This window comes from Pristis pectinata, chromosome 3, assembly GCF_009764475.1.
Source record: "Pristis pectinata isolate sPriPec2 chromosome 3, sPriPec2.1.pri, whole genome shotgun sequence".
Lineage (NCBI taxonomy): Eukaryota > Metazoa > Chordata > Chondrichthyes > Rhinopristiformes > Pristidae > Pristis > Pristis pectinata.
In genome coordinates this window covers 67,114,995-67,259,173 of record NC_067407.1, presented here as the reverse complement: position 1 = coordinate 67,259,173, position 144,179 = coordinate 67,114,995, and the positions used below count along the sequence as shown (strand labels likewise).

The 144,179-nt window shown below is 47.5% G+C and overlaps 1 protein-coding gene across 4 annotated transcripts; it reads left to right on the top strand.

The window, feature by feature from the left end:
- Positions 1-30,995: 30,995 nt before the first annotated feature.
- LOC127568134 (roquin-1-like) lies at positions 30,996-133,998 on the top strand. Of its 4 annotated transcripts, none has more exons than XM_052011502.1 (21): positions 30,996-31,147; positions 37,066-37,150; positions 70,364-70,690; positions 75,616-75,736; positions 85,370-85,609; positions 86,240-86,415; positions 94,603-94,803; positions 96,050-96,182; positions 98,500-98,618; positions 104,184-104,296; positions 109,042-109,341; positions 112,531-112,751; positions 116,343-116,746; positions 120,329-120,502; positions 121,620-121,775; positions 124,226-124,448; positions 127,269-127,365; positions 128,947-129,091; positions 129,791-129,946; positions 131,245-131,357; positions 133,364-133,998. In XM_052011502.1, the coding sequence occupies exons 3-21, from the start codon at positions 70,460-70,462 to the stop codon at positions 133,503-133,505; spliced, it is 3,465 nt and encodes a 1,154-aa protein (XP_051867462.1). In that variant the 5' UTR covers positions 30,996-31,147; positions 37,066-37,150; positions 70,364-70,459; the 3' UTR covers positions 133,506-133,998. The 4 variants fall into 4 exon arrangements, with proteins under 4 accessions (XP_051867462.1, XP_051867459.1, XP_051867460.1 ...); XM_052011499.1 differs by having other exon boundaries at positions 112,528-112,751; XM_052011500.1 differs by having other exon boundaries at positions 31,030-31,100; positions 112,528-112,751.
- The last annotated feature ends 10,181 nt before the right edge of the window (positions 133,999-144,179 follow it).

The window sequence follows — 144,179 nt, the reverse complement described above, 5'->3', positions numbered from 1 at the left end:
GTTGGGGGAGGAGGAGGGGTATGAGTACATGCAGGCAGGTAATAGGTGAGTTCAGGTGATAGGTGAGTCCAGGTGAGGGGGGAATGTAGGAGAGTGAGGGAGGGGGGAGATGTAAAAAGCTGAGAGGTAATAGGTAGAAGAGACAAAGGGCTGAAGGAGAAGGAATCCTGTGGGAGAGGGTAGTGGACCATGGAATAAAGGAAAGGAGGTGGGAAATAAATGGGCAGGTCATGAGGGCGATGGAAGGAGAGAGAGAAGAGGGGAGGGGGCCACAGTAATGAGGGATGACAAAGGAAGGGGGAGAAAAAAGGAAGCAGAAGAGGGGAGGGGTTACCAGAAGATAGATATCCTGCTCTTCCAATTCCCACTACTGGGGGGCCTGTAATTTGATCCCATCAGAGTGACCCTCTCCTTCTTGTTTCTAAGTTCTACCCATATGGCTCCACTGGACGATCCCCCAAGAATATCCTCTCTAAAGACCATTGTTATGCCCTCTTTCATCAAGAAGGCAACTCCCTCTCCTCTCTTACCTGTACCTCTGTCACAGCTGCAGATTTGTATCCTGGAACAGTGACCTGCCAGTCCTGCCCTTCCCTCAACCATGTTTCTGCTATGGTGATGATATGGTCCCCAGAGCCAATCCATGCCCTGAGTTCATCCACCTTACCTGTTAAGCCCCTTGCATTGAAATAAATGCAGCTCAAACCAATGGTCTTTCCTCTCGCTTTACTGTGCTCCTGTCTATCCTGATGACTAAATTTGCTCTCATTGGCTGCAGTATTATCCCCTGATTTCTCATCAGCCACTCTACTGTTCAGGGCCCCACACCCCTGCCACTCCAGTTTAAACCCTCCCGAGTAGCCCAAACAAACCTCCCAGCCAGGACTTTGGTCCCCCTCTAGCTCAGGTGCAACCCGTCTCTTGTACAGGTCAACAATAACCCAGAAAACATCCCAATGATCTAAGAACTTGAATCCCTGCCCCCTGCACCAGTTCCTCAGCCATACATTCATCTGAGCTATCTTTCTATAAAGATCTATCTTTCTACTCTCATTAGCATGTGGCATTGGCAGCATTCCAGAGATTACTAGCCTTGAGGATCACTACCCTTCCTCAGAGGAAGCTTCACTCTCCCTCGGCTCCAGTGTGAGCTGCCTCTGGCTGATCTCCTCTCCTAAACCTTCCTGGCCTTAGAGCAGTGGCAGACCTGAAACAGTCGAAACAACTTAACCCTCAGTGCACAGAATTCAAACCGTTCATCAAAGTGAAGGATTGGGCACATCACAGGGCCTGTGAGATCAGAAGCACCCCGAGAACTCTGTAACTCAATTATGCTTGCCGCCTCATTGCCAGTGCTTGCACTCTTGAATGATAGGGGTGTGTGTGTGTGTGTGTGCGCGCGCGCACGCACGCGCGCGCTGGGATATTTGCATGGGTGTGTCTGTTGGTGTGAGCGTATCTTGATGCAGGCATGTAAGTGATGTAGTATGCGTGAAGTGTTCATGTGTGTATGTGTATTGGTGCGAGTGTGTGTGTGTTGGTGCAAGTGTGTGTGTGTGTGTATGTGTGTGTGTGTGTGTGTGTGTGTATTGGTGATAGTGTGTGTGTGTGTGTTGGTGTGAGTGTATACATTGGATTTCCCAGTAGGGAGGTGCAGAGCCCAGGCCAGTTCCTCGGGGCCGCTCTGCTGAGGAGGTACTCTCTGAGGGAATGTTAAACTTTGCTCTTTCTGAATGGACATTACAGATGGCAAAGGAATACTCTGAAGAGTGATCGGCATCGTACTGACCAATGCATAGCCCTGGCGGGATCTTGCTGTGTACACATTATCAGCCAGGTCTCTGATACTACAACAGTGGAAAAGGTTCAGCCATCTGTGCAAGTCCCTGGGAGCCCAGAGCATGGGAAAAGGCTGATCGCAATGTCAAGCTGTTCACCCTCAGCTCCCCCACCACCTCCCCTCCCTCTCCCACTCATCCACCTCCCCACCCTCCCCCAACCCATCCACCTCCCGTTCCTTTGCCCCAGCCCATCCACCTCCATTCCTCTTCCCCACCCTCACCCATCTCCCCTCGCCCTCCGCTCACCCATCTCCCCTCACCCTCCCCTCCTCTCCCCTCCGTCACCACAACCTCACCTCCCACTCATCTCCCCTCCCCACCACCACCTCCTCTGCTCTCCCCCCAACTCATCCGTCTCCCCTGCCCTCTCGCTCCCCTCCACTCCTCCATCTCACCTCCCCTAACATCCCCCACCCTCGCCCATCTTCCCTTCCATATCTCCCCTCCCCTCCCCTCCGCTCCCCTTGCCTGTGAGATTCACCAGTAACGCCACAGGCTGTGCACAAACCACAGTGCTGGCAGAGAGCCAGCTGACATTGCCGGGACTGGTGACCGTGTGCAGCTGCTCGCTCAGCTCATGTATCACTGTGCCTGTCCCATGTTTACGCAGCCCTGCTCTCACGCGCCCAGAATGCAGTACTTACGTAACGCTTGTTTGTGAGACTCCACGCTGGGACAACATAAACAAACCCGGGCTGAATCGTAAGCTTGTTCCGGCCTGACGTGGGACATGGTTCAGGACACTGCCCTCTCTGTACCCGCTCCCACGTCTGGCAACAACAGGAGCTCACAGCGGCAAATGTCAGCCCAGGACCCCTGGGCTGGGTGGATCGAAGCCCCTGTCCCCACTGGTCAGTGCACCCCTTCCCCATACACTGCATCAAATCCCACTGCCGCATCCCCCCCACCCCCGCACTTACAGTCTTCTCCTCTCCCTCAAATTCCCCCCCCCACCATCCCCCCCATTAAATCACCCCACCTTCACTTTATAGGCAGCACCCCAGCTCAAATCCCACCACCCCCCAACCATTCCCCCATCAAATCCCCTTAATTTACAGAACTCTCCTCTCATCTGTCAATTTCTTGCTTGGAATTCCTTTCTTTGTTAGTACACTATATAGAACCATAGAACAATACAGCACAATACAGGCCCTTCGGCCCACCATGTTGTGCTGACCTTCAAACCACACCTAAGACTATCTAACCCCTTCCTCCCACATATCCCTCTATTTTAAATTCCTCCATATGCTTATCTAACAATCTCTTGAATTTGACCAATGTATCAGCCTCCACCACCACCCCAGGCAGCGCATTCCATGCACCAACCACTCTCTGGGTGAAAAACCTCCCTCTGATATCTCCCTTGAACTTCCCACCCATTACCTTAAAGCCATGCCCTCTTGTATTGAGCATTGGTGCCCTGGGAAAGAGGCGCTGGCTGTTTATTCTATCTATTCCTCTCAATATCTTGTATACCTCCATCATGTCTCCCCTCATCCTCCTTCTCTCCAATGAGTAAAGCCCTAGCTCCCTTAGTCTCTTCTCATAATCCATACTCTCTAATCCAGGCAGCATCCTGGTAAATCTCCTCTGCACCCTTTCCAATGCCTCCACATCCTTCCTATAATGAGGCGACCAGAACTGGACACAGTACTCTAAGTGTGGCCTAACCAGAGTTTTGTAAAGCTGCATCATCACTTCACGGCTCTTAAACTCTATGCCATGACCTATGAAAGCTAACTTCCCATAAGCTTTCTTAAATACCCTATCTACCTGTGAGGCGACTTTCAGTGATCTGTGGATATGAACCCCCAGATCCCTCTGCTCGTCTACACTGCCAAAATCCTGCCATTTACCTTGTACTCCACCTTGGAGTTTGTCCTTCCAAAGTATACTACCTCACGCTCCTCTGGATTGAACTCCATCTGCCACTTCTCAGCCCAGCTCTGCATCCTATCAATATCCCTCTGTAAGCTTCGACAGCCCTCCACACTATCCACAACACCACCGATCTTTGTGTCATCTGCAATCTTGCTAACCCACCCTTCCACCCCCTCATCCAAGTCATTAATAAATATCACAAAAAGTAGAGGTCCCAGAACCGATCCCTGCGGGACACCACTAGTCACAGCCCTCCAATCTGAATGCACTCCCTCCACCACAACCTTCTGCTTTCTACAGGCAAGCCAATTCTGAATCCACACGGCCAAGCCTCCCTGGATCCTTTGGCCTCTGACCTTCTGAAGAAGCCTACCATGTGGAACCTTGTCAAATGCCTTACTAAAATCCATGTAGACCACATCTACTACACTACCCTCATCAATCTTCCTGGTCACCTCCTCTAAGAACCCTATCAAGCTTGTGAGGCAAGATCTTCCCTTCACAAAGCCATGCTGGCTGTCCCTAATCAGTCCTTGATTCTCTAAATGATCATAGATCCTATCTCTTATTTATTTTCTTCTCTTTCTGTATTAGTTGTCGTGTATTGGCGCTGGTTGTCCTTTTGTAGTGCTTTTAGTTAATAAACATTTATATTAAAAAAAACAAACAATCTGCTGGAAGAACTCAGCGGGTTGAGCAGCATCTGTGGGGGGATAGGAATTGTCGACGCTTCAGGTCGAAACCTTGCATCAGGACCTATTATATTTAAAAGGGATGGGGGGGGGGGAAGAAGAGGAGGAGGGATGGCGATACTGGTCAGGGACACTGTTACAGCTGCAGTAAGGGTAGATAATGTAGAAGGATCCTCTCTAGATTCAATATGGGTGGAAGTTAGGAACAAACTTCCCTCTACCCTCCTGGGAGTATTCTATAGGCCCCCCCGGTAGCAGTAGGGATACTGAGGAGCAGGTTGGGAGGCAGATTTTGGAACGATGCAAAAATAACAGGGTTATTATAATGGGTGACTTCAACTATCCAAATATTGATTGGCACCTACTTAGTGCCAAAAGTTTAGACAGGGCAGAGTTTTTTAAGTGTGTCCAGGACAGATTCCTGACACAGTATGTTGACAGACCAACTAGAGGGAATGCCATATTAGATCTAGTTTTAGGTAATGAACCGGGACAGGTGACAGATCTATCGGTGGGTGAGCATTTGGGGAACAGTGACCATTGCTCCATAACCTTTAGAATTGTCACGGACAGGGATAGGAGCAAAGAGGACGGGAAGATATTTAATTGGGGAAAAGCGAATTATGAGGCTATAAGGTGAGAACTTGGGAGTGTAAATTGGGATGACATTTTTGAAGGGAAAGGTACTATGGAGATGTGGTCGATGTTCAGGGATCTTTTGCAGAATGTTAGGGATAAATTTGTCCCGGTGAGGCAGAGAAGGAATGGTAGGGTGAAGGAACCATGGGTGACAAGAGAGGTGGAAAACTAGATAGGAAGAAGAAGGCAGCATACATAAGGTGTAAGCAGCAAGGATCGGACAGGGCTCGTGAGGAATATAGAGTAGCAAGGAAGGAACTTAAGAAGGTGCTGAGGAGAGCGAAAAGGTGACATGAAAAGGCTTTGGCGAGTAGGGTTAAGGAGAATCCCAAGGCTTTTTACTCGTATGTGAAGAGCAGAAGGATGGCTAGAGTAAAGGTAGGTCCGATTAAAGATAAAGGTGGGAGGATGTGCCTGGAAGCTGTGGAAGTGGGTGAGGTTCTCAATGAATACTTCTCTTCAGTATTCACCAAGGAGAGGGGTCTTGATGACGCTGAGGACAGTGTTGGTAAAGGTAATGTTCTGGAGCATGTAGATATCAAGAAAGAGGATGTGATGGAGTTGTTAGAAAATATTAGGACAGATAATTCCCTGGGGCCTGATGGAATATTCCCCAGACTGCTTCGTGAGGCGAGGGAGGAGATTGCTGAACCGTTGGTTAGGATTTTTGAGTCCTCATTGTCCACGGGGATGGTACCGGAGGATTGGAGGGTGGCGACTGTTGTCACCTTATTCAAAAAAGGTAGTAGGGATAGTCCAGGGAATTACAGACCAGTGAGCCTTACGTCTGTGTTGGGCAAGCTGTTAGAAAGGATTCTAAGAGATAGGATCTATGAGCATTTAGAGAATCATGGACTGATTAGGAACTGCCGGCATGGCTTTGTGAAGGGAAGATCTTGCCTCACAAGCCTGATAGGGTTCTTTCAGGAGGTGACCAGGAAGATTGATGAGGGTAGTGCAGTGGATGTGGTCTACATGATCTGTATGGATGGCATGCAAAACAAAGTTTATCACTGTATCTCGGCACATGTGACAACAATAAACCAGTTACCAATTGTTTCAGAAATTGGTGGGGCACACACAGACAGATGAGGCCGGGCTGATTCACCATCAGAAGTTACCAGTGGTCCACAGATCCGCGCTGTGTCGGGTGGAGCCACCGCGTAGTTCCAGCACCCAACCACGTGCCACAGTAACGCAGGACAAGGATCAGGAAGAGGGAGGCAGTGAGTGCACGGCGTCCACTGACACATTCCGGTGTGTCCGCGGATTCCTGCTAAAGGAGGGTGCAACTTCCTGGGATTGTCAGCCATTTTAATGCCCCTCCCCATTCCCACACTGAATGTCTGTCCTCGGCCTCCTCCGCTGTCAGGGTGAGACCAAACGCAAACTGGAACAGCACCCCAACACGGGCAAATGGGGCTAACTTTAATAGGCATGTTGGTCAGCATGGACGAGTTGGGCCGAAGGGCCTGTTTCCGTGCTGTATAACTCCATGACTCTATTCCGCTTGGGTAGTCTACAACCTGACACATAAACATTTAATTCTCCAGTTTCAGGTAAACAACTCCCCCGCTGTCCCTTTTCTCTCCCTTCCCTCCTGATCTACCCAGTTCCTCCACACCCACCCCGGTCCCCATCACCCTGTTTCTTTCCCGTCCCCCACCCTCTCCATCTGCCCCTCACCCCCACACTCCTCCCACTGGGTCCCCCCCCCACTGTTCCCATCTGCCCTCCCCACCTCCCTCCCATGATTCCATGCTCCACCTTCCCCTCCTATCAGATTCCACCATCTGCAGCCCTCTGTCACCTCCACCTCCCACCTCCCAGCCTCTGTCGCTATTCCCACCCTCCCCTCCTCCATCCGCCCATCACCCCTCCACACCCGGATCCACCCATCACCTGCCGGCTCTTGCCCCACCTCTCCCTCTCATCCCTTTACACTGGCTATCTCCCATCTATCTTTCAGTCCAGATGAAGGGTCTCAACCTGAAACATTGATTGTCCATTTCCCTCCACAGATGCTGAGATTCTGTGGAAGAAGCCCCCCACACAGGGAGTGTGGAAGCAGGGTCTGTCAAAAATGGGGTCATTGCTTGAGGGAAGTAACAGTGCAGACCACGGGGGGCAGGGTGGGCTGGCATGGAGTTGGTGGACCGAATGGCCCTCTGTAATGACCCCGTGACTGTAGGTCAAGGTCGATGACAAAGTGGATCTTGGTGGTGACAAGGGAAACCAGAATTCTGGGGGAAGGCTGATGGAGGGGTAGCCACCTCAGCGGTTGACAACGTCCTGTCCTCCCACTAACGTGACCCAACCTGGACTTCACTAACTCACGTGGTCTGGGGCAGCATCAGCAGTCTGTTTGCCCTGGGAACAGGCAGGGTTCGACTCTCTCTCCTGCTCGACACTTCCTAGAATATCACAAAGGGGACTTGTAGCCTGAGTTTGTGTTATTAAATACTGTTGCTTTTGTGTGGAGCACAAAGCACGGTGACTTTGAAAGGCCTCATTGTGTTCACTCTGTATTAGGCTCAATGTGGAGTGGCTGTGATGTTTTTGCCAAATATGAAGAAACAAACTGTTAACTCACAAAGTATATTTCAGCAGTTTTCCAAAGGATATAACTTGAGACACTAAACCATCAGCAATTTCAACACAAACTGATTTTCCTGTTTATGTAATGAGTTAATAACTTGTCCTGATCATCAGCTTGTTTAATGATCCCATTAGCAATAAGTAGCTGTTCCAACCCAGGTTAGTGATGCTGGACCTTGGAAAGTCTTGGGGACACACTGAAGGCTGGGTTAGTCTGAGCTCTGACAAATAAGCATTTGCTCCCTCCCATCACCCTGGGCTCCCCCGAGAGGTGATCACTGTGGACAAGATTTCAGTCTGAATCTGGCCCATGAGACCCCCACCACCCTCCTATCTGCCCCTGATTTGTGTACTCCCTTGCCTTCGGTCTGTGGGGACTGTGTTGGGTCCAGTCCACCCCTGATCTGGGAAATCTTTAATGAGATCGGGGTGTTGCTGTCGTGCACACCCGTCGCCCATCGTGCAGCTCCGATCTGTCACCTGGTGAGCAGGAAACTGACACCTTGGGAAAAAATTGAATGCACACACTGAGGTCTGTCTCTGAGTGCAGTCACGCCATCTCAGGCTGCAGTGACCAACATTCCCACAGCCCCAGGGAATAAAGAGCAATTATGTGATGTTCTTGGCAGTCACTCAGACCCAACAGGATGCTGCAGCCTGTTCCAGAGTGGCTGGTCGAAGACCTTTCTTTTCCTGCCCTCTTCCAATCCAGCCCTGTGGGAACCCCGGGTGAGTCTTGCATCCAGAGCTGGACAGGAGGCCATTCTGCCCGACCCACCACTTCTGCTGTCCCCTCACCCCACAGCTCTGCTCCTGCCCCATAGACTGGCGAAGTCCTCTACAGGAACTCATCCAGTAATTGGTGTGATGTGCCAGTGCACTTACTTACAGAGGAGTCGCAGAGCCGGGCAGGTTACAGTAGGCAACCTGTTCACTCCCATGGAGGGCCGAAGGGCTGGGACAGGGAGCTCGGGTGGCAACAGGGCTCACCTGTGATAACTGGCCCCAGTAAATGCCCCTTCCTTCCCCTCCCATGTGGGCTCATGGGGGATGGGGGGGATGTTAAAGACCTGTGAACTTCACAAGGAAGTACCAGTGATAATCCCACTACCCGGATAGGCAGCAAAGTCTGCTACAGGCTGAGGAAAGCCTGGTCCAGTCCAGTGGGGACTCTATTCTGTCCAGTCTGTGGGGACCCTGTTCCGGTCCGGTGGGGACCCTGTTTCCGGTCCGGTGGGGACCCTGTTCCAGTCCGGTGGGTCCCTGCTCCAATCCAGTGGGTCCCTGTTCCAGTCCAGTGGGATCCCCGTTCCAGTCCAGTGGGATCCCCATTCCGGTCCAGTGTTCTTCCCCCTTCTCAGCCCGTGCACAGTTTATTCCCCAAGCGCCCCATGTCTGGCTGTTTGCTTTGCCCACCCAGACACCGCATCCCCCACCACATCATTCTTCACAGCAAGACCACCTAAGGCACCAGGAGGCTGGGACCACTGGGTGACTGTCCCACTGGGACCCTGGCCCACTGCATCCTTGGTCCACTGGGTCCCTGGCTCACTGGTCCCCTGGATCCTTGGTACACTGGGTGACTAGTCGACTGGCTCCCCAGCACACTGGCAGTGTCACACTTGGAAGTCCCACAAATTCCCAATGGATGGGTGATCCTGGCACAGGAAGTGTAGTTCTCTCCCTCTCTCTGTCTCTCTGTCTCTCTGTCTCTGTCTCTCTCTCTCTCTCTATACACACCTCCTTCTCCCACTCAAGGCTTAACTCTCCACTCCTCCTTTCTGCAGGATCCTGTTCCCCACTGCTGTTCCCCATCCCATCTCCCCTTCCGAGCCATTGAACCACTCACCAACTGGAGAAGGCCACCAGCCCCCGACGCCAGATATAGTCTCAGATGACATAGGAGGCCATTCATCCCATCCAATCTGTACTGGTTCTCAAAACACTCCCATCAATCCCAGCTCCACACTTTATCCTTACAAACTCTCACATCCTCATCAACTTCCCCCAGATTCTACCCCTCACCCACACACCAGGGACAATTTACAGCAGCCAATTAACCTACCAACCTACAAAGCTTTGGAATATGGGAGGGAACCGGAGCATCTGGGGGAAACCCACACAGTCACAGGGAGAACATGCAAGCTCTGTGCAGACAGCGCCAGAGGTAAGGATCGAACCTGGGTCTCTGGAGCTGTGAGGCAGCAACACTACCACTATGCCACTGTACCACCACCCCCCACCACCACCATTCATTGAAACCTTCCAGCTCAGATCCACTTATCCCATCACTCTCATTCTTTTCACATCTCTGCACAGCAACGCACACATCTTCTCTAGTGAGATGTATAATTGAATGCATATCATTGCAAGACACTCTGCTCCAAGCCAGCAGGGTTCACAGTGCTTTGGGGGCATTCTGGTTGCCCCGTGTAAAATCCGTGTTTGCAGACCTGTGCACTCAGCGCTTGGATGCAATGCACTAGCTCCCAAACTCAGCCTCCACCATCTGCGTGTGGTACGATAGAACTCTGGCCTTCTGGGCAAAGTATTCCAAAGATCCACTGCCCCCTGAGGTGCAGAAACTTCACCTCAATTCTTATCCCTTATTCTGAGTCTGTGAGCCCTGGTCCTGGACACCCTGGCCTGGGGAAACATCCTTCCTGCATTCTGCCTGCAAGAAGTCTGTATTTTGCATTTTCAGAGGTCAAACAGGGTAGGACACACAGAGTAAATTATCGAATCGTACAGCACAGAATCGGACCCTCTCAGCCCACCTCACCCAAACCCACCGTGGTGCCTTTCTACACTAATCCCATTTGCCCACATTAGGTCCCTCTACACCTTTCCTATCCAAGTACCCGTCCAAATGTCTCTTAAACATTGTAATTGTATCTGCCTCCACCACCTCGTCTGGCAGCTCGATCCAGATAACCACCACCCTCTGTGTGAAAAACCTACCCCTTCAGATCTCCTTTACACTTCTCCCCTCTCACCTTAAACCTGTGTCCTCTAGTTCTAGACTCCCCTACCCTGGGAGAAAGACTCTCACTGTCCATCCTATCTATGCCCCTCATAATTTTATAAACCTCTATAAGGTCACCCCTCAGCTTCCCACATTCCAGTGAAAACAAACCCAGCCTAACCTATCTCTCCTTATAACTACAGCCCTCCATTCCAGGCAACATCCCGGTGAGTCTCTTCTGCACTCCGTCTGTCTCTACCACATCCTTCCTGTAGTGTGGTGGCCAGAACTGTACGCAATACTAGAAGTGCGATTAAACCAATGTTTTGTACAGCTGCAACATGACACCCCAACTCTTATAATCAATGCCTCAACCTTCGAAGGCCAGCATACCAAATGTCTTCTTCACTACCCTATCCACCTACATTCCCACTTTCAGGGATCTATGGATTTGCACCCCAAGGTCCCTCTGTACATCAACATCCCTACGGCCCCTGCCATTTACTCTAAATGTCGTACTTATCTAATAGGAAATGTAAGAGAGACCTAGGGGTCTAAATCCATAGTTCCATGAAAGTAGGTCAATAGGGTAGTGAAGAAGACATACAACATGCTTACCTTCTTATTACAGGGCACAGAATATGAAAGTTGGGACGTCATGTTGCAACTTTACAAAACACTTGGAGTATTGTGTGTCACCACACTATAGGAAAGATGTGGTTGCACTGGACAGGGTGCAGAGGAGGTTCACCAGGATGTTGCCTGGATTGGAGCAGTTTAGTTATGGGGAAAGATTGAATAGACTGGCCTTGTTTTCCCTGGAGCGAAGGAGGCTGAGGGGTGACCTGATAGAAGTGTATGAGATTATGTGAAGCATAGATAGGATAGATAGTCCAAGTCTCTTTCCTATGATAGGGGCATGAAAAACAAAGAGGGCATAGGTTTAAGGTGAGAAGAAGGAGTTTTAAAGGGGACCTGAGGGGTAAATGCTTTACACAGAGAGTGGTTGATATCTTGAACTCACTGCCAGAGAAGTGGTGTAAACAGGAACAATCACTACGATTAAGAGACATTTAGACAGGCACTTGAGTAGGTAGGCATAGACAGATATGGCCCTACTGTGGGCAAATAGGGTTAGTATAGACGGGCAAAAAGGTCGGCACGGACATGATGAGCCAAAGGGCCTGTTCCTGTACTGTACAGTTCTACGTTCTATAGGTTCAATCCGCTTAATCTCTCCTCAAAGAACAAACACCCACTCCCAGCAAAATCCCCTCAGCCCATCCATCCTGATTGTGGAGCTTGAGACATGACACCCCAGTGATCCAAACCTCCACATCCTCTGGGAGCATCCCAACAAAACCTTCCCAAACCAGGCCTGGAAGGCTCCAGTGATCAGGATCTTCCCACACCTTGTTGTGGAGAAAGGATTGCTAACGCCCTCTCTGGCCCCAATCTGTGCAGGTGACTAGCCGGTATGTAATGTACTGCACCTCTGAAGAATAGGCGGAAGGGTGAAGTGGGCAGACTGCAAAGAGAGGCCAACTCCCCTGGAGGTGTGATCAGTCAAAGCTCCAGCTCTAGAGGTGCCTACAGTGTGGACAGGGGCAAGGCTCGCACCCCAGCACAGTGAACATGCAACATTTGACCTCCTACCACAGATAGTCAGTTTACTCTCTCTGCACAGTCAACGCCTCTTCAGTTAAAGGCCTTGATCAGATCAACTCTTCACCTTCTAGTGTTCCAATCACATCCCTAATTGGAAAATACTCCGATCATCTCTCGTGGCTCTCGGTGGCTGACCTCCCCCATGCTCAATGCCCACATATCAGGGCTTTGCTCCATCAACAATCCTTGCCAATCCCTTCCACCCATACCACGTTCTGCCCCTCCGACCCAGTGCTTTTAACACAGTCAGAACGTTATCACACACTGAGCTGGCACTCCAGAGTGTTAGCGGGGACATAGGTTTAAAGGAGGGCGTTAACAGTGAGGAAAGGAAGTGAGGAGGGCGTGGGGAGGTCTCCAGACCTTCGAGCTCCGCAGCTGACAGCTCCACTGCCAAAGTCACAGTGTTGAGCAACAGGGTGAAGTTGGAGAGGTGCCAAGATCTAGGAAGGAATAAAAGGAGGATATGGAGACCGGGACGGGCAAAGTTCAAGGTGACGGCTAGTTTAGTGACGGCTTCAGATCGGGAGATATAGCTTTATTCCCTCACCTGTCATTCAATAAAAGTAGCAGCAAGTTGAAGTGTCAGCATTTACTGTCAATTCCACATCCATCAGCTCCCCCCTCAAGTTCCAATCTCAGTCCAAAGGACACTTCCAGACCCGTGTGCTCCCACTTCACTGCCATGTCAAAATGAATAAATCAACACCCTGGATCCTCTGTGTAATGTTGGTTCTGTGGTGGGGGAGGAACCCCACAGACTCACAGACTAGGGCAACTCAGACCGCCCGTGGCTGTCACCCCAGAGGACCCTCTATTCTGGGGCGCCAGCCTCTCCGGACACTAGCGGCTACCCCAGGAGTAGCCCTTCACGTGAACCAGGACCGACCTTAGTCACAGCCTTAAAGTCACAGTCCCCCTTTAACAGCCTATACTAAACACACTACAGTCTACTTGATCAATGACCTCTCCCTAGTATTCAGGTGGGCCCTCAGAGATAGATACCCAGTAGCATCAGCATTGGTGGCTCTCACTAATCAGCTCATACCAATGTGGTTGAACCCAGCCTTCCCCACCACTATCAGCATCTACAGGAGGTGCTGCCTCAAGAAGGTGGCATCTACTACCAAGGATCCCCACCTTCTGGGTCATGCCTTCTTCTCGCTGCTACCATCGGGCAAGGGGTACAGAAGCCTGAAGTCCCACACTACCAGGTTCAGGGACAGCTACTTCCCTTCAACTATCAGGTTCACGGTGGTGTACCACGGTAGTGTAGTGGTTAGCGTAATGCTATTACAGCACCAGTGACCCGGGTTCAATTCCGGCCGCTGTCTGTAAGGAGTTTGTATGTTCTCCCCGTGTCTGCATGGGTTTCCTCCGGGTGATCTGGTTTCCTCCCACATTCCAAAGACGTACGGGTTAGGAAGTTGTGGGCATGCTATGTTGGCACCAGAAGAGTGGCAACACTTGCGGGCTGCCCCCCAGAACACTCTACGCAAAAGGTGCATTTCACTGTGTGTTTCGATGTACATGTGACTAATAAAGAAATCCATCCATCCATTAATCCATTCTTGAACCTTAATCCTACCTCAGCAACAGAACACTACGGACTACGCACTACTATGGACTTGTCTTCGATTGTGTTTTTTTGCACTAATGTCTTGTTTTGCACAGTCTTTTCTTCTCTTCACTGTGTTGTATAATTTATGTATAATTTATGTTCTGTGTGTTGTCTGTACCTACCTGCCTGTGATGTTGCTGCAAGCAAGTTTTTCATTGTACCTGTACCTCACCGTACTTGTGTACATGACAATAAGTTTGATTTGACTTGGCTAATATTAAACTGTGGTTACCTGTTCTTTTCTCTCCCACTCTCAACTTTCTGAAATAGTGGAAGGACATTTGTAAAACGGCAATCCAGTGGTCCAAAAGCAAGAGAGGTTTGCAAGTAAAACATTAAAGAGGCTGGAAAGCAGAAGTAACAACACAAGGCACTAGAAGTCCAGGACCTGGTAACCTGAAACTGTGACTCTGCCTCTCTCCCCACAGATCCTGCCTGACTAGCTGGGTGTTTCAAGTTTCTGTCTGTGTTACACTATGATTACCCTCACAACAGTAAGAGAAACTGTTTGAATGTACAGTGGAACCCTTGCTGTATTGACATTGCCTTATGTTGTACTTCTTCGACCTAACATTCATTGGTATCTCTAAGTTCACCTGGTTATACGACATTTAAAAGACATTTATAAGATGAGATTTCTTTATTAGTCACATGTACATCAAAACACACAGTGAAATGCTTCTTTTGTGCAGAGTGTTCTGGGGGCAGCCCACAAGTGTCGCCACGCTTCCGGCGCCAACATAGCATCCCCACAGCTTCCTAACCCATACATCTTTGGAATGTGGGAGGAAACCGGAGCACCTGAAGGAAACCCATGCAGACACGGGGAGAATGTACAAACTCCTTACAGACAGCGGCCGGAATTGAACCCGGGTCGCTGGTGCTGTAAAGCGATACGCTAACTGCTACACTTAGAGGAAAGGTTTAGAGAGATATGGGCCAAATGCAGTCAAATGGGACTAGATCAGCTAGGGAAGTTGGTTGACATGGACAAGTTGGGCTGAAGTGCCTGTCTCCACGTTGTATGACTCTATGATACTAATACCTCACTGCAGAATCCGTCTAGCGCCTCATCGTTACAAGGTCAGCTTAAAATATTGTTTACATCTCTACTGACCGTTTTCCAATAACTCCATGGGATCCTTTACATCCTGGGAGGGCAGTAGGACCCTGACAATGTCTTGACCAACACTGGTAAAAATCTCTTGGCCATTTTACCGGGGCACCGAGCTATTCCTATCCAAACCCTTGTAAGTTGAGGAATTTATTTTTAAATGTGTTATTCATGGAGGTGTTATAGTAAAGGCTGGACTTTCATGTCTACTCCTAGTTTCCTGAGAAAGGGACAGGTCGTCATGAACCAAAATTCAGATGAGGAATTAGCACAGGGGATCAGAGGCTGGGGTAAAGCAGGAGGGAGAGTGCAAATGAGGGAGGAAACAAATGAGGTCGAATACAGGCGAGGGAGCATACAAATGAGGGAGGGTTGAAATGAGAGGGGCTTAAAACAAGGGAGAGGAGTAGAGGGATTTAGGATGGGAAGTGCAGAGGTTAGGACGAAGGCACAGATGACACGGCTGCCGGGGACGGAGCAGGGATCTGCTATGCGTCTGATCATGTTTGACCAGATCAGGAAAGGATGCCAGCTTTCACCCTGCTACTGACACATGAACTAGTTGTGGCTTTACGATGCACCTTCATCATCACTTCTAACAAGACCTCCTCTTTATTGCCCCACTCATTTTCAGCTGTAATTTGAGATTTGCGTTCTTGTCGTGGATCATTAGCCCAGTTACGTAACCGCAGCCCAACCACATTTTATCAGCATAATCTTCCCTAAGCAATGCATCTTTAGAATCAATAAAGTAAGATCCCATTGAGCCAAAGTCCACTTCGCTGGGGAATAACAGCTGAGCTGACAGTTCTGTCATGGCTCCACTCCTTGATGCTATCAGCTGTTGCCAGTCTGTTGTACCAGAACGTGATCCACTCCATGCATTAATCAGAGAAAACAGCCACAGGCCTCGTGCTCTGCGAGGTGTAGATGCAGGTGTAGGTGCCTCCCAGGTGCTTCACAGGACAGTCACCGAACAACACTTGCACCACTGTTAACTGAGGGTTTGGACTGGGTTAACGAGGGAGGTTTAAAATGAGGCAAGATTTAAATGAGGGAGATTTTAATTGGTAATTAACTTATTATTGATACATGTACCAAAGTACAGTGGTAAAACTTTATTTTGCTTGCCAACCATGCAGATCATTTCACAACATCAGTACATTGAGGTAGTGCAAGGGAACAGCAATGACAGGATGCAGAATATAGTGTTACAGTTACAGAGAAAGTGCAGTGTAGGCAGGCAAGGATCCAGTTACAGAGGGAGGTGTTGAGTCCCAGGTCTCGGAGTTTGGTGATGAGTTTGCTTGGAATTATAGTATTGAAGGCAGAGCTGTAGTCAATAAACAATAGTCTAATGTAGGTGTCTTTACTGTCCAGATGCTCCAGAGATGAGTGTAGGGCCAGGGAGATGGTGTTCGCCGTGGAACTGGTTTGGCAGTAGAGATTTTAAATGAGAAAGCATTTAATTTAGGGACGATTTAAATGAGGAAGGTTTTAATTGAAGGAGGTTTCATTTGAGGGAGGTTTTATTTGAGAGAGGATTTAATTCAGAGAGGATTTAAACAGGGGATATTTTAAATTAGGGAGTTTTTAATTGAGGAAGGTTTTAAATGAGGGAGAGGCAGAGGAGTAGAGAGATTTTGTGTGGGAATTCCTGAGTTTCAGACTGAGGCAGCTGAAGGCTGCCAGGGAACTGAGGAAGCTGGGTGTAGTGCTGGAGGAGACTGCAGAGGCAGGGAGAGACTGGGAGTTTTAAAATGCAGTGTCACTTGCAGGCTTTCTCCACTTCCTGGCTCCCTACTGCATCCATCTGCAGTCCCTCTGTGAGTCAGTCCTGGGGGGAGAGAGATGTTGGACATCGGATGTTGAGATGTGACTGACACTGGGTCACCCTATGTAATGGAGACAGGGATAATATGGAGTGTCCAGGACTCGGGTCAATGCCCTGAACCCTCACAGCGTTCCCCTTAGTACCTGTCTGAAATGGCTCACCCAGGTCAAAGACCTGGCTGGAGTATATAATGACCTTTCTCACCGGGGTACAGCACTGCGTGAGAACAATGGTTCAAGTACGTCAGGACCTTCTCCCCTTCCCTAATGAAGGTGCTGCTTCTGCTCGGATATAGCCCTGGAGTCCTGGGCAAGACCTCCTGCTCCCACCTCCCCTTGGTCTCACGGCCCTCTCCACCCATGGTATTCTTGCAACGAACATGGAACATAGAATAGTACAGCACAGGAAATATGCTGAACATGATGCCAAATTAACCTAATCCCTTCTGCCTGCACATGATTCATATTCCTCCATTCACTGCACCTTCATGTGTCTATCCAAAAGCCGTATCTGCTTCCACCACCACCCCGGCAACACATTCCAGGCACCCACCAATCTCTGTGTTAAAAAACTTGGCCCGCACATCTCCTTTGAACTCTTTCCCTCTCACCTTAAATCTATGCCTCTCATCATTTTATAAACTTCTATCAGGTCTCCCTTCAGCTTCCACTGTGCCAGAGAAAACAACCCAAGTTTGTCCAACCTCTCCTTATAGTTCATGCCCTCTAATCCAGGCAACGTCCTGGTGAACCTCTTCTGCACCCTCTCTACAGTTTCCACACCCTTCCTTGTAATGGGGCAACCAGAACTGCACACAATACTCCAAATGTGGCCTGACCAAAGTTTTACACAACTGCAACATGAGGAGGTAAAACTCTGCAAAGGTAGAGTCAGGACAACACCCATGTTCTTGTCACCCTGATGATTTTGCTCAGGTGTCCTGCCTGGGAGTCTGGTTTGGTTCTGAGGAGACCCCGGCTGAGCACACCACTGTGCTGCAGTTCATCTCCTCACGTAGCTCATGACTGCCACCCTGTGGTGACTCTGGGGACGTCCCCAGTCCCTGCAGCAATCAGACCGGCTGTGCACAAAACCAGCCTCCCTCACACAACCATACATCACACTCTCAGCTGGACGGACAGGTCAGGAGCCCTGAGGCAGCCATCGAACTTCGAGGAGCACCCCCCCCCCCCCCCCCCCCACTTGGGCAGATCGCTGTCTGCACATTGCCAGCAGAGCTTTTAACCCCAAGACCTCCCCCATTCCAACTGCCCTCCCATCCAGCACTGTCCTACCTGAGGTCACCTCGCTGTCTGCCTGCTGACTCCCATACAAGCACAGCCGAGTCTTCCACAGCCTGTGGCTCCAGCTCCAGCAACATCTGAACAGCATTTATCCCCAGTCTTTCCTGTCCATCCCAACAGGCTGAGAACCAGGACCACTTACAGCCCTGGTGCCAAACATTCCAAGCCCTTCACATCACACCAGCCCTGCCAGCTGCTGTGTTTCATTTTCTGGAGCTGGATCTCCAAACCTCTCCTCTTCTCCTGCCTCTCTCCAACTTTAGGACCACTCGCAGCCATGTAAAACTTTGGTTTTACTGCTCTACTCTCTCTACACTCACAACTGTGTGGCTAGGCCCAGGTCAAATGCCATCTATAAATTGGCCGATGGCACCACTGTTGTTGGGAGAATCTCAGATGGCAATGAGGAGGTGTACAGGAGTGAGATACAGTAGATCGGCTGGTTGAGTGGTGTCGCAACAACAACCTCGCACTCAACGTCAGCACGACCAAGGAATTGACTGCTGACTTCAGGAAGGGGAATTTGGAAGAACACACACCAGTCCTCATTGAGGGGTCAGCAGTGAAAAGGGTGAGCAGCTTCAAGTTCCTGGGTGTCAACATCTCCGAGGATCTGTCCTGGGCCCAACACACTGATGCAATCACAAAGGCGGCACGCAGGTGGCTCTACTTCATTAGAAGTTTGAGGAGATTTGGTATCTCACCAAAGACTCTTGCAAATTTCTACAGATGTACAGTATGATGGAGAGCATTCTGACTGGTTGCATCACAGCCTGGTATGGAGGCTCCAATGTGCAGGATCGAAAGAAGCTGCAGAGGGTTGTAGACACAGCCAACTCCATCACGGGCACAACCCTCCCTGCAGCTGAGGGCATCTTCAAGAGGCAGTGTCTCAAGAAGGCGGCATCCATCATTAAGGACACTCACCATCCAGAACCTCAACGTTTCAGAAATAGCTTCTTTCCCTCCGCCATCAGATTTCTGAACAGTCCATGAACCCATGAACACTACCTCTTTATTCCTCTCTTGCACTATTTATTTATTTTAAATTTTTTTTTAATTTAAATTTAAAATTTTTTAAATTTTATTTACAGCGTGGTAACAGGCCCTTCCGGCCCAACGAGTCCGCACCGCCCATTTTAAACCCACATTAACCTACCCGTAAGTCTTTGGAATGTGGGAGGAAACCGGAGCACCCGGAGGAAACCCACGCAGACACGGGAGAATGTACAAACTCCTTACAGACAGCGACGGGAATCGAACCCCAATCGCTGGCGCTGTAATAGCGTTACACTAACCGCTATGCTACCGTGCCGCCCATTAATTATTTTTGTAACTGACAGTAATTTTTATGTCTTTGTGTCTTGCACTGTACTGCGGCTGCAAAACAACAAATTTCATGACATATGTCAATGATAATAAACCTGATTCTGATTCCGATTCTGGTTAGGCCACATTTGGAGTATTGTGTGCAGTTCTGGTTGTCCCATTACAGGAAGGATGTGGAGGCTTTGGAGAGGGTGTGGGAGAGGTTCACCAGGATGTTGTCTGGATTAGAGAGTATTAGTTATAAGGAGAGCAAAAAACAACATGCTGGAGGAACTCAGCGGATCAGGCAGAATCTGTGGAGGGAAATAGATAATCGATGTTTCTGGTCAAGACCCTTCACCTAGACTCCCACAGCTACCTACACAACAGCTCCCACCCTGTCTCTTGTAAGGATGCCATCAGTCCAGATGAAGGGTCTCAACCCAAAACATTGACTGTTCATTTCCCTCCACAGATTCTGCCCAACCCACTGAGTTCCTCCAGCTTTTTCATCCAGATTCCAGCATCTGCAGTCTCTTGTGTCTCCAACTATAAGGGCAGATGTGGGTTGTTTTTCAGACTTGGTCACCCCATTACAGGAAGGACGTGGAGACTTTGGAGAGGGTACAGAAGAGGTTTACCAGCATGCTGCCTGGATTAGAGGGCATGAGCTATAAGGAGAGATTGGACAAACTTGAATTGTTTTCCCTGGAGCATTGGAGACTGACAAGAGACCTGATAGAAGTTTATAAAATTAAGAGAAGCATAAATAGGATAGACAGAGTCCTTTCCCCAGGGTAGAAATGTCAAATATTAGAGGTTATGCATTTAAGATGAGAGGAGAAAAATTAAAAGGCTATTTAGGAGGCAAGTTTTTTTTACACAGAGAGTGTGGGAGCGGTGAAGTAGGTATGATAGTAGTGTTTAAGAGGCTTTTAGGTAGACACATGAATAGGCAGGGAATGGAGGGATATGGATCGTGTCCAGACAGAAAAGATGTAGTTTAACTTGGTATCATGTTCAGCACACACATTGTGGGCCAAAGGGCCTGTCCTGTGCTGTACTGTTCCATGTTCTGTATTCTAAGGAGAGGTTGCACAAACTTGGGTTGTTTCCTCTGGAGTGTCAGAGGCTGAGGGGCGACCTGATAGAGGTTTATAAAATTATGAGAGGCATAGACAGGGTAGACAGCCAGAGTCTTTTACCCAGGGTGGGAATGTCAAATACTAGAGGGCATTGGTTTAAGGTAAGAGGGGGGAAGTTTAAAGGAGATTTAGGGAGCAAGTTTTTTTTCCACAGAAAGTGGTGGGTGCCTGGAACAGGCTGCCAGGGGTGGTGGTGGAGGCAGATTTGATAGCAATGTTTAAGAGGCACTTAGACAGACACATGTGAACAGGCAGGGAGTGGAGGGGTATGGATCATGTGCAGACAGATGGGATTAGTTTAGATTGACATCATGGTCAGCACAGACAGGGTGGGCCAAAGGGTCTGCTCCTGTGCTGTACTGTTCCCATTCTATGTTCCCAGACCAGGTTCTTGGTCAGCCCTGTGGCTCAGTGCTGGTGGCCACAGATTGAGATATTTCCTGCAGGTGAACTGTTGCTCTGAGGAGCAGCTGGACACACGGTGCTCGCACTGACAGAGGGTGCAGAAGGTTGCGGTCAGCACCTTACTGCTGACTTTGCACCTTATTGTCTACCTGCACTGCACTTCCCTGTAACTGTGACACTTTACTCTGTATTCTGTTATTCTCTTTACCCTGTACTACCTCAATACACTGTGTAATGAATTGACCTGTACGAACGGTATGCAAGACAAGTTTTTCACTGCACCTCGGTACAAGTGACAATAATAAACCAAAACATCTATACCGTGAGTACAGCCCAGCCAAGAGGGAAGAAAGTTGTCCAAACTTTAGCACCATCCACGTCCCTGGAACATAGCAAAGTTCATTGGCAAATTAGTGCTTTTGGAGTGGAGTCAATGCTGTAATGTTGGATAGTCAATTTGTGCACAGTGAGATCCCACAAATATTTAAAAAATATTTTTTTAATTTTATTTACAGCGGGGTAACAGGCCCTTCTGGCCCAACGAGTCCGCGCCGCCCATTTTAAACCCCAAATTAACCTACCAGTACGTCTTTAGAATATGGGAGGAAACCGGAGCACCTGGAGGAAACCCACGCAGACACGGGAGAACGTACAAACTCCTTACAGACAACGACAGGAATCGAACCCCGATCGCTGGCGCTGTAATAGTGTCGCGCTAACTGCTACACTATCGTAGGGAAAGAAGATTAACGTTGGTTGAAGGTTAGTCATGGTTAGGACTCCAGACAGAGTCCTCCAGTCCCATGGGATGGGCAATATCTATTTGGGGGGAGGTGGGAGTCAGCACAGGGTGTGCCCTGAGAGACAGTACCTGTGGCAGTAAAACCTTCTGTGGGTAGTGCACAGGGCTGAGAGCCCAGACCCCTGAGCTGGGGGACAGGATCCGGTGACCGGGGGAAGACAGTGGTGCTGACAGAGCTGGGCTGCCAGCAGGGATCAGACAGGGTCAGGTTCAGGAGATTCCCACACTCCCAGCGGCTCAGGACACACACGTGCTGAGACCATGGCACACAGCGCACACACACACCCACACCCACCCCCACATACACACACACTCACACACACACCCATACACACACCCACACACACACACACTCCCTGCACACGTCCAATACACACTCCCCACCCCAAACACGTCCCATACACACTCCCCAAATACGTTCCATGAACACAGGCCTCTGTCACTGGACGTTCCAGACCAGCCGCACTCCAGTAATTTTCCCCAAGCTCCAGTCCTGAGGAGGGTCCTTGTTCCTTGTTCTGAGGAGAGAAGTGGATGATCCCACAAGTGACACCATGGTTCAGCACACTCCCTACTCCATACATCAGCACTTTGCCCTGGTGGGGAACCTGGCCCCTCACCTCCATACTGAAGAGGGGATACAGGTTAGTCGAGGTCAGAGAGGCCATCCCAGCGATGGTACCTCTCAGTAATGTCACCCTCCCCCAATCTATCCCATCAACTGGTCTCACTGAAGTCAAACACTCCTGCTGCAAAGTGTTGGCTCCCTCCCTCCGCTCACCGTCCCACCCCATTCTCTCCCTGCCTCTCTTTCTCCCTCTCCCTCCTCATCCTCCCTCCCGTCCTCCCTTTCCTTCCTTCCCTCTCTCCCTCCATCTCCTCTCCCTCCATCTCCCTCTCTCCCTCCATCTCCTCTCCCTCCATCTCCCTCTCTCCCCCTCCCCTGTCCCAGCTTTGAACGTACATACTGTTAGAAAGAGTAGGCCACTCGGCCCATTGAACCTGCCCCACCATTCATTAAACCACGGTGATCCAATTGCAACTTCAACTCCATATTCCCACCTCCCCCGGAGACATTTCTACCACAACCTTAAAGATGCTCAAGCACTCTCCTTCGACCGCCCTTTGAGTTCTGGAGATTCCCCTCACTTTGGAACAAAAGCCACCTCATCTCTGCCTTAATCAGCGACCCTTTGTTTTTAAACCATGACCCTGGGTTCCAGCTTCTTCCACAAGGAAACATCCTCTCCAATCTGGGAGTTTTGGAAAACCAAGCATTCACCTCATTTTCCCCTCCCTTCACTCCCCTTTCCCTCCCATCACTCTCCCCCTCCTCTCCCTTCACTCTGCCCTTCTCCCTCAACTCCCCCTCCCTCCCCTCACTGCCCCCTCCCACTCTCCCCTCCCTCCTCTTACTCACAACTTCCCTCCCTTCACTCCACTCTCTCCCACCATCTCCATCCTCTGACACTCCCCTCCCACCCCCCTCCCTCCTCTCACTCTCTCCTTGCCCCGCTCCCCACTGTCCCCCACACTCTCCCGACCCTGTCCTGCCCCACGCTCTCTGGGGAAACAGGCCCTGTGACTGCCAAACAGAGCACTAGCACTGGCTCTGCAGGGTGAGCATGAGCATCCTGTCACCGCTCTAATTCCCACACAGGTGGAGAGACACACAACCAAGACACACACACACCAGACACACACAAACCCCAGATTCACGCATCCCAGACACACACAACAGATACACACACACCACAAACACGCACACCCCAGACAAATGCACACCCCACACACACACCCCCCAGGCACACACACACCGCAAACACTCACACCCCAGATACACAACCACAGACACACACACCCCAGACACAAACACCACTGACACACAGAAAAACCCCAGACATACACACATCCCAGATACATACTCCCAGGCACACACACTCCCCAGACACACGCACCCCAGAAACACACACACCCAGATACACACATACCACAGACACACACAACCAAAATCCACACATACCCCCCCCCACACACACACCAAAGACACACACACACCACAGACACACACACACATCCCAGACACACACATGCCAGACACACAGCACAGGCACACACACACAGGCCAGACACACACCACAGGTGCACACACACACCAGACACACACACACCACAGACACACACCTCAGGCATACACACAGCGCAGACATACACACCCCACGTACACACCCCCCAGACACACACACACACCCCAGGCACACACACTTCCCAGATACACACACCACACACACACAAATGCTAGACACACACAAACACCCCAGACACACACACACACCACAGCACACACACTCCCCAAACACACACACCCCAAATACAAACACCCCAGATACACACACCACAGATACTCACACACACTAGACACACACACCCCAGTCGCACACACCCCAGATACACACACTCTAGATATAGACACACACCCCAGACACACACACACCACAGACATACACACACCAGGCACACACACACCCCAGATACACACATCACAGACACACAAACCCCAGACACACATATCACAGACACACACACCCCAGACACACACACACACCAGATACACACACCTCAGATACACACATCCCCCCCCACACACACACACACACCACAGACACACAAACACACACACGCACCCCAGAACACGAATCCCAGAAACACACAGTCCAGGCACACATCACAGTTACACACACACCAGACATACACACACCCCAGACACACACACACCAGACACACACACAGCCCAGACACACACACACGACACACACGCAGCCCAGATACACACACCCCTGATACACACACCACAGATACACACATACCACCGAAACACACACCCCAGACACACACCACAGACACACACACACCCCAAATACAGACACCCTAGATACACACGCACCATAGACACAAAGACCACAGACACACACACTCCCCAGACACCCACACCCTAGCTACACACATACCACAGACACACACACCCCCCAGATACACACAAACACCCCAGACACACACCACAGATACAGACACACCCCAGACACACACACCCCAGTTACACACACATCACAGATACACACAAACCACATACACACCACACACACACCAGGCACTGTACCACCCCAGATACAGACATACCACAGACACACACACCCCAGATACACCCCCCCCCACACACACACACACACACCACAGATACACACACACCACAGGCACACACACCCCAGATACACACACCCCCACCCCCCAGACACACACACCCTAGATACACATGATCCATAACATACACACCCCAGGCACACACATTCCCCAGACACGCACACCCTTGATACACACACCCCATATACACACATACCACAGTCACACACACCCCAGACATACACACCCTAGATAGGCACGCACCATAGACACACACTCCACAGACACACACACCCTAGATACACACACCACAGACACACACTCACCCCAGATACAGACACCACAGATACACACACGCACCACAGACACACACTCGCACCCCAGACACACACATGCCACAAACACACAAACACACCCCACTCACCACAGATACACACACACCACAGACACACACACCACAGATACACACACAGCCAGATACTCACACCACAGACACACACACCCCAGGCAGACACCACAGGTATGCACACACCCCAGACACACACACAGCCCAAGCACACACACCCCAGATACACACATACCACAGACATACACACACCACAGATGCACACACAAACACACGACACACACACCCTCTCCAGACACACACAAACCCCACACACACCCACCCCACACACACACACCCCACACACACACACCCACATCACAGACACACACACACCCCAGATACACACACCACAGTCACACACACACCCCAGACACACACACCAGATACACACACACACACCCCAGGCACACACACTCCAGACACACACATACCACAGAAACACACACCCCAGACACACACACGCTCCAGTCACACACACATATCCAGACACCCCAAAAGCACACACACACCCCACACACACAAACGTACCTTAGACCCTCCCACCCCAGACACATCCACACCAAACACTCCCCCAGACACACACACACACCCCAGACACATGGCTCCTGGAGTTGGGGCCCTGTGTCCTGGGGTTGGGCAGGTTGTTTCATACAGCACGGAAATAGGCTATTTGGCCCATCACAAACATCCCACTGGGCCCACAGCCTTCATACCTCAGCGATTCAAGAGCTCAGCCAGATACTACTTAAATGTTGTCAGCAACTCTGCTTCCACCACTCCCTCCGGCAGTGTGTTCCAGGTACTCCCCACTCGCTGGGTGAACAAGGTCCCCTTATGATCCCCTTTAAACCTCTTACCCCTTCCCCTAAATCTATGTCCTTTAGTTTTATCTACCTCATATGGAGGAAAGTTTCCTTCAGTCTACCCCATTTATACCCTTTATAATTTTATACACCACAACCTCCTCTGCTCCAAGGAAAACAGACCCAGCCTCTCCAGATAACTGAAATGCTTCATCCTGGTGCAGCTCCTCTTCACCCTCTCCAGCACTGTCACATCTTTCCTATAGTGTGGTGACCAGAACTGCACACAGTGCTCCAGGTGAGGTCTGACCTGTGTTTTATAAAGTTAGAGCATCACCTCCCTGCTCCTGTATTCAGAGCTGCCTGTTCCCTGGAATTGGGGCTGTGATTTCTGGCCACAGGACCATGTTCCTTGTGGCAAACCTGCATTTCCCATATGCATCTTCTGATTCTGGAATGAGAGGGGCCAGTGCTGTTCTCCAGTGGGAGAGAGACATGGGGTCCAGTGTTGTTCTCCAGTGGGAGAGAGACATGGGGGCCAGTGCTGTTGTCCAGTGGGAGAGACACGGGAGGCAGACTTCAGGTTTCTGTACCTCCCGCCTAACAGTAGCAGCGAGAAGAGGGGATGAGCCTGATCGTGGGGATCCTTGATGATAGATGCAGCCTTCTTGCCACCAGTGAATGACCCAATCCCTCATCGTGCATCAGTTCCAGGAATCAGCCCCATAAACTCTTGTTACAATCCCTCCGTGGCAATAACATCCTCCCTAGGTTAAGAAGGCCAAACCTTCCACACACAACTCCAAGTGGAGTCTCAGCAAGGCCCTGTACAGCTGCAGCTTGACATCCTTGCTCTTGGGCTCAAATCCTCCTGCAATGAAGATCAGCATACCATTTACCTTTCTAACTGCTTACTTTTGGTGACTAATGCACAAGGACACCCAGTTCTTGTGGCACCTTTCATTTTCCCTAATCTGTCACCATTCAGATAATAATCAGCCTCCATTTTTAGAACCAGTGGACAACCTTGTATTTCTCCACATTAAACTGTGTTTGCCACACCTTTGCCCACCCACACAAACCATAATGTGGCCTCCTCTACATTGGAGAAACCAAATGCAGACGGGGTGATGCTTTGTGGAGCACCTGTGTTCAGTCCGCAGGGATGACCCTCAGCTTCCCATTACCTGCCAATTTAATCCCCCATCCCACTCTCACCTATCAATCTGTGACCTCCTGTACTGTCACAGGGAGACCCAACACAAGCTTGAGGGGCACACCTCATCTTCCGACTGGGAACGTTGCAGCCTTCTCAACTGAGTCCTGCAACTTCAGGTAACTTGATTTCTCAGTCTGTATCAGTCATCCATCCGTGACATTGGCTCAGCTTGTTCTATATATACAGTCCATCCCCAGGTTACGAATGCCTGATTTACAGGCATCCCTACGTACAAATTCGCATTATTAAATTCAAAAGTTTAATTAACATACACATGTCCTTTCCTATGAACGGCAGAATAGTTTCCTCTCTGTCTCCATAGTTAGAAACTGTTCTTTCTTATCTTGTGTGCTTTTGATGCCATTCATTACAACACTGTAAAGGTATGTTTACCATACCATATCTTGCTGTAAGATATCCTTGAACAGACCTCTTTTGCATTAAAGGTGAACTCTTGACCTCACAATCTACTTCGTCATGGCCCTTGCACCTTATTGTCTGCCTGCGCTGCACTTTCTCTATGACTGTAACACTATAATCTGCATTCTGTTATTGCTTTGTACTAGCTCAAAGTACTTATATTTTGAAAAGATCTGTCTGCATAGCACGCAAAACTAAGTTTTTCACTGATGATAATAAACCAGTTCCAATATCAAGTGTATTTTCTGCCTTACAGACAAAATCGACTAGTGGACATTGGTTAAAAATAGAACCTGTTTGTTACCCGGAGACAGTCTGCACCTCTTTGGGAGCAGAGGACATGCCCATTCTGACCTGCCCGGGCACGTCCGCCTGCTTTGTATTTCACAGCTCCCACATTGGTTTGTCGATGTTCTAACCCTCTACCTGCTCCCATGCACTCACTGACCAGATAACCTGTTTACAGCTGCTCCCCACGGTACCTCCCGTCCCCTCTCCTCCCCATCCCCCTTCCCCTCTCCTCCCCATCCCCCTCACCCCTTCCCTCCCCTTCTCCTTCCCCCCTCCCCTCCCCCTTTCCCCTCTTCCTCCCCTCCACCTCCCCTCTTCCTCCCCTCCCCTTCTCCCCACTCTCCCCACCTCCCCTCTTCCCCCTCCTGTCTCCCCTCCCCCCACCTCCCTCTCTCCACTTCCCCTTCCCCCACCTCACCCCTTCCCTCCCCTCTCCCCCCACCTCCCCCTCCCTCCTCCCTCCCCTCCACCTCCCCCTCCCTCCTCCCCTCCCCCCTCCACCTCCCCCTCCCTCCTCCCCTCCCCCCTCCTCCTTCCCCCCCTCCTCCCCCTCCTCCCCTTCCCCCCTCCCTCCTCCCCTTCCCCCCTCCCTCCTCCCCTTCCCCCCTCCTCCTCCCCTTCCCCCCTCCCTCCCCCCTCCTCCCCTCCCCCCTCCTCCCCTCCTCCCCTCCCCCCCTCCCTTCCCCCCTCCTCCCCTCCCCCCTCCCTTCCCCCTCCTCCCCCTTCCCCCTCCTCCCTCCTCCCCCTTCCCCCTCCTCCCTCCTCCCCCTCCCCTCCCTCCCCCCTTCCTCCCCCTCCTCCCCTCCCCCCTCCCTTCCCCCCTCCTCCCCTCCCCCCTCCCTCCCCCCTCCCTTCCCCCCTCCCCTCCCCCCCTCCTCCCCTCCCCCCTCCCTTCCCCCCTCCCTTCCCCCCTCCCCTCCCCCCCCCTCCCTCCCTTCCCCCCTCCCCCCTCCCCCCCCTCCCTCCCTTCCCCCCTCCCCCCTCCCCCCTCCCTTCCCCCCCTCCCCTCCCCCCCCTCCCTCCCCCCCTCCCTCCCTTCCCCCCCTCCCCCCTCCCCTCCTCCCTCCCCCCTCCCTTCCTTCCCCCCTCCCCCCTCCCCTCCTCCCTCCCCCCTCCCTTCCCCTCCTCCCTCCCTTCCCCCCCTCCTCCCCTCCCCTCCTCCCTCCCCCCTCCCTTCCCCTCCTCCCTCCCTTCCCCCCCTCCTCCCCTCCCCCCTCCCTTCCCCCCCTCCTCCCCTCCCTCCCCCCTCCCTTCCTCCCCCTCCCCCCTCCCTTCCTCCCCCTCCCCTCCCCCTTCCTCCCCTCCCCTCCCCCTTCCTCCCCCTCCCTTCCTCCCCCTCCCTTCCTCCCCCTCCCCTCCCCCTTCCTCCCCCTCCCTTCCTCCCCCTCCCCTCCCCCTTCCCCCCTCCCCCTCTCCCCCCTCCCCCTCTCCCTTCCTCCCCCTCCCCTCCCCCCTTCCTCCCCCCCTCCCCCTTCCTCCCCTCCCCCCCTCCCCCCCTCCCCCTTCCTCCCCTCCCCCCCTCCCCCTTCCTCCCCTCCCCCCCTCCCCCTTCCTCCCCTCCCCCCTCCCCCTTCCTCCCCTCCCCCTTCCTCCCCCCCTCCCCTCCCCCTTCCTCCCCCCTCCCCTCCCCCTCCCCTCCCCCTTCCTCCCCCCTCCCCTCCCCCTTCCTCCCCCCTCCCCTCCCCCTTCCTCCCCCCTCCCCTCCCCCTTCCTCCCCCTCCCCCTTCCTCCCCCCCTCCCCTCCCCCTTCCTCCCCCTCCCCCCTCCCCCTTCCTCCCCCTCCCCCTCCCCCCTCCCCCTCCCCCCTCCCCCTTCCTCCCCCTCCCCCCTCCCCCTTCCTCCCCCTCCCCCTTCCCCCTCCCCCCTTCCTCCCCCCTCCCCCCCTCCTCCCTTCCTCCCTTCCTCCCCCCCTCCTCCCCCCTCCCCCCCTCCTCCCTTCCTCCCCCCCTCCCCCTTCCTCCCCCTCCCCCCTCCCCCTTCCTCCCCCTCCCCCCCTCCCCCTTCCTCCCCCTCCCCCCCTCCCCCTTCCTCCCCCCCCCTTCCTCCCCCCCTCCCCCTCCTCCCCCTCCCCCCCCTCCCCCTCCTCCCCCTCCCCCTTCCTCCCCCCTCCCCCTCCCCCCTCCTCCCCCTTCCTCCCCCCTCCCCCTCCCCCTTCCTCCCCCCTCCCCCTCCCCCTTCCTCCCCCCTCCCCCTCCCCCCTCCCCCTTCCTCCCCTCCCCCTTCCCCCCTCCCTCCTCCCCCCCTCCCTCCTCCCCCCCCCCTCCCTCCTCCCCCCCTCCCTCCCTCCCCCCTTCCCCCCCTCCCTCCCCCCCTTCCCCCCCTCCCTCCCCCCCCTCCCTCCCTCCCCCCCTTCCCCCCTCCCTCCCCCCCCTCCCTCCCTCCCTCCCACCCCTCCCTCCCTCCCTCCCCCCCTCCCTCCCACCCCTCCCTCCCTCCCTCCCCCCTCCCCCCCCTCCCCTCCCCCCTCTCTCCCCCCCCTCCCCCCTCTCTCCCCCCCCTCCCCCCTCTCTCCCCCCCTCCCCCCTCTCTCCCCCCCTCCCCCCTCTCTCCCCCCCCTCCCCCCTCCTCCCTCTCTCCCCCCCCCTCCCCCCTCCTCCCTCTCTCCCCCCCCTCCCCCCTCCTCCCTCTCTCCCCCCCCTCCCCCTCTCCCCCCCCTCTCCCTCTCTCCCCCTCCTCCCACTCTCCCCTCCTCCCACTCTCCCCTCCTCCCACTCTCCCCTTCTCCCTCTCTCCCCCCCTCCCCCTCTCTCCCCCTCCCCCTCTCTCCCCCTCCCCGTCTCTCAACCCCCCTCCTCCCCCCTCTCTCCCACCTCCCCCTCTTCCCCCTCCCTGGGGAGGGATCGTTCCCCGGGGGAAGGGGATCACGTTACCCCCGCTGTGTTTCCGGGGAGATTGCGGGGAGGGGGACGGGATTGTTTCCGCGGGCCCCGGTGTGTCGGGGGAAGGTGCTCGGTGAACACCAATTTCCGGTGGTTCGGGCTGCCGGTAGGTAGTGCAGCGGGGCCGGGCGGGGCGGCGCGGCGCGGCGGACGGTGAGTGGGTGAGGTGGGGGCGGGTACCGGCACCGGGCTGGGGGAGGCTGGAGCTCCGGGGGTCAGGCCGCGGGGTGGGGGCCGCCCCGACTGGCGGGACCCGGGACGGAGCGCAGCCCCGATCCGCCCGCTCCTGGAGCACCGGGAGGACCACCCGCTGCCTTCGTGACAGGACCCTCCCCGGGACCTCCTGAAGCTGCATCACCACCAGAAGCTGCAGCAACTCAGCGGGTCAGGACATTTCCACCACCCCGACCCCCGTCCCACATCTCACCCCCCCCCCACATCCCCCACCCCCCCCCCCACGTCCCACATCTCACTCCCACCACATCCCCCCAACCCACTCCCACCACGTCCCCATCCCACGCCCCCCACATCCACATCCCCCCACTCCCCTTCCCCCCCCAACATTTCCCCCCCCCCCCATCCCCAACAGATGCTGCTCGACCTGCTGAGTTCCTCCAGCAGATTGATTGTTGCTCCAGATTTCAGCATCTGCAGTCTCTTGTGTCTCCTTATCAGTTATGGTGACTTGAGGGGACTGGGTTCTAGAGAGAAGTAGGTTTGCACTTTATTTCTTGGAGTGCAGGAGACTGAGGGGTGACCTTATAGCGGTGTATAAAATCATGAGGGGCATAGATAGGGTGAATGCACTCAGTCTTTCTCCCAGGGATGGGAAATCAAGAACTAGAGGGCATAGGTTTAATGTGAGAGGGGAGATCGGTTTAAGATGATCGGTACTTGAGGGGCAACTTCTTCATGCAGAGGGTGATGGGTATATGGAATGAGCTGCCAGAGGAAGTAGTGGAGGCAGGTATAATAACAGCATGTAAATTTGTATAAGGACATGGATAGGAAAGGGACATGGGCCTAACCCAGGCAAATGGGACTAGCTTAGATGGGCATCTTGGTTGGCATGGACAAGTTTTCATTCTGTATTACTCTATTGACTCTTAAGTATTATTTCTAGAACCTAGAACAGTACAGCACAGGAAACAGGCCCTTCAGCCCACTATGTCTGCACCAACCATGATGCCAGATGAACCTAATTCCATCTGCCTGCACATGATCCATATCCGTCCATTCCCTGCCTGTTCATGTGCCTGTCGAAATGCCTCTTAATCATCACTATTGTATCTGCTTCCACCACTTCCTCTGGCACCACGTGCCAGGCACCTACCACTCTCTGCATAAATCTCCCTTAAACTTTTCCCGCTCTCACGTTAAACTTATGCCCTCTAGATTTGACATTTCCACCCTGGGAAAAGATTCTGACCATCTACCCTATCTATGCATCTCACAATTTTATACACTTGTATCAGGTCTCCCTTCAGCCTCTGACACTCCAGAGAGGATAATCCAAGTTTCTCCAACCTCTCCTTATAGCTAATACTCTCCCATCCAGGCAACATCTTGGTGAACATTTTCTACACCCCCTCCAAAGCAATCCTTCCTGCAATCAATCAATTTCTCCCTCTCTCTCACCCCCCTCCCCCCCACCCTTCGCCCCTTGCAAATTCCCCTCTTGGTGAATACAGATGAGAAGTGTTCATTTTGGACCTCACCTATGTCCTCTGGCTCCACACACACATTGCTTTTCTGGTCTCTAATGGATCCTGCACTTTCCCTGGTTATCCTCTTGCTCTTAATATACTTATAAAATGTTTTGGGATTTTCCTTAACTTTGTCTGTAATATATTGTGCCTCCTCTTTGCCCTCCTAATTCTTAAGTACTCACCTAGACTCTCCATACTCCTGAAGGGTCTCCTCTGTTTTCAGTTCTCTATACCTGCCATATACTGCCTTTTTTTTCCTTCACCAAATCCTTGACACCAGAAATCCTTGGATTTGCTATCTGTGGCTTTCACCCTTGCGGGAACATGTTGGCCCTGAATTTTCATTATCTCACTTTTGAATGGGAGCTGAGGGAGGAGATTGCTGAGGCCCTGACAGATATTTAAATCGTCAATGGCCACAGGTGAAGTGTCAGATAACTGGAGCACAGCAAATGTGCTACCTTTGGTCAAGAAGGGCAGCGGGGATAACCGTGGCCAGTGATTCTAACGTAAGAAGTAGGTGAGTTGTTGAGGAAAAATTTCCTGAGGGAGGGGACTAATCTGTACTCAGAAAGTCAGAGGTTAATCGAAAATAGTCAGCATGGTTTTGTTTGTGGGGAGATTGAGTCTAACCATTTCGCTTGAATTTTTTGGAGACGTAACAAAATGTATTGATGAGGCCAGTGCAACTGATGTTATCTACATGGACTTCAGTGAGGCCTTTGATAACCTCCCACTTGGGAGACTGGTCCAAGAAGTTAGAGCCCATGGGATCCAAGTTGTTGGCAAATAGGAATCCAAAATTGATGTGGTAGGAGACTGGGTGCTGGAGGGTTGCTGTTGTGATTAGAAGCCTGTGACCAGTGGTTTCCCACAGGCGTCCATGATGGGATCCTTACTGTTATGTACATTAACAATTTGGGTACGAATGTGGGAGGTATGATCAGCAGGTTTGCAGATGGCATGAAAGTGGTGTTGCTGATAGGAGGTTGATCATAGGTTACAGGAAGATATTGATCATTTGGTAAAATGGAGCGATCAATGGCAGATGAAATTTAATCTGCTAAGTGTGAGGTGATGCAGTTTGGACTAATAAGGATAGGACGTGCACCATGAATGCTAGAGCCTAGGGGAGTATTGACAAGCAGAGGGACCTTGGTATCCATCCAAAGATCCTTGAAGGTGGCAGCACAGGTATATAAGGTGGTAAAGAAGGCATATGGGATGCTTGCCTTCATTAGCCAGGGCCTAGAACATAAGGGCAGGGAAGTAGAACTGTATATAACATTGTACATAGTATAACTGTGAATAACATTGGTTAAGTCACAACTGGAATACTGTGTACAGTTCTGTCATCACATTATTGGAAGGGTGTGATGACACTGGAGAGGGTGCAGAGGAATTCATCAGAACGTTGCCTGGGATGGAGCGTTTCAGTTATGAATTGTTTTACTTGGAGCGGAGGAGGCTGAGGGGGTCTTGATAGATGTGGTGCATAGGTAGAGTGGATAGTGAGAAACTTTTCCACAAAACAGTCACGTAAGATCAGAGGCCAAAGATTTAAAGTGAGGAGAAAGAGAGTTAGAGGGGATCTGAGGATTTTATTTTCACCCAGGGGGTGACTGGAATCTGGAATCTACTACCTGAGAGAGTGGTGGAGGTAGAGACTCTCACAACATTTGAAAGTATCTGGAGAACACTTGAATTGCCAGAACAGAGTAGGCTATGGAATGAAGTGCTAGTGAGGAACTTTTTTAAGTTGGTATGGATATGTCACTGATGCTCATCATGGACATGGCGGGCCGAAGGGCCTGTTTCCATCTTGTATGACTCTACTACCAACATTAGGCTGATTTGTCTGCAGTTGTCTTCTCTTTCTGCACTACAGTAGACATCTTCCAGTTCCCACCACCAGGCTTGTAACCAAACCAAACTGGAAAATGATCATTGGAGCCTGTGCTGTTCCTTTGCACAGCCTGATTCATTTTATCTGGGCCTGATGAATTATTCAATTTTAAATGCACCAGATACTCCTCTCTCGATATGTTCATCAATTCCAAAAATTTGTATATTTCTCCTTAATGTCAACGTGCATTACCTGCTCCTTCTGTGAAGACGCATGCAGAGTATCCATTCAGAATTATACCCGTCTTGTACTCCAAACTCAGGCTAAGGTTTTGGCCTTCAATTGGGCCTACTCTTTCCTTTGTTATCCTTCCCTTTAGTACTCATTTCATCTTCAGATTTTCCTTGATTTTACCAGCTGATAGCTTTTATTTCTTTTTCATGTGCCTTCTTTGCCTTCCTAATTTCCACTTTAGTTACATCACTGTGCCTTCTTTGCTCTAAACTTCCTACAATATTTGTTATAAGCTTCCCTTTCTTTGCCTTATCTGCCCCTTTCTGTTCATGGACGTCGATGGGGAGCTAGATTTGGGAGCTCCCCCTTTTTATTACAACCATACTAAACTGAACCCTCAGTAAATCCTCCTTGAACACCTCCCACTTCTCTGACACTGCTTGCGGTTCGAGTAGCTGTTTCCAACATCCCTTTTCTAAATCGTGTCTCAGCCAAGTAAAATTGACCCTATCCCCATTCAGAACTTTAACTCCTGATCCTTCTTTGTCCTTTTCCATAACTCTGCTAAATTGAACTGAATTATGATTGCTGTCTCCAAGGTGCCATCTGATTGCCACTCTTTCCACTTGCCCAGCTTCATTCCTGAAATTTAATCCAGTACAGTCCCCTGATCATTTGTCTTCCTGAACAATGATTAAAAATCTTCTAAATACATTTTAGCAATCTGTACCTTCTCTACTCATTGCTCTTACTGTCCCAATTAATGCAGTTGAAATCCTTTGTGGATACTACCTCATTATTTTTGCAGTTCTCAGAAACCTGCCTACATATTTGCACTTCTATTTCTCTCTGACTGTACATTACTGGAGCTCCTTTTAGTTCCTCATTTCAACACAAGTGGCCTCATTTTCTATCTTTGTCAAGTTGCACCTATGAACAAAAGGTCCCACATCGTACTGTAAGACATTTTAAAATTCTTGCCCTTATTTTCAAGTTTCTCCATGCATTTACTTCTTCCTTCTGCTGTCATTTCCTACAGCCTTACAACCTTCCAAGATTCTGGAATTCATCTGATTCTTGTGTTTTTAACTATCCCACTTCACTTCATATTCTACCATTGCCAGTCCTGCTTCGGTGGCCCAGGCCTTGAGGCCCTCCCTGGATGTCTGCTGTGGTTTTGAATGGGTAACTTAATAGCAAGGGGGCACAGAATACTGACGTCGTGAAATGAAGAGAGGTGGGAGCATGGATGGCAGTGTAGACTGTTTGGACTGAATGGCCTGTCCCTATTGCCTGAACTCTGTCACTGAGACCACAAAGATCAAATTTCAGAGCATGATGTCTTCTAATGGCTATTGAGGTGAAGACTATATCATCAATCTAACAGGAGTAGTCAAAGTGGCAGGGAAGTGGACAGATATCTCGGGGACAAGGGCCAACACCTATCAGGCCACATGTAATGGCTTTATTGATGCACCATGCTGCCATTTATGTGTCCCGTTCTTAGAGAGCGCTAAAATATGAGGCAACTTTGTGATCGCTGACAAGTACATAATTATTCCCTTTTGCAGTGGTTAGTGAGCCAAGATACACAGGTTTGTATGATTTGGCTGTCCCTTTCATTATAGAACTGTTCTGTATCTGTGGTACAATGTTGTCTGTGAGCCTGGAGTCAGTAACCACAAGTTAGATGGAAGCAAATGCTGAGTTGGGACCAGGAATGACTCTGGGAAAGCTGGTCACTTTGCACTGGTGCTGCATTAGTTTCCAGGTGACCCCAACGTGCTCATTTGCAGTCAGTGCCTCCTGTTGCACAAGTGCTGTGTCATGCATAGGAGGCATGTTGGTATTTTCGATAAGGAAGTTGCTTTCCATTTTATTGCTACTTCCTTGTTTTTTAATCATCCCTTTATTGACTGTACCTGTAGGGGGTTGAACTGAAAGCACAGTAGCTGCAAGCATAAAGAGACCTTTGTGTTTTGTGCACTGGGTTAGCAAAACAGTAAAAGTTTTCAAGCGTAGAACTGTAGCAGGAGAAGGCAGTGATTTTTGTTTGTTTGTGAATAGGTATCGACATCTAAGGAGGCATAAAAGCAGGTACAAGAACATTGTAGGTAATGTGGTATTAATCTAGGCTCAATCTGAACCTATCAACCGTCTGAATTTTCTCTTTATTTTGGTTTCTGAAAAAGTAGGCTGACTTCCTGGGTCTGCCAGGCGAGTTGGTAATGTAAAATGTGAGTGCTTACGTGGAGTGACGGTGAATTACTTTTTTTATACAGATGCTGCCCAATGCTCCTGGGATAATGGATTGCTGACAAGGTTAAGACTCCAGATGAGGGGAGAAACTGCAGATAGTGGCCCATGGTAAGTCCAGAATAAAAACAATGTGCTGGAAACACTCAGCAGGTCAGGCAGTATATGTGAAGAGAGAAATAGAGTTAATGTTTCAGATGTAGCAGCTGCTACCACGATGTGAAAGCAAGATACTAGTCGGTGTGCTGCAGAACAAAAACTGATTTATTTTCCCGCCTTGCGTGGGCCTTTTAAGAGGAACGGTTCCTGCCCACCGAAAATGGAAATGATGTATGCGCTACGTCATCAAACTTTTCCCGTGTGCGGGTTCTCCCCATCGCTCGGGGAAGACGAAGGCCCAGCGCCATCTTGGGCCTTGCCACTCCGACGACGCGCGACCCAACCACCGAGCCAGTTCACTTGGTCGGACGGTGAGTCGCTACACAACAAACCCCCCCCAGAACTGGCAATATGGTCCCCAAGGTTCGCAGGCTGTGCTAGCCGTTGCTAAGGAGGTCAGCCTCTACGTCGCAGTGTTGTAGATCTAAATGGGCCGGTTTGAGGTGGTCCGTCGTGAAGACCTCCTCCTTGCCCCCAATGTCCAAAATAAAGGTGGACCCATTATTCCTGATGACCCAGAACGGCCCCTCGTATGGTCATTGCAACAGTGCCCAGTGTGCACCCCTACGAACGAAAGTGAACTTACAGTCTCGTAGTTCCTTGGGCTCACAGGATGGGGCTTGATCATGCCGTGAAGTGGGAATCGGTGCCAAGTTTCTGAGCCTCTCGTGCAGTCTTTCCAGGACTACCGTGGGTTGTTCCTCTTGGCCCCAAAGGGCGGGTATGAAATCCCCTGGGACAATCAGGGGGGCCCCGTACACGAGTTCAGCTGACAAAGCGTGGAGATCTTCCTTGGAGGCAGTGCGTATGCCGAGCAGGACCCAAGGCAGTTCATCGACCCAGTTAGGACCCTTCAGGCGGGCCATCAGGGCTGATTTTAGAGGGCGGTGGAAACGTTCCACCAACCCGTTTGATTGAGGGTGGTAGGCCGTGGTGGTGTGCAGCTGCGTCCCTAGCATGTTCACTAATGCAGACCAGAGGCTGGAGGTAAACTGGGCGCCCCTGTCTGAAGTGATGTGGGCCGGAACACCAAAACGTGAGATCCAAGCTGTGAGCAGCGCCCGGGCGCAGGAATCAGTCGTGATGTCAGATAGAGGGGTTGCCTCTGACCACCTCGTAAAACCAGTCCACGATGGTAAAGAGGTACCGGGCTCCTCTTGAAACTGGCAGAGGACCAACGAGGTCGACGTGGATGTGGTCGAACCTTCTACAGGTAGGCTCGAACTGCTGTGGTGGGACCTTGGTGTGTCGTTGGATTTTTGATGTCTGGCAGTGCAAACAAGTCCTGGCCCACTCACTGACCTGTTTGCGCAGGCCATGCCAGATGAACTTGCTGGCGACCAGTCGGAGAGTTGATCTGATGGACGGGTGCACCAACCCGTGTACTGAGTCAAAAACGCATTTCCGCCAGGCTGCAGGAACTATAGGGCGGGGTTGACCTGTTGCGACGTCGCAAAGGAGGGTCTGCTGACCTGGACCGACTAAGAAATCTTGGAGCTGCAGGCCCAAGACTGCGGTTCTATAGCTGGGCAGCTCATCGTTGGCTTGCTGTGCGTCAGCCAGAGCCGTGTAGTCAACACCCAGGGACAGGCTGTGGATGGTTGGTCTGGAAAGCGCGTCAGCAACGACATTGTCCTTTCCAGAGACATGTTGGATATCTGTTGTGAATTCGGAAATGTAGGACAAATGTCGCTGCTGACGAGCTGACCAGGGATCAGAGACCTTGGAGAAGGTGAAGGACAAAGGCTTATGGTCAGTGAAAGCAGTGAAAGGCCTGCCTTCTAAGAAGTACCAGAAATGCCGGACCGCCAGGTACAGCACTAGAAGTTCCCGATCAAAAGCGCTGTATTTCAGTTCGGGTGGTCTAAGGGTTGCCAACAGCCTTCGATTAGTTGTTCCAGTACTCCACCAACCGCAGTGTTGGATGCATCCACTGTGAGGGCGGTTGGGACGTCTGTCCTAGGGTGTACCAGCATCGCGGCGTCTGCCAGGGTGTCCTTGGCCTTAACGAAGGCAGCCGCAGCCTCGTCGTTCCAGGCGATGTCCTTGCCCTTGCCAGACATCAGCGAGAACAAAGGGCGCATGATACGGGCTGCTGCAGGGATGAACCGATGGTAAAAGTTGACCATCCCCAGGAATTCCTGCAGGCCTTTGACCATGTTGGGACGGGCAAAATGGCAGATAGTGTCTACTTTGGCGGGTAGGGGTGTTGCTCCTTCACTGGTGATTCTGTGGCTGAGGAAATCGATAGAGTCAAGTCCGAATTGGCACTTGGCCGGGTTGATAGTGAGGCCGAAATCACGGAGACAGGAGTACAGTTGGCGGAGGTGGGAAAGGTGTTCTTGGCGGTCACGGCTGGTGATTAGTATGTCATCTAAGTAAATGAACACGAAGTCCAGGTCTCGGCCTACCGCGTCCATCAGCCGCTGGAAGGTCTGCGTGGCGTTCTTAAGGCTGAATGGCATTCGAAGGAATTCGAAGAGGCCAAATGGAGTGATAAGCGCAGTTTTGGGGACGTCGTCAAGGTGGACCGGGATTTGGTGGTATCCCCGGATGAGGTCCACCTTGGAGAAGATGTGGGCCCCGTGTAGGTTCGCCACGAAGTCCTGGATGTGAGGGATGGGGTAGCGGTCTGGGGTGGTGGCGTCATTCAGCCTGCAGTAGTCGCCGCAGGGCCTCCACCCGCTGGTGGCTTTGGGGACCATGTGCAGGGGGGGAAGCCCAGGGGCTGTCTGACCTGCGAATGATCCCCAGCTCCTCCATGCGGCGGAACTCTTCCTTTGCCAGACGGAGCTTGTCTGGACGTAGTCGTCGTGCTCGGGAATGAAGGGGTGGCCCTGTGGTAATGATGTGGTGCTGCACCCGTGTTTGGGCATCGAATTTGTAAACTGAGGTGCCAAAACCGATGGGAACTTGGCTAGAAGCTTGGTGAACTCGTTGCTAGACAGGGAAACGGAATCCAGGTGCGGGGCTGGTAGTCTGGCTTCTCCCGGGGGTAGGTTTGGAAAGTTTTGGAGTGCACTAGCCGCTTCCCTTGCAGGTCGACTAACAGGCTGTGGGCCCGAAGGAAATCGGCTTCCAGGAGTGGCCGGGCGACAGTGGCAAGGGTAAAGTTCCAGGTAAAACGGCTGTCGCCGAATTGTAATTGAACTGTACGGGTACCGAAAGTCCGTATCATTGTGCCGTTTGCGGCATTGAGTACAGGACCTTGTTGCCTGTTACGAGTGTCGCAGCCGGTCGGGGGCAAAATACTGACCTTTGCTCCAGTATCGACAAGGAAACGACTCCCGGACCGCTTTTCCCGAACGAATAGGAGGCTGTGTTGGCAGCCAGCTGCCGTAGCCATCAGCGGTGGCTGGCCCTGGTGTTTCCCTGAAACTTGCAGGGTGGGCGGCATCGACGGGCCTCCGCGCCCCACCTCTGATGGTAGAAACACGGCTGGTCGCCAGTGTCGTCGTATGTGTTTCTGGGGTGTGGTCGCTCAGTTGCTGGGACTGGTTTAGGTAGGCGTTGGGCTCGTGGCCTGGCAATTTGGCCAACGAACAATCCGCTCTGGTGTTTGGCCTTCCACAGGACATCTGCCTGGGCAGCTACCTCACGTGGATTGCTGAAATCGGCGTCGGCCAACAGCAGGTGAATGTCATCAGTTAGTTGTTCGAGGAAGGCCTGTTCGAACATTAGGCAAGGCTTGTGTCCCTCAGCCAAGGCCAGCATCTCGTTCATTAGGGCCGATGGGGATCTGTCCCCCAAGCCGTCGAGATGAAGCAGACAGGCGGTGCGCTCGCGACGGGAGAGGCCGAAGGTCCAAATAAGAAGGTCTTTGAAAGCCGCGTACTTATCCTCCTCCGGAGGAGACTGGATGAAGTCTCCGACCTGTGCTGCTGTCTCCTGGTCCAGAGAGCTGACCTCATGGTAGTACTTTGTGGAGTCGGAGGTGATCTGCCGAAATTGGAATTGTGCTTCAGCCTGGTCGAACCAGACGCTGGGCCGAAGCGTCCAAAAGGTGGGCAGCTTGAGTGCCACTGCATTGGCTGCTGCGTTGTCGTCCATTGTGCAGGTCCAAAATCCGTTTGGACTGTCGGGGTCACCAATGTAGTGGCTGCTACCGCGATGTGAAAGCAAGACACTAGTCGGTGTGCTGCAGAACAAAAGCTGATTTATTTTCCCGCCTTGCGCGGGCCTTTTAAGAGGAATGGTTCCCACCCACCGAAAACGGAAATGACATATGCAGTACGTCATCAAACTTTTCCCACGCGTGGGTTCTCCCTGTCGCTCGGGGAAGACGAAGGCCCAATGCCATCTTGGGCCTCACCGCTCCGACAACGCGTGACCCGACCGCCGAGCCGGTTCGCTTGCTCGGACGGTGAGTTGCTACACAGGTGACAGCCTTTGATCAGAACTGGGAAAAGTCCTAAATCAAACACGTTTTTAATTGTAGAGAAGGGGTGGTGAGAAGAGAGGAAATGTTTATCATGAGGTCGAAACCAAGAAATAAGAATAATTTTTCATTTTGTTCCTTTAAAGATTTGTTATGGAGATAATTTATGTTTGAATGCTTTTGGCTCATAGTTAAGCAAATATCTCCCCCTGATAACTGAGTAGATAGTAATCCCCAATAAATGTTGTTCGTTGCAACCTCAATAACTATCTTTCCATTTGTAACAGTAAGATATTTCCTTATTGTAAATTTTATTAACATATTTACTCATCATAATCTCAAGAACCCAATATTTCTCTGTTATCATGTTACCAAATATAATTTTCCATCATAGGGCTCCACAACTATCATCTCCAGGGATCCCTGCCTTCAGGGATTACTGTTTGTTCACCACATTCTCAAAGATGAATATCTTCCCATCATAACCTCAGACTTAAAGCCTCAATCACAACAATAATACTGTCATTTCAAAATCTAATAATTCCATCATAATCTTTTTATTTCCCCACGAAGAAGCAATATTTCCTCCCATAAACAGTCACTGTACCATATCTAAATAATATTTATACATTGTAATATCTCAAAATAGTTATCTCCTTATCATAGATTGAACCAGAACCGGGACCAAATAATACATTGGAATGAGGCAAATCTAGAGGAGGTAATGATGAAACTGGGGAAGGCAACTGTGGAGGAAAGTGACAGAGAATAGTGATACATCTGAGTTTTCAAAGGGCACTTGATCAAATACTCCATTATTAACAGAGGCCAAAAAATTGGTGTTAGGGGTAACAGCTCAAACTTGCAAATGTTGGGAAGTGGGTGTTCCGTAAGGAATAGTGCTGGGATCATTGTTGTTTACAATTTATACAATGCTATTCCACCTTTTCACCTCCAAATATCCTTCTTTGTAAATTAAGTAAATGACAGGTTGCTAATATCTAGTTAGTATCTTCTGATCATAAGACACAGAAAGAAGCAGTAAAGGTGAACATGAATTTTAATCCTTATCCTTTGTTGTATTTGGCATACAGTACATTTTGAAATTTCAGAAGAGCTCAACCAGACATAACTGTCCAGCTGATCCTCAGCTGATGATGCGGAATCAGAATCTGGTTTATCATCACTGACATATGTCATGAAATTCGTTGTTTTGCAGCAGCAGTACAGTGCAAGACGTAAAAATTACTGTTACAAAAATAAATAGTGTAAAAGAGGAATAATGAGGTACTGTTCGTGGGTTCATGGACTGTTCAGAAATCTGATGGTGGAGGGGAAGAAACTGTTCCTAAAACGTTGAGTGTGGGTCTCTAGGCTCCTGTATCTCCTCCCCGATGGTAGTAATGTGAAGAAGGCGTGTCCTGGGTGGTGCACAAAGTCATTCCAAGGTTCAATGTTCCACAGTCCATCTTAATGAGAACAAGTTGTCACTCTTTATGTGGCAGTGTAACTAAAAGCAGGCTGACAGCCCTGAATGCTCATAGCAAGTGTATGGTCTTTATAACAGATGTAGACTGGAGATTTCATGTTATTACTTTTACCTGGTGTGGACTTTGCTGCCAAGGCCAGCATTTATTGCCCATCTCCAGCTGCCCTTGGTGAGCCTTCCTTTGAACTGCTGCTGTCTTCCTAGTGAAGAATGGTGTTGAGGGGGCAGCTCCAGGACTTAGACCCAATAATGTTGGTGGAAAGACAATTTATTTCAAAGTCAGATGGTGTGTAACTTGGAGAGGAATCTGCAGGCAGTGGTGTTCCCCTGCCCCTGCTGCCTTTGTCCTCCTTGATGGTAGTGGGTTTGGGAGGTGCTATTGGAGTAGCTTAGGCAAGTAACCACAGAGCATTTTGTTGACTGTGCACACTGCAGTCGTGATGCATTGGTGGTAGGAGTGAAGGTTTATAGAGGGGAATAATGAAGAGCACAAGAAAATTGGAGCGGGGTAGGGCACTCGGCCTCTCAAAAACCGTTCAATACGATTGTAGCTGATCAGCCGCAGGCCTCATCTCCTCTTCTATTGATTCCTCGATTCCTTGATCGTTGGCAGACACTGGCATGCAGTCATGCCTGATGTCCAGATTTTAGATTTCAACATATGTGTCATACATAAAAAAAATTCTGAAATATTTAAATATAGAAGGTTCAAGTCAACATTTTCATGAGTAATGCTGTTGCATTAACACATCAATTATCATTAATTTACAAAGTTAAGGTAAATAGCTTGTTGAGTTTTAACACAAATCTTAACTATGGGTCTTGAACTGTTGCTCTTCCCCATAAGGTCTCTACATGTTTTCTTTCAAAACAATAACTTTCTTAATTTATTTACAATGCCCAGCACCATGTTCAGTTTAAGTGCTAGTCTGTGGTGTGCAGTCTGCTTGAAGTGTTGCGGCAATGTCTAGTTCTTTTGATGTCGGTTGGCGTTGCATCAGTGATGTATTGTCACTGTAATTTTTTTGATTATTCATTATGGTGTGCCATGCTCTTTTATGTGGTGTGACTGTATGCAATGTAGCATTTACCACAGAAATGCAAGTGAGGCTTCCTGCCTGTTGTTGTTTCAGATTTCCAACATCTATAGTGTTGGTTGGTTATTGGCTTAAATGTAACCATTGCAAAATATGCTGTATTAGTACCCTGTTGTCTTGCAGTCCGATGCTGTCCCATTGAGTGTTGTTCCATGTTGTGCTTCTGAGCCCCACCTGAGTCTGTCCTTGTCTGTCAGTCCAACTGTAACCCTGGTGAGGTGTACGCAAGAGAGCATGTGACCATGCCCCATTTGCTCAGATGGAGAATCTGACTGTGCCCTGTTCTGTCCTTGGCTGAATCATTGTATCCCAAGGTGCTCTGTAATGTGACTTCACCCTGGTTTGTGCAACAGGGCGTGCCACATACCTGTGAGTGTGAATGTATACTATGTGTCTGGTCAAAAGTGGCTGGTTACGATAAGAATGCAAGTGAGCTGATGGCACAGTTGATGGTACCCATATGTTAGTGTCCTCCTTTTGCAGCTTCCCTCCTCTGGGATGAACTGAATCAGCACTGATTTGGCCGTACAGATTGCTCCAGTTTTTGCTGTGGCAGTGTTGAGTATAATGGGCATTAGGAACTAACGGGAGCTTCAGGTTTTCAATGTTGGGCTTGTATGCAGTCAATGACGATGCCTGATGATCGAGTTCACTTGAAGCCCAGATGAAGATTAGATGGAGCCCCTTTATCCTTTCTGCTGCAGGCATGGAATGAAAGCAGTTTGGGTTTTTCCCCTTAAGTCCAAAGTAAATGCAGTCTCTGGTGAATCACCATGCAAACTTGTAATAACAACATGGACAGCTGGAGGATGAGCCCATTTTGGAACTTCATCTGCCTAGCCTGTTCTTTGACTAAAGACTGAAAGGTTTTTTTTTGTACAGCTCTTTTACGCTTATGTAAGCTGGGAAGGAGGACATCTGCTTTTTAATCCCTTTTATTTTGGCTTTCATCCCCAGGGTCCTCATTGTATACTTTTTGTATTTTTTAATAACTTCATTTGCATGCATAGAGTATAGCGACTGAGGATGAGGGGCGGACCTGATAGAGGTGTATAAGATGATGAGAGACATTGATCATGTGGATAGTCACAGGCTTTTTCCCAGGGCTGAAATGGTTGCCACAAGAGGACACAGGTTTAAGGTGCTGGGGAGTAGGTATAGAGGAGATGTCGGGGTAAGTTTTTTACTTAGAGAGTGGTGAGTGCATGGAATGGGCTGCCAGCAATGGTGGTGGAGGTGGATACGATAGGGTCTTTTAAGAGACTTTTGGATAGGTACACGGAGCTGAGAAAAATAGAGGGCTACAGGTAAGCCTAGTAATTTCTAAGGTAGGGACATGCTTGGCACAGCTTTGTGGGCCGAAGGGCCTGAATTGTGCTGTAGGTTTTCTATGTTTCTAATATTCGCAAAAGTTTTTAAACTAAAATAGAATCCTGCTGGCCAGGATGTACTGCAGCTCCTGTGGTGTCCACAGATCCCAGGAGGCTTGCAGTGACCCAGAGGATCACTGCTCCCTGTGCTCCCTCTCCAGGGACATCCCAATACAGATGTACCCTTGGAAGGGGGCAGGCAGTCATGTTTGACAGACCCTTCAACAGCCTGCTGCCTGGACCTGTGGATGGCCACCTTGACCAGGCCCAGACTAACGAGGAGATCCCTCGACTGACTCATCCCCTGCTGCACTGGGTAACCAGTGCTCAGGGGAGAGACGTGGATGTTCAACTAGAATTTGAGGAGCAGCCCCTTCAAGTACTCAAGGGCTGCAACCTCTCACTCTCCATATAAACATGGAACACTGACTCTTCCAGGCTGTAGAAATGGCAGGCAACCCAGGAGTCCATGAACCAAATTAACAGCCTCATGCAGCACTCTCCACCCCAGGTCCATGTTGTAAAGGGGAGGACTCCTGTGCAGAGAGTCCTCCACCGGTGAACCCCAATTGCTGCCAAATGCCAAAAGCAGACTGCCACAGCAAGTCCAGAGAGCAGATAGGGGCGAGGAAGTGGAGAGTGTACAGGAGCAGCCCGTATGGGAAATGCATCTGCATTATGGCATGGAGTACATTGCTGAGAGACGCTCCTGCGGGGAGTCAGGCCGGTGTCATGGGGCCGGTCTCTTCACCCTGAGCGGGACACTTTTGGTCGCACCTCTCTCAAAACTCCCTTCGCCTCCGAGCAGCATATCCTAGACATCTCGTGTTGTATGGGACCAGGTGCCTCCGTTGGCCATCCGGGCAAACAGAGCACCTCACTCCACTGGAGGCCCAAATTCTGAAGAGGTCTCGGTGAAGACAGGGACCTCCTGTAGAGCAGCACGGCAGATGCTTGCCACTGGGAGCTGTGTATTGTCCTGAAGGCAGTGCCCCAGGGAGAAGAAATGTGTCATCAGCGCATACCATCTGGTAGGATGCTCGACACAAGGGTATCTCTACAGGGTGCAAAGGCAGACAGTTGCACTTGGGTACGGATACACATGAATGACTTGACTGTCCATTTAAGAGATGCAGAATTGCACAGAGACCCAGTGTTTTCCCTTGCCCCAGAAGAAATCCATCAGGTTTTTCTGGATCTTAGCAGCAAAAGCAGGGAGCAGGACTAAAGTGACTAACTGGTACCACAGCATGGAGGTCACCAGTCCTCCATGTAGGACTGGTCTGGGTGGATCACGTGGCCCAGACAAAGATCTTGTAATCTGTATTGTAGAGGAAGACCTGGAGTAAGTGTGAGATGCCTGGGCCATGAGAGGGGCATTTGCCCAGTTGCCAAGCTTTCCCCTAGGGCCTGGGTACAGTTGACCCCCACGCTGGACATCCCAGAAAGTCCTGAGGAACTCCACAGTCAGCCTATCCCGGGAGTTGCCTCTCCAAAGCTGTTGGAAAGCCGCGGCAAGCTCTACCAGTGCCAGTCAATCAACACCTTCTGTACTGACCTTCAGCAGGTCCTCCCACAAAACTCTATGTGCACTCTTGCTCAAAGGATTCGGAGAGAATAGTCCCATACAAGGAGCGGTCATACAGCACAGAAACAGGCCCTTCAGCCCAACTGGCCCATGCCAACCAAGATGCCCACCTAAGCTAGTCCCAATTGGCCATATTTGGCCCATATCCCACTAAACCTTTCCTATATGTGTACCTGTCCAACTACCTTTTAAATGCCATTATTGTACCTGCCTCAACCACTTCCTCTGGCAGCTCATTCCATATACACACCATCCTCTGAGTGGAGAAGTTGCCTGTCAGGTCCCCTTCTAAATCTTTCACCTCTCACCTTAAACCTATGCCCCCTAGTTTTTGATTGCTTTTCCCTGGGGAAAAAGTCTCTATCTATGCCCCTGTGCTTATTCCAGCTGGATCAGTAATGGAGGAGTCATCGTCGGCCAGTAGCTCCACTGAAGGCTGTGGATTCAGTTCTTGCAGAATCCAGACCTGTGGCTCATGTCTTCCTCTGTCACTCGTCTTCCTCCACTCCCACAGCAACCCAGTGAGGAATCCCTTAAATGGGTGCCACTCAAGTTGGACCACCCCCCCCCAACCCCATCTTTTTGAGGACAACACAGATAAACCCTGAGAGCAGCACCATCTTCGATCAGTGGTCAATGGCCAGCTGTAGAATAACAGTTGTCCCTGGGTCGGGCAGCTCCCAGGCATTGTCAGCACCAGGCAGGAAGAACCAGCCTTTACTGTCCCTGACGCAGGGTTTCGACCTGAAACCTCAACAATTCCTTTCCTCCCACAGATGCTGCTCGACCCGCTGAACTCTTCCAGCTGATTTGATTGTTGCTGCAGATTCCAGCATCTGCACTCTCTTGTGTCTCCCTTTACTGGACTAGCTTGCTCCGAGCGAGCTCCCAGCCTCTCCTTGCTCCCTTTCTTCCATGGGGCAGAATGCCCCATCCCAGGGCTTGTGACCACAATGGTGCTGACAGTGGGAGAAGGCTGGGGACCCACCCCAGAAGCCAATATCTCCCCCCAGCATTGGCCCCTGCAGCTCAGGGCTGTCCTCCACTATCCCATTTTCTGAGCATCCTTGGGCCCTGCTCAGTTTCATGCCAAGCCTCGTGTGACATCACTTCCTTCATTCCAAAGGTGATTCACAAACATCATTCAGTGAAAGGGAAGTCATGTTTCATCAATTTATTGGAGTTCTTTGAAAATTGGTAAATTGGTTTATTATTATTGTCACATGTACTGGGGTACAGTGAATAGCTTTGTTTGCATGCCATGCATACACATCATTTCATTACAATAGTACATTGAGATAGTACAAAGGAAAACAATAACAGAATGCAGAATAAAGTGTTACAGTTACAGAGGAAGTGCAGTGCACACTGACAATAAACTGCAAGGCCTTGACAGTATAGATTGAGGTCATGAGTCCATCTTATCATACAAGGGGCCTGTTCAAAAGTCTTATAACAGCGAGATAGAAGCAATCCTTGAGCCAGGTGGTACGTGCTTTCAGGCTTTTGTATCTTCTGCCTGATGGGAGGGAAAAGGAGAGAGAATGTCCAGGGTAGGTGGGGTCCTTGATTATGTTGGCCGCTTTACCGAGGCAGCGAGAAGTGTAGACAGAGTCTGTGGAGGGGAGGCTGGTTTCCGTGATGTGCTGAGCTGTCTCCACAACTCTCAGCAGTTTCTAAACTGCTGAAAAAGAGACACGTGCTGTGGATAGAGGGGAACTGGTACTGCACTTACATTTCCACTAGGCATTTGATAAGATGTCACATGAAACATTTAATGCAGAAAAGCTCCTGGTGTAAGAGAAAATGCACTGGCATGGATAAAGGAGTGGCTGATTAACAGGAAACAGTGGGGAGAAAACTGTTTGCGATTATGTAAGTGAGCTGGGATGAAGGCATCCAAGGTATGGTTGATGATTATTAGCCATGGGTGAGGTACTGCAAGACTGGAGGATAGCTCATGTTGTCCCCTTGTTCAAAAAGGGCAATAGGGATAAGCCTGGAAATGACAGGACGATGAGTCTTGCATCAGTGGTAGGAACGTTGTTGGAGAAGATTCTGAGGGACAGGGTTTATGTTCACTTGGAAAGACAGGGACTGATCAGGAGGTGTCTGCACTGTTTTGTGCAGGGGACATCACGTCTCACAAATCTGAGTTTTTGAGGAGGTGACTAAGGAAATTGATGACGGCACAGCGGTAGGCATGTTTGATGTGGACTTTAGTAAGGCTTTTGTCAAGGTCCCGCATGGTAGGCTGGTCCAGAAGTTAAGGCACAAGGGATCCAAGGTGTGTTGGCAAACTGTCAAAATTGGCTTGGTGATAGGAGGCAGAGGGTAGTTTTTCTGCCTGGAAGTGATGTACTGTTGGGACCTCTATTGTTTCTAATATATATTAATGACTTGGATGAGAATGTAGGTGGTCTGATTAATAATTTTTCAGTTGACACAATAACCAATGGAGTGGTACGTAGTGAGGAAGGATACAGTGGGATATAGATCAACTGGAAAGTTGGGCGGAGCAGTGGCAGATGGAACTTAATCCAGACAGGTGTGAGGTAATGCACTTTGGGAGGCCAAATTCTGGTAGGGCATGTAGAGTAAATGGCAGGGACCTTGGGTGTGCAAAGAAATCTTGGAGTGCAAGTCCCTCACTCCCTGAAAATAGTAGATAGGGCAGTGAAGACATTTGCTATGCTTGCCTTCATAGGCCAAGGCATTGAGTATAAGAGTTGGGACATCATGTTGCAGCTGTACAATACGTTGGTTAGACCGCACTTGGAGCACTGTGTACAGTTCTAGTCACCACACTACAGGAAGGATGTGGTAGCAATAGAGAAAGTGTGGGAGAGATTCACCAGGATGTTGCCTGGAATGGAGGGCTGTAGTTATAAGGAGAGATCGGATGGATTTGTTCTCACGGGAATGTTGGAGGCTGAGGGGTGACCTTATAGAGGTTGATAAAATTATGAGGGGCATAGATAGGGTAGATAGTCAGATTCTTTTTTTCCCAGGGCAGGAGAGTCTAGAACTAGAGGGCACAGGTTTACGGTGAGAGGTGAGAAATTCAAAGGAGATCTGAGGGGCAAGTTTTTCACGTAGAGGGTGGTAGTTATTTCTACAACTAGCTTCAAGAGGAGGTGCTGTAGGCAGATACAATTACAACATTTAAGAGGCAGTTACTTGGACAGGAAAGGCGTAGAAGGACACCGGCCTAATGTGGGGTTAGCCTGCATAGGCATCACGGTCAGCATGGGGTGGGCCGAGAGGGCCCATTTCTGTGCTGTATGATTCCATGGCTCTATAAACATAACAAAGTAAATTCTGAAGAGGATTTAAGGAAGCTACAAAGGGATATAGATGAGTTAAGTGAATGGCAAAAGATCTGGAAAATGGTATATAGAAAAGGATATGTGAAGTTGTCCACTTGGAAGGAAAAATATAAAATTATAGTGAGAGATTGCAGACCTCCTAGATGCAGAGGGATCTGTGTGTCCTACTATATGCTTAACAAGACATTAGTGTGCAAGTACTGTTATCATCTATTGCCAGGAGAATTGAATACAAAAGTGGGTAGGTTACGCTTCAGTTATATACGGTATTAGGAGGCCACATCTGGAGTACTGGGTACAGTATTGGCATCCTTATTTAGGTCCAGCGAAGGTTTTCTAGACTAATATCTGGAATAGGTGGGTTGGCTTATGAGGAAAGGTTGGACAGTCCAGGCTTGTATCCACTGGAGTTTACAAGAGAGGTGACTTGATGGAAGAACAATGTTCTGGTTGCTGAGCATTCCCAATGATTCCATTTGAGAATGGAGTGGTTCCAGGATCTCAAGGCTCCTAAAGAGGGACCTTTTAATTAAGGGACTCAAATTTCCATCAGCATGAAGGCAGAACTAGTAGAATAGACCAACAACCACAGAGGAAATATTAAAAAACACCCGTGTTAGTACCTTGCCTTTCATGATCTCAGGATGTGCTCAAAGACAGTCAAATAATACTTTCAAGTGTAGTCATGGTGTAGTGTTCACAGTGTGGCAGCCAACCATGCAAAGATGCCAGAAAGAGCAATGGGTTGCTGTGAAGGTAACCTGCGTTTAAGTGCTGGTTGAGGATTTAAACATTGGCCAAGGGAGCCCTACCCTGTTCGTCTTTGAACAGTGTGCTGGGATCATTTTACCATGGGACCTCAGATTCGCATCTCACCTGTCACTGCATCACTCCCTCAGTACTGCAGTGGTAGTGAATTTGATGTCTGTTTCCCATATAACTCTTTTCCCATCAAGGTAGTAGTAGTTTGGTCAAACAATTATGCAAAGGCAAGAAGCTTTTAAAAGTATTTAAAACACTTTTTTCCTTCCTCCCAAAGTGACTGTATCCTGTATGTGGGATGCCCAAAAAAGGTCACAGCTGAGAAACCTCACCGGGATTACAAAATTTGAGCATATGAAGTAACAGCAGGAAAGGGTCACTTGATCTGATTATAACCTCAATTCCACAATCCCGTCTACCTCCTGAATCCTTTCACCACTTGCTTGTTCAGAATCTATCTCCCTCTGACTTAAAAATATACAAAGAATTTGCTTCCACCATACTCTGAGGAAGAGAGTTCCAAAGGCTTGCAGCCCTAAAAATGTTGTCAGGAATCATGCTTGCTAGAGTTCTTAGAGTATATAAGACAGACTGGTATAATATAATCAGTTGTCTAGTATATAATAAACAGGCAGGGCCATTACTCCTTGGAGCATAGGAGATTGAGGGATGATCTCATAAAGAGATACAAAATCATGAGGTGCATAAATAGGGTGAGCAATCTTTTTTCCGGGGTTGGGGAATCAAAACCTAGAGGACGTAGTTTTAAGGCTAGAGGTGAAAGGTTTAATAAAAACCTGAGGGGCAACTTTTTTACACAGCTGGTGGTAGATGTATAGAACCAGCTGCCAGAGGAAGTGGTTGAAGCAGGTACATTAGATACATTTAAGAAGTATGTGGACAGGTGTATGAATCAAAATCAGGTTTATTATCACTGACATATGTCATGAAATTTGTTGTTTTGTGGCAGCAGTACAGTGCAAGACATAAAGACATAAAAATTACTGTAAATTACAAAAATAAATAGTGCAATAGAGGAATAACGAGATAGGGTTCATGGGTCATGGACCATTCAGAAATCTCATGGCAGAGGGGAAGAAGCTGTTCCTGAAACGTTGAGTGTGGATCTTCCGGCTCCTGTATCTCCTCCCCGATGGTAGTAACGTAAAGTGAGGGTCCTTAATGATGGATGCCACCTTCTTGAGGCACTTTTTCTTGAAGATGTCCTAGATGGGATGACCAGAGTTTAGAGGGATATGGGCCAAGTGCTGGGAAATGGGATTAGCTTGAATATACAGCTTGGTTGGCATGGACAAGTATGGGCCAAAGGGCCTTTTTCTGTGTTGTACAACTCTATGACTATAATATGACAAGCAGAATTGGTAGAGGGGTACATGTTGTTGCAGTGTAATTAACATTCAATAAGATAGGAGTCATGTTATTTGGGGGACTTTTAATTTTGGGGAAATAATTAGGGGTCATTGGCAGAAGGTGTTAACATGGATTGGTTATCATATAGGAGACTGTTGGCATAAGTGGGTCTTTATGAGACTGGAAGAATGTAACCAATGGAATGCCCCAAAGATCAGCTCTTGGCCTTCAGCTATTTACTATTTATATCAGTGAGTTGGTGGATGGGGCTGAGAGTAATGTTTGCTGATGACATGAAAATAGGTGAGAGGGCATGTTACCATGAGGATATTTGGACTCTGAAACAGGATATAGATAGGTTGAGCTTGTGGGCGGAAACTTGGCAAATGGTGTTTAATGTGAGAAAATATGAGGAATCAATAGGCAAACATCAGCGTGGAGAGAGATTGCATGAAAGGCAGTGCAGTGAGTGGTTAAAAAGGCAAACAGCATATTGGCCTTTATTGCAAAAGGTATAGAGTTTAGAAATAGGGAAGTATTATTACAGTTGTATAGGGTGTTGGTGAGGCCACACAGTTTTGGTTCATTTATTTAAGAAAGGACAAGCCAGCATTGGAGGTAGTCCAGAACAGATTCACTAGGCTAATTCCTGGAATGACGGGGTTGTCCTGTTGTAAACAACTCGTAAAGTTAGACCTGTATTCTTGGGAGTTTAGAAGAATGAGGGATGATCTCATTTTAAACATGTAAGATCCTAGGGGGTTAGGACAAGGTGAATGTTGAAAGAGGGGATGTAGTTACAAGGGGCAGTCATTTAAAACTGGGAAGTAGGAACTTCTCACAAAGGGTGGTGCACCTCTGGAATTCTCTGCCCCAGAGGGTTGTCAAGGCTAGAACATTGGGGGTATTTAAAACGGAGGTAGATAAATTTTTGAATGTTCAGGAAATTAAGGGCTGTTTAACTAAAACACAGGAAAAAGTGAGACCTGGGGCAGATCAGCCGTATTGAATGATGAGATATGCTTGAGGGGGCAGGTGGTCTACTCAGCTTCTATTTTCTTGTGTTCTATGCAACCCCTAATTTTTAAACCCTGTCCCCTCATTCTAGATTCAGAGTCAATAGTCAAAGTGGAGTTTCTTGTCATATGCACAAGTACATGTGTGCACAGGTGCAACAAAATACTTACTTGCAGCAACATCACAGGCACATAGCATCATATAAGCAGCATTCACAAGAAAAACATAAATATAGATTGTACATATTATTTTTTACAAGAAAGAACACAATTAGAATTAAAAAAAACAAAGTCTCCCACTATAGGAAGCATCTCTGCAAATTCATATTGTCAAGGATCTCGTGTTTCCACCAAGTCACCTCTCATTCTTATAAACTCCAGTGGATTCGAGCCAAGACTGTCCAACCTTTCCTCATAAGCCAACCCGCCCATTCCAGGTATTAGCCCAGTAAACCTTTTGAACTGCTTCCAATGCTGTTACAGCCTTCCCGAAGTAAGGATGCCAGTACTATACCCAGTACTCCAGATGTAGCCTGGCCTCCTAATGCTGTGTGTAACTGAAGTGTAACCTACCCACGTTTGTATTCAATTCCCTTGGCAATAAATGATAACATTCTGTTAACTTTCCTGATTACATACAGTACCTGCACACTAGCCTTTTGTGAACAATGTATTAGGACACCTCTGCATCTCAGAGCTCTGCAGTCTCTCACAATTTAGATGATATAATTTTTTTACTTTTCCTGCCAAAATGGAGAGTTTCACATTTTCCTTTTTATATTCCATTTTCCAGATCTTTTCCCACTCACTTAATCCTTCTATATCCTTTTGTGGCTTCCTTGCATCCTCTTCAGAGTTTACTCTGCTATCTTTCTAGAATAAAAGAATCATTGAATTGTACAGCACAGAGATGGGCCCTGTTGTCCCACCTCCTCTATACTGACCGTGATGCCAATCTATGCAAATCCCATTTGCCTGTATCCCTCTATGCCTTTCCTATCTAAGTACCTGTCTAAATATGCCAAGAGATGAGACAAAGTTTTTAGGGTTATGAATCTTTGGAGCACTCTTCCTCAGAGAACAGTGGAAGCAGAGTCTTTGAATATTTTTAAGTCAGAGGTAGATAGATTCTTTACAAGCAAGTGGTCAAAGGATTCAGGAGGTAGACGGGATTGTGGAATTGAGGTTACAATAGATTCAGTGACCTTTTCCTGCTGCTACTTCATATGCTCAAATTTCGTAATCCTGGTGAGTTTCTCAGCTGTGACCATTTTTGGGCATCCCACATACAGGATGCAGTCACCTTGGGAGGAAGCATAAGTATGAAAAAAAAAAGTTTAAATATTTTTCCAAAAAATCAGGTCCATCTTCTTGCCTTTGCATAATTGTTTGACCAATGTACTTCTGCCTTGTTGGGCAAAGAGTTGTATGGGAAACAGACACCAAATTCACTGTCACTGCAGTACGGAGGGAGCGATGCAGTGACAGGTGAGATGTCAGTCTAAGGTCCCATGGTAAAACAATCCCAGCACACTGTTCAAAGACAAACGGGGTATTGGTTTATTATTGTCACTTGTACCGAGGTACAATGAAAAGCTTGTCTTACAAACCAATCGTACAGGTCAATTCATTACACAATGCAGTTACATTGAGTTAGTACAGAGTGCATTGATGTAGTACAGGTAAAAACAATAACAATACAGAGTAAAGTGTCACAGCTACAGAGAAAGTGCAGTGCAATAAGGTGCAAGGTCACAACAAGGTAGATCGTGAGGTCATAGTCCATCTCATTGTACAAGGGAACTGTTCAATAGTCTTATCACAGTGGGGTAGAAGCTGTCCTTAAGTCTGGTGGTAAGTGCCTCCTGTATCTTCTACCCGATGGAAAAGGAGAGAAGAGAGAATGTCCTGGGTGGGTGGGGTCTTTAGGGCTCCCATGACCAATGCTTAAATCCTCAATCAGCACATAAACATAGGTTACCTTCACAGCAACATATTGCTCTTTCTGGCATCTTTGCATGATTGGCTGCCATATTGTGAACACTACACCATGACTACATTGAAAGTATTTTTTGACTGGCTTTAAAATGCATGACCACATCCTGAGATCATGAAAGGAAAGGTACTAACGTGAGTTTTTTTTAAACTTCCTCCATGTAGTTGGTTTGTTTCACCAATTCTGCCTTCTTAAACTTCATGCTGATGAAAATTTGAATCTCTTGATCAAGAGGTGCCAGAGTCCCTTTTAGGAGCCTTGAGGTCCCAGAGCCACTCTATTCTCAAATGGAAGCCCTAGGCGTCAGTAATGCTCAGCAACCAAAACAATGCCTGGGATGGCTGGGTTGCTGTTTCTTAGACTCTTGGAGGACCTGAGAGAGATGTACAAAATTACAAGGGCCAAAGGTAGGATGTTTATACAGAAACCTTTTTCCATAGCAGAGGTATCTGAAACCACAGGTCATAGGCTTATGCTAACGGATAAGAGATTTAGAGGAGACCCGAGGAGAAATGTTTTCACCCAGAGCATGGTTGGAATCTGGAATACACTGCCTGAAGGGGTGGTGGAGGCAGGTACTTGCCACATTTGAGAAGTATCGGGACAAGTACTTGAATCACTGAGATACAGAAGGCTAAGGGCTGGAGGGTAGTATTAGTATAGATAGATGCTCAATGATCAGCAAGGACGTAGTGGGCTGAAGGTTCTGTTTCTGTGCTATAATGACAACATGACTCTATTCATGGGGGATGAAGGGGAAGGTTTGCTGTTTACTCATCCAGTGAAGTCCATTTAATTCTTTGAACTGAATTTGTGGATGACCTGTAGGCAAACTCCATGTCCCATAGCACTCCTGGTTAACTAAGGTCTGTCAGACTCAGATTGGTATTGGTTTATTATTGCCACTTGTACCATGGTACAGTGAAAAACTTGTCTTGCATACCGATCGTACAGGTTAATTCATTACACAGTGCAGTTACATTGAGTTAGTACAGAGTGCATTGATGTAGTTCAGGTAAAAAACAATAACAGTACAGAGTAAAGTACCACAGCTACAGAGGAAGTGCAGTGCAATAAGGTGCAAGGTCACAACAAGGTAGATCAAGAGGTCATAGTCCATCTCATCGTATAAGGGAACCGTTCAATAGTCTTATCACAGTGGGGTAGAAGCTGTCCTTAAGTCTGGTGGTACATCCCCTCAGGCTCCTGTGTCTTCTACCAGATGGAAGAGGAGAGAAGAGAGAATGACCCGGGTGGGTGGGGTCTTTGATTATGCTGGCTGCTTCACCAAGACAGCGAGAGGTAAAGACAGAGTCCAAGGAGGGGAGGCTCGTGCCCGTGATGCGCTGGGCTGTGTCCACAACTCTCTGCAGTTTCTTGCGGTCCTGGGCAGAGCAGTTGCCGTACCAAGCCGTGATGCATCCAGATAGGATGCTTTCTATGGTGCATCGATAAAAGTTGGTGAGTGTCAAAGGGGACAACCCAAATTTCTTTAGCCTCCTGAGGAAGTAAAGGCACTGGTGAGCTTTCTTGGCAGTGGCATCTACGTGATTTGACCAGGACAGGCTGTTGGTGATGTTCACTCCCAGGAACTTGAAGCTCTCAACCCTTTCAACCTCAGTACCGTTGATATAGACAGGTGCATATACACCGCCCCCTTTCCTGAAGAAAATGACCAGCTCTTTTGTTGACATTGAGGGAAGGGTTGGTGTCATGACACCGCTCCACTAAGCTCTTTCCTGTACTTCCTGTACTCGGACTCATTGCTGTTTGAGATACGGCCTACAACAGTGGTATCATCCACAAACTTGTAGATGGAGTTAGAGCAGAATCTGGCCACACAGTCATGAGTGTATAGGGAGTAGAGTAGAGAGCTGAGGACACAGCCTTGTGGGGCACCAGTGTTGAGAATAATCGTGCCGGAGGTATTGCTGCCTATCCTCACTGAATGCGGTCTGTTTGTTAGAAAGTCAAGGATCCAGTTACAGAGGGAGGTGTTGAGTCCTAGGTCTTGGAGTTTGGTGACAAATTTGCTTGGGGTTATAGTATTAAAGTCAGAGCTGTAGTCAATAAACAATAGTCTAACGTAGGTGTCTTTACTGTCCAGATGCTCCAGAGCTGAGTGTAGAGCCAAGGGCATGGCGTCCGCTGTAGAACTGTTTCGGCAATAGGCAAATTGCAGTGGGTTGAGATTGTCTGGGAGGCTGGAGTTGATGTGTGCCATGACCAGCCTCTCAAAGCATTTCATGATGGTGGATGTCAGAGCCACTGGTCGGTAGTCATTGAGGCATGTTATCTTGCTTTTTTTCAGTACCGGGATGATAGTGGTCTTCTTAAAACAGGTGGGAACCTGAGATTGCAGCAGGGAGAGGTTAAATATGTCTGCAAGTACTTCTGCCAGCTGATCAGCACAAGATCTGAGCGCACAGCTAGGGACGCCATCTGGGCCAGATGTTTTCCTCATGTTCACTCTCCCGAAGACTGATCTTACGTCCTCAATGGTGGCCATGGGTTCAATTGCATTGGAGGCTGTCAGGATGGATGGTGACAATCCACTTCCCTTCTGTTCAAAACGCGCATAGAATGCGTTAAGTTCACCAGGAAGGGCTGCGCTGTTGTTAACTATGCAGCCCGACTTTGTCTTGTAGCCTGTTATGGCATGTAAGCCCTGCCATAGCTGACGGCTGGTCTGGGACTCTATTTTGAGTCAGTATTGCCTCTTTCTGATGGCTTTCCGAAGGTCATATCTCAATTTCTTGTACAGATCAGGATCACCAGATCTGTGTGCAGCAGTCGTCAACTTCAGCAGGGAGTGGATCTCCCAGTTCATCCATGGTTTTCTGTTTGGGAACACCCGTATTGTCCTCTTTGGTACACAGTCCTCCACACACTTGCTGATAAAGTGTGTGATGGTGGTGGCATACTCATTTTTTTTTAATTTTACTTACAGCATGGTAACAGGCCCTTCCGGCTCAACGAGTCCACGCCACCCATTTTAATCCCCCATATTAACCTACCCATACGTCTTTGAAATGTGGGAGGAAACCGGAGCACCCGGAGGAAACCCATGCAGGCACGGGAGAACGTACAAACTCCTTACAGACAGCGACGGGAATTGAACCCCGATCGCTGGCGCTGTAATAGCATCGCACTAACTGCTAGGTTAGCAGCTGAGTCTTTGAACATGGACCAGTCCACTGCCTCAAAGTAGTCACGTAGGAGCTCATCTGCTCCCTCAGACCAGCACTGCACGACTCTCCGTACCAGATCCTCCCGTTTCAGTTTCTGTTTGTATGCAGGGAGAAGGAGCACAGCCTGGTGGTCTGATTTCCCAAAGTGAGGACCAGTGGTGGCTCGGAAGGCATCTTTGATGGTTGTATAGCAGTGGTCAAGGGTGTTGGCGCCCCTGGTGCAGCAGGAGACGTGCTGGTAGTATCTTGGTAACACACTTTTGAGGTTGGCCTGATTGAAGTGACCTGCGATAATGAAGAGGGCCTCAGGGTATCCTGTCTTGAGGTTGTTGACCACAGAGTATAGCTCATTGAGTGCAGGCTTCATGTCCGTCTGTGGTGGGATGTAGACTGCCATCGTGATAGCTGAAGTGGACTCCCTGGGCAGATAGAATGATCGACACTTCACCGTTAGATATTCCAGGCTGGGTGAGCAGGAGCTCTCCAGGACCGTCACATCCGAGCACCACAAGTTATTGATTAAAAGCAGACCCCTCCGCCTTTAACTTTGCCTGAGGACACTGTACGGTCCATTTGATGAATTGAGAAGCCCTCAGGTTGAATAGCACAGTCAGGTGAGGCAGGTGTAAGCTACATTTCAGTGAGACATAGCACACAACAGTCCCTCAGTTCTCTTTGGTAGGTCAGTCTTGCACTTAGTTCATCAACTTTGTTCTCAATGGACTGGACGTTAGCTAGTAGACTCAGATTTAAAGTTAACAACTTTGCCACTGCCACTTTGAGGCCAGATGCAGGTCAGGGGAGCAACACCTTATATTCCGTCTTCATAGTCTCCAATCCGACGGCATCAACATCGATTTCTCTAACCTCTGGTGACACCTCCCCTCTGCTTTTTCCCAGTTCCCCCACCCCCTTTGTTTTCCCTCATTTCTGTGGCCCCCTTACCCCTTCTCTTTCCCTTCCCCTGCCCTCATGACTTCCCCATCACCTCCCTCTGGTTCCCCACCTCCTTCCCTTTATTCCATGGTCTGCTGTCCTCTCCTATTGGATTCCTTCTTCTCTAACCCTATGTGTGTTCCACCTATCACCTCTCAGCTTCTCGCATCATTCCCTTTCATTCCCCCCCTCCCCCACCCACCTACTTTACCCCCTCACCTGGACTCACCTATCACCTGCCAGCTTGCGCTCCTCCCCCTTCCCAACCTTTTTATTTCTAGCTTCTGCCCTGTTCCTTTCCAGTCCTGAGGAAGGGTCTCAACCCAAAACATTGACTGTTTATTCCCCTTCATAGATGCTGCCTGACCTGCTGAGTTCTTCCAGCGTTTTGTGTGTGTTGCGATTGATTTTCCATTGCTTAATATCTTTCGCCTGCCAAGTCAGAAGATTGTACGTTCAATGTGGACTCCAAATTTGCGAAAATGTCAACCTAGCCTCTGCCCCACAGTGCCAGAGGTCCAGATTCAATGCTCACCTAGAGAGCTGTCTCTGTGGAGCTTGCATGTTCTCCCTGTGACCATATGGGTTTCCTCCAGGTGCTTTGGTTTTTCTCCCACAACTAAAAGCGAGTGGGTTTGCAGGTTTATTGGCCACTGGAAGTTGCCCCTAATGGGTCAGTGAGTGGTAGGATCTGGGGGAGAGTTGATGAGAAAGTGGGGGAAATAAAAAAGCAGTTAGTGTAAAAATGGGTGGTTGATGGGCAACAAAGTCTGTGCTGACCGAGTTTCCACTGGCCATCAGCGTCCACTCACACTTGTCCGGTCTTATTCTCCCCATATTCTCCTCAATTCTCTCCGGATCCGACCACTCACCTACACGAGGAGCAGGGGCCTGCAGCGAGCTCCTGGTTCCAGCATGTTGCACACTAGGGCAATTTACAGCGGGCAATTAACCCGCCAACCCACACATCTTTGGGTTGTGGGAGGAAACTGGAGCACCCAGGGGAAACCCACGCGATCACAGGGAGAATGTGCCAACTCCACACAGACAGCACCCGAGGTGAGGATCACCAAAGCTGTGAGGCAGTAGCTCCACGAGCTGTGCCACTCTGGTGTCTGTTGCTAATAAGTCTTCACAGCAGCATTGGGAGAAGAAGTGATACAAGGTGCTGAGAAAACTTTTCCTTACTTAGGAAATACATTGTTGGCAAACATATGTGGATAGGGCATGGTGTTTGTACACGTACCAATAACAAGCAGCCTCCTTGTTATTGCTGCGCAGTGGCTCAAACCTGGCAAGCCAGGGGTTAAATGGGCGGACTTAGGCGGGGGCCTATATAGTTGGGCAGACGGTCTTGACTGACTAGGCAAGTGCCTGATTCATCCGGTAGTGTCTGTGCGCGCATGCGTGCAAGTTCATGGAGTGCTGCTTGGGCAGCTGTTTCCTGGTGGGGGTGATTCCTCCCACAAACAATAAGGAGGAAGTTGGAGTGTGGGAAATGTGAGGGTGGAAAACCCCAGGAGTGAGAAGAAATAGAGATAAACCTCGAATAAGGTAGGCATCTGTCCAGAGGAAGAGTTTAAAAATAGCCTTCCATGCAGCTTCCTGTGCAGACCCCGGCTGGTGTTGAGCACGGAAGACTGCGACGGCGCCCATGGTATTTGCTTTGTGGGCCAGTGTGAATGGATGCATGTTGCTCCCTGCACTGGCTGTGGCTGGCTTAGCTTGGTCCAAGCTAGGCTACAGAGTTCCTCCCGTTCTGCTGCCTTTCTCTATTCGTAGTGAGTGGGGGAGGGGATCAGAGTGGAGTGGGTGTTAAGCAAAGGCACATTAAATTAACCCTTGGAGGACTGGTGGAATGGAACAGTCCCTAAAGACAAAGAGCAGGGGCCTGGTTCCAGTGTGTTACACACAGGCACTTTCTCAGGGCTTTGGGCCCACGCACCTTGCTATTCTAATAACAGACCAGCAGATTTCCTCTCTCAAACTTTCAAGGATCTGGTTACCACAGCTGGAAAGGAGTTAACCTGGCAGCCAGCCTAATATGGCGTAGTGAATAGGTGTTAGGGTAGGGGAGAGGGGGCTACGGTGACAGAGAGAGCTGAAAAGTCACCGACTTTTAGGCAGAGAGCTACAGATAGAAAAGTCTTTGTTAACCAAGCCTGTGAATGACTATTGCCAACTCTCCTGCCCTTGTAAGTGGAAGTACTAAGGACCACAGCATTGACACCCACTTTACATTGCAAGATTAGCTGAAGTACAAATCTACTGTATATATGAGGCAGGGGTTGGATTGAGGTAGAGGGCAATGATGCTGTTGCTACACTGCAGCTTTTGATTATTAGTTCTGTGTATGTGTTTGAGGGGGTGGTGGGGTGAGAGGCTGTGCTTGTCCTTGTATTTGTATCCATGTGACTGGGTTGTTTTCACTAGAGTTTGTATGCATGCCCAGCTTTGTGTCTGATTATGTGATGCTTGGTCTTGTATTTGAAACTGGGACTGTGCATTTACCTTGTTTGTGTGTCAGAGCTGTGTTCATTCCTGAGTTTGCATGTATTAGTATGCTCTAAGCTGCATTTATGTCCACACTTTGCTCAGTTCCTGTTTATGTGTAGAAACTGCTCGATGCCGTGTTAGCATGTGAAGGCTGTGCTTGGTCCTGTGCTCCACCTGTTTTGGACTGTGCTTGACCTAATGTTAGTGTTGAGAGGTTATATTCGGTGTGGGAACTGCCTTTGTGTTAATGTCCATATAGACTGTGTTTAGTCCTGTATTTGTTGCTTCAGTCCAAGGTCCAATGTGAAAGATGTGCTCAGTCCCATATTGGTGTGAGTATGCCTGGTCCCGTGTTGATGTGCTCAGTCCTGTACTAATGTAAGGGCTGTGCTCTTGCGTGAAGGCAGTGATTGGTTCCATGTTCTCAATAGTTCCTGTTTTCTGTCCCATGTGCTCGTCCCCTTGTTCATCTGTATTGAGTGTGGTCAGTTCTAGGTATGTTGAATAGATGTTGGTCCATTATTAATGTATGGAGGCTGCAAATGGTTTTGTGTCAGTGTGGGAAAGCTCATTTCAGTATGTGGAAGCTGTACTCAGTTTGCGAAGGTAGCACTTGGTCTGCTGGTATATGGATGCCATGATCTGTCTGTGTTAATGTTCCTGAAGGGCTGCAGGTATTCTGTTGAAGGTGCTCTCACAGTTGCTGTTGGATAGTGAGTGCCAGGATCTGGACCCAGCAACGGTGAAGGACGGGTAATAACTTTCCATGTCAAGGTTGTGTGGAATTTTAGAATCTGCAGGAACTTGGAATCCTGTAAGTCATGGTATTCCCATGCACCTGCTGCCTTTGTCCTTCTGGGTAGTAGAGATCACAAGTTTGGGAAGTGGTGTTGGGGTTGTCTATCCACATAGTAACAGTGCATTCTATAGAAGATGCACACTGTACCACTGTGCACCATTGGTAGAGAGAATGAATGTTTAGGGTGGTTGATACGATGCCAATCAAGCAGGCTATTTGTCCTGAATAATTTTGAGCATCTTGAAGGTTTTTGAGCTGAACTTGTCCAAGCAACTGAGGATCATTCCATCACACTACCAAAAACATCAGCAGGTGATCATTTGCCACAGCATTATCCAGTCTCTGATCTGTTATTGTAACCTCTATTTATATGGCTGCAAAAACTGAGCTGCTGGAATCTTGTCTTTTGCGTGAGATTCCAGTATTTGCAGCCTCTTGTTTCTAGTGATGTGAATGGTCCAGTTGTGCCTCTGGACAATGCTAACTACCAAGATGTTGATGCTGGGAGAACTGACCATGATAATGCCATTGATTATCAAAGGTGGGTGGTTAGGCTCTCACATTTCTGTAGTGGGAATGTTACTTGCCACTTACCAGTCTATGCCTGAATGTTGGCTAAGTGTTACTGCTTTCAAGCATAGGCCATTTCATTTGCTAAGGGGCTAAGAATGAAACTGAAACTCTGATCATCACTGAACATCCCTGCTTTTATTCGGATGAAGCGTCTCAAACTGAAATGTTGACTGTCCCCCCCCCCAATTAGATGCTGCCTGATCCACTGAGTTCCTTCAACCTCTTGTGTGTTGTTCCAGATTCCAGCATCTGCAGTCTTTTATATCCCCACTTCTGACCTTGTGATGGAAGGAAGGTCATTGATGAAGCAGCTGAAGATGGTTGAGCCTAGGACTTTACCCTGAGGAAATCCCATGTGATGTTGAATCATAGAACAGTACAGCACAATACAGGCCCTTCGGCCCACAATGTTGTGCCGACCTTTAAACCTCGCCTAAGACTATCTAGCCCCTTCCTCCCACATATCCCTCTATTTTAAATTCCTCCATATGCTTATCTAGTAATCTCTTGAATTTGACCAATGTACCTGCCTCCACCACCACCCCAGGCAGTGCATTCCATTGAAGGGCTGCAATGATTGACTTCTGATAACCACAATATCTATTTTTGTGTGAGGTATGTCTCCAACCACTGAAGTGTTTTTTTTGGTGTCCAGTGACTTGATTTTACGAGCACTGTTTGATGCCACACACAGTCAGATGCTGCCTTGATGTCTTTGGCAGTCCATTTTACCTCTGCAATTCAGTTCTTTGGTTCATGTTTGGATCAAGACTAAGTGAATGGGAATGGCTTGGCAGATAGAATATAATGTGGAAAAATGTAAAGTTCTCTGCTTTAGTAGAAAAAAATGGAAAAGCAGAGTATTTTCTAAGTGGTGAGAGATTGAAAAATTTTGGTATTCGGAGAAACCTAGATGTCCCTGTACGTAGATCACTGAAAGTTAACATGCGAGTATAGGAAGGCACATGATATGTAACGACCTTCATGGCAAGAGTACTTGAATACAAGAATAAAGACACACGTCAAATACATAGCACCCTGGTTTGATTTAGCTGGCATAGGGCAGTGCAGGTCTGGTTTCCTTACCCAAAGAACAATAGAGAGTGGAGCAGAGAGTCACCAGGTTGATTCCTGATATGAGAGGGGACATTGTCCTATGAGTAATTCAGCAGGGTGGACTTTTACTGAAGTTAGAAAGAATGAAATTATGGGTCTCAACAGTAATGATGTTTCCCCAGCTTGGGTGTGTAGAAACAAGGGTCACAGTCTCCAAGCAGGGGTTCAACCATTCAAGACAGAGATGAGAAGAAATTTCTTCACCCAGAGGGTAGTGAATCTTTTGAGTTCTCCACTCAAAAGCGCTGCACAGGCTCATATGCTTATTCAAAACAGAGATTAAGGCAATCACAGAGTGTGGGGTTATTATAGAAATGTGGCATTGAGGTAAAAGATCAGCCGTCATGTGAGGGGCCGAATGGTGATAGTTGATAGTAGAGTGTTAACTGGCTGATTTGGTTGTGTCATATTTTTGATGAATAGGACATTCCTGAACAATTTTCCATGCTGTAAGTAGATGCCAATGTTGTAACTATACCAGATCACTTTGGCAGAGCAGTGGTTAGTCCTGAAGAGCAGGTCTTGAGTGGTGTCAGGTCAAATAACCTTCACTGTATCCACTGCTATCACAAGGAGTGCATCGAATTACGTGGCTTCTAATGTTGGGGATTTCAGGAGAAGTTGAGATGGATCAGCCATTCAACATATGTCATGCATAAAGATGTTTGAAAGTGGCAGGATACATTGAGAGAGCAGTTAGCAAAGCATATAGAATCTCAGTCCTCTAATATTCTATATTGAGAACAAAAACAGAAGTTGTACAGAATCTTTATAAAGCTTTGGTTAGGTCACGACTGGGGTATTGCAACCAGTTCTGGTTGTTACATATTCAGAAAGCTGTGAAGGTCTTTGAGGGAGTTGTAGAGATGGTAAAGGAAGAAAATTGACTAACAGCTGTTTGGATCTAGGGGATTCTTTACCTGGCATCATCGGTGCAACAATTGGCGCTTTTCTCCAGATCCTCGTTAAAGTATCAGGCCTCACACAGCTGGTGAACAGTCTCATCGGCCAGTCTCACTGCTAGCCTGAATTTCTTTACCTCAACAGTGTCCACGTATTTAAGATCTTCAGCCTTGCCAATCTTCATGCCATTGACTTTTCCCAGAATGATTAATCAAAGTTTTTAACTTATGATATCTTTGTTGCAGTTTCCCTTTTCTGTTTTGGGGGATGTGCCATTTTTTAGAACATGGAACAGTATAGCACAGGAACAGGCCCTTCAGCCCACCAGGGGATTAGAGAGACCAGAAGGGGCAAAAACATGGGGCAAACATGGATAAAGTTTAAAGCTTCACTTCCTGGGAACCAGTATATATCAACGAGAACTCAGGTGATGGGTGAATAGGACTCTATATGATACTCAGGGTGCTATGTGGTAAAGATGCAGCACTGGTAATAGTGCCAGTGGAAACGCTGATGGACACCGCTTTAAGCCAAATGCCAACAATCTAAGTGCATCCTATTTAAGGGTGTATCCTGCCTCAGGTTTAATGAATAAACCAACAATTTGACCTGCTGTAAATATATCAGGAACAAGAGGGTAGTCAGGGAAAACATGGGTCCCTTAGGTGTAATTTTGTGTGGAGCCAGGGTATGTGGGCAAGACCTGAAATGAGTACTCTTCACCAAGGAGAAGGACATGCAGATAGTGAGTTCAGGGAGGGGTATGTGGATAATCTGGATCAGGTCAATATTAAGAAAAAGGTGTTAAATGTCATGGGATATGTAAGAGTTGATAATACCCCAGGGGTTATCAATGGAAAGCAAGGGAGGAGATTCCTGCAGCCCTGACAGATTTTTTTCACCTTTGTTAGCCACAGGTGAGGTACTAAAAGATTGGAGGATAGCTAATGTTGTTCCTTTATCTAAGAAGGGCAGTAGGGATAAGCTGGGTAACTACAGGCTTGCGAGTCTTGTGTCAGCGGTGGAGAAATTATTGAAGAAAGTTGTATGGGATAGGATTTGTGCACATTTGGAAAAGCAAGGGTTTATCAGAGATGATCTGCATGGCTTTGTGTGGGGAAATCCTGCCTCATTAATATAATTGAGTTTTTTGAGGAGGTAACTAAGAAGATTAATGAAGGCATGGTGGTGGCATTATCCGTATGGACTTTAGTAAGGCATTTGACTTCCTGCATGGTGGGCTGGTCCAGAAGGTTAAAGGACATGGGATCTGAGATGAGCTGGCTGTTGGATCCTAAACTACCTTGGTAGTTTAGGATCCAACAGAAGGTAGTGGTGCAAGAGTGCTTTACTGTGTCCAGTGGTGTACTGCAGGGATTGCTGCTGGGACCCTAGTTTGTGATATTAGCTACTTGGCCCTGAATGTAGGAAGTATGATTTGTAAGTTTGTGGACAATAAGAAAGTTGGTGGTGTCGTGAATAATGAGGAAGGATATATAGATCAGGGATAGTCAGCATGGCTTTATGCGTGGGAAATCATGAATCACGAATTTGATCGAGTTTTTTTGAAGAGCTGACCGAGAGCATTGATGTGGACTGGGCTGTGGATATTGTCTGCATGGACTTCATCAAGGTCGTGCATGGTAGGCTGGTCCGGAGGGTTATCAAACACATGGGATCCAAAGTGAGCTGGCTGATTGGATATAAAGTTGGCTTGGTGGAAGGAGGCAGAGGGTGGTAGTGGAGGGTTGCTTTGTACCAGTGGTATGCCACTGGGATCAGTGCTGGGTCCCCTGTTGTTATATATATATTAATGATTTGGATAAGAATGTAAGTGGCATGATTAGTAAGTTTGCAGATGACACCAAAATTGGTGGTTTTGTGGACAGTGAAGGAGGTTGTCTAAGGGGATATTGGTCAATTGGGAAAGTGGGTGGAGGAATGGCAGATGGAATTGAAACCAGACAAGTGCTAGGTGTTGCATTTTGGTAAGTTAAACCTGTGCAGGACATACACAGTGAATCACAGGGCCTTTAGGAATATTGTTGAATAGGGACATTGGGTCCAAGTGCATAGTTTCCTAAAAATGGCAACACAGGGTGGTGAAGAAGGCATGAGGCATGCTTGCCTTCATTGGCTGTACAATAATTGGGATATCATGTTACAGTCATACAGAACATTGGTTAGACCATACTTGGGAATATTGTGTGCAATTTTGGTCATCACACGATAGGAAGGGTGTGATTAAGCTGGAGAGGGTGCAGAAAGGATTCACAAAGGCTGGAGAGCTCGAGTTATGAGAAGGGATTGGATAGGCTGGGTCTATTTTCCTTGGTGCAAAGGAGGCTGAGGGGTTACCTTATAGAAGTTTATAAAATCATGAGGGGCATGGATAGGGTAGATAGTCACAGAAGATGAAGGTGAGAAGAGAAAGATTTAAAGGGGACCAAAACAATTGCAGATGCTGGGAACCTAAAACAAAAACTGAAAGTGCCAGAAATATCTAGCAGGTTAGGCAGAATCTGTGGAATGAGAAAGGGTCAACATTCCAGGTCGGAGACTCTTTATGAGACATTCCGATGTTCTGACGGTCTGACAAAGGGTTTCTGACCTGAAACATTGACTCTTTTTCTCTTGCCACAGATGCAGCCTGACCTGCGGAGTACTTCCAGCATTTTCTGTTTTTGTCATAGGAAGGATGTGGGTTGTGCTGGAGAAAATGCAAAGGAGGTTCACCAAGATGTTGCTGGATTGGAGGACTTTAGTTATGGAGAGAGATTGGACAGGTTGGGTTTGTTTTCCCTAGAGTGAAGAAGGCTGATAGGCCCCTGGGTTACAAGTGCCCAACTTATGGACACCCCCACATATGAATGAGCTCCAATAATATTATTAAATTGAAAAGTCTAATACATGCATACTGTATGTATGTCTTACAAACGGCAAACTAGTTTCCTCTAGTTTCCACTGCAAAGTTTCTAGTTTCCTCTCTCCCTCTCCATTTTTAGTCATTGTTATTCCTTGTTAGTTGTATGTGCTTTTGAAGCCATTCATTACAATGCTGTGGAGATTTGGTTACCGTATCAAGTGATTTTTGTGTATTTTCCAAGTTGCAGACAAAATCAACTTATGGATGTCTGTAAATATGAAACCAGTTCATTACCTAGGGACAGCCTGTATATAAAAATTATGAGAGGCATAGGGGTAAATAGTCAGAATTTTTTACCTATGGTAGGGGTGTCAAACACAAAAGAGGGCATAGATTTAAGGTGAGAGGAAGGAATTTTAAAGGGGATTTGAGGGGTAATTTTTTTTTACACAGACTAGTTGATATTTGGAACTTGCTGCCAGAGAAGGTGGTGGAATCAGATACAATCACCATGTTTAAGAGATGTTTAGACAGACACTTGAATAGGCAAGGCATAGAAGGAAACGGTCTTAATGAGGGCCAATGGGAAAAGATCGTCATGGGTGTAGTGGGCTGAATGGCCTATTTCTCTGCTGTACAACTTTGGAATGTGCATAAACTACTTCTTCAGCATTGTGCCCCATGACAAAAGTAATTATTGATTTGAATGCACTTTACGTGCATCAGATAATTCTTCCGGCAAATGGAGGTACTGCTTAGTATGTTTTCCAGTGTTCGTTTTTGAATGCGAGTTAAGGAAGCCTGTATATTCAGTGTTGCACATTTGATAGCACTCACATCTCTAATCTCTGTTCACTCTCCACCCACCGCAGAGAAGAGACCATGTAACGGGACAGATGAGCTCCTTCCAGATGGAGCCAGGCAATTCCTGCTGCCTGTCATTTCTCCCCACCGCTCCCACCCGTATCTTGCTGTCCTGGCCTCTTGCATTGTTCCGGTACAGCTCAGTACAAGCTTAAGGATCATAATTTCATCTTCCAAGCAAGCACAGTACAGCCAGGATTGAATGCAACTTTAATTTCTAACCGATAGGGTTGTATCACAAGCATGGCTTCAGCCCCTTTCTTGAGGTACTCCGACCCATATCCTGTACTTACCCACTTTAACCTCTGCTACTAAATAATTGAAAGAGGAAAAGGATTTAGATATAATGCATTATATTTCCCATTATATTTATTATACATTATATTTATCATTATATTGTTCCACCGGGACTGTACTTCAGTGTTATTCAGTGACAGACCTGTCCCCACCAGTGCTATACCCTGTGTTATACAATGACAGACCCATTCCCACCAGTACTGTACCCTGGTCTCTGGCCTTTGTTCCCTTGTCCGAGGTACAATCCACTCTCTGAGCCTAATCTGATCCTAGATCGTTTTAAGGAGTTGTGGCTGTCCTGGAAATGTCTGGCCGACCCCCTTGGACTTTGTGGCTTTACTGGAAAGTTGACGTCTCTTACAAAAGCACATAGGAAAGTCCGATTCAGGATGTTGGGTACCACTTTGGTCTATTGGTAACTCTATTCTGAATCCTAGATGGTTTTAAAATCACCATAGAATTCCATGGTCTTGTCCTTGGCAGACCTATTTGTTCTGTGCCCTTTGGATTTGGCTTTTCCCTGGCCTTCTCGCTAAGCAAATTTTTGAATATGGGTTAAGGGATAATTAGGGGGAAATAAATGTGTCCTTGTGCAAATTTTTCTGTGTATATACATGTAGGTGCCTGTGTGTGAGCACGCACATTGCCACATACTTGGGCTCATGCACAAAGTCAGCCACAGACTACCCAATTGTAACACAATTTGACCAATTTCTCTTTGATTGCAGATGGTATAATGCACAATGAGCCTGAGACAACGATGATGACTCCCTATTACTGACAACCTGACTCCTCTGGGACGTCCCTATTTGCTCACTGCCACAATGCCTGTGCAGGCTCCACAATGGACAGACTTCCTCTCCTGCCCAATCTGCTGCCAGACCTTCGATGAGAACATTCGCAAGCCCATCAGCCTAGGCTGTGGACACACGGTCTGTAAGATGTGTCTCAACAAGCTCCATCGCAAGGCTTGTCCTTTCGATCAAACCACTATCAACACAGACATAGACATGTTACCTGTGAACTCCGCTTTGTTACAGCTGGTGGGAGCCCAGGTAAGAATTCCTCTCCATTTTCAAGTCCATAAGTTAACAGATAAGGTCACTTAATCTGATTGGACATATTCTATGAGGTTTTGTCGTAGCCTCTCACCACCACTTATGTGTTGCTTCACTTAGCACCACCTTCTCCTGCTGCTCGTTTACCCCATTGGAGGAGCAGAGACTAACAATTTTTCCCCATTACCAGAGCTTTTCTAACAAATGTGTTAAATCAAAAGTTGAAAATGTATGCTCTTCTCCTGAGTTTGGTTGCAGCAGTGTCCTGTAGATTAGTGTTTAGTTGTTGGGGACTCCAGGCTGGAGCCTACTTACAAGCTGCCAGCAATGGTTTTCTTCTCAATAGTCAGAACTCACTGACCTTGTGTCTTATTTCAATCATCCAAACTGAACCAGGCCACTTTCCCCTCCTGTAGAACATTCAATCTTTACGCCTTCCAGCAAAACACCTTATTCAATTATTTGGTTTCCCTGTACAACATCTGTTCGGACTCTGCATCACACTTTGTATCATACTGTGTCCCCAAATCTCAGTGTATAACATATTAATCAGTCCCCACGACTTGCTGCCTGATGTAGTGTTCAGCCCTGGGTCCCTGCATGATGTTGTTAAATCCCTGTAACACCCATTGTAACATATTTGCCAATCCCTGTAAAACACAATAGGTTTTGTTCAACATATTACTCAGTACATACAGTAGTTGTAACACTGTGGAATGCATAAATGTGTCAATGGACTCAGTTGGCAAGATCCATGCCTCTGAGTCAGAAGATGTTGTGTTCAAGATCCACTGCAGAGATCTGAACAGAAAATGAAGGCTGAGATTCTGTGCAGTACTGAGGAAGTGCTGCATAATGGTGTAATACATTGGAAGTAGGCATGAAGAACATGATTATAATTCAAAGAGGAACAGTGGTATGATATCTGACCAGTATTTATCCTTTAACAGACAAAACATTTTTGGGGTACTGTGTGTGCTGTTTGCTGTGTGCAAATTGGCTGCCTTGCTTCCTGAATTACTGTCACTACGGTAGTTCAGGAAACAGCCAACTCAGAACTTCTGAAGGGTTTTAGCTTGTCTGGAGGTTGTGAAAGGTGCTGTGTGAATGCAAATTTATATTTTAGTTTCACTTGTAACTCCCTGTTCAAATAGGTTTCATTGTGTAATACACTTATCAGTTCACACTTCCCTTATGATGAATAGCACCTTTCTGTATGGATTGCTCCAAGCATACTGTGCAGAGATCTGTTGAAGGTTGCATGGCCCTCTCGACATCAGGAGGTCATATCAGGCTTATGACTCACGGGCTTATGGTGTGTGTAAAGCAAGGCTGAAGTGGAATAGGAGAGCTCAAGTCACAGTGGGGGTGGAAATAGAGCCAAGGGTGAGATGCTTGCGCAGTGTGTTATCCTGCCGCACATAGTGCAGAGGGCTGTAGGAGGAGAGTCCACGCGTGTGTCATCTGAATGCCTGTAGGAGTTGTTATTTTCGGAACTGCAGCGGCTGAGTCATTGGAGGGATAGGCCCCTGTTTACTCCTCTCCCTAGAACAGCACTTCATGTAGTCCGTTCAGTGACCACTGACTCTCCTGAGATCTCCCCACACCACCCTCTCTTCCTTTTCTTGTTGGCAGAACACGTGCAGAGAGTCAGCCTCTATACTTACCAACTGTTTTTACAGCTGACCAAAGGAAGCTTAGACAAATTACCATTTACCTCTCATCTCCTTTAAACCCCTTGCCCCTGTATGCCTCTGTCCATTCGCTTAAATCATTGTTAACGTGTAACCTTAATTTCATTTATCCTCTAGTTCCAGATCTCCGTGCAGGGCAGGCACGATAGCAATTAGTGTAATGCTTTACAGTGCCAGCGACCCGGCTTCAATTCCGGCCACTGTCTGTAAGGAGTTTGTATGTTCTCCCCGTGTCCGTGTGGGTTTCCTCCGGTTGCTCCGGTTTCCTCCCACGTTCCAAAGACGTATGGGTTAGGAAGTTGTGGGCATGCTATGTTGGCGCCGGAAGCGTGGCGACACTTGCGGGCTGCCTGCAGAACACTCCACACAAAAGATGCATTTCACTGTGTGTTTTGATGTACTAATAAAGAAATCTTATCTTATCTCTTAATACCCTAAATATATCAAGGGCACAACCTCCAATGTTAATGTCATTTGCTCTGTACTCCTCATACAATTATCACCACACCTTCAATGAGAGGAAAGGGTTTCTTACAAAACTCTCTACTGTAATCACCTTAAACACCTCAGGAAAATCACCCTATAAATTATCCCTTTCGTGACAGTCTCTTCAGGCCATCAGAGTGCTGGGTACAGCAGGTCCCAGGGTGTGTAACACCACCACCCGCTCACCCGCCTCCCCCCCCCCCCCCCCCCCCTTCCTCTGCTGGAGGTGGAGTTTTCATTCACTGCTAAGTGCAGGTTGTTCCCACTTATTAACACTGTTCTCCTGCTGATCCTGGGAAGATGTGAGTGACTATGTCCCCTAACCAAATACAAGGTGATGCACTAATTGTACTTGTGACTTTGAAGAACTGCTGGAAGATTTGGCATTACTGCTGCTGACTTCAAGGACGGAAAATATCCTTCACATTAACAGAAGAGATTAGGGGTGATGAGCTATGAAAGGTAAACGATTATTTAGAGAACAAGAAGGCTTTATTGGGCTCTTCTTACTGATATAGTATGAAGCTAAGGTGTTGCGATCTGTTACCTATCCCTCTACAATGCCTTAGGGACGGTTCTGATTTCCCCACGTGTTTGCAGGGATGAAGGAGTTCAGTTACTGGACGCTGTTGCAAAAGCAAGGAGGTTCAAAATAATGAGGGATTTGATAGAAAGGGTGAAGAACTTGTTTCCTCTGGTAGGACAGCCAATAACCAGAAGGGAAACAAAGGACTGTAGATACTGGAATCTAGATGAAACACGATGATGCTGGAGGAACTCAGCAAGCCCAGGCAGCATCCATGGAGAAAAGCAGGCGGTCAAGGTTTCGGATCAGGAAGGGTCCTGCCCAAAACGTTGACCGCCTGCTTTTCTCCACAGATGCTGCCTGGCCTGCTGCATAACTAGAAGGCACAGATTCAAGCTAATTGCCAAAAATTAAGCTAATGAAGCATTGAGAATTACTTTGCCAAAGCAAATGGTAGTGAATTGAAATATTTTGCCTGAAAGAGTTGTCTAAGTGATTTCCATAGTAACTTTAAAAGAGAAATGTAAAATATTTTAAAAAGTTATATTTGCAGTGAGGAATAGTGCGACTGATTGGAAACCTTTGAGGGCTTGACACCAGCAAGTAACCACTCCTCCTCTGCTGTCTGACTCTGGGACTTTCCAGTTCTAATTTTGGTTCAGCTCTCGTAGGGTGGGGATGGTGTTTGCACAGTTCCCACAGGAGGCCCGTCCTTCTGAGCCTCATCGAAGTTGGTGCCATAAGTGGTGAATATCAGGGTGGATTGAAGCCAGACACAATCCTGTTCCCAGCTGGATCCACACACTCCCACTCCTGAAGAGGGTCACCGGCCAATACCAAGGAGTAAAAATCTTCAACCATGAAAACAGTAATAATACCCACAACCAGTGTCCTGATGATATCACTGAACTCAGCTTAACACGAGGTGTTGGGGCTTATTATCACAGCACTGTTTGGGGAACTGAGCTGGCACCTTCTAATAAAAAATTGTTGTATTTCCAAAGCAGTGGCCCTCCTGCCAGATCACACCTGAAAGTAACAAGATGGTCAAGAGCAGAGAGAACAATAGAAAAGATGCATTTTTATATAGTGCATTTTGCACTATATTTTACAGCTTATTTTAAATATAATATTTTACAGCTTCTAAGTGTTTCATGTATGAAGCAGAGCAGCCAATTTGCACATAGCAAGCTTCCACTAACAAGAATGCAATGATGATTAATTAGCCTCTTGTAGTGATGGTGGTTGATAGATAAATGCTGTCCAGGACATTGGAGTTAACATCTGGGGTCTTTGTAGTAAGATTTTGCATTCACCTGAGAAGGCAACTGGGGTCTTGGTTTAAAATCACATCTGAATGACAGCCCCTCTGATAGCAAGCGCTCTCTCATCGCTGCCTCTCCAATGATGCAGTGATTACACTGTATTGAAGTGTGATCCTTGATTATGTGCTCCAATTTCTGGAGATGATCATTGAACCTACAATCTTCTGACTCAAGGAGAGAATGCTAACCGCTAAACCATGGCTGATACTGTCAAAACAAAGACAAAATATGAACTGAAGTAGTTATAACTGTACCTTCTCACTCTTTCTCTTATCTCTTTCCGGGGAATTTGAAACTTCTTTTCTGGAGAATTCTGCTGAGTTTATGGAGATATGCCTGTTGGGTGTTCTGAAGCTCATATTTACTACATGAGCACAATTAATGTCTCCTGTGTTGTTACATTTATTATTTTCTACATTGTTCAGTTGGATGCTCAGGGAAAAGTTAATGTTGATCCCTTACTAACTGAGTTAGGAGAAATTATTTTGGGGAATGAAGAAATGGCAGAGAAATTAAACAAATATTCTTTGTCTGTCCTCACAAAAGATGCACAAAACCTCCCAGAAGTAGTGGAGAACCCCCATTTCTATTTTCTACATTCTTAAAGTGCTTTGGGATCAGCTAAAGATGTGAAATAAACTAACAAATACAAGATGTTTTCAGTGATGAGTGTACAGGAGACCCAACGTGTTTAAAACTGTCTGTCCAAGTGCTGCCCTAAGCTAGTAACATTAACTCTAGCATTAACCATTACATTGTTTACATTATGTTGGCTTATATTAAGTATAAAGTGCGAAGTATCTGTTATATATTATGAAATATATGAGGATATTTTTGTCATAGTAATAATCATATGCAGTCAGCCTGTTTTTGTGCTCTGATTGTGTGCAGATTCCAGAGCCACAGCCTGTCACCCTGTGTACTGGAGCAGAAAATACCAAACACTATGAGGAAGCAAAGAAATGTGTGGAGGAACTGGCCCTATACCTCAAACCACTTAGCAGCACCAGAGGTACGAGCTACTCTCAAGAACATTTTAACAGAGCAATTACTGTCTGACATCTCTTTGGGAATGTTATAAGCGCTAATCAATTGCTTTACATGGTTTATATATAGGATAACCCCTGAACAGGATATCCTAGACATCTCCCGCCTAGGTTCCCGCAAGCCATTGGGCACGGCAGTGGTTTAAAAAGCTGGGAATGAGATGCAGGGTGGAATGTTATTGAGAGGCTTGAGTAGTGTAACTCACCAAATAACAAATGGCCCAGAGGTTGTCACTGGCTTGCATCTAATTGAAGGATATATGTGGAAAATCATTGATACCTGTGATGGTGTAACAAACTGGCATTGAATCTACTATGCTTGGTGGTTTATATTACAAAATAACATGTACCAAGGTGTAGCCTTTCACTCTTGCAAAGATGTTTTTACAAACATCTGGTGGTGTATCTAAACTGGAGATCTTTCCCTCTGTAGTCAACTAACTGAGCCCTGACATTGTCATATTCACAGAAATAAACCTCTGAGCCGATGTCCCATACGTGCTTTCCCACCAACAGGATGGACACATTAAAGCTGATGGTTCTGTGGAATAGAGTCAGGAAGGGGGTGAACGATGACAGAATTCGAAGAAGTTGCCAGGACTCTAGGGCTTGAGTTATAGGGAGAGGTTGGACAGGCTGGGACTTTATTCCTTGGAGACAGATGACCTTATAGAGGTGTATAAAATCATGAAGGACATAGGGTGAATGCACACAGTATGGAGAGAAATAGATTGTTAGTGTTTCTGGGGAAAGAAACAGGGTAGTGGAGGCTGGGATGAGTTTAGGAAGAACTGGGTAGATCAGGAGGAGAGAGAAAAGGGACAGAGGGGGAGCAGTTTTACCAGGTTGTAAACTACCCAGGCGGAATGTGAGGTGCTGTTCCTCTAATTTCTGTTTAGCCTCACCCTGGCACTCGAGGAGACAGAGGACAGACATGTCGGTGTGGGAGTGGGGAGGAGAATTAAAATTACTTGTAATTGGGAGATCCAGGCGGCCACTGCGGACGGAGCCAGGTACTTGGTGAAGCGGCCGCCCAGTCTGCTCTGGTCTCCCCAATGTAGAGGATGTAGTAAGTAAGGCTGAATGTCTACCTCACCTGGAAGGACTGTTTAAGACCCTGGATGGTGGTGAGTGAGGAGGTGTAGGGACAGGTGTTACACTTCTTACAGTCACAGAGAGAGTGACTCCTGTGAAAAACGGAAAGGGGGGGGAAGCGAAAGATGTGGCTGGTGGTGGGATTATGTTGTAGCTGCCGGAAGTTGCAAAGATGATGTGCTGGGATGCATAGGCTGGTGGTGGTAGGTGAGGGCCAGGGGAACTCTTTCCCTGTTTTGCTTGGTTGGAAGTATGGGGTCAGAGCAGAAGTGGGGGAAATAGAGATGTGGGTGAGGACTCCAGTAACAGAGGGGGCTGAACCCTGTTTTCTGAAAATGGTGGACATCTCAGAAATACTACAGGAATAGGTTTAAGGTGGGGGGGATGTTTAAAGGAGATGTGTGGGGTAAGTTTATTTTTACATAGTGAGAGATAGGTGCCTGAAACGGGCTGCCAGGGATAGTGACGGAAGCAGATATGATAGTATTGTTTAGGAGGCATTTAGGCAGGCACATCAACATGCAGGGAATGGAGGGACATGGATCATGTGTAGGCAGAGAGGTTTAGTTTAATTTGGTATCACAGTTGGCACAGATATCCTGGGCCGAAGGGCCTGTTCCTATGCTGTACTGTTCTACGAAACAATATTTGTGCCGTGTATTTTTCTATCATGACTGACTAATTTATAAACTGCAGGAAGTAGAAAGGAATCTGTGCATACTGTGACTCCTATCTGCCCAACTGGAACCAAATATAAAACACCAAAGGTGCAGATTCTGAAAATCTAAAATAAAAACAAAATGCTAGAAATAGTTTTAGGTCAATGTGTTTTCATCGTAATAAAAACCAATGTTTGCAGCTGTGAAGTCCAGATATGACTCAAACCCTTTGTGCAAGCTTCCTAACCTGGAGATGTTGGAAAATCATTACCTGGTATAGTTTGGCCTTTTCCTCAATATCATTCCTCAAGTAACATAACAATGCCACACCAGAAAGGCACTTTTGATCAAAAATACCCAAAATCTACCTTAGCTGTCTCCTGGGATCTCCACCATCACAGAAACAATTATTAAGCAAATTTGATTCATACCATGCAAAATAAATGAACAGCTGAAAGCTCTGGATACCATAAGGCTACTAAACCCAATAATGAGCCAACAGCTGGCCTCAAGACCATTGTTCCAGAATTAGCTGTCCCTCTTGTTACTGCAGAACAGCTTTAACATTGACTTCTAGCCTACAATGGGAAAATTGCCAATGGATGTCCTGTACTCAAAAAAAAAAAGGACATATCTCCGGTCTGACTCATCAGTCTGCTGTCAACTATTAGTAAATGGAAGGAGTTGGTTAAAGGGCTATCTCGGGTGCTTACTCACCAACATCCTATTCCGCTGAAGTTCTGTTGGACTTGTGTCAGGACCTGGCTTTGAACCTCAAAAAAGAGCAGACTTTTAGAGACCAGAAGGGAATGACCTTCCCTTGATAACAAGACAGCATTTAACTGAACATCTAGGAGCTTTGATAAAACTGGTCAGGGGAAAATTCACTTCTAGTACAAGTCGTACCAGTCCAAAAGAGGGTGGCTGTGGTGTAGAAGGTCAGTCATCTCTGCCCCAGGACTTCCCAACCATCTTCAGCTGCTTCACCGATGACCATCATAATGTGGTACACAATATTTACATAGAGGATCAGACTGGGCATCCAACCTACTTCTCTAGGTCGCTTAATGTGAATATCAATTTAACCATTTCTACCCAGTTTGATATTTTTAGTCACAAATGAAGAAGTAATGTTAGAGTGGTATAATTTTTGTTCAAATTGCCACCAAACAACAAATTAACGAAAACACAGAGAATAATGGCAGCTGACTTTAGTCATTTAACAGTATAATCTGTTCAAAATAATTTTATTCATTATGAGTCCTAAATACTCGATAAGAAATGCAACCAGGAAATGTAGCCAATATCTGTCTCTACCTGCTGTTAATTGTATTTTTTCTGCACCAGACTCTCTTCCTGCTCCAGATCCAGGCATTTTTTAAGGGGATGTAACCCACCACAAAACAAGCAGTGCATATCTTTCACTGATCAAGTTCTGTTGATTTTTTTTTTATCTGACAACAGTTTAGGGTTTAAAATTCAAGCTTGGAATATATTGTTAGTGGTGGAGATTCTGTCTATAGCTCAGTTGGGGAAAGTCAGTGTGCATGACAGACTGTTTAATTTTAAGAGTAACATACATCAAATTAGACCACAACTTCAAATCAGCGTATGGCTTGGTTGTAGCGCTCTTGCAGCTGAGTCCAGAGACTTGGGCCTAAATATCTGTTGATGCTTTGTGTAATGCTGAGTGATTGCTGCATTGTTGGGTGATAAAGATAAGGCCTGTCAAGTGGATCTAAACTGAAACCGAGCATGGGAGATTTTGCCATTGCCTGACCAAAGTTTATCCCTCACTCGAGATGAAAAAGCAATCGTCTGGTCAGCACCACACTGCTGTTTGGGTTCACACATTTGTCACTGCACTTCCTGCACTCAAGCAGTGACTACATGTCAAAACCTCCTTCCAACACGCCCCACCTTGTCCCCATACAAATCATCCATGTGACGACTGTCAGTAGATGCAGTATCATCTCAACTGAACAAATCATTACTTTATGACTAGCCATTTAGAAAGCCATTTAGATATTACTCAGTAAGTACAGATTTGCCTTGCCTTGTGTGACTCTGCACCTTGATCTCACAGAACCAGCACAGAAACAGGCCCTTTGGCCCATCATGTCAATGCTGACCTTCAATACCTATCTCTACTAATGCAACTTTACCAGCACTTTGTCTGTAAATTTCTCTTGTCTTGGCCATTCAAGTGCTCATCCAGATGCTTCTTAAATGTTGTGAGAGTCCCTGCCTCCACCACCCCCTCAGGCAGTGTGTTCCAGATTGCAGCCACTCGCTAAGTGAAAAAACTCTTCCTCAGATCCCTTGTAAACCTCACCTTAAACCTATGCCCTCTGGTCTTATCTGTCATTGGAATAAGTTTCCTACTATCTAGCCTTATCTTTGCCCCTTATAATTTTGTTTAACTCTATTGGGTCTCCCCTCAGCATCCTCCGCTCCAAGGAACATGCACCCAATCTGTCCAACCCCTCCTCATAACTGAAACGTTCTGTCCCAGCTGACATCCTGGCGAATCTCCTCGGCACCCTCTCTGGTGCAGTCACATCCAGTGCAATGCTGCATTGCAGCATAATAATGACCCAGAAATTCTAATTTCCCTTGCAGTTGGAACGAGCTTTTCCAGGTAGAGTGATTACTAGGAGGACAGACAAGGTGTCCAGGTGGGTGGCAGGCACTACGGCTTAGCCTTCAACGACCACTGTAGAGCTTCCTGTGTGGGGACCTTTGAGAGGTGGTTGCATTAGGATATGTTCAGTTTTGGTCTGTGACAGATTTGAGTTGGCTTGAATATGTCAACTACCCATGCAACTCCAGAGCAGCCAGAAAGATGCAGCTTGCAGACTGTATGTGGATCGTGCCCAAGGCAGTGGAGTGCGCCTGATGCGCATGCCCAAGGCAGTGGAGTGCGCCTGCTAGCAGCAAAATCCAATAAGATTCAGAAATGAGCATGAATGGCAGTTAACATTTGGACTGCAATGTCCTAGGCAATGACTATGTCCAACAAAAGAGAGTCTGTAAAACTTCCCTTGACATCTGACCATTGCTGAGTCACCCACCACTGACATACTAGGGGCTAACATTGCACAAAGTTAGCCTCATATACCACACCTACAAGAACAAGGAGAAGAACAGTGGCTCAGTGTTCCACAGCTAGTGACTCACCTCCTGACGTTCCATGGCCTTTCCACCATCTACAAAGCATATCAGGAGGCTGATGGAATGCTCTCCACTTGGCTGGATGGTTGCAGCACCAGTAAGCAATGCCTCAGTGCGAAGGGATTAGATGGGGCAGAATTTGTTCAGTGTGTTCAGGAAAGTTTTCTCAAGCAGTATGTATCTCGCCCTAATGGGGGGGGGGGGGGGTTTGCCCATGACCTCCTCTCAGGGAATGGAGCTGGGCAAGTGGTTGACATGTCAATGTGGGAGTACTTTGGGATGAGTGACCATAATTCTATTAGTTTTAAAATTGTTATGGAAAAAGATAGGATTGGTCCACAAGTTAAAATCCCAAAGGCTAATTTTGATGGCATTGGACAGGAATTTGCAAAGGTTGATTGGGAGAAGTTGTTAGCAGTAAAGAGGGCTTTTAAAAGTGAGATAGGGGAGAGTTCATGGCCAGTATGTTCCTGTTAGAGTGAAGGGCAAAGCTAGCAGCATCAGGGAAGACTGGTTGATGAGGAATCTTGTGGCTCTGGTCAAGAAAAAGGAGGCATATGTTAAGTATAGGCAGCTGGGATCAAGCAAGCGATATAGGAGTACATTAGGAGGGCCAAAAGGAAACATGAGATATCTCTGGCAGATAAGGTAAAGAAGAATCCAGAAAGATTCTATAAGTATTAAGAGAAAAAGGGTAACTGGGGAAAGAGTAGGTCTCATTAAGAATCAGTGTGTTCTTATATGTGTGGAGGTGTTTGTCATCTTGAAACGCATAAAGATGGATAGCTCCCTAGGTTTGAGCAGGTATATTCTAAATGTTGTGGGAAGCAATGAACTATCCTGGATGTTGTGGAAAGATTGCTGGGACCCTTTTGTGTCTTCGTTAACCACGGGAAGACTGAAGGGTGGTTAACGCAGGTGCCAGAGGAAGTTGTTGAGGCAGTTGCAATAACAACACTTAAAAGACATTTGGGCAGGTACATGGATAGGAAAGGTTTAGAGGGAGATAAGGCTTAAATGGGACTCAGATGGGCATCTTGGTCAGCATAGACAAGTTGGGCCAAAGGGCTTATTACTCTATAATGTTGTATCTTTATTTAAGAAGGGCTGCCAGGCAAGCTAGGGAACTACAGGCCAGTGAGCCTTACATCAGTGGTGGGAAAGTTACCAAGGAATAAGAAAGCACTAGTCGCTTTGATGGAGTTATACTGTAGTCAGTGAGAATTGAAGAACAGATATATAGGCAGATCACAGAAAGGTGTAAAACGATACGGTTGTAGAAGTGGATGATTTTAACTTTCCCAATATTAACTGGGATTGCCTAAGTGCAAGGGGCTTGGGTGGGGAGGAATTTGTAAAATGCATCCAAGAGGGTTTTTTGAAGCAGTATTTGGAGAGTCCTACTAGGGAGGGTCTGTATTTGGCCTTATCTTAAGGAATAAGGGCGGGCAAGTGATAGAAGTGTCTGTGAAGGAATCCTTAAGGAACAGTGACCATAGTTTGGTAAGCTTCCAGGTAGAGTGATGGAGAAAGATAAGGTTGGTCCTCAAGATGGGGCCCTAAACTAGCGGGAGGTAGATTTTGATAGTGTAAGGAACTGTTGGAAGTAGATTGGGAGCAGCTGCTAGAGGGGAAAACTACATCTGGTAAGTAGGAGGTGTTTAAAAGTTATGTAGTAAGAGTTCAGAGTCTGCATCTCCCTGTAAGGGTAAGAAGCAAAGGTGGTAAGTTTAGGGAACTTGGTTAACGAAGATTTGATCAGGGAAAAGAAGCATATGTTAGGTTTAGGAAATTGGTATCAAACAAATCCTTTGAGGTTGATAGGAGGGAACTTAAGAAATTAGAACAAAAGGGGGCCATGAAATTATCTTGGCCAATAGGATTAAGGAGAATCCTAAAACCTTTTATAAGTATTTTTGAAGCAAGAGGGTAATTAAGGAAAGGGCAAGTCCCCTCGGGCCAAAAGGGTAATCAGTGTGTGGAGGCAGGGGATGTGAACAAGGCCCTAAGTGAAAACTTCTCAACAGTATTCACCAGGGAGAAAGATGTGGAGACTGGAGAGTTAATATTCTAGAACATGTCTGTATCAGGAAGGAGGAAATGTGAGAAATATTGGCACATGTTTGGCTGCTTAATCCGCAGGTTCTGAGGGGATTTATCCCAGGAAGCTACAGGACACAAGGGAGGAGATTACTGATGGAGAATTTTGCATCTTCATTAGCCTGGGTGAGGTGCCAGAAGACTGGAGGAAAGCTGATGTCCTCTTGTTCAAAAAGGGCAGTAAGGATAAGCCTGAAAACTACAGGCCAGTGAGCCTTATGTCAGTGGTATTCTGAGGGACAGGATTTATGTTCACTTTAAAAGGTAGGGACTGGTTAGGAGGAGTCTGCACTGTTCTGTGCAGAAGACATCATATCTACCTCACACATCACCAGAAGCAGATCTGTTTAGAACAGGACTCCCTCCCTCGTGTTGAGGAGCCCCCAGCCAGACTGAAGAAAAACTTTGTTAGCACAGTACTCTTCACAAGTTGACATTCAGTATTTTGGAACCTAGCATTTTGCTGCAGGTGTGGCTCAGTTGGTAACATGCTAGCCTGGGTTTATAGTTTATGATTTAAGGTTTATGGATCAAAGTGCCATAGAGTGGAATACTTAGACTGACACTCTAGTACAGTCCCCAGAATGCCCAGAAAAGTGAGAGCTGCCATTTGTTCAGATGAAATATAAAACTATGGCCCTCTTTGCTCTCTCAGGAGAACATTAAAAACCCTACATCACTATTTTGAAGAAGCACAAGAGAGTTCTTCCTAATGTCTTGACCAATTTTATCTATTGATTCACACTGCTAAAGCAGGTTATTAGCTTCTTTTCTTCAGAGTGTGGGTGATTAGTGAGTAAATTGGCTGCTGCACTTTGGTTATTAGAGCAGAGACAGTAAAGGGCTTTAGAAGGTCCATAGTCATGAAAGGCAGAATAATAATTGAAGTCTTTCCTTCAGCACTATTTCAGAATATATTTTAGATTCTTGGGGTTTGCAGGGTATCATTGTGTGACTGTAAAGTTTCTCTTGGATTTCACTAAGTCCTGGGTCTCGCTCTGAGAATTCCTCCCTGGATGTGGGGTGCTGTTGAATTGTTAGGATTTCACATTGGATTATGGAGTCTATCTGTCTTGTGAGTTGCTGTGAGATGTCCAGTTCCATATGCTGGGGCAACACTCAGTCATAGAGTTATACAACACAGAAATGGGCCCTTCGGCCCACCATGTTCATGCTGACCTTTTTGCCCATCTACACTAATCCCATTTACCTGCATGAGGTTCATATCCTGCTTTGCCTATTAAAGTGTCTGCATAAATGCCTCTTAAATGTCATAATCATATCTGATTCCACCCACTCTGGCAACATATTCCAGATATCGATCACTCTCTGTAAACAAAAACTTACCCCTTAATTGCCCTTTAAAACTCCTTCCTCTCACCTTAAACCTCTGTCCTCCCATAAGAAAAAAATTTTGATTACCGGCCCTATCCATGCCTCTTATAATTTTATATACCTCTATCAGGTCACCCCTCAGCCTCCTTCACTCCAGGGAAAGCAAGCCAAGCCTATCTAATCTCTCCCCATAACTGAAGTCCTCCATTCCAAGCAACATCCTGGTGAATCTCCTCTGCACTCTCTGCAGTGCAATCACATCCTTCCTATGGTGTAGCATCCAGAACTGCACAGAATATTCCAAGTGGGGTGTAACCAGTGTTTTGTAAAATTGCAACATAACTTCCTAACTTTTATATTCTATGCCTGACTTGTGAAGGCAAACATGCCATATGCCTTCTTCCCCACCCGATCTTCCTGTGTTACCACTTTCAAGGAACTAAGGTCTTGGCCTACCATGCACTGTATATGTCTCACTGCATTTGATTTCCCAAAATGTATCTCCTCACACTTAGAGATTAAATTCCATCTGCCCAGGATATTTCATGGCCCATTTTTGCCCTCCTAATTTCTTTCTTTTCTCTAACACCATCTATATTCCTGAAGAGACTTGCTCAGTTTCCAGTTGATTATACCTGTTGTATGCTTCCTTTTTTTCCCTGATCAAGCCTTCAATATCCTTGGTCATGCAAGGTTCCCTAAACTTGTTATCTTTGCCTTTCACTCTTACCAGAACATACTGGCCCTGCACTCTTGCCAATTCACTTTTGAAAGATTCCCACTTGTCCCCTGTTGTTTTACCTGCAAGCATCTGCTCCCAATCTTGAGCCAGGTCCTCTCTTATGCTATTGAAATCAGCATTCCCCCAATTTAGCCTTAAGTTGAGGACCAACCTTATCCCTTTTGTAACTACCTTTGTGCCCTGTATGATTCTATGAAACTTACAGAATTTTAGTTAGTGTTCCCAAAGTATTCCCCTACTGACACTCCAGTTTCATTTTGAGTTCACTGTGTCACTCTGGGTTGTGGAATTCCAGATTCATGGCTCATCCAGAGTAAAAAATAAATGGTGGACTGTTCTGTGGAATGCAGACAGATCCTGTAGTCTCTCAGGGTTAGGTGTCTGCAACCTGTCTAAGCGACAGTATTAGCACTTCCAGATAAACTTGGGCCAGTTGGAGAGGGGGCGTCCCTTGTGGTCTGTGCTGAGCTGAGTTATGTTGCGTTGTGTTGCAGGTGTGGTGCTCAGCAGTGCAGCACAGAGCGTGCTGAGCCGGCCCATGCAGAGGAAGCTGGTCACACTGGTTCACTGCCAGCTGGTGGAAGAGGAGGGCCGGATCAGGGCAATGCGGGCTGCGCGCTCGCTGGGAGAGCGCACCGTCACCGAGCTCATCCTCCAGCATCAGAACCCACAGCAACTCTCGTCCAATCTCTGGGCAGCTGTCAGAGCCAGGGGCTGCCAGTTTCTCGGACCAGGTACAGTACTGGTGTAATGCTGCAGGTTCACTTCAATGCCCACCACACCAATCACTGCTTCAGTGAGGGTTAGGGGGGTGGGGGAGCAGGTTAAATGTTTTCCAAATTCTTGCATCGTCGTTGCTGGGGAAGAAACTGCTTATTGAAGTCACCCACTGCCATCTGTCCACCACCCCACAAGCAGAACCTGGGCAAGGGGCAAATGCAAAGTAATATTTTACCCCCCACTACTCCTTCAGAGACTGTTGGGGCTGGTGCAGCATGAGTTAGAGAGACTGTCCCATCAAACACTCCCAAGCGCTGATGTAGTATGGGTTAGGTATAATTCCCTTTACCCCATCCCAACGAAGAAAATCATTGTTAGCCTTATTATTTAACATCACTGTTGTCCTTGCGCAATTTAACAGAATTCCGGTTTTCAGTCTTTTTTTGAAAACTCCCTGCTCACCTTGCTGACCAGGTAATTGGGAAGAGTAGAACAAGCTGTATCACTGAGGATATGTAACTGTAAATCGATGACATGAAATTAGAGAGACTAAGGCACAGGAAACTGTACCTTCAGGTCCGGATGAACAGTGTTGTGAATGGTTGATCTCACTACATTGAGTGACTGATCTGTTTGACTCCCAGCAATGCAGGAAGAAGCTCTCAAACTAGTCCTCCTTGCACTGGAAGATGGCTCTGCACTCTCGAGGAAAGTCCTGGTGCTGTTTGTGGTTCAGAGACTGGAACCCCGATTTCCACAAGCCTCAAAGACCAGCATTGGCCATGTGGTGCAGCTCCTGTACAGGGCATCGTGTTTCAAAGTAAGTCTGGTATTGTCTTCGGCACCAATTGAAGTGCACAGATTGGGTGTTGCTGAATCAGTTCAAGGGCATCTACAGTGCCAAATAATTAATTTGGTTTCTATGTATAAAGGGCAAGCTTTACAAAATAAACATGGAAGTGTACTTTGCACTCTGCTGATGAGACTGAGCTCGACCTCACTGCCCATCTCCAGCTCTCCATAGACAGGCATCCAGTGTTGGAGATTTCTTCTATTTAAATACTGGGAAGACAGTAGCCATTGCCCTCAGTGTAGGATTAGTGTAAATGGGTGGTTGATGGTCAGCATAGACTCGGTGGGTTGAAGGACCTGATTCTGTGCTATATCTCTCTATGACTCTGATACCTGCTATTGACTCTGTTTGCCTCCCTGACCACTAATGATGTTGATCTAGATGATTGCAGCCTTCCTTACTCAACACTAGATAAGATATCTTTATTAGTCACATGTACATCGAAACACACAGTGAAATGCATCTTTTGTGTGGAGCGTTCTGGGGGCAGCCCGCAAGTGTCGCCACGCTTCCGGCGCCAACCTAGCATCCCCACAGCTTCCTAACCCATACACCTTTGGAATGTGGGAGGAAACCGGAGCACCTGAAGGAAACCCACGCAGGCACACAGGGAAAACATACAAACTCCTTACAGACAGTGGCCAGAATTGAACCCGGCAATTAATTTTCATCCTTAACATTTGCTCGCATTTTCTTCCAACACTAGCTATTGATAATGATCCTGCTTTTTTCATTTGTACCTCCTGTAAACACATATTCTGTTTATTTTCTTATTCCAGTATTGCTCCCTTCCCCATTGCACTATTATCCCTTTTGCCATTCAGTCTCTCCTGCCTTCTATCCTAAAAACAAACCTTTCTTTTTGTTCTTTGTTCTCTGCACCACCTGACTCTGCGCTTGTTAAAAACAGGTGCACCCCTAACATTTTACAGTGCTCATGAAAGTTCTTCTATTTCATACCATCATTGTTTTTTCCTGAACGTCTAAGGCTGGCTGAGTATTTCCACCTGTTTCTGGTTTTTTTAATTTCAGAATGTTCGTAACCTTAGCATCCTCTGTGATCCTGACCCTCTCCTGCACTGGCTGCCTATTTCTACCTCTGAAACATTGCCTGACTGCCCCCTCCTCAGCTCACCTGCAGTTGAAACCCACTCTCCTGGCTGGCCTGATCTTCCCTTCCCAGTAACTTGAACTGATCCCATGACCTATTCCTGTTCACCAGTCATGAAGCAGTGATTGAGCTGTCACTCTCTGAGTCGAGGATGATGGTAATATTCCTAAAACTTCAGCACAAAATTCTCAGCGGTATGTATTGCATTACTCATGAAGTGCTCTCAGGGGTGTCCTTGTTCAAAAAATGATGCTAAACCAAGGATCTGTAGCACCATTTTGTAGAAGTGTGGGGGAACAAAGATTGGTGCCATTGTGGATAGTGTAGAAGGTTGCCAAAGGATACAGCAGATGGAGAAATGGTAGATGGAGTTTAATCCAGGCAAGTGTGAGGGGTTGCACTTTGGGAGATCAAATGGCAGGACCCTTAACAGTGTTGGTGTACAGAGGGATCTTGGGGTCCAAGATCATAGCTCCCTGAAAGTGGATGCACAGGTTGATAGACTGGTAAGGAAAGCGTATGGCATGCTTGCCTTTATTAGTTGAGGCATTGAGTTCAAGAGTCGGGAAGTTGTGTTGCAGCTTTATAAAACTCTGGTTAGGCCACATCACGAGTATTGCATTCAGTTCTGGTTGCCTCATTATAGGAATGACATGGAGGCTATGGAGAGGGTGCAGAAGAGGTTTACCAGGCTGCTGCCTGGATTAGAGCCCATGTGCTGTAAGGAGAGGTTGGACAAACTTGGGTTGTTTTCTCTGGAGCAGCAGAGGCTGAGGGGAGATCTGATAGAAGTTTATAAAATTATGAAAGGCATAGATGGACAAGACAGCTGTATCTTTTTCCCAGGGTTGAAATGTCTAGTACTAGAGAGAATGCATTTTAAGGTGAGGGGAGAAAGTTCAAAGGAGTTATGTGGAGCAAGTTTTTTTTTCCCCCACAGAGAGTGGTGGGTGCCTGGAATGCACTGGCAGGGATGGTAGTGGAGGCAGATACTGTGGAGACGTTTAAAAGGCTCTTAGACAGGCAAATGAATATGCAGAGAATGGAGGGATATGGACTGTGTGCAGGCAGAAGGGATTAGGTGTCATTAGCTTAATTAGTTTGGGACAGCATCATGGGCCAAAGGGCCTGTTCCTGGGCTGTACTGTTCTATGTTTACCCTTGTGTTCTGACCAATGTTAATTCATTACTGAAGCAAGTGATCTAGTCATTGCTACCTTGTGGGAGCTTGCTATGCACAAACTATTTCCAGCGTAACAACAGTGACTTTGGTTGTAAAGCATTTTGGGATCTCCTGTAAGGAACACAGAAGGCATGATTATGAATATAAATACGTCACTGACCCACAATGGCTCCTTGGGGCTGATAACCAACAAATGTTAAAACTCATTCCTTCCTACAAATCCCTGATCTCAACAATTTCTGTAACTTCATCCTGCCCTTCATTCTCTTTATGAACTCTGCATTTATCACTTCTGGCCTCAATATTTTCATCACTCTGTCATTGGCCCTTGTGCCTTCACTTATCTAGGTCCAAAGCTCTAGAATTCCACATCTCTTAAACCCTTAGAGTTGCTGTCCAAAACCTACCTCATTGGCCAAATACCCTAATATTGGCAAGTGGTTCTCTTGAAAAATCTGTCAGGTAACACTCCTGTGAAGTGGCTGGTGATGTGTCAAAGGTATAATTGTTGCATCTGGCAAGAAGGAGAATGGCAAACCACATAAGGCCACAAATAATCTGGTGGAATCGATAGTCACTGGGCAGAGGAAAGTTTACTGGAAATGTTAAAGATGTCTTCAGCAATGAATGAGGTATATTTTTAAAGCAGACACAGGAACAGATCTGAGGATGCATGCACAGATTTTAAGTGGCTGCAAAAGCACTCTGGATCCTAGCATTGTAAATAAAGGAATAGAGTGAAAACCAAGGAATATTTGCAATTTATAGGTTGGGCCCGCTGAAGCATTCTTCTGTGCCGAGCCCTATAAAAAGTGTCCTTAACCCTAAGAGAGGGTGCAGAGGATATTTTTCAGAATGATGCCATTAATCAATCATCAACAGGGTCCTGAAAAGTTGTGGACATGGATTCAATGGCAAATTAGTACACACAATAGTTAAAGGAAAAATCTGTAGTTCGGGGAGACAGGAAACTGAAGGAATTTGACAGGTTTGCTGTTCCCTAGCACGCTGGCTTGAATGACCAGCATTGGTGCTCTGAGATTGTATTACTTCAGTTACCTTATAGTGGAGCTTTTACTGGTGACTCACTGTTACCGATGAAATAAAATGATTACTCATTTTCACTCTTACTGAATAGTCCCAAATATAGACTGGAACTGCTTAGTGCCAAAGGTTTAGATGGGACGGAATTTGGTAAATGTGTCCAGGAGGGATTCCTGACGCAGTATGTTGACAGGCCGACTAGAGGGAATGCCATGTTAGATCTAGTTTTAGGAAATGAACCGGGACAGGTGAAGGATCTATTGGTGGGTGAGCATTTGGGGGACAGTGACTATTGCTCCATAACCTTTAAAATTGTCATGGACAGGGACAGGTGCAGAGAGGACAAGAGGATTTTTAATTGGGGAAGGGCGAACTATGAGGCTATAAGGAGAGAACTTGGGAGTGTAAATTGGGATGTCCTTTTTGAAGGAAAATGTACGATGGAGATGTGGTCGATGTTCAGGGATCTTATGCAGGATGTTAGGGATAAATATGTCCCGGTGAGGCAGAGAAGGAATGGCAGGGTGAAGGAACCGTGGGTGACGAGAGAGGTGGAACGACTTGTTAGGGAGAAGAAGGTAGCGTACCTGAGGTATAAGCAGCAAGGTTCAGACAGGGCCCGTGAGGAATATAGGATAGCGAGGAAGGAACTTAAGAAAGGGCTGAGGAGAGCTAGAAGGGGACATGAAAAGGCGTTGGCTAGTAGGGTTAAGAAAAATCCCAAGGCCTTTTTCAAGTCCGTGAAAGGTAGGAGGATGGCTAGGATAAAGGTAGGTCCGATTAAAGACAAAGATGGGAGAATGTGCCTGGAGGCGGCGGAAGTGGGAGAAGTTCTCAATTAGTACTTCTCTTCGGTATTCACTGAGGAGAGGGGTCTTGATGACGTGGAAGGGAGTGCTGGTAGGGGTAAAGTTCTCGAGGTTGTAGATATCAAGAGAGAGGATGTGTTGAAGTTGTTAAATAATATTAAGACAGATAAATCTCTGGGTCCTGATGGGATTTTCCCCAGGCTGCTTCGAGAGGCTAGGGAGGAGATTGTTGAACCACTGGTAAGGATCTTTGAGTCCTTGTTGTCCACAGGGATGGTGCCAGAGGATTGGAGGGTTGCGAATGTTGTCCCCTTGTTCAAAAAGGTAATAGGGATAGGCCAGGGAATTATAGACCGGTGAGTCTCACGTCTGTGGTGGGTAAGCTGTTAGAAAGGATTCTAAGGGATAGGATTTATGAACACCTAGAGAATCATGGACTGATTAGGGACAGCCAGCATGGCTTTGTGAAGGGAAGATCTTGCCTCACAAGCCTGATAGAGTTCTTTGAGGAGGTGACGAGGAAGATTGATGAGGGTAGTGCGGTGGATGTGGTCTACATGGATCTTAGTAAGGCGTTTGATAAGGTTTCTCATGGTAGGCTTCTTCAGAAGGTCAGAGGCCAAGGGATCCAGGGAAGCTTGGCTGTGTGGATTAGGAATTGGCTTGCATGTAGAAAGCAGAGGGTTGTTGTGGAAGGAGTGCCCTCGGATTGGAGGGCAGTGACTAGTGGTGTCCCGCAGGGATCGGTTCTGGGACCTCTACTTTTTGTGATATTTATAGATGACTTAGATGAGGGTTAGTAAGTTTGCGGACGACACTAAGATCGGCGGTGTTGTGGATAGTGTGGAGGGCTGTCGGAATTTACAGAGGGATATTGATAGGATGCAGAGCTGGGCTGACAAGTGGCAGATGGAGTTCAATCTGGAGAAGTGTGAGGTGGTACACTTTGGAAGGACAAACTCCAGGGCAGAGTACAGGGTAAACGGCAAGGTACTTGGCAGTGTGGAGGAGCAGAGGGATCTGGGGGTTCATATTCACAGTTCACTGAAAGTTGCCTCACAGGTGGAAAGAGCAGTTCAGAAGGCCAATGGGAGGTTGGCTTTCATAAATCGCGGGATTGAGTTTAAGAGCCGCGAAGTGATGATGCAGCTTTACAAAACTCTAGTTAGGCTACACTTGGAGTACTGTGTTCAGTTCTGGTCGCCTCATTATAGGAAGGATGTGGAGGCATTGGAGAGGGTGCAGAGGAGATTTACCAGGATGCTGCCTGGATTAGAGCGTATTGAATATGAGGAGAGGCTTAAGGTGCTAGGGCTTTATTCACTGGAAAGGAGGAGGATGAGAGGAGACATGATAGAGGTATATAAAATATTGAGAGGAATAGATAGAGTAGACAGTCAGCGCCTCCTTCCCAGGGCACCAATGCTCAAGACGAGAGGGCATGGCTTTAAGGTTATGGGTGGGAGGTTCAGGGGAGATGTCAGGGGGAGGTTTTTCACCCAGAGAGTGGTTGGTGCATGGAATGCACTGCCTGGGGTGGTGGTGGAGGCAGATACATTGGACAGGTTCAAGAGCTTGTTGGATAGGCATATGGAGGAATGTGAGATGGAGGGATATGTGGGAGGAAAGGGTTAGGTAGTGTGAGGGTGGTTTGATGGACGGCACAACATGGCGGGCCGAAGGGCCTGTTTTGTGCTGTATGGTTCTATGGTTCTATTTCATAACTACTCAGTGTTAGTGAAGTCTTGTCTAGGTTACTTTGTTGCTAAGGCCGTGTTGGACTGTAGCCTACTGCTACAGAGGCCACACTTAATGGTTACTCACTGAGTGCTTAATGTTTATTCAAGGGGAGTGTTTAATGTTTTCTCGCTGGTAGAATTCCTTGTGTAATGGTCGCTTACTGTCATTGAATCTGTGTTTGATGATTACTCATTGTTCTTCCAACCATGTTTCATGGTAGTTCACTATGAGGCAATGTTTACTGGTTACCTATTGTCATTGAGCTCCTGTTTATGAGTTACACAGGGTTTAATGGTCACTAGCTGTCTCCATAGCCTATTTTAACAGGAGATACAAGAGACTGCAGATGCTGGAATCTGGAGCAACACACAAAAAGCTGGAGGAATTCAGCAGGCCGGGCAGCATCTATGGAGGGAAATGGACAGTTGATGTTTCAGGTCCAAAACCCATCAACTGGACTGTCTTGACCTGAAACATCGACTGTCCCTTTCCCTGTGTAGATGCTGTCCCACCCACTGAGTTACCTATATTTTACTAGGTGCTGAATGCTGTCAGTCAAGTGGTATTTAGTACTCACTCATTCTTCCTTTAGCTGGCTGTCACAGTCCCATTTTATTACCAAGCCCATGGTTACCCACTGCTAGTGATGAAGTGTTTACTTTTATTTGGTCAGGTTATATTGATGCTGCTGGTAATACCAGCATTTATTGCCCATCCCCAAACACCGCACGGGAACGATTGGTTGTGTAGAGGCTAGACTGAGTGTGGAAGGGAGGTTGTTCCCCTGAGGGACATTGGTGAACCAGATGCTTTTTGAGGACTTGGAGGTTTCTTAAGATAGATTTTGTTTAAACTGAAACTCTCCAGCTGCCAGGGTGGAATTGGAACTTGTCTCTGGATCCAGTAACATAATCACTGAACCACCATACACCCCTTTGTTACTGAGGCCTTATTTTGTCATTACATACTTATAAATTGGTAAGTAAATTGGTTTTGTCACAAGTATCAAGGTACAGTGAACAACTTTGTTTTGCATGCCACCCATACAGGTCATTTCATTACAACAGTGCATTGAGGTAGTACAAGGGAAAACAATAACAGAATGCAGAATAAAGTGTCACATCTACAGGGAAAGTGCAGTGTAGGTAGACAATAAGGTGCAAGGTCATAAAGAGGTAGATTGTGAGGTTAAGAGTTTATTTTATCATACTAGGGAACCATTCAATAGTCTTATAACCAGGGTAAAAGCTGTCCTTGGTATTGGTTTATTATTGTCACTTGTACCGAGGTACAGTGAAAAACTTGTCTTGCATACCGATCGTACAGATCAATTCATTACACAGTGCAGTTACATTGGGTTAGTACAGAGTGCATTGATGTAGTACAGGTAAAAACAATAACAGTACAGAGTAAAGTGTCACAGCTACAGAGAAAGTGCATTGCAATAGGGTGCAAGGTCACAACAAGGTAGATCGTGAGGTCATGGTCCATCTCATCGTATAAGGGAACCATTCAATAGTCCTCAACCCTGGGCCTGGTGGTATGTGCTTTTAGTTTTTGTATCTTCTGCCCAATGGGAGGGGGGAGAAGAGAAAATATCTGGGGTGGGTGGGGTCTTTGATTATGTTGACTGTTTTACAAAGGCAGTGAGAAGTGTAGACAGACTCCATGGAGGGGAGGCTGGTTTCCGTGACGTGCTCAGCTGTGTCCACAACTTTCTACAGTTTTTGGCAGTCTTGGGCAGAGCAGTTGCCATACCAACCTGTGATTCGTCTGGATAGGATGCTTTCTATGGTGCATCAATAAAAATTGTGAGAGTCAAAGGGGGACATGCCAAATTTCTTCAGCCTCCTGAGAAAGTAGAGGTGCTGGTGAGCTTTCTTGGCCATGGCATTTACGTGATTGGACCAGGACACGCTATTGGTGATGTTCACTCCTAGCATCTTGAAGCTCTCAGCCTTCTCAACCTCAGCACTGTTGATGTAAACAGGAGCATGTGCACTGCCCCCCTTCCTGAAGTCAATGACTGGGGGCATGTTTAATGCTTCAGCCATGTTACTGAACCAGTTCAGTGGTTATTCACTGATATTGATGTAGTATTGAATGTTCAGTCACTGTTACAGTGGGAATGTTTACTGGCTATTAACTGTTACTGTGGCTGTGTTTAATTATTATTTGCTTTTACTGCGTCTGTGCTTAATGGCCTCACTAGGCCAGGTGGCCTCACCGTTTCTGGCTTTGTGTTGATGATCTGCTCACCATTGCAGGTCACAAAGAGAGATGAAGATTCATCTCTTATGCAGCTGAAGGAGGAGTTCCGGACCTACGAGGCACTGCGACGGGAACATGACTCTCAGATTGTGCAGATTGCCATGGAGGCAGGGCTTCGCATCGCTCCGGACCAATGGTCCTCACTCCTTTATGGAGATCTGTCACACAAGTCCCACATGCAGTCTATTATTGACAAGGTATGCCGAGTTTTTACAAGATGGATTTGGGGGCAAACTCTTAGCAATCTACTGTCCCACTCTGTCTTTGCAGAGAATAAAATTAGTTTTTATTTCAACAGTTTCTTTGAAACAGCACAGACTGCCTTGCATGTTACTGTGGCCTGCATTGAGCTCTGTTATTTGGCTGGACCAGAACCAAGTTGTGCATAGGTGGTTGGCATTTGTCCCAAAGAGGAGTGAGTGGCTGAACTCCCTTAAGACACTGATTGATGGAGTAAAACTGGGTTCAGCTCTTTTTAAGTTGTGTCATGGGATATTTACCATCTATTGCACAGGTCAATTTAATTATTTGAACCTAGCCCTTGCTCTTTGACAATGTACACAGAGAGCCCTGTCATGTTTACATGCATAACTTCCTCCATGGTTTTGCTGCACCAGAGTTTAAAGATAAATGGGATCAAATACCACAGATCTTGCCCTGAAGATTCAGTAGTGAAGATATAGGATGATATGACAGGCAAAAATGTACCTAGAAATTTCATTAGGAGATTAAATGAGCAATAGAAATCCATTTTGTGGTGCAGAGCACATAGTGTTAGTAGTCATGACCAGTGAGTATGCACAAGAGCTGGTGACGTAATTGTTGAATATGTGAAGATGGATTGGGGTATAGATGGAGGTTAAATGGGTTCCTGGAGTATCTGAAAGAGTCGTGTGCACGTGGGGTTTGTCCATGATAGGAGAGAGGGAAGAAATTGTGTGCAAATAGTCTGCTATGAATGCAGGACATTCCATATCACTGATAGATATGTGGAATGGAGTTGCTGTTGTTAATGTTGTATTGATAAGCTGCTTTAATGGAATGTAACTGAGACTGAAGGTCTTTGAGATGTGATGGCATGTGTGAGTACTTTGTATCAAATCCATTGAATGCCATGTGGAATGACGTTGGTTATGACTGAATCACGTGCATTATAATTTTACCTTTGAGTCTTGTGGACATATTTTTCCTAAAACTGATACCTGCAGATAGTCCATGATTGTGGAAATGCATTAGTTGAAAGGCAAAGGGCCTTCTGGAATTGTGACTTTGTGTAGTCGTGCTTTACTCCAATGACTCCCACCTCTCTGCAGACCAGTTTCTTCAAGCTTGACTTGAATCTTTTCCCCTGGATGTTTTGTGATGTTGTGATTAGCTAGATGGAGTAAGGGTTTGGGGACTTTGCAAAGGTCAGTTGTAACTGTTTATATCATTGTTTCTCAGCTGCAGACACCAGCCTCCTTTGCACAGAGTGTTCAGGAGCTGACGATCGCCCTGCAACGAACTGGGGATCCTGCCAATCTGAACCGGCTTAGGCCACACCTGGAACTACTAGCCAACATTGACCCCAGCCCAGGTACAAACACTGTTCCACCTCACACAAGTCAGCTCTGAGTCAGGCGAGACAGCAAAACACACAAATTCACGTCAACTGTTTGCATTTCACTTTTAATAGAATAAAACATCCCAAGGTGCTTCACAGGGGTGCTAACAAACAAAATCTGACATCAAACCATGTTACTTGATATTAGAAATATAGAAAGAAAATGCTGAAGCATGCAACAGGTCAGGCATTGTCTGTGGAAGGAGAAACAGTTAATGCTTCGTCAGAACCAAAAAAGGGAGTAAACAAGTTTGTTTCAGTAGCATAGATGGTGGAGGAGGAACAGATGGAACAAAGGCCATTGTCGCCGTCCAGTCTTGATATCGAATTCTCCAACTTCAGATAACTCGCTCACCTATTTCTCCCTGTCATCAAAGAACGTAGCAAGGGAACAGGCCCTTCAACTCACCATGTCTGTCAACGCTGCCGAATTAAACTAATCACTTCTGCCTGCATGTCTATATCCCTCCTTTCCCTGCATATTCATGTGCCTGTCTAAGTGCCTCTTAAATATCACTATTGTATGTGCTTCCAACACCACCCCTGGTAGCCCATTCCAAGCACCTATCACTCTGTTTTTAAAAAAAAAACTTTCCCCTTCTCATCTTAAATGCATGCCCTCTAGTATTTTACTTATCTATCGTGGAAAAAGATTCTGCCCCATCTATGCCTCTTATAATTTTATAAACTTCTATCAGGTCTCCCCTCAGCCTCCACACGGAACGTCAAAAACAATCCAAGTTTGACCAATCTCTCTTTGTAGCTAATACTGTCTAATCCAGGCTGCATCCTGGTGAACCTCTTCTTCACCCTCTCCAAAGCCTCCAAATCCTTCCTGTAATGGAGCGACCAGAATTGCACACAATAAATGATGATTTTGGCTCAGTTTTTCTCTGTCTACTAGTATAACTCAGTCTTCTGAGTACATCCCATAGGCCTGCTATTAGCAACATTGGCAAAGGAGCGAATCTGCCTCTAATGTATTCATTTATTACATTATTCATTTGGTCTCACCCTATCAGAGATATTCCCTTTGTTCTACCCACCCCTCCCACACCTTCTCCACAACTGAAACCAACTTGTTTTCACTCTTTCTCGGTTCTGACGACAGGTCTCCACCCTGAAACATTGACCCTGTTTCTCTTCCCACTGATGCAGCTTGACCTGCCAAGCATTTTCTGATTCTATTTCAGATTTCCAGCCCCTGCAATTTTTTTTGATTAACATGTTATTAGGACCAGAAGGGTCCTAGAGGTGTGTTTTAAAGAAAGCCTGAAAGGTGAGAGAGGCAGAGTGTAGCAGGAAGGGAATTCCAGAGCTTAGGAGACAAAAGCCATCATCTTCATTAGAATTGATGAAAATCTCAGATCTCAAATGCTCATGATGCGACATTCCAAAACCTGGCCAGGTGTGTTGTTGGAGAGCTGCTGGTCATAGCCATGAGATATTTCCATCTGAACCCCTAAATGAGAGGCATATTGCTGCTTTCTGGGGCAGTGAGTTGGCTGCATACATAGACAAGCCTTTACCTTATCCCCTCTAAACCTCCTGAGCTCGCCAACTACTCCCTTCAGACACCCCCTGTGTTCTTGATCGGTTTTGCCCACCAAAGCTTAAATGTCTGCCAGTTTAGTATTAACTTTTGCTTGATAACTATTCCTGCGAAGTACCCACAGTCATGCGACAAGGTTTGAAGATGCCCAATGAATGCAAGCCTGTGTATCTGCTTGTGGATTTGCCAGCAGTAACTCAGTCCTCTGGTCTCTGGGTCCTGCTTACTTTTCCATTCTCAGTCCTTAAGCGATAGAATTCACTGCCCACTAACCCTCCCAGACTCAGCTGGGCTCAGATCTGTGGCTACCTCTGGACTGAGTCGCCATTTTAACTTTTAAAAAGATTAAATCATATCAGCAGGATGGGGGGAAGCCAATTTGTCAGCTCTGTAAGGAAGAGAGTGATGGACAGTGAAAACGGCCACAAAATATTACAAGGTGGATAACTTCAAATGCGATTCTGGCATTAGCTAAATGACTGGCAGTGCCTTACTCTGTTGACTCTCCTAAATTTTGAAGAGCTTTCTGCATTGCTTTTGAGTTCATGTCAAACTGATTAACCAGCAGTGAATATCCTCAAGTTCACCCTGAGAGGGTTCCCCAGGGTCAGACTTCTGTAACCCTGTCAGGGTTCCTCCGAGAGTGGGCTTGATCTGCTGTGCCATGCGGATTCCCCTGTGCCACAAGCTGCTTTTCTCTCCTTGTCTAACCTATGTGTTTGCTGAACTTCTCTCCAGATGCCCCTCCTCCAACATGGGAGCAGCTGGAATTCGGGCTGGTGGCTGTAAAGACCGTCGTGCATGGACTGGTGGATTTTATACAGAACCATAGCAAGAAAGGAACAGACCAGCAGCAGGTAATTGGGGCTGCGGCCAGCACATTACAGGAGGCGTGTGATTTCACTGGAAGGGCTGCAGATTTACAAGGATGTTGCCAGGAGTGGGAAGATGTGGCTGTGGGGCAATGATTGGATAGGTTATGATTTAGAGCAGGGAGGCAGTGGTGTTCATAATAGCAGAGGAGTCAAAAACCATGGGTAATTAATAGAAGGATGAGATGGAATAGAAGATATGTTTCCACCCAGATGTGTGGGGTCTGGAACTCACTGAAATGGTGGTGGAGGTAGAAACACTTGTCAGATTAATGCAGTACATGGGCGTGTACTTGAGGAGACGTGACCTGCATGGCTGCAGACCCTGTGCTGGAAGATGGGATCAGGCTGTGTAGCTCTTTCTCAACTAGCACAGACATGATGGCCCGAGTGGGGGCCCCTAGTTGTAAGTTCTGTGAGCGCTGTCTGCCACTTGTGGGATGAACCATGATATTTTCTTTGTTTTTGCATTGTATTGGATCAGAACCTTCCTGTAACTAAAGAGCTGCTTCTGACCTCGTGCTTCACGTTAAAACAGAACGCTTGGCCTTTCTGATCTGAGATAGCTCTCCCGATCGTTTACCTGGTTAGTGGGGTGCAGTCAGTAGCACTCAGTCTTTGAATTGGAAGGTTCAAGCATTCCTATACAAATGACACAATCATAGACACGCCCCAAAAGATGTGAGCACATGTCACATGCACATGCTAAAGGCCACACACACACATACGCACCACAAATACAGACACACCCCGTAGATACAAAATATGAGCATACACACCCTACATGTGCACACCCTGCTGCATAGTACTCGGTCTTGAACATGCCCACATACCTGTACATGCACATGTGCTTATACCCCACGCACACACAACATCGCCATGGGTGTACCTAACTTCCCCCACGTCTGCACAACCTACCATAACGTATCCATGTATTCACACGTGTACTGTATGTACTGATGGAGTGCAGCACTGTCAGAAGTGTTGTTTCTCAGATGGAACGTTAAGGCCCAAACTGTCCCCTCAGACTCTCTCTAATGTCCTGGCCGATACTTATCCCGCAACAAGAGCACCTAAACCAATTTATCTGATTGTTACCAGATTGCTGCTGATCTGGCCTTGCTGTGTCCAAATACCTGCATTACAACAGTGGCACACAGACTGTGATTTCTCTGTCAAGACACGTACTTGTCTTGACCTCTCTGTTCATCTTGGTGTTGTGTGTTTGTCTCATCTGCATTCCACTCACTACCTCCTCACAGTGATGCAGTGAGATTGGAAACAAACTGGAATAAAGTGGAGTCCGTAATTGATTGGCCAATGATATATTGCTACAATAGAAAGACTTCCAGGACGTCCCAAAGCAATTAAGCCAATGCAGTAAGATCATGAGAACTAGGAGCAGGAGTAAGCTATCTGGCCCTTCAAGCCTGCTCTGCCAGGCTAATCTTCCACCTAGTGCCAATTGCCTGCACTGCCCTCGCATCCCCTGACATACTCTGAAGTGTGGACACTGTCGTAATGTAGAAAGTTAGACCATAGAACAGTGCAGCGCAGGAACAGGCCCTTCAGCCCGTGTTGTCCGTGCCGACCACAATACCAAATTAAACTGATCCCATCTGCCTGCACATGGTATATGTCCCTCCATTCCCTGCCTCTTCATACGTCTGCCTAAATGCCTCTTTAACCCCACTATCATTTCTGCTTCCGCCACCACCCCTGGCAGCCTGTTCCAGGCACCCACCACTCTGTGTTTTTAACAGAAAATGCCCCACCCACCTCCTTTAAACTTTCCCCCTCTCACCTTAAAGCTATTCCACCTAGTATTTGATATTTCCACCTTGGGAAAAAGACTCTGACTATCTACTCTACGCCTCTCATGATTATAGATACTTCTATCAAGTTGCTCCTCAGCCTCCGACGCTCCAGTGAAAACAATCTAAGTTTGTCCAACCTCTCCTTATAGCTAATGCTCTTTAATCCAGACAACATCCTGGTGAAGTTCCCAGCAATTAAATTGCACTGAGGTTCTATGAAAAATGCATTCCATTTACACACTACCATGAGTTAGATTTAACATTTTAGAATCAAAGACAATCCTAATCTGTGGTGATTGTTCTTGACTCGGGACACTGACTTGCTGCATTCTGCAGCACCCTTCAGATCACAGAATCATGGAAACTCATGGCACACAGATGGTCAGTTAGCAAATGGGGTTCATGTCAGCTGAAGAACTATTGAAGCTAATTCCACTTCCCGGCTCTTCCGTAGCCTTGTAAATTACAGCATGTTAAGTGCTCATGCAGGCACTATATAAATGTGTTGAGAGTTTCTGCCACCACCAGCCTTCCAGGCAAGGAGTTCCTGAACTGGCAAAGGTAGACGGGGAGCAGTTACTTCCAGGTAAATCTACATCCAACAAGCAGCGGGGGGTGGGGGGTGTCACTTAAAAGTGAAATGATGAGTTCAGGCCAACATGTTCTCATAAGGGTGAAGGGTGAGGAAGGTAAGTCCAGGGAACCCTGGATGTCAAGGGACATTGAGGATTTGATTTTAAAAAAAGGAAGCATTTGGCAGGTATAGAGACTGAAAACGGGGGGTGGGGGTGAGTGGAGACATAGAGAGTGTAGAGGGATACTTAAGAAAGAAATTAGGGCAAACTGGAGCTACAAAATGTCATATTAGATTAAAGAAAAGCCCAGACATTGTATAAATATATTGAGAGCAAGAGGTTAGCCAGGAGAACCGTGGGGTCCATTGGGATCAAAGTAGCAATCTGTCAGTGGAGCTAGGGGAAGTGGGTGAGGCCTAACATGAATATTTTTCTTCCATATTCAGTAAGGAAAAAGACATTGTAGCTGGATATTATGGGGAGTGATGTAGTGATATTCCAGAGCATATTATCATTAAAAGGTGAATGTATGAAATGTCTTAGCAGACATAAAGGTGAATGAATCCCCAAGGCCTGATGAGATATATTCCAGGCTGCTAGGGGAGGCAAGAGAGGAGGCAGCTGCAGCCCCTGCAAAGATTTTTAAATCATTGCTGCCCACAGGTGAGGTGCCAGAAGACCGGAGGATAGAAAATTTGGTTTGTTTCTTCAGGAAGGTTAGCAGGAATAAGACAGTCAGTGAGTTCAATGTTAGTGGTAGGAAAGTTATTGGAAAAAAATTTCTGATGGACAACATCAATCTACTCTGGAAAAAGGTAGGCGTTGTCAGCTCGGCTTTGGTGGGAAATCTTGCCTGACTAATTTGAATTTTTCAAAAATGAGGACAAAGATAAATGAGGGCAATGTGGTTGAAGTGGTCTACATGGACTTTAGTAAGGTATTTGACAAGGCCCTATATGGAAGGCTTGTACAAAAGTGCAGAGCCCATGGAATCCAAGGAAAATTTGTTCTAAAATTTGTGTTGGTACTAGGAGACCGAGGGTGATGGTAGAAGGTTGTTTTTGTGGTCAGAAGCCTGTGACCTGTAGTGTACTACAGTGATCAGTGCAGGAACCCTTGCTGTTTGTTATATACATTGATGACTCAAATGTTAATGTAGGAGGTATGGAACATACAACAGTACAGCACAGGACTGGCCCTTTGGCCCACGATGTTGTGCCGAACTAATTAAACCAATAACTCATTAATCTAATCCCTCTTCCCCGCACGTTGACCATATCCCTCCTTTCTCTGCATATTCATGTGCCTGTCTAAGAGTCTCTTAAACGCTCCTGTGCTGTCTGCCTCCACCACCACCCCCAGCAGCGCATTCCAGGCCCCCACCACTCTCTATGTAAAAAAAAATTGTCTCACACATCTCCTTTGTACTTTGCCCCTCTCACTTTAAATATATGCCCTCTACTACATGACATTTCTATCCCGGGAGAAAGATACTGGCCGTCTATCTATGACTGGCTGCCTACCCTATCTATGATCAATAAATTTGCAGGTGACACAAAAATTAGTGGAGTTGCAGATTAATGAGGAGAGTAGTCTCAGGATACAGCATGATATTGATCAGCCTATAAATTGAGCAGAGCAATGGCAGATGGAATTTAATCCTGAGAAGTGCAAAGTGATGCATTTTGAGTCATCAAGGGTAGAGTATGCACAATGAATGGTAGGGCCCTAGGGATTATTACAGAACAGAGAGACCTTGGTTTACTAATCCAAGGAGCCCTGAAGGTGGTACCACAGGGTGGCGAAGAAGGCGTACAGGATGCCAGACTATAGGACCAGTTATCGTGAAGCTTTATAAACCACTGGTGAGGCACATCTGGAACACTTTGGGAAGATTTGGTTGCCATAGTATTGAAAGCATGAGATTGCTCTAGAGAGGATGCAGAGGAGGTTCACCAGGATGTTGCCTGCGGTGGAGTGTTTTAGTTATGAGGAGAGACTGAATAGCCTGGGATTGCTTCTTTTGAGCGGAGGTGGGTGGGGTTGGGGGCTGACAGAGGTATATAAAATTACGAGGGGCATAGAGTAGACAGTAGTAAACTTTTCCCCATAGCAGAGATGTCTGAAACCAGAGGGCATAGGTTTAAGGTGAGGAGTAGGAGTTTCGAGGGGAACTGAGGAAGAATTTTTTCAGCCAGAGTGTGGTTGGAGCTTGGAATGCCCTGCCTGAGAGGGTAGTGGAGGCAGAGACTCTCACACATTTAAATATCTAGACAAATCCTTGAATCGCCAAAGTATAGAAGGCTATTGGCCAGTTGCCAGTAAATGTGATTAGTGTAGCTTGAGTATTTGGTCAGCATGCACAGGATAGGCCAAAAGGCCTGTTTCTATGCTGTATGGCTCTATGACCCCAACATTCCTAACTCCCTCCAATACATATCTTTTACCTTGGCTCTATGGCCCCTTGATTGTTGACCTTGCTAAAGGAAATAGATCCTCTAATCAAATTCTGAGGGCACCCCAAAGTACTTCACAATGAAGTACTTTGAGAAGTGCAGGCACTGTTATAATATCAGTTGTTGCAGCTAGGGAGAAATATCAGTCATGAGGTCAGGGAGGATTTCCTTTCTTTCTTCAAAATGGTTCCAGGAGACTCATGAATGCTGACCCGACCTTGGTCCAAAATGTGGCTTAAACTGCACTAATGTCAGCCTTGACTAGAAGAGGTGATAGCACCATGACTGTTATAGTGTTGGTACTTGGACCCACAGATACCAGCAGTCCTACCAAGTATCACATTCAAGTCTGCGTGAATCTAGATTGTGAGTGCTGGTCAGCTACTTGAAAATTCCCGGACAAATTTCTCACAAGGTGCAGGCTCGTGCTATACAGCAGGATCCTGCAGAGAGTAGTGATGAGGGGTGCTTTGGCTGCTTTGATTCTTTGTAGCCCTCCCAAGCCCTATGGCGTTCAGATCAGTGATGGCACAGTGGGTGACAGAAGGGTCATTACCACATCTGACGGCGTATTTAACCAGAGGGTCACTGCAAGGAGTTCGATGGCTGTCACTTCAACCAAGTTCCCTGGGTGGAGCTGGGAAAGGATGCCCAGCCAGTGTGTACTTCTATATCATGTCTCTTTCTTTCTTTACAATACAGTCAGCACAAAGCAGCAAGTACAAAACGAGTATGTGCCGAGACCTGAGGCAGCGGGGAGGCTGCCCTCGAGGAGCAAGCTGCACCTTCGCCCACTCCCAGGATGAACTCGAAAAGTAAGTGGCGTTCCAGTTGCTGGGTTGTAACTGCTACACACTGGCGTACTGTGATTGTGTGGCTTCACTGTGGAGGTTTGTCTTTGATGCAGCCTGACTGTCCCTGAACAACAGCCCAAAGCTGCACTGTCTTGATGGGAAACTTGACGTCCCCCTTTTTCGGAAAAGGTGTATTATTCCTTCAGTGTAAGTGTGCACAAATTATCACTCACACATTTTATTCAACAGCTAGTCTCTGCTTTTTATCCTTCCCTCGTGGTAGCAGTCACACCACTTCCCCATTCCTACATCCATGCCAGTGATCATGCCCTCATTTCATTACTACATTTTGTCTCTTGCTAGCCCCAGTTTGTGGGTGCTGCCATATCTAAGTGTCCACATGGGCATTCTGTCCTCCTGTGGGGGTAATCACCCACCCAAACCTACCTCAACTAAATGTTCTGCAGCAACGACAGCTTGTCATTGAGGAATAAGAGCCATGTGTTTCCCAGGGTGGAAATGTCAAATACTAGAGGGCATAGCTTTAAGGTGAGAGAGGGAAAGTTTAAAGAAGTGCAAGACAAGTTTTTTTCACAGAGAGTGGTAGGTGCCTGGAAAGCACTGTCGGGGTAGTGGTGGAAGCAGATATGATAGCAATGTTTAAGAGGCATTTAGGCACATGAACAGGAAAGGAATGGAGGGATATAGACTGTGTGCAGGCTGATAGGATTAGTTTGGGTTGGCATCATGGTCAGCACAGACATTGTGGGTGAAGGTCCTGTACCTGTGCTGTGCTGTTTTGTGTTCTTGCGGTACAGGGACACTGACCCTAATTCTGACATTGTGACTGCAACTGTCTCTGTCATCAACTACCTATTCTCTTTCTAACCACTTAACATAGGCAGGTAAACAAGATTCAGCAAGACTTGGGAATGGAAGGGATAAAAATGTGACATTCAGTGAAAATTCTATCAGCCCATTGCCATGGAAGAGGCTCCACACAGCTGTCAAAGCAGCCTTGTGTTGTTTGCAGTGGTGAAATATGGGACAGACCAGTGCAGACTAGTTGCAAGGTGGCCCAATGGTTAGGAGGAAGACTCCTTTACCGATCTCTAGCAATGTTAAGAAAGCATGCGGAAGATCTGGCTGGTTAGACTTGCATGTGCTGGTGAAGCACAGAATGATGAGAAGGAAGGTTCCTCTGGATGTTGCTTGCACAGATGCCTCACAGAGAAACCAAGACAGGACTGTCAGGGTGGGTTGTGAAGAAACTTGGTCAACCCCCATCCAAAGCACTTGTGTTCAGCTCTGGGCATGTTGTCCATGCAGACGGGTGCAGCCCAGATCCACCAGACTGATATTAGTGAAATATCCACAGAGGTCTGTGGAGGCCAAGTCATTGGGAATATTTAAGGCAGAGTTTCTGCCTTAGGTTCTGGATTGGTATGGGCATTAACGGTTATGGGGAGAAGGTAGGAGAATGGGATTGAGAAAAAAATACTAGCAGTGATTGAATGGCAGAGCAGACTCGTTGGGCCAAATGGCCTAATTCTGCTCCGATATCTTATGGTCTTATGGAAAGAGTTTTAAAGACAGCTTGCAAAAACTATGTTAAAATGTGATTGAATGTAAAAGACCAAGATTGAATTTATTAAGATGCTTAAAGTTATGAAGATGTTTCAGAGGTAGGTAGAGTGGCTACTTACACTGGAGGTACAAGAGCCTGCAGATGCTGGAATCTGGAAAACAAACAAACTGCTGGAGGAACTCAGCAGGTCAGGCAGCATCTGTGGAGGGAAATGGACAGTCGATGTTTGAGGTTGAGACGTCCAGACAAGAACATGCTGAGGATATTAGACTCTGCAATAGAATATAGATAGGTTGAGTGAATTGGGTGAAAACTTGGCAAATGGAGTTTAATGTGGGGAAAGTACGAGGTCACACACTTCAGCAAGAGGAATCCAAATGAGTGGAGTACAGAGGGAGCTGGGTGTTCTTGTGCATAAATCATAAAAAAGTTATCAAACAGGAGCAGCAAGTAGGAAGGCAAATGGCTTTTGCAAGGGGTTAGAGATTAGAAATGGTGAGGTATTGTTACAATTGCACTACTGGGCACCACACCTGCAACAGAACACAGCCCAGCACAGGTTACAAGGGAGGCCCCATCTCCCACTGGCCCAGACTGGGTCCACATTTATCCAGGCAGTGCTAATAACAAAGTCTAGAGAGGTTGCAGACACCAAACCCTGTCTGTATTCCACAGAACAGTCCACCATTCTCCTACTCTGGATGAGCCGTGAACCTGAAATCCCACATCCCTGAGTGAGACTTGCAACGCCTGGACTACCCCAGAACAGGGAATGGGGAATCTCGCATTGAAACTTCATGTCTTGTTTAGACCCCACAGCCAGCAGAGATGTTTTACAGACCACTGTTGCAACCCAAACCCTGTGTTACAGCTCTCCTGGGACTGTCGGTGGGATGGAGTGAAGGAAGTTTTACCCTGCTGTGCTGCACCTGGAACAATAGATGGAATAATGTCAAGAGATACTGCAGGTGTTTGTATGGTGATAGGTAATTTGCAGATTTTGTCGGATGAACCCTAACCCTAGCTAACAGCCCTAGTGACACTGAGGTGATATAAATCACCAATATTATGTATGACTAGAGTCACAAACACCCCACGGGAATGCAGCATCCCTCTCCTGAAAGACATTAGCAAATTATTGGGTGTATGTAACCATCCTTTGTGCCAGTCCTAATAATTGCCAAGGTTTTTGATTTGATTTCATATTTCGTCATAGTTGTACTGGAACACTATCCCTGGGATGTAGTTCAGTGTCCTGACCAATCCACTCCCCTTCCGGAAACAGTAAACAAAATGTTCTGATTCCAGAATGTGACATTGCAGCAAAAATGCAATTGCATAATCCCTGCTGTAGTTCCATGAGGGCCCTGTTGAGGGGGTTCCTTCATGATGGTGTGTTCCTTGGACTCCAGACCTTATTGTGTCCTATGCTGAAATCCGCTAGGATAAGCATCAGGAATTTGTTTCTTTATATTTCAGCCCACTGCTCTGGTTGGACTGGAATGTGTTTTGGGAGGTTACGGCACAATTTCCTGTCTCCAGCCCCCAGTACTACATTCCCACTGATGATCGATCAGTCTCTGGCAGCTTGCAGTGCCCATGGGCTCCAGCAACTACTGCTCCTGGCATGTGGTTCTATTGGGCCACGTGGCCTCTTGGGCATGGAGTATCCCTGCTGACAGCCTGCACGACATGGAACAAAGTGTCCCCATGACGTTTCTTCCTGGCTGCTCACAAGAGTACCGGTGTTTTCACTAATAGAAAGAACACAGAAGAGTACAGCACAAGAACAGGCCCTTCAGCCCACAATGTCTGTGCTGAACACAAGACCAAATTAACCTAAATCTCTTCTGCCTGTACATGATCCATATCCCTCCATTCCCTGCACATTCACGTGTCTATCATAACAACCTCTTAAATGCATCTGCCTCCACCACCACCCCTGGCAGTGCATTCCAGGCACCCACCACTCTCTGTGTAAAAAAAAACTTGCCCCACACATCTCCTTTTAACTTTCCACCTCTCACCTTAAATGCATGTCCTCTAGCGTTTGACATTTCCACCCTGGATAAAAGACTCTGACTATCTACCCTATCTATACCTCTCATAATTTTAGTAAACTTCTATCATGTCTCCCCTCAGCTTCCAACACTCCAGAGAAAACAATCCAAGTTTGTCCTCTCCTTATAACTCATACCCTCCCATCCATGCAGCATCCTGGAAAACCTGTTCTGTACCCTGGTGGGCATGTTTCCCACGCTTTTCTGTCAAGACAAAGCTGCACATTTGGCAACCCATCAGGTCCAATGGCACAGATCTTGTGCTCAAGGACCAGCATGGGAGGCCTGGCTTTTACCAATTATAACCGTGCAAAAGCCTGGCACTCTGCCTGCTGAGAAGGAGTGCATGTTTCTGTAGATTTCCCGGCTCTCATGTTGGGCAAGTGCTTCCCTGGCGTGTCCACCAAGTTCTTTGCTGTCACTTGCATGAAACTGCTGAACTGAAGTTCAAGAACATAGTCATTTCTAAGGTGGGAGGGGCACAGGTCAGGACAGATGAACTTGGGCAGTTTGTCAGTTCAATGGAAGGTCAGGCCAGTACCTTAGTTCAGACAGTTCTCAGGGTGTTCCTGATGAAATCACTGCTCATAGTTTCCTACAAGTACACACTGGCATTTCACTGAAGACCAGTCTAATTGCTGCAGTCTGTAGCCACGTCACATTCCCCAGTGACAGCTTCCGACACAAAATTCCTCTTTGATTTACCAACTCGAGTTGGGCGTATTCCTGCCGCCTTCATCACACACCCTTCTGGAACTGACTGTCCTGCCCTGCACTCCTGCCTTTGCCCACCACACACATCGAACCTTGCAACGTAATGCCTTGCTGGTGTAGTCAACGACCTCTGGCTGGAAGACTCTCAACTTTAAGTGAACCAACAGCTTCCATTGTAAAGCATCCAAAAGGTAGCAAAGGAAAAGATGTGGCTTAGTCTTTGGGGTAACAGTCACTTTCTTGCACCGCACAGCCAAGATTATTTCAGCTGTAATGGGCAATTTTCAGGCACAGGAAAATCTCAGTCCCCAACTGCAAGTCCCAGGTACCTCACCAGCAATCCTCAAACCAGTTGCAACGCAGGCTGACCCATTTGACCTCTTGATGATGTCTCTCACTTCCAGATTTCGCATGAGGAACAAGCGGTTAGCAGCTGGACGGCCCCTCAGCCAATCCCTCACCCAGCTCAGCAAGGTGGGAGGGGTGATGTCGGTCACATCCAACAGCTTGTCAGACGAGGGCTCCTTGGAAGCCGGCACGAAGCCCGTGTCCATTCAGAACGGCATGGTAGCCGCAAGCAACAGCATCGCACAGCTGATATCCCGAGGGACGGACTGCGCCTATGACATTGCCGTGAAGCCGGGCAAAATGGGCGACATGAGTATGAGTGCACCAGGATCGGTGTCGGGATCTCCCCCGGACTCGTAAGGAAACTCTTTATCTTCACTGTAAGATGCATTTAACGTCGGCCCAATAAAAGCCCAAGAGCCCATCAGCTCCACCAGTCACCAGGTGGGTGGGAATCTCCTCGCCAGCTCCAGGAGTCATTCCATGAATAGTCTGCTGCTCAGGACCACTTCATCCAGAGGCCCCGTTCCCCAGTGGATCACCCTCTCACCCATTCCCTGCTCTCTCCACCAGGAGTTCCCACAGCCTTTAGCTGGATGCTGGCAATTTCACTCAGAGTGCAGGGGGTGTTGGAAGCATTGAGAACCAAGAGAAGCTTGTATTTTTATAGTCTGCTTCACATCTTCCATCAGCCCAAACGTTAACAGCCTTCAGACTACTGTCAAAGTGTTACCAGTCATATAATGTGGGAAATCTAACAAGCTAATTTGTGTACAGCAAACACACCAAATGGTGTTTTCAGTGTTATTTGAGGGCTAAGTACTGACTGTTACAAACTCACCTTGTGTTTTGTGATGGTTATGGTATTAGGCAGAATCTACGACAAGCTGAGAAGTATCCAGTCCAACTGGTTGTGCTGGACTTAACATTCCACATGTCTCACCACACTCGTAATTACCTGCTCCCAACCACTCCCATGCCCCATTTTGTGTTCAGCCTCCCCTTAAGTGTTTGAATCCTGTCTGCCTATCACATTCTCAATGCTGTGAAAAGAATGCTCTCAAATAACCTATCTGAATCCCAAGAGATGTGAACACGGATGAATTCTGCCACACTTAATTCAAAAGCAGAGGATGGACATCTAAAACAAATAGAATATGGAAGTATTCAGCAGGTCAGGCAGCATATGTGGCTAGAGAAATAAATGGGAATTAACCTTTTCAGTTCAATACCCTTTTGTCAGAACCTGAACCCTTTAACTTTTTTTTAATCTTAAAAAGGGGGAAAAGGTAAAAGAAACAGATCAGGGCAAGGTCAGTTGGGCTCATCAACCTGACGACTGAAGCAAGCATAAACAATATCTCGGAGTGGAGAACGACCCTAAACGTTCCCTCCCTCCACCACCAGTGTGTGGTGGCTGCAGTGTGCTGCAACAGCACCTTCCAAACCCACAACACAGGATGTCACCAAGCAGGATGTGGGCAGCATGTGTGTGAAAGTGCCATCACCTTCACTGGCAGTGGTTTTTAGGAGCTGGCTCATGACCACACCTCTGTTATGGATAGGCAACAAATGCTGGCCTTGCCAGCAGTGCCCACATCCCAAATAGTAAATTAACTAAATATTAAAGAAATCTCCCCCTCCAGCCTACTTCCCTGTTGCGTCAGAACATTGCTGCACCATTCTCCCTCCACACACCTGTATCGCTTCCACTTCCCGTGTCTTACAAAAATTCACCAATAGTTATGTGGCTCATCGCTTCTGCAGCTCTTTGCAAAAAGGGGGTTCCAGGTTCTCAGTGCAGCTTCTGCAAAGAGGTGCTTCCAGCTTCCAGACACCACTTCTCAGTGAAAGTGACAGCCCTTGTTAGAAGGTTAAAACGTGATGACTCTTGATTTGCAACCAGAGGAAATAGGTTCTCTCTTTATGCATCCCATCAGCTCCTTTGACCCTGCTGTAAGAGCAGGGGAGTGTTCTGTGGCACAACCTGACCTCATAATTTAACCCTTTGAACCTCTGATCTCATTCTGCACGATCTGCTCTGCACCCTTCCAAAGTTCTTTCTGTTACCCCATCCTAATCCAGCAGGTATCAGTGGCACCACCATCAGCACCTTGAACAAAGTCTCTCCATGCACATATCTATGTTCTGTCTCTAGAGGGCACAGGTTTAAGGTGAGAGGAGAGAAATTTGAAGGAGATTTGAGGGGCAAGTTTTTCCACACTGAGGGTGGTGGGTATCTGGAACGAGCTGCCAGAGTAGGTGGTGGAAGCAAATACAATTACAAGGTGCTTGGACAGTAGTGGGATAGGAGAGGCTTAGAGGGATACAGGCCCAATGCAGGCAAATGGGATGAGTGTAGATAGACATCATTGTCGGTGTGGACAAGCTGGGACAGAGGGCCTGTTCCTGTGCTGTACAATTCTATGATCCTGGATTGGTGGTGACCAAAGGTCAAATCCCACCATAGTAAATTATTAAGTAAATGCGGTCATTGATAAGCAAGTATTATTTCTGAGAGTGATGCTACTATATATAAAAAGCAAAGCACAGGTAGGAGGGAAAACCTCACCAGCACCCTTTCAGGGCAGTGTGTCCCTTAGGTATTAATTAGAAGAGCAAGGGAATTCTCTCTGGTGTCCTGGTCAATATTTAATTCATCAACTAACAGTATCTGGTGGTTTTCTCCTTGCTGTGGGCTATGTTTCCTACATGACAACAACTGCACTTCAGCAGTGTTTCATTGGCTGTAATAACTTCCTAAGATTTTCTGAAGTTGCAAATGTTGTTTCCTTTTTCTTTCAGCTAGTGGTGGGCAACACATGTTGGTTCTTGCCAATGTCAAACTGAGATCAAAAATTACCTCTAAGTCCAGCACCAAGAGAGAGCAATACCTCTGTCAATCCCTCCACCCCTCATACAACTACAACCCAAATCATAGGTCATCCTCTCCCCAGCCCACCCCAAGGATTGTCTAAAGACAATGGGAGTTGTTTGTGGTAGGTCCACAGATGTTCGCTCTGATCCAGTGCTAACCATCCCTATATCTCCAAAGGACTATAGCCCTGCCCCCCTCACCTCCCCATGAAACACAGAGACACAAGAGACTGCAGATGCTAGAATCTGGAGCAACAAACAACCTGCTGGAGGAACTCAGCGAGTCAAGCAGCATCGGTGGGTGGAGGGAGGGAAGGGAGATGGGGAAGGAATTGTTGACGTTTTGGGTCAACCCCTGCATCAGAAACCTCAACAACTCCTCTCCCTTCAAATGCTGCTCGACCTGCTGAGTTCCTCCAACAGGTTGTTTGTCACTCCCCACAAGACGTGCTGTCTGTGACCATTCCCTCTCTGCCAGATCCTGATGGCAAGGTGCACAATTAACCAGGATCCATTGATCAAACAGTCACACAAGTACTTGGTCTCAGCCTCCTTGCTCGAGGAACTGGATGGGCTACTCCTGTTCTTGTGTTCTTTCCCTTCTCCAGTGTCTGTTGCTCTCCCCACATTGCTTCAAGCTAATCCTTTCCTTCCCTGTATCTCAGCAGGATCGATTTGCCACAGAAGAGCTCCCTTGGTACGGTGCCAATCAGTGCCCTCTCCGTGCCACCGCGAATAAGTGCCGAGATGCCACCCATGCCGGTCTCCAAGCAGATCCAGATGGTACCACGGGGATCACAAATGTACTCCCCTGGCCAGCAACCTGATGTGTACTACCAGGACCCGAGGAGCTCAGCTGCTTCCTATGAGCCACCACAGTATCCGCCAAGTAAGCAGTCTACTTGTTGAAGAGTTAGCCCTTGTGAGGCCCACACCACAGAACACAGACGTGGTAGCAGGCAGAGCTGCAGAAGGACCATTGGAGGGCAGCAAGGGGAAGCAAACTCACCAGGTGTTGGGAGAGTGCAGAAGACAAACAAGGCATTCTAAGTTACTGCTATGCCTCTAGTCAGACAACTGCAGCCGTGCCAGTGTATGGATGAGCTACAAACCAGAGTTTATGTAGGGAAAGGAAAGCAGAGTAATTAAAGATGACCAAAGACGCTAGTACCAAGATCAGTGGATTCAGGGGACAGGGTCATTCTCAAAGTAATTAGTACATTAGGGACATATAATAGACTCTTAGATAGGCACATGAATGATAGAAATATGGAGGGCTATGTGGGAGGGAAGGGTTAGATAGATCTTAGAGCAGGATAAAATGTCAGCACAATGTCATGGGCTGAAGGGCCTGTATTGTGCTGCAATGTTCTATGTTCTAAAAGTCAAAGTTTATTGTCATATGCAGAAATATATGTATGCACAGGTGCAATGAAAAACTTACTTGCAGCAAAATCACAGGCCCATAAAATTTGTGACACAACATTCACAAGGAAAACTTAAATTAAACATAATTTATACAAGAAAGAACATAATTAGAACAAAAAATAACGAAGTACATTGTAGTGCAAAAGTGGTCATAGTGTTACTTTCCTGAGGTAGTGATTAGGGTTTTGCAGGTTGGTTCAAGAACTGAATGGCTGAAGGGAAAGTAGTTCTTCTTGAACCTGGTGGTGTGGGACTTCAGGCTTCTGTACTTCCTGCCTGATAGTAGCTGCGAGAAGATGGCATGGCCTGGATGGTGGGGATCTTTGCTGATGGATGTTGCCTTCTGGAAATGTATTGGGCTGAGTCCACTACTCTCTGAAGCTTCTTGTGTTCCTGTCAGTCTGGCAGATGGGTGGTGGTGACAGATGACTGGATTAATATTGTGGGGACTGACGGTGGAGGGGTATTAGTTGAAGGTCTCTTCTGTTCCATTACTTTGCCGATTACTCAGTGTGACCCTTGTTACTCTCTCCTGTTGCAGAGTGTGGCCACCAGATGGTGCATCATTTTGAGCAGAGAGTTCAGGGAGCAGTGTCAGGAGGGGAAGGGCTGGGGAGTGCATGAGGGGGGAGACACCCCTTGGAACAGCCAGTTTATTCTGACGGTGGACAATCTCATTCCAGTATGTCACCTCCCGTTTTCTACAGTTTGCAGTGTATTTGCAGCATTCTGTATATCAATGCAACAGAGTTGTTTCAGATCATGGCTAAGCCAATTGGCTCATCACGCCTGCTCTGCCATTCAGAACAATCACGGCCGATCCTCAACCTCTGCACTAACCCCATATCCCCTGATACGCTCTATCTATAAATCCATTGATCTCTTTAATACAGTGACTGAGACCACAGCTCCCTAAGGTGGTGCACTCTGAAGATTTGCTACTGACAGTGTAAAACGATTTCTTCTCATCTCTGCCTTGAATGGTTGACCCCTTATATTGGAACAACCCTTTTTCTGGTTATTCCAGTGAGGGAATACATCATCCCTACATTTATCCTGTCAAACCCAGTGAGTATTTTGTATGTTTCAGTGAAACCACCACTTACTCTTCTAAGTAGGCTCAGTCTGCTTATACAATTTTATACAATTCCCTTTTTATACAATTCCCTACCCCTGCCAGAATTAATGGTGAATCTGCTGCACTCCCTCTGTCACAAGTGTATCCTTCCTAAGGTAGAGAGATCAGATGTGCACAATATTTCAGGCGCAGTCTCACCAGAGAATTGTGTACTTGAGTCATTTTGCAGTAAAGGCCAGTGCTTGCCTTCCTAATTATGTACTGTACCTGCACGTTAACCTTCAATAATTTGAGTGCAAGGACACCCAGGTCTCTCTGAACACCAACACATTTCAGTCTCTCACCATTCAAAATATACTCTGTTTTTCTTTTTTTTCACCATTGTGGATGACCTCACATTTTTTCCTCCTTATTTCACCTGCCACATCCTTGCCCATTAGCCTGAAGCTCCAACCCCCACTACCACCCAGTTTAGGCATCGTCCCCTCATCCAAATTATTGATGTAGATTGTAGACAACCCCACTCCCTTTGACGGCACATTCAATGCAACCTACCAACCAAAAACAACCCTTTTATTCCTACTCTTTTTTTAACCAATTCTTAATACACAACTCTACATTACCCCCAATGCTATGCTCTCTAATTTTGATTATTAACTCTACTGAAAGTCCAAGTACACCACATCAATTTGTTCGCCCTTTTCTATTCTGCCAGGTACATCCCTACAAAAAAATTGCAAACAGTTTTGTCTGGCACGATTTCCTTTTGTTAAGTCCATATTGTGTCTGTCCAATCCTATTATTAATTTCAAGCCAATTGAGACTGATCAAATTGGCTTTGCATCCAAATTGATTCCAGATTATAAACCACACTCTCATTCCCATTAATGGTCAGTTTTTTTTTAATGGGCTTCCTGAAGGGAAAGCTTTAGATAAAGAGAGAATCAGCAGATATTCACTGACAAAGTTAAAGAAGGTACAAATCAAAGTCCAAGGTTCACTCACAGCTCAATTTGGTAGTTCTGACCAGTGGGTCTGGGTTCAAGTTCCCTCTCCCAACACAATCTGGGCTGGTATTGTACATCTGATGCAGAGAGTTGACACTTGGAAATACTGTCCTTGCAGTGAGAAATAAGTCCTTAAGTGCTCTCTCTGGTAGATGTAGGTGTTCCCTAGGTATGTGTTGTTCTGTACGTAAACTATCCACACCCCAAGATATGCTTCCAGCTTGTAACACACTTCCACATACAGTAAAACTCTGATAATCCGCATGCTCAGACTTCTGGAGTTGGATTAGCAAATTTTCTTGACATTTGGATGTTATTAATTTTAGATATTACACTGTTTTACAATAAATTTCCTGGTGAATCCGATAAGTTTAAAGGGAGCACAGGACCCTGGTTAGTTGAAAGAAAAGCGAGAACCAAAAGGCAGAAGGAAACACAAAAGTGAAGGCCAGGGTTATTGGGAGGGAGTGTGGGAACTGGGTCTCAGAGAGTGGAGGGATGGAGTGTGGAACCAGGGCCCAGAGAGTCAACAAATATTATCCCAGTGAGCCAGATGCCAAACCATCAGGATTTCTGAATGGTTGGACACTGGATTTATCAGAGTTTTACTATGTCTGTTACTCTACATTTAAACCACCTGAATCTTTCTATTAGGTTGCAGCCTGAATTGGAGGATATTGAAACATACAAGACCCTCAGGGGTATTGTCAGCGTGGATGAGGCGAGGATCTCTGTTGAATATTTTTTAAGGGAGAGGTGGATGGATTCTTGATAAGCAAGCGGATGAAAGGTTGTAATGGGTAGTCAGGAATGTGGAGTTGATTTTGCATTCAGAGTAACCACAGTATTAAATAGCAATCCTTCTAATTCATGTGTTTGATACTATCAAAAACGATGAAGATACAATGTGTGATGCAAGCTCTTTTTAAATGTGATATTTTGTTGAGATCTGTTCTTCTTTCCCCAGACCTTTACTACTCTCACCACTCGTCCGGATCTGTGACACCCTACCTACCGCACTACAGACGGGCAAGCAACGTACCAGAACCCCCTCTGCCTCCTTCCAGTCTCCAGTACCAGGACCATTACCCATCCTACATTCAGGAGAGGATGGGAAGCTCTCAGTACTCCAGCCCTCAGCAGTACCAGCTGGCACAACCGGTTTCAGGAATGTACCCTCCCCATTACGATGGGCGGCGGATCTACCACCCTCCACAGTCTTACCCGAGGGAGGATATGCGAAACAGCCCAATACCAGTTGACGTGCCATCTGCAGTAACCAACTGCATTGCAGAGCCGAGGGAACGCTATGCTCCTGAAAGCTACTATACCATGAGCTCACACCCCAGCCAGATCAGGCCTGCATACAGGGTAGGTCCCGTTGGTAGTATTTGAGACTGCTACCACCTTGTGTTCGGTGCAATCTTCATGGAATTTCTGCTGTTGTCAGTCTGTTCCGTACAGTCAGAAATCATTTGGTGAACCTTGTGGTATCTGTTTCCTTGTCAGAATTCTCTCTGCAGCCAGTCAGTGTCCAATGCACACTGCAGAAATAACCCCATTTTCATTTCTTCTGAACTCCACCCAAACACAGGGAGGCATTAATTATTTCATTCAAATGCCACAGAAAGATGTCAGCAAAACAAAAGAGCTGGTCATTGACTTAAGGAAAGATGTCAAGGGTAAGTTTTTTACTCAGAGTGGTGAGTGCGTGGAATGGGCTGCCGGAAACGGTGGTGGAGGCGGATACGATAGGGTCTTTCAAGGGACTGTTAGATAGGTACATGGAGCTGAATAAAATAGAGGGCTATGGGTAAGCCTGGTAATTTCTAGGGTAGGGACATGTTCGGCACAGCTTTGTGGGCCGAAGGGCCTGAATTGTGCTGTAGTTTTTCTATGTTTCTATGAAAGGGGGCAGTGTACCTGCAACTGTCTACATCAGTGGTGCTGAGGTTGAGATGTCCTAAGAGTGAACATCACCAATAGCCTGTCCTGGTCCAACCACAGACGCCATGGCCAAGAAAGCTCAGTAGCGCCTCTACTTCCTTAGAAGGCTAAAGAAATTTGGCACGTGACACTCACCAACTTTTATCAATGCACCATAGAAAGCATCCCATCTGGATACATCACAGCTTGGTATGGCAACTACTCTGCCCAGGACCACAAGAAACTGCAGAGAGTTGTGGACACAGCCCACCACATCACTGAAACCAGCCTCCCCTCCATGGACTCTGTCCATACCTCTCGCTGTCTTGGTGAAGCAGCCAGCATCATTAAAGACCCCACCCACCCGGTTCATTCTCTCTTCTCCCCTTTCCCATCAGGCAGAAGATACAGGAGCCTGAGGGCACATACCACCAGGCTCAAGGACAGCTTCTATCCCACTGTTATAAGACTATTGTTCCCTTATACAATGAGATGGACTCTTGATCTCACAATCTACCTTGTTATGACCTTGTACCTTATTGTCTACCTGCACGTCCTCTGTAGCTGTAACAATTTACTCTGTATTCTGTTATTGTTTTTACCCTGTACTACCTCAATGCACTGTGTAATGAGTTGATCCGTACGAACGGTATGCAAGACAAGTTTTTCACTGTACCTCGGTACAAGTGACAATAATAAACCAATGCCAATACCAAAAAAAGGACATATTAGCACTGGATTATCCTGTGTGGTGATGCAACATTGCTGCGGCATTTACAGCTTGCCCTTTGGAACAAATTGGAATGGATACAAGGTGTAGGTCTCTCTGGATACGAGACCAGTCCAGTAATCATCTCTGTTCAGGTGCCCCTCTTCCCGTTCCAGACCAGCCCAATAGTCACCTTGCTTCCAAGTATTCCATGGTCCCATTCTGAACCTTTGTCCAAATATCCCATTCCTATTCTGGACCATCTCAGTAAACACTTCCCATTCAGATATCCCATCCTCCTATTCCAGACCAGCCCCAGACCAGTGGTAATCTGGACCAGTCCAAGCATCATCATCTGGCCTGATATGCCTCTGTCCTATTCCGGGCCAGCCCAGGAAGTTCCTACCTTCAAGGTGCCCCTGTGAGCTTTGCTGGACACACAATAGAATGGTAAACAGTCGTAGAGGAATTAATGGTGGCTGAAGGGAATCCCGTGAAGCTGAGAAGGGATGGAAAATGAAGACTTTGTTGCCCTGCCCTGAAGGTGGAGGGGTACAGAAGGAAGCTGTGAACCAGTTAGATTGAATTGTCACTGATGAAGGCGAAATGTGGGAAACCTAGAGTGCTGCCCCTTGAGAGGGTCACTGAGCCCAGATGGCAGCTGCCTGGGATAGCGAGAGTGAGGGCAGTTTTTCCAGCATCCCTCAGTGGAAACTTGCCCACCTCTCTCCATGAGGGGGTTACAAGAAAACTGTCAGCCCTGCAAGAGTATTGTGTAAACGTACAGGACTAAATCACCCAGAAAGGCAGGAGCATCATGTCTGACAGAACTAATGGAATTCTTTGAGCCAATAATCGAGTCCATTTGCAAAGAAAGTGCAGTGGATTTGGGGAGTTTGGAAATTTAAAAGCTTTTGATTTGATAAGGTGCCATGTTGTTGATACGATGAAGCACACAGTATGCATGGGGAATGGCAGCATGGATAGGAGATGATCAGACAGCTTTTGGATTGGAGAGATGTCTGCAGGTCAATGTTGAGGCAATTGCTGCAGCTGGATTTCTATAACTCAATGATTGAAGGATGTGGGGCATCCAATAAGGAAAAATAGGGGAGCAGAATGCCTAGTAGCTTTTGTGAGAGAAAATGGATAAATATTTGAAAACGGTCAAGGGAAATGGAGTAGGTGAAGTTATAAAAGTCGACCTGCACTCTGTAATAAATCAGAGAACTGCAGAACCGAAGAACTTATGATTAATGCTTTATTATCTTTAACGCTAGAGGGAGTGAGGGATACAGAGAAAGAGCAAACAGTGTAACCCAAGCTCTGTACTGACCCTCACTCAAAGAAGTCTCGGATACTGCATATCTTTATACTCATTTTCGTGGGAAAGCTGCACTTACTAAGGCAGTTGTTGACATGAAACTTTTATCACAAGATATGTCTTAACAAAATTACTTTCTCTCCCACTCACACCTGGTCCCAGATCCAGACAAAAACATTATCACAGGTAACATTACCCCAGGTAATTCTTCACCCTGGAAAGATACTGACAATGAGAAGCATACCATTAACCCTTACATTGCCAGTCATTAACCCTTGCAATCCCAGCTATCTTTTACAGAGGAAGAGATTAGTTCTAATAGAGAACCAAGAGAAATGGGGTAGATGGACCAAAGGGTTAGGGGTTAGTTCTAACAGAGAGGCAGCATGGGTATGATGACCTCAGTGCTGTATGTGTGATCCTTGGGCTTTCCCCATCATTTGAATTTTGCAATTTTCTTGCACTCTCTTCTGTATCATACAAGCTGTCCAACATCTTCACCAAGCCATCAGTCTCCTGTGTCAGGACAGACAACTGTGGAAGTCCTGTGTACACTTTTACTTTCCAGTGTTATTCCGTGGGTGGTGTGGGGCTGAGTGCTACTGTGAGCCTGACTGAGGTCTGCTAACTCAGCACAGAGTTCTTCTGCTACCTGATCCCATGTTCATTTTATTACAGACCTGCACTAATACTGCAGCAAACAGTGCCTTTGCCCAACAAGGATTGGCTGTTGCTTCTGCCAGTAGAATTTACACTGCAGCAGCAGGCTTTTCAGCCCATCTGGGTTCTGCCTCTCTTTGTATGTTTAAGCTTCCTTCCACCTCATTCATATAAATCTACCTGCACATCCTCTGATTGCTTTCGCGCTCAAGTCATTTCTGCTTGTACACCAACACCAAGCACATCAATCATTTCATCTGCCAGCAAGATCCACGTTCTAACTGCCCATGGAGAAAAGCAAGCAAGCATTGTTGACTGTCCTCTTTTGTTGCAGGATCCTCACAGCAGGGTGCCCCAGCACCAACCTCAGCCCCAGCCAAGTCTGGATTACCTGCACCGACGAAGGAAAGAACTCATGGCTCAGCTGGAGGAGCGGAAAACCATCTCTCCACCCCCCTTCCCCCCGACAGCAGTGATGCCATCTTCATTTGTGGATGTTTCCCCGGAGGTACTTGAAATGTTCCTTTTTCTGTTGCAAGGAGGTGCGGCCACAGAGTCTGGGAGTGAACGGCAGTCTCTGGGCCAGGCTTGGGGCTTCACCCTCAGGGTTGTGTTAATGTGAGGACAACTCCATCGAGCTGCTTTCAGACAGCGACATCCTCACACTGATGATTGTAGGTCCTCCTCAGCGTACAAATGCCAGAGGTGTACAGTCCAGCACGTACAGACAAGCGCTTGCAAGACTGGTGGGATGGATTTTCCGGCTGCTGCAGGGCTACAGGCATCTTCTGCCAGGTGGGAACCCGGTTTCCGGCCACATTTCCGACTTGCGAACTGTCCGGGTTATGAACAGTTCACAGGAACGGAACCCTGCTGTAACCTGCAGAGGACCTATATGGAGCAAAGAGCGAGCTGCTGGACAAACTCAGCAGGTCAGGCAGCATCTGTGGAAGGGAAATGGACAGTTGACGCTTTGGGTCAAGACCCTTCATCTGGACTGAAAGATAGAGGGGAGATAGCCAGTATAAAGAGGTGAGGGGAGAGGGTGGGGCCAGAGCTGGCAGATGATTGGTGGATCCGGGGAGGAGGAGGGGAGAGTGGGAATAGCGACAGAGGCTGGGAGGTGGGAGGTGGAGGTGACAAAGGGCTGCAGATGGTGGAATCTGACAGGAGGGGACGGTGGAGCATGGAATCATGGGAGGGAGGTGGGGTGGGAAAAGAAACCGGGCGATAGGGGGCTGGAAGGGAGTGGTTTGGGTGAGTGTAGGAAGAACTGGGTAGACCAGGAGGAGAGAGCAGAGGGACAGGGGGAGCAGGTTACCTGAAACTGGAGAATTCAATGTTCACGCATCAGGTTTTAGACATGGGTTTTGACCTGCAGTAGGTTTCCTGCCAGTCAGTGACCCAGACCAGTTAATGACTCCAGTCAAAGATCCCTAGGCTGGACCCAGCCCTTTTATGCTCTGTTCGCAATCCAACAAGTAGTTTGTGCTGTATCAAGTTCAGTTGTAAATCCTTTACCTTGTTTTTCATTGCACAGTTCAATGTGACACAAGTTTTGTTCTTTTAGTAGCTCTTGGTTTCAGAATCCACTTGGTCTAACTGTTGTATCTTTACATGCTTAGTATTCCGATGAGGACCTAAAATCAGTGAAGAAGTACAAGGACCATGATTACACTGCTCAGTACTCGCCCTGGTCTTGTGACACAATTAGTTCTTACATTGGCAGCAAAGATGCACAGCCCAAAGACATTATGACTTCCAGTGGCCTGGAGATGACGGTAAGGCTTACTCAGGCAGTGTAAGTGAGCAGACTAATTCTTGCTGATTTAACTTTGCCAGTGAGTAACTGAACTGTGCCAAACCGGCTCATCCGAAGTTAGGAATTGACCAAAATAGCAGCAGAGCAACCATGAGTGCATTAGCGTCTCTGGACAAGGGGAGTCTCTAACATTTCTGTGAATAAGGTTATGGGGGGGGGGGGGGTGGTGTGGAACTACCTATTGATTTTTGTGGTCCAGGCTTGCACACAGATGTTGGCTACTTTGGTGAAGTGTCTGCAAGCCTAGAGGGCCCAGAGAAAAATGCCACAGTTCCTGCTCAAGTCTCGTTGAGTCACCACAGGACATAACACTGATTGGTTTATTAACTCTATTCCTCTGGAAAATTGTGCTCATTTAAGATGAAAAAAGGCCAATACTTTCCACACCTGAATGTTAATATTTGATACAGCACAGAATAGATACAGAATGTAGCTCCCTCAATACTGTCTCATTAAACACTTTCAGGAAAAGAACAGCACAAAGTATAAAGAAAATACTCTACACAATCCTATCAAACACTGCCGAAGGCAGGAGCTCATAGATTCATACCACCATGTCTACTCCAAATATCAAGTACCTTTCTATACTCTTCCCATTTACTAGCACTTGTCTATACCTTTCTATTCCATGGTGATTCAAGTGCTCATCCAGATACTTCTTAAAAGTTGTGAGATTACCTGCCTCCACCTCTTTCTCAGGCAGAGGTTCCAAATTGTAACTGCTCTCTGGGTGAGGTAAATTCTTTCTCAGATCCCTTTAAACCTCTAAGTCCTCAACTTATGCCCTCCGGGGCAAGGACAGATGGGTTAGCTACTGAGTGAAGCTTCCTCTGCACTGTCCCATCACACACTCCCAGGGCAGGGACAGCACAGGTTAGACACAGTAAAGCTCCCTCTGCACTGGATCTCACACAGGAAAGGGACAGCAAGGGTTAGATCCAGAGTCAAGCTGCATTCATTTCAGAAGAATGAAGTGGTTTGGTTGGTCATTGCTACTGGCAACTGATTTTTGTTTATATTTGATCTGAGAGTTGAAGCAGCTTACTGTTGTTTGGGATGTGTGCACTTGGAGAACTACCAGTCATATCATGTAGGACCATTACAATGTATGGGGAGAGAGAGATAGAGAGGACGTCCATCTCTCAATGAGACATCCCACAGTCACAATGCAAAAGGTGAACGACAGTGGCTGACTAACAACAGAGCCCAATTCCAGTGGCATAAATATTTTGTGAAGCATTAAATCCAAGGGACACTGCAAAGGGCAGTGATAGGACCATGTTGTTGGGACAGGCGGGTGTGTGTTGATTCTGCTGGATTTTCTTCACGTGCCTGCTAACATGGTGAATCATTGACAGAAAGATTTTGTACTGTTGTTCTCAGAACTGTGTACAGTGTATAAATGGTAAGTGAACATGAGAATCACATGTGCTGTAATCTTTGGAATCCTGAATACCTGGGTCAGTGCATATATTTTAATGTCCTGAGATAAAATTTCCCCCTTCCCTCCCAAACAAGTTATATTGATTTGCACATAATTTACTTCAGGCTTGAAATGGGTCAAGCTTGTGTGTGTAATGACAGGGCCCATGCCAGGGGTTGGAATAATGACGCAACATCATTCACGTTGTCTTTTATGCAGCTATGATCTTTCCACTTCTGGGGGAATCCAAGATCTAGTGGCTGTATAAAGTAAACCACAAAGAAATCCAATGGAGAATCCAGGAAATGTCTTCACCCAAAGAATGTGTAGAATGTGACACTCTATACCGTAAGGGGTGGTTGAGGTGGACAGGCAAGAAGAAGTGAGATAAGCACAAGAGGGGGAAAGATGTTCTAATGGTGTTAGATGAGGAAAAGTCTTAATCGGAGCATGAACATTAGCATGGACCTTTGGCCCTCTGTCCATGTATGTTTTACATTATTTACATTATTTTAAACTAACCTATGACATTTTTCCAAAAAAGTTTATCCATTGATTGCAGGATGAAGACTTCAGGATGGAGACAGGGGGTGGGGGGGGGGAGGAGGAGGAGGTTGGGAACTGGTGAACTTACTGTATGTTTCAATATATCACAGCTGTGTTCAGAATTCAACATTTGAGAAAGCTTTGGAAACTGGTGCCAAAATCTAAAGGCCAGGAGCACAGTCAGCCCAAGTTGAATCAAGTGCTTCTGACTGGAGCTCCAAAATTGTCATTTCACCCAACCTGGCCCCCATCTCCCTCACCCCATCCCCAACCATCAGGAAGGTGAAACATGACATGCTCTGTGCTGCCCATGTAGGAAACATCAGAGAGGCAACCACAATGAGGCACCAAATGGCTTGCCAGATTTTTATGATTATTGGGCTTGTTGGTGCAATGGTGTGCTTTCTAATCAATTACACATGAATTGACATCTTCAACAGAATGTTGACGGTAAAGGCCTGCGGGAGCAGCTGATGAATCTCGACATTCAGAGGAGAGCCTCTGAAAACAAGGAGGAGGATCCCATCATCCCGTTTGGGGAGCTGCCGACTGTTTCGAAATTTGGTGCCATTTCCCGCACTTCCAAAACCAGCTATCAGACAACGGGGCCAGTGCAAGCTATGGCTTCACAAAGCATTGCCACCAAGCCCATCAGTGTCTCAGGTAATGCAGCTCGCAGGTAAAGAAAGTTACAGCAGGTGCCGTTAGCTGCCCAACTCAACATTCTGGTGAGTGCAGGACAGTAACTCCCTCTGGGGTATTACAGTGAGTGAAGGGCAGTAACTCTGCACTGGAGAGGTTGCAGAGGAGATTCACCAAGAAGTTGCCTGGGATGGAATGCCTCAGTGATGAGGAGAGAGGCTGGGTCTGTTTTATTTGAGTGGAGGAAGTTAAGAGGGGACATGATTGAGGAATATAAAATTATGTGGGGTATAGATAGGGTAGACTGCAGGAAACTTTTCCCATATCAGAGGGGCATAGATTTAGGGTGGTGGGGGGGATTTAGAGGGGATCTGAGAAGGACGTTTTTCACCCACAGAGTGGTGAGTACCTGGAACGCACTGCCAGAAAGGGTGGTGGAAGCAGAGTTGATGACAGCATTTAAGAGGTGTCTGGACAAGCACTTGAATTGCCTCGGCATAGAAGGCTGTGGGCCAAGTGTTGGAAGATGGGGATTAATATGGATGGGTGCCCACTGGTGGGCGGAATGGCCTGTGTCCGTGCTGTATGACTCTGACTCTAAAGACAGTAACTCCCTCCTGGATATTGCAGTCAGTGAAGGACGGTAACTCTCTGGTGGTTCCACTAACTGGTGTTTATTAAGTCTCCTGGATGTTTGCTTCCTCTTACAGCCACATGAACCAGTGTAGGTTGGCAAGATCTTGGTGCTATTACGAGGATCTGTTCTGGAGTTCAAAACAAATGAGGCCATGTGGGTAGGGGAGTACTTAAAAAGGAAATTAGGATGGCAAAAAGGGGGCACAAGATATCACTTCAATTTTAAAGAAAAATCTGAAGCATTTTATAAATATCTTAAGGACAAAAAGATAACCAGTGAAAGAGTGGGGCCATTAATAACCAAAGGGAGCCAAGGGATTCCTTGGTATTCACCCAAAGCAAAGGACATTGTAGTTGGAGAACTTGAGGAGGGAGACAGTGTTATCATTGTAAAGGAGTTATAAGATCTCTTGTGGACTTGAAAGGCGGATAAATCCCAGAACCTGATGAGATGTATCCCAGGCTGCTATGGGAGGCAAGGGAAGAGAGTTCTAGGGCCCTGACAGGGCCATTTAAAGCTTCACTGACCATAGGTGAGGTGCCAAATGACGACAGGACAGCAAGTGTTCAAGGAGAGCATCAGGGAAATGCCAGTTAATTCACAGGCCTGTGAGTCTGATGTCAGTGGGAGGGAAGTTGCAGGGAAACATTCTGAAGGATAGGATTAACCGACACTTAGAAAGTAGGGATTGTTCAGGGATAATCGGCATGGTTTTGTTAGAGGGAGGTCTTGTCTGTCCAATTTGATTTTTGAAGAAGTAAAAAAAATATATATTGATGAGGGCACTGCGGTTGATGTAATTTACAATGACTTCAGTAAGACCATTAATGAGGTCCCACGTGGAAGGCTGGTCCATAAGGTTAGGGGCCATGGGATCCAACGCAAATTGGATCCAAAATTGGCTTGGTAATAGGAGATGGGGGGGATTGTGGAGGGTTGTTTTTTTCTGATTGGAAGCCTATGACCAGTGGTGTACCACGGGGGTCGGTGCTAGGACCCTTCATGTTTGTTGTATCTATGTTGATATTTGGATGTGAATGTAGAAGGTATGAATTGTAAGTTTGCAGATGACACAGAAATTGTGCTGTGGTTGAAAGTGAGCAGAGTAGTCAGGCTACAGAATGATATTAATCAGCTGATAAATTGAGCAAAGCAATAGCAGGTGGAATTTAATCAAGTTTGGGAGGTCAACTAAGATGTTAGCAGTGAATGGTAGGGCCGTAGGGAGTATTGAGGACTAGAAGGGCCTTGATGTACAAGTCCAAAGATCCCTGAAGGTGACAGCACTGGTTAGGCCACAGCTGGAGTACTGCGTACAATTCTGGTTGCTACACTACAGGAAAGATGTGATTGCACTGGAGAGGGTGCAGAGCAGATTCACCAGAACATTGCCTGGAATGGAGCATTTGTGAGGATAGACTGGAGCACAGGAGGCTGAGGGGGGGGGCATATAAAATTGACGGGTGTAGCTTGGGTAGATAATAGGAAATTTTTCCCATAACAGATGTGTCAAAAACTAGAGGCCAGATGTTTAGGATAAGAGATTTAGGGGGGATCGGAGGAGGTCAGAATCTGGAACTCAGTGCTTGGTGGAGTCAGATACCCTTACAATATTTAAGAAGTATCTAGATGAATTACCAAGGACTAGAAGGCTGTGGATCAAGTGCTGGTAAATGGGATTAGAGTGGGTACTTGGTGAATGATTGGGCCATAGGGTCTCTATCCTTGCTGTATGACACAATAATTCTAAGAAGTGGGCAACAGGTGAGAAATCACTCTCCTACAAAGATTCTCTGAAAGGACTGTGATGCCGTGGGGGCCAACTGGAGCGTAGGCTTTCTACTGACAGATTGTCCTCGTATCAGGACACCAGGGGCCACCCAGCGGAGAATTTACAGCAGAAATCTGAAAGCTTGGACAGACTCAAGGAGCCCAGTGGTTCTAAAGCCTCCTGTGAGGTCGGGCCAGCCTGCAGTGTGTCCATTGCCCACAGCAGAGGGGGAGTTTTCTGGTGCATTGTGAAGCAATGAAACTGGCAGCTGTTTGTACAAGTAGTGTCAGTGCAGGTCATGGCGATCAAAGCCCATGTCCTCTCAGTGCTACTGCAGAATGGTATGAACCCTACTCTCACCATCCCAGCTGCAGGTGAAGTTAAAACTGAAACCTTAGACTGCTCTGAACTTGCCTTTTTTTTCCCTCTGCAGATTACAATCCATATGGAAACCACAACAGTTGGACAAACTCACCAGCCTCGTACTCTCCTCACCAAACCTTACATACTCAGGGACATTTCATTGACAGGTAGAGAGTTCTAACCTCTTGTAATGATCTGATTCTGCCCACAACCACACTACCACCCACCTTCCAGGTAGGCCCAGTGCAGTAACAACACCACTCACTTCACTCAAGGTGTTTAGAAATTGGAACTATGTGATGTGAGATTGTAAATGCTTTTAAGGGTATGTTGAATGAGTTGTTGGAAGAGAAAGAAACGTCAGGGGACTGCTTAACCTCAAACTGGTTGTGCTATTCGATTAGGTTATGGCTGCTCTGTGACCTAGTCTACATGCCTAACTCCAGCTGCCTCTGTCTCCCAACTCCAACCCTCCCCTTCCCCTTCCCCTACCTGACTCGATCGGCCCATCTCCCAAACTCTGCCTCAGTCCACCAATCACCTCTGTCTCACCACCACCCCCCCCCCCCCACCCCTAACTTTATACTGGCCATCTCCCCTCTCCACTCTCAGTCCTGATGCAGGGTTTCGAGCCGAAACATCAATTCCTTTCCTCCCACAGATGCTGCTCAACCCGTTGAGTTCTTCCAGCCGATTTTTTGTTGCTCCAGATTCCAGCATCTCCTGCCCTTGGCCCACGTCCATTAATACCTTTAATTAACAAACTGTCGATCTCAGATTAGTAATTAACTAATAACCTCACCCAAGCTCATCAAGTATTCTCTACTTCCCTGGGTCTGTGCAGCTCCAACAGTGCTCAGGAAACTGAACACCATCCAGGACACAGCAGCCCACTTGACTGACACCCCACCACCACCCTGAACGTTCATTCCCTCCACCATTTGATGCACCATGGCTGCAGTGTACACCACCTACAGAATGCACAGTGGTTTCTAGCCCAGGCTACTCCAACAGCACCTCCCAAACCCACAAGCTCTACCACTAAGACAGACGAAGGCAGCAGGTGCATGGGAACACCGTCGCCTGCAGATTCCCCACCGTGTCTCACGCCATCCTGACAGCGATCGCCATTCCTCTGTTGGTACTCTGCCTGAATCCTGGACCGACCTCCCTTCACCAGATGGACCGCAGCGGTTCACACTGGCAGCTTGCGCCCAGTTTCTGAAGGGCATTTAATGGCACTAATTGTAGGCTGTAACAACCATGTCTCCATCCTACCTTTCAAGTTAAAAATAGACGGCAAGGTCCATGGGAATCTAGATCGAAAGTAAAACCGATGTCAGCTGAGCAGACCAGAACCAGGAGTATGATCGGAAACAGCATCAGGCTTTTCAGACCTGGTGGGGAAGTGTGGCACAGACCAGTGGGGCTGTTCCCAGACCCACAGTATGGTCCCAGAAACACTCAAATATCCTCTTATGAAGGAAAGTCCATCACTGTCTGTGTGTAGGTCAGAGGCAAGAGGTGGACCTTGCAACCTGGGCCCATCACTGGCGGCGCTCCTCGCCATCACCCCAGTGATGGGCGGCGCTCCTCAGCGTCACCCCGGCAACAGGCGGTGCTCCTCACCAGCTTGAGAGGAAGCGTGCCCAATGTGAAGCTGCACTTTGGGGGAAGAGAGGAGAGGTTGGGGAGTGTTTGTTCCCAATATACCATTGTTGATTTAATGAACTGTTTGTACCACACAGAGAGAGGCTGAACATGCAGGAAATGACACCCCATGGGAAGCACCCTGTACCCCACATACCTCCAACAGACCGGGACCAACTGAGGCTGGAGCTGCAACAAGTCAACCAGCAGATCAGCCAGCAGAGCCAACTCCGAGGGCTGGAGGTATCAGAATGTCCCTGACTGCCCGAATATCCATGCTTGAAACTAAAGGAGAGGGCGACTTGTTGGCCAGAGGGCGTTGGAGGGGAGGAAGGATACACACCAGCCAACAGGGTGTAACTCGGGAAGGGAGAAGAGGTCTCCTGGAGGGGGCAGGGGATGTAGCCGGGGCCACATAAGGGGAAGGGGTGAGTGTGATTCAGTGCCTGAGGAGGGTAACTCTGGGGAGGTCAACAGGGAGGGAAGGACAGGAGTCGGGGGTGGGAAATATGGACAGGAGAACAAGCAAGGCAAAAACCAAGACCTTCTGCTGGGGTCTCTTCACTGCACATCTCCTGTGTTCCCGAGGAGGAGAGGTTCAGGAGCCGGGGGTCTGGGCAACTGATGGAAGGAGAGTGAAAGCTGGGAATGTGCAAGAGACCAGGATGGTGGCAGGTGAGACTCTGGAAGTTAGAGGCTGGTGCTGGTTATAGAGTAGGAGGGATGTGGTCGGGGGAGGTTTGAGATATTGGTGGGAGGGGCAGTGCAGGCGGGTAAATGTGAAGGGTGGGTGAGGTGGTGCAACGCTGGGCAGCAGAGTTTTGGATGAGCCCACAGGCTTACAAAGGGTGGAAGCTGGGCTGCCGAGGACTGGTGGGGGGGACCGGAGGTATAGGCCAACTTGCCACAGGGCTGACCTGCTCTGCTCGTCTCGTTCCCCAGGCCGCCAGTAGCCCAGTGCTGGGCCAGCGGGAGGTAGGCAGCCTCACCCCACAGCAGCACAGCTCCTGGCCCAGCCGGATGTCCAGCGAGCAGCTGAGCTTGGAGCTGCACCAGGTGGAGAGGGAGATCGGCAAGAGGAAACACGAGATGGAGGCGGTGAGTGGCGGGGACCTCGGCAGTGAAGCCTCGTCCAAAGACAGGAGCGGGGGTGCACCTGAGGCAGCCCCTCAAAACCTCTCCTCCACTCAGTAAGATCGTGGCTCATCCTCAAGCCCACTCTTGCCCCAGTTCCACGATCTACTCCAAATGTCTGCTGGGATGTATTTGGTGTCTGTGCATTCAGATAACCCATGGGGCCAGGGTTCAGCTGAAGGGAAGGTTAGAAGTTAAAGTGCAAAGAGCAGGGTAATAGTGCAAAGTAGCAACGTTGGTCATGATAACTTGACTGTGACGATAAGGCACAGAACATGGAAACAGCTGCAAAACAAGTCAGAATTAAAAGCTGTTCATCTGAATGTAAAACAGGCTGGGAATTAGTAAGAGAGTGCTTCCTGTTAAAGCGTACAAGATTCTGAGAGCAGTGGAGAGGGTTGAAACCATGAGGTTGTCACTTCAGGATGAAAGAATGTGGGAAGGTTCTTCCTCCCCCCACCCACCCCGCTTACCCCCCAAGCTTACCAACACCCAACATGTGTACAGCCCATATGTATGAATGAGCGTTTGGGAGACCAGTGGGATGGATTTGCCGGCTGCTGCAGGTATCTTCTGCCGGGTCGGAACTTGGTTCGTGACCACATCTCCGACTTGTGACCTACTTGGGTTACGAAGGGAACCCTGTCGTCACCTGGGGAGGACCTGCAGTTGGCCAACTGAGCTAAGGAGAAGTTCCTTTACTCAACGTCTTGGGAATTTTCTCCCACTCCACAGAATTGTGGATGGCCTGATGATTGAGTAGATTTAAGGCAATGGTGGATCTTTAGATAACAAGGGAAAAGAGGGGGTGAGGATGTGGTCCTGAGGTCGAGATTCAGCCGTGGTGGTTCTGAATAGCGGATCAGGTTGACAGGGCCAATTGGCCTATTCCCCCAGGACTGTGACTCCCATCAGTGGAGAAGATCGGCTCTCAATTGGGCCTCGGGGCAGTCCCTCACTTCGTCCAGTTGTCTGGATTCAGGCACTGGGTACCCCAGCTGAGGCCCATTTACTTGATGGGTGTGGACGAATCAGGAAGAGTGGAGACTTCTCCCTTGTACTCTGGAAAGATCCAGCAGTACCCCCAAGATCTAGTGTGTGTGTTTGTGCTGTGTACAATTGGCTGCGATATTCTCCACATTTCCGAGTGTAAGATAGATGCTCCTCTTCCTAACCTCACCATGGGCAGCAGCCAGAGCTGTAGCATCATTGATGGTATTATGTTATCTATCCCAGACAATCAATTTATATTCGTTACACAGGAGAGTCGGCCCTCATTGGAAATGCAGTATAAATTGGCATCAAGCCATCAGGCAGAGAATGGACAGCCTGAGCAGCAACACAAGCCCCCAGAGGACATGCAACCTTCCCTCAGGTAAGTGGTCCTGATTGTGCTCAGCACACCTAGTTATCGATTCGGACCATTCCATGATTAATCCTTACTCTGTGTCAGAGATCTCCGTCCCATTCTACTGCTTTTAACGGCCTGTTTTATTTCCTGGAAGTCTGCTTTAAAGCAAGGCACTTTAATGTTAAGTAGATGCAGGTTTTCACCCTTGGCTATCTGAAGGGAGCAGGTCTATGTTGTGTGGGCAGTCAACAGCCGGACACACACACAGACCCGCGCTGCACCCTGCTTGTGTCAGGTTAGTTAGTCCCATTCTTGTGTGACTGCCATAGATTCAGCCAGCGTCCTTGCTCTGGACTTGGCTGTGGTGTCTTGCGGTCTAACACCCAGTGTGGCCCACAGACTGACCTCTTGACCAGTGTGCCCAGAGAGCTGACAACTATGCCTGTGAGCAGACTGTTTGAGTTTGACCATGGCGGGGTTAGGGTGCAGCGGACTTTTTCTGGAAGTTGCCATGAGGTGTAATTTACTGCAGTTGAATTCTGGCTCCATCTGGGATTGGCACTGTTCTGGCCACAGTTATCTTTTGTTGTGGGCGGCGTTAACACTGTACATGTTAATATATTGAAGGAGAGGAGATTGCTTGACAGGAAAGGCATCCAGAGGCATGAGGAGAGAGTGGTAATAAGACCATAAGATATAGGAATAAAATTAGGCCATTTGGCCCATTGAGTCTGCTCAATCATGGCTGATTTCTTTCTAACCCCATTTTCCAGCCTTCTCCCCATAACCCTTAGCCCCTTTACCAATCAATTTCTGCCTTAAATACACCGAATGACTTGGCCTCCACAGTCCTCTGTGGCAACAAATTCCACATATTCACCACCCTCTGGCTGAAGAAATTCCTCCTTGTCTCAGTTTTAAAGGAACGTCCCTTTATTCTGAGGTGGTGCCCTGGTATCCTATATTGTATGGAGATGGAGGATCAGTCAGGACCATGATGAATGGGGAGCAGGCTGTATGGCCTCTCCTACTCCTGTTTTCTGTGTTCCTTGTCCACTGGAGCTCAGGGTCCTGGAAGTGTTCTTGGTTCAGCTACAGAGTTGCCACTGATCCATTTGGGCTTCTCCCAGCCCATCTCTGCTCACTGCTGTTTGTGCCAGGTGTGTAACTGTAAAGGAGCATGCAGTGGCAGTGAAAGGCTCCAGTATGGTCTCGGGGAGATCTGTGAGAGATTCTGCATGTTCATAAGGTAATGTTACTTCTACTGATACTGCCACACTAGTCAAGTCAAGTTTATGTCATGTGTACAAGTACAGTGAGGTACAGGTACAATGAAAAACTTACTTGCAGCAGCATCACAGGCACATAGATACAGACAACACACAGAATGTAAATTATACAAAAAATACACATGGATTGTATGACAGTGAAAATAACGACTGTATAAAACAAGATATTAGTGCACAAAAAGACACTATCAGAGACGAGTCCATGGCAGTGCAAGAGGTGGTCCCCGGTGTTCTGTTGTTGAGGTAGGGTGAGGGTTGTGCAGGTTGGTTCAAGAACCTGATGGTTGTAGGAAAGTAGCCGTTCCTGAACCTGGTGGTGTGGGACTTGGGACTTCAGGCTTCTGTACCTCCTGCCTGATGGTAGCAGTGAGAAGAGGGCATGGCCTAGGTAGTGGGGATCCTTGATGCTGCCTTCTTGAAGCAGCACATCATGTAGATACTGTCAGTGGTGGGGAGGGCTGTGCCTGTGATGAACCAGGCTACGTCCACCACTCTCTGTAGCCTCTTGCGTGCCTGTGCATTGGAATTACCATACCTGGCCGTGATACAACCAGTCAGGATACTTTCAACTAGGCCAGACACATTAAAGTCCTGCCTCAGCTTCCCAATGAACTGAGAGCAGCAGGAGCCTGAGGAACAGGAAAGCTTCAGGGCTGAGGATAGGCAGCTCGTTAATACCACAGATTGCACTCTGTCCACGCTCAAGATCCTGAAACCTTCTCTGTTGTTCTTGTTACAAAGTGAGGGATGCAAAGTCGGGGCCTCTGGCTTCACTTCAGACAGCTCCGTCAGCGCACTGACCAGCAAAGCCGCCTCTCTCAACCTGGCCCTTGACACAGAGGGAGCAGGGGACCACTGCGACAGCCAACAGAACGGCCTTTAAACGAACGGAGACAGCAACTGTCCTGGACAAGTCCACCCAACATCTTGTTAAAATATACAGCACTGCAACCAATGGACTTGGCACACCACTCATCTAGATGCAATGCGTCAAAGTAGCATCGAGTTTTTTTTTTTGTTGTTGTTTGTGTGTGTGTGTGTGTGTGTGTAAACTTTATTTTATTAGCATGCATGCCTTGGCTTGCAAGGCATGGGACATATCCTTATGATTACCTGGTTAATCTTAGTGAAGTAATCTCACCTTATGTACCCCAACTTCAGAACTGTGCCTGCAACAGCGCAAGTTAATGAAGTCACATTCCCATGGGATTCTGAGATGATGTGACGAAGGTCAACGTCACAGATGGAACCTTTTTAGTTCCACCGCAGTGAGGAGCAAATACTTCCGCTAACAAATGTAATCGAAAGCTGTTACTTTCTGACAGAAAGAAGCTCTGACCTCTTTCTTCGTGCGACCTTCCTCAGAAGGCTCAGCCTCCGCATTGGGTGGGTGGGGGGTGGGGGGTGGTGGGGGTGTGTGTGGGGAGGGAAGAAAGAGTCAGAAAGCCTTTCACCAATGGAAAAGTAACATTCTTAAATATTGTCATTGTATTTACTTTCCACAGGGTGGAAATTAACTAACCCAAGAGCAGCCTAACAGGAAAGGGTTGATGCTTTCTGAAAATGAACTTTATTGAAGATACTGCCTCCCTTTGCTTAGCCCGTGTTAACTACCCAAGGGTATCCACATCCCAAAGGTGGTAGAGAAGCTGAAAGGTCATGCCTGCTGGTCCCGCTGAGAGAGAGTCATCCCAAGGTCAGGATATCATTGTGGGAGTGGGTTGAGTCCAGGCATCCCATTGTATAGAAGACTGGGTGGAGCTCCCGGCATGGGAGGGTCTGAGCTAATCTGTCACTGCGGGAGAGATCTGGGTCAAAGTTTCCAGAACAGGAGGGACTAAGCTAGATTCCCAGTTGGGAGAGATCTGGGCCAAAGTCCCAATACCGGAGGAATTAGGCTGGGTTCCCAGAATGGGAGAGAAAATCTGAGCCAAAGTTCTTGGTACAAGAGGGACTAAGTTGGATTCCCAGTGTGGGAGAGATCAGGGCCAAAGTTCCCAGTGCCGGATGAATTAGGCTGGGTTTCTAGGTGGGAGAGGAGGTTGAGCAGACTTCCAGTTGGGAGGAGTTGAGGGTGCCGAGGCAAAAATTCCCAGTGCGTGAGCTGGTTGAAGGATTGAAACCACCGTGGGACTGAATTGGGTGGTAGGGTGCCACTTTGATGGGTTTGGGTGGAAGGGGTTCAGTGTGGGAGCGGCTGGGTTGTACGTCAGAAGGTCTCAGGTACTGTGCCGAGTTGTATGCAGGCTACTCCTGTGCTGCAGTGACCTTTCAGTTTCTCTGTGTTGGCTTGTGAAGGTGGTATGAGATTGGGCTGTCACTCAGCTGCACTCTAACAGCAACAATATTGTCAGTTATCAGTCATATTTTCCAGTAGAACTATTCAGATAAACCAGACCACGAATAGGGGGGAAAACAGTCTCATAAAACAGCAGATTCTGGGTGCCAATCTAAAGGTTTGCTCTTTCTTCATTTTTGCAGCAAGATTAGAACGAGTGGGTAATTAGTGATGTTTCTCCGGGGCTGGTTGGGTGACGAGTTTGTGGATCCCAGGCCCTGCTTGTGTGGGTCTGATTAGAGGATTCCAGTTGCCCAGTGCAGGACTTTACATGTCTGCGCCAAATATGGTTGAGCTGTGAAGGCAGGTGCTGGTTGGTCCCTCCGCTGCACGCCTCTCCCACAAAGGTGACCAGCCCTGACACTGCTTCCTTTCACATTGAATCTTGAGCTTAAAGAATGTTGGCTGGGAGGGTTATTCATTGCTGAGTTCAGCTTGGAATTTGAGCTTTATGCAGTTTGTTTTTAAAGATCCTTATGACATAACTTTTAACTAATCAATTGTGTGCTTTACTGCAAATTTCCTCGAGACCGTGGAGGCTGATATGGTTTCAAAGTGTGCTTCAAAATTCCAGTTTCAGACCCAGTTGTGTTGCCTCTCTGACCTTGCCCCTATTTTCCTGTTGGACAGTGCTAGTCACAGCAGCTTTACACTGTTGGTACCAACTAAACTGGGGGCTAGAAATACCACCTCGAGCACTGCTGTCCTCTGAAGTGGGCGGTGGGGGGATGGGCAAGGGAGGGGCTGACATTCATCAGCAAGGGAAGCGAGCCCAGCAGTTCTCTAGACCTTGCCTCAGATTTGTTTCTCCTCTCCCCCACCCACTGCCATTTCAGTGGAGTTGGCCTTGGTCAGTACTTTGTCCACAGGTTAATACCCCTTGTATCGCAGCTGGAACCTATGCTGTCAAGGAGGTTAAGTCAATAAATCAATATTGTCCTCAAACATTGATGGTACAGTGTTCACAAAATGATTCCCAAATCCCTGGGAATCAATCTGAATCTGGAAGACTCTCTCAGTCCCAGGCAGATGACACCGCACCTCTTTTAAGGACTTCTAGTTGAGGATTAATTCCTTTTTCCACCTCTCTGCCCTCCGTATACAGGCCTGACCTTGACACACCAGTAATATGTCAGCGATCCCTCCCAAACAAAAATCCCCCAGCTTTAAAGTCTTCTCATCTTGCGTCAGATTTCTACCACACACTTTCCCCTCGCTGGGCGCCAGTGTGAGTGGGCAAACTGTCTTAAGTTGAGGATCTGTTGTAGCTTGCTGTAAGGAAAAGCCCTGAAATGGCTGTCAGGGAGTTTTAACACTTTTCTGGGTTATTTTATGTTGACTGATTTCTGCAGCAAAGTACTACCTATTGAAGTGATATTAATTTTCTCAGCTATGTAATCATAATTTTGGTACTTTTAGTTTTTTCCTTCAAGTCCATGCCAATGCTAAGCACTGATATTCAGTCCACAGTTGTCTGGCCCCACCCTAAGTGTCAGGCACAATCCCTTGTGGTGGTGTGCAATGCCAGTGAGTCACTCCATGCTGACCGTGCAGTAGGGGTGTACCCCTCGGGGTGGCTCTGCGCTGACACCGATGCTGACAGCCCTTGCCCCCAGCAGCTGCTTCACTCCCTTAAAGTTCCCCAACCCTGACCTTGTCACAATGACTTCTGTGAAGTCGTTTCCTCTGGAGAAAGCTGTGAGCTGCTGGCTAGTACACCATCCACGCTCCTGCTTCCGCGCACGGATACTTGGGCTTTCTAGGGAACCATGGTGGCAGAGGTCAGAAAGCAATGGAAACCAGTGGTCTGGTGATGTAGCCCTCGGAGAGTGGTGCTGGGGGTCGGGCACAAGAGTGGGGTCCAGCCTGTCCACTGAGGATTGGCTGAGGGAGACGGTGAGCTTTGTTAGTTGCTCTGGTCATAGACTCAGCTGTGCCAGACAGTGGTGTTGTGCTGGGAGAGGAGGGCAAGGGATTTGTTACTGACCCAGGCTTGCAGTGAGACCACATTGGCCTGACGCGCCTGTGTTTAACCGCGCCACTGTTGGCAGCAGCTGTCTGTGGTCAGGCCCAGGATTTTCCAAAACACCATCAGCCCTCTCCCTGTCCAGCTCGTTGAACTCTCCAGGTTCTGGCCACATTACACTGACTACAGCCAGCAGTCGGTCGTCAGTCCTGTCCACAGCAAGCCTCCACCCCCCCCACCCCAACCACTCCGTGTTTCTGGAGAGCTCTGCTCCCTCACTTTCCCGATCCAGGGTTTATGATCTGCCATAAACCAGGATCCAGTGTTTCTCCGTCTTCATCGTCTGTGGGAGTGAACGGGGGCACAGCACCCGACCTCTCTTACCCACGTCCTTTCCCACCTCTCCTTCTTACCCTTGACCTCACTCTTAATCTGTGTGTATCCCGCCGATAATCGGTGAGGGATTGAGAGTGAGCACCCACATGTTGGAGCCTGGGTTGTGTACAATGGGGTTTGTCCTCTCAGACAGTCAAACCTGTACTCCCAGGGGTTTGACTGGGCAGGGTTTGGTCTGGAGAGAGCTGGCTTTGGCTGTATCCTACACTTCAACATGAAGTATTTTTTATTTAACAGTGCCAATGCAGGAAAGCCATCAGATGAGCATGTTCGTTAAATAGCATGAATTAATCTCAGGCCATCTATTGTTTGTGTCTTGTTAATTCAGCTAGCTCCTGAGGGTGGAATCAATTTCATTCTTCAGGCGGAGCAGTGATAATGTGTGAGGTGGCTCCTGTATCTCAGCAGATTGTACTTGTCTGATGCAGGCGGAACATTTCCGATGCCAGTGTTCCCACCAGCACCAGCTCATTGGGCAGATCACTGAAAAACCATTCAAAGCACTAAGGTTCTGCAACACACTCATACCGAGCCGTTCATTTACACCAGTAGGGTTGCTGTTCCTCCCAGACATTGGACAGGTCAGTACGTGGTCTGTCTCGCTTCCAGTCTTCCCATCAAACACTCCTGCAACCATTCCATAAGTCTCGCTCCCCTCCCTCCCTCTCCTAAAACACCCACGTTCCCCCGTCCTACACCACCAACTCCTCTGTCTTCTCTCCATTCTCCCTCTATCCCAACTCCTAACCTGATCTCTCCGCCCCCTCTCTCCAACCCCTCCCCCTTTGCACCAGCCCCCTCACCCCAACCCCTCCCTTCACTCCAGCCCCCTCACCCTCCCCTGCCCATAGGTTCTAGTGGGGGGGGGGGGGGGTCAGAGTGTGGTGGGTGGAGTTATGCACCAGTTCCCACCCCATGGGGATGCAGGGAGTGGGCAGTGATGGTCCTGGAGTGAGCGACCATTGCCCTGCCTGTAACCCCTGGCCAACCCATCCCCCTGTAGCACACGCCGGAGACAGCCACTCTGTCTGCACTGTACATTGCTCGGGGCCGTGGTGAGCTCATGCTCTCTCTGCAGAGGCCCACCACTGTTTGGTGTTCCCATGGAGAGAGTGTACCATAGATGCTCTGAGGCTGTAACGTTAGAGGAAGAACAACCCCAGACACCACCCAATGTCAATCCTCACACAGAGAGTATTGCCTTCTCACACATCAGCTTTAGTTTTCTTAAATTAAGGTAAAAAATAAATTTCCTGAAAATTTTGTTTGATATACTCCAGTATGGAATGTTTTAGAATATCTTTCTCCAATGTGGAATGTAGCTTTTTTCCTTTGTAATGAATTCACTGTGTGAACATTGTTTTTTGCCTTTGTATAGTACAATAATATTCCGCTTCAGTACTGGGGGAAGGGAATCAGTAAAAAAAAACAAACTGTACATGAGATTGTTCTGCTTGTCAGAAAGCAAATGCAGCTCGTCAAACGATAGAAGTTCATAAGGACTTCAATAAATTGTTTAAAAAGAAAACGAAACTTTGAATTGCAACTTGTGTCCTTGGTGTTATTTATTGATACTTTTGTTCACCACTTCTGTGGCCTTTCTCTCCCATTGTTCCAACACGTGCTATAGCAGGTCACCCTGCTATGGGAAAGGTGCATTAAGCTGGAAAGAGCACAGAGGAGACTCATGAGGATGTTGCTGGGACTCAAGGGACTGAGTTATGGAGAGAGGTTGAGCAGGTTGGGACTGTTTTTATCAGTAGCATAGCGGTTAGCGTAACACTATTACAGCACCAGCGAACTGGCTTCAATTCCCGCTGCTGCCTATAAGGAGTTTGTACATTCTTTCCGCGTCTGCTTGGGTTCCCTCCCATATTCCAAAGATGTACAGGTTAGAAGCTGTGGGCATGCAATATTGGCGCCAGAAGAGTGGCGACACTTGTGGGCTGCCTCCAGCACATAATTAGTAACGCATAAAGACGTATTTCACTGTGTGTTACAATGTACTTGTGACTAATAAATAAATATCTATTAGAGGAGCATAAAATCATGAGGGGCATAGATAGGATGAATTCAGTCTTTTTCCCAGGGTTGGGGAATCAAGAACTACAGGGCATAAGTTTAAGGTGAGAGGGGAGAGATTTAATAGGAAGTGGTTGAAACATTGCCCACATTTGACCCATATCCCTCTAAACCAAGTACCCTTTACCATTTAAAAGGTTTAGAGGGATATGGGTCAAATGTGGGCAATGGGACTAGCTTAGATGGGCATCTTGGTCAGCATAGACCTGTTGGGCCGAAGGGCCTTTTCTGTGCTGTATGATTCTGTGTCACAGTAGTCCTCTACCCGGAACTGTGATCATCCCCCACAGCGGCAGATCCTCTCTACCAAAGGCCTCCCAGGGCCTTCAAGAAATACAGCATGGAAACAGGCCCTTCGGCCCAACTAGTCCAGGCCGACCACAGCATCCTCTCTGCTAGTCCCAGTTGCCTGCATTTGGCCCATAACCCTCCAAGCCCCTCCCCTCCATGTATCTATCCAAATGCCCCTTAAATGTTGTAATTGTACCCACCTCGACCACTTCCTCTGGCAGCTCATTCCAGCACTCACTACCCTCTGTGTAAAGAAGTTACCTCTCAGGTCATTTTAAATCTCTCTCTTATCTTGTATCTGTGCCCTCTAGTTTTGGACTCCCCAAATCTGGGGAAAAGACAATTGACAGTCCACCTTTATCCACACCCCTCATGATTTTATAAACTTCTATGAGGTCACCCCTCATTCTCCTACCCTCCAAAGAACAAAGATCCAGCGTGGCCAACCTCTCCCTATAACTCAGGCCTTCCAGTCCAGGCAGCATTCTCGCAAATCTCTTCTGCACCTTCTCCAGCTTGACAATGTCTTTCATATAACTGGGTGACCAAAACTGCACAATACTCCAAGTGCAGCCTCACCAACAACTTATATAACTGCAACATAATGTCCCTACTCCTAAACTCGATGCCCTGACTGAAGAAGGCCAGCGTGCTAAATGTCTTCTTCACCACCCTGTCTACTTGCGCGGCCGCTTTCAACGAACAGCGCACTTGTACTCCCAGTCCCTCTGTTCCACAACACTCGTCAGTGCCCTGCCATTCATTGTACAGGTCCTACCCTGGTTTGAATGTCCAAAGTGCATCACCTCACACTTATCTAAGGTGAAATCCATTTACCATTCCTCAGCCCATCTCCCTAACTGATCATGATCTCTGTAATTCACTGTAACCTGCTTCATGATCAATAAGACCCCCTAATTTAGTATCATCAGCAAATTTGCTAATTGTGCCATGCACATTCAATCCAAATCATTTAACGTGCATAATGAATAACATAGGTCCCAACACTGACCCCTGGGGCACCCCACTAGTCACAGGCCTTGTCGGAGAATCAACCTTCAACCATCACCCTCTGCTTCCTATCATCAAAACAATTCTGAATTCTCCTCACTAGCTCCTCCTGAGGAACCAGAGGAGTAGGTCAGAGGAAGAAGGGGATGGGGAAAAGTTAGATCAAACAGGTAGAGAGGCTTTGGGGAAGGAGAAGCAGAATACTGGCTATAAAAGTAGTAAGGTAGATGGACTTAAGTGTGTTTATTTAAATGCAAGAAGTGTCAGGAATAAGGGAGATGAACTGAGGGCTTGGATAAGTATGGGGGACTATGATATTGTGGCTATTACTGAGACGTGGCTGACGTCAGGGCAGGAGTGGATATTGAATATTCCTGGTTTTTGGTGTTTTAAGAAGGATAGGGAAGGGGGGAGAAGAGGTGGAGGGGTGGCGATACTGGTCAGGGACACTGTTACGGCTGTGGAAAAGATGGATGTTGTAGAAGGATCATCTCTAGAGTCCGTATGGGTGGAATTAAGGAACAAGAAAGGAGCAGTTACTCTACTAGGAGTATTTTATAGGCCCCCCGGTAGCAGTAGAAATATAGAGGAGCAGATTGGCAGGCAGTGTTTGGAGAGAAGCAAAAATAACAGGGTTGTTATAATGGGAGACTTCAACTTCCCAAATATAGACTGGAACCTGCTTAGTGCCAAAGGTTTAGATGGGACGGAATTTGTTAAATGTGTCCAGGAGGGATTCCTGACGCAGTATGTTGACAGGCCGACTGGAGGGAATGCCATGCTAGATCTAGTTTTAGGAAATGAACCAGGACAGGTGAAGGATCTATTGGTGGGTGAGCATTTGGGGGACAGTGACCATTGCTCCATAACCTTTAAAATTGTCATGGACAGGGACAGGTGCAGAGAGGACAAGAGGACTTTTAATTGGGGAAGGGCGAACTATGAGGCTATAAGGAGAGAACTTGGGAGTCTAAATTGGGATTCCTTTTTGAAGGAAAATGTACCATGGAGATGTGGTCGATGTTCAGGGATCTTATGCAGGATGTTAGGGATAAATATGTCCCGGTGAGGCAGATAAGGAATGGCAGGGTGAAGGAGCCGTGGGTGACGAGAGAGGTGGAACGACTAGTTAGGGAGAAGAAGGTAACATACGTGAGGTATAAGCAGCAAGGTTCAGACAGGGCCCGTGAGGAATATAGAGTAGCGAGGAAGGAACTTAAGAAAGGGCTGAAGAGAGCTAGAAGGGGACATGAAAAGGCGTTGGCTAGTAGGGTTAAGGAAAATCCCAAGGCCTTTTTCAAGTACGTGAAGGGTAGGAGGATGGCTAGGGTAAAGGTAGGTCCGATTAAAGACAAAGGTGGGAGAATGTGCCTGGAGGCGGCGGAAGTGGGAGAAGTTCTCAATGAATACTTCTCTTCGGTATTCACCAGGGAGAGGGGTCTTGACGCGGAACGGAGTGCTGGTAAGGGTAATGTTCTCGAGGTTGTAGATATCAAGAGAGAGGATGTGTTGAAGTTGTTAAATAATATTAAGACAGATAAATCTCCAGGGCCTGATGGGATTTTCCCCAGGCTGCTTCGAGAGGCTAGGGAGGAGATTGTTGAACCACTGGTAAGGATCTTTGAGTCCTCGTTGTCCACGGGGATGGTGCCGGAGGATTGGAGGGTGGCGACTGTTGTCCCCTTGTTCAAAAAAGGTAATAGGGATAGGCCAGGGAATTATAGACCGGTGAGTCTCACGTCTGTAATTCTAAGGGATAGGATGTATGAACACCTAGAGAATCATGGACTGATTAGGGACAGCCAGCATGGCTTTGTGAAGGGAAGATCTTGCCTCACAAGCCTGATAGAGTTCTTTGAGGAGGTGACCAGGAAGATTGATGAGGGCAGTGCGGTGGATGTGGTTTACATGGATTTTAGTAAGGCGTTTGATAAGGTTCCTCATGGTAGGCTTCTTCAGAAGGTCAGAGGCCAAGGGATCCAGGGAAGGTTGGCTGTGTGGATTAGGAATTGGCTTGCCTATAGAAAGCAGAGGGTTGTTGTGGAAGGAGTGCCCTCGGATTGGAGGGCAGTGACTAGTGGTGTCCCGCAGGGATCGGTTCTGGGACCTCTACTTTTTGTGATACTTATAGATGACTTAGATGAGGGGGTGGAGGGCTGGGTTAGTAAGTTTGCGGACGACACTAAGATCGGCGGTGTTGTGGATAGTGTGGAGGGCTGTCGGAGCTTACAGAGGGATATTGATAGGATGCAGAGCTGGGCTGACAAGTGGCAGATGGAGTTCAATCCGGAGAAGTGTGAGGTGGTACACCTTGGAAGGACAAACTCCAGGGCAGAGTACAGGGCAAATGGCAAGGTACTTGGCAGTGTGGAGGAGCAGATAGATCTGGGGGTTCATATTCACAGTTCATTGAAAGTTGCACAGGTGGAAAGAGCAGTTAAGAAGGCCAATGGGATGTTGGCTTTCATAGGTCGCGGGATTGAATTTAAGAGCCGCGAGGTGATGATGCAGCTTTACAAAACTCTAGTTAGGCCACACTTAGAGTACTGTGTTCAGTTCTGGTCGCCGCATTATAGGAAGGATGTGGAGGCGTTGGAGAGGGTGCAGAGGAGATTTACCAGGATGCTGCCTGGATTAGAGCGTATGGAATATGAGGAAAGGCTTAAGGTGCTAGGGCTTTATTCACTGGAAAGGAGGAGGATGAGAGGAGACATGATAGAGGTATATAAAATATTGAGAGGAATAGATAGAGTAGACAGTCAGCGCCTCCTTCCCAAGGGCACCAATGCTCAAGATGAGAGGGCATGGCTTTAAGGTTATGGGTGGGAGGTTCAGGGGAGATGTCAGGGGGAGGTTTTTCACCCAGAGAGTGGTTGGTGCATGGAATGCACTGCCTGGGGTGGTGGTGGAGGCAGATACATTGGACAGGTTCAAGAGCTTGTTGGATAGGCATATGGAGGAATGTGAGATGGAGGGATATGCGGGAGGAAGGGGTTAGGTAGTGTGAGGGTGGTTTGATGGACAGCACAACATGGTGGGCCGAAGGGCCTGTTTTGTGCTCTATGGTTCTATGGAATCCCATGTGATCTAACCTTCCAGATCAGCCTGCCATGAGGGACCTTGTCAAAGGCCTTACTAAAGTCTATGTAGACAATATCCATTGCCCTACCTTAAATTATCCTCTTAGTTACCTCTGGAAAAACTCCAAAAGATCCATCAGACATGATGTCCCACGCACAAATCCATACTGACTATTCCTAATCAGGCCTTGACTATCCAAGTGATGGTAGATCTTGTCCCTCACATTTCCCTCCAGCAACTTCCCTGCAACTGATGTCAGGCTTACTGGTCTGTAGTTCCCTGGCCGTCCTTGCTACCCTTCTTGAACAATGGAACATTAACCACCCTCCAGTCTCCTGGAACTTCAGTGGCTAACGACAAAGCAAATATCTCTACAAGGGCCTCCGCGATTT

Coding starts and splice junctions, on each gene's coding strand:
- LOC127568134 (XM_052011499.1), top strand. CDS start 70,460: ATGCCTGTGCAGGCTCCACAATGGACAGACTTCCTCTCCTGCCCAATC. Junction 70,691..75,615: donor TACAGCTGGTGGGAGCCCAG/GTAAGAATTCCT, acceptor GATTGTGTGCAG/ATTCCAGAGCCACAGCCTGT. Junction 75,737..85,369: donor ACCACTTAGCAGCACCAGAG/GTACGAGCTACT, acceptor GTTGTGTTGCAG/GTGTGGTGCTCAGCAGTGCA.